At 38.9% G+C, this 109,723-nt stretch overlaps 2 protein-coding genes across 3 annotated transcripts; one reads left to right on the forward strand and one right to left on the reverse strand.

Moving 5' to 3' along the window:
* Window positions 1–18,879: 18,879 nt before the first annotated feature.
* On the reverse strand, window positions 18,880–83,073 carry C2H2orf76 (chromosome 2 C2orf76 homolog). Of its 2 annotated transcripts, XM_036746311.1 has the most exons (6): window positions 82,842–83,069; window positions 68,944–69,098; window positions 56,754–56,804; window positions 40,075–40,112; window positions 34,768–34,849; window positions 18,880–19,060 (listed from the first exon to the last, which is right to left on the reverse strand). In XM_036746311.1, exons 2-6 carry the CDS (start codon window positions 69,074–69,076, stop codon window positions 18,984–18,986), a joined length of 381 nt encoding a protein of 126 aa, XP_036602206.1. In that variant the 5' UTR covers window positions 69,077–69,098; window positions 82,842–83,069; the 3' UTR covers window positions 18,880–18,983. The 2 variants fall into 2 exon arrangements, with proteins under 2 accessions (XP_036602206.1, XP_036602207.1); XM_036746312.1 differs by lacking the exon at window positions 56,754–56,804 and having other exon boundaries at window positions 82,842–83,073.
* Window positions 83,074–83,130: 57 nt separating this feature from the next.
* Window positions 83,131–89,042, forward strand: DBI (diazepam binding inhibitor, acyl-CoA binding protein). The gene is made up of 4 exons (XM_036746313.1): window positions 83,131–83,267; window positions 84,860–84,977; window positions 87,505–87,567; window positions 88,728–89,042. The coding sequence occupies exons 1-4, from the start codon at window positions 83,259–83,261 to the stop codon at window positions 88,799–88,801; spliced, it is 264 nt and encodes an 87-aa protein (XP_036602208.1). The 5' UTR covers window positions 83,131–83,258; the 3' UTR covers window positions 88,802–89,042.
* The last annotated feature ends 20,681 nt before the right edge of the window (window positions 89,043–109,723 follow it).

The raw sequence follows: 109,723 nt of genomic DNA on the forward strand, positions 1-109,723 counted from the left end.
CATCCATACCAGAACAAGATTCCCTCTACATCACCTCCAACAAGTGGTCATCTGATCTTTGCCAGAAGATCTCTGGTTAGGGGAGGCCCACTACTTCCTTAGGAGCTCATCCCACAAGTCTTTCCTTACATTAAGCCTAACCATGCCTCTAAAAATTCTACCCACCCTTTGATCTGCCTTCCAGAGTCAAGCTGAGTAAGACTATTGCCATTTTCCTGATGACAGTCCTTTAAATAATCGAAGACAACTATACTGCCTTCTTTTTCTCAAGATTAAACACGTAAGTTCTTTCAACTGATTTTACCACGTCATGACCTCTGAGCTCTTCACCATTCTCAGTCACATCCTCTGAACACTGTCTAGCTGATCAGTGTTCTTCATAAGGTGGCATCAAGAACTAACCACAGTTATTACCGATGTCTGACTGTGCTAAAAGACAGTAGGACTTTCACCTCAGTCCTGAACACTTTCTCTCAATGCAAACTATGATCGCATTAGCTTTTTTGGCTGCAATATCTCATTGCTAACTTATCATAGATCACAGATCTGGTGAAGTAGACATTATTAAACATTTACTATGTGCCGGGCATTGAGTTAAGTGCTGGGGATACAAAGAAGAGCAAAAGCAGTCCTTGTTCTCAAGGATCCCTACTAGGAGGAGCAACATGTAAACAACTATGGATAAACAAGATAAATGTGCAGTAAATTGGAGAGACCCTCAGAGGAAAAACGTTAGCATTGTGAGGGATAAGACAGTGTCTTGCAGAAGATAGGTTTGGGAAGGAGAAGGAAAAGGGGGAGGGGAAAAGGAAAGGGCAGAAGAGAAGAGGGACCAGCCTCAACCTTGGGAAATAACCATAATTAGAGTTCTCAACCTGAATGAAGATCCAGTAAAGGAGACTGGAAAAAAATGCTGAGAGAGGTGTCACAAAATCTAGAGAGAAGTAGGGTGATCAACAGAGAGGTCGAGAAGGATGAGAATTAGGAAAAGGTCATTAGATCTGGCAGTCAAGAGATCATTAATAAATTAGGAGAGAGCAGTTTCAGCTGAATGAGGAGGTCTGAAGCCAGACTTCAGAGAGTTTAGAAGAGAGGAAAAGGAAGGCATCTATTGTAGATGGCTTCCTCAAGAGAAGGGAAGAGATGTGGGATGATAGCTAATGGGGATTGACGGATCAAATGAAGATGGGTGGACACGGGAGTATTTGTTAAGCAGCAGAGAAGTAGCCAGCAGACAGAGATCAAAGAGTAGTGAGAGAGTGAGGATGATAGAGTAATCTGCTGGAGAAGACAAGATGGAATGGGACCAAGGGTTTGTCCTGAGAAGAAAACCCACCTTCTCACATGAAACGAGTGAAGAGGAAGATAGTGGAGGAAGACATTTCAGTGGGATGAGGTGAGATGAGAGATGAGGAGGGAGGCAAGGGCACTCTGAGTGAAAGATCTAAATTTTTTCAGTGAAATATATGGCAAGGTTCTCAACTGAAAGAGTAGGAAGAGGGAGTAGTATGGAAGGTGGGGGAGTGAATTAATTAGGGAGGCATAAAAGGGCTGCCTTGCTGAAGTAAGGTAACAAATCTGTAGTGGACCTGCTTTCTTTTACTCCATTGGCAGCACATGATTAGGAAACAGAGGCAGCACTTTACTGTCCAAGGCAGGGGCTTGACAAAAAATGATCAATAAAATAAGGGGGCAAGGGATTGAGGGTAAAGGACAGTGTGCAGTAGAACTGGCTCACCAAGAGGTCAAAATAGGGAAGGGAAGGGAGTATAGCCAGTGCGAGAATGATCACCTAAGAAATAACTGAGAGATGGAAGGATTGGAGGTTACAGTGAGGATGCAAAACAGGAGTAGAGATCAGAGGACAGAGAAAGATGGAATGATAAAATATGATCAGATAAAGGAATTCATGAACATGGAAGTGGAGTGGAAGTGGTGAGGAGTTAATTAAGAGTTAATTAAGTGTTTAATACACTATATGTATTAAAGACTCCTAATATGAGAGCAAGAGCTGGGGAGGAAAGACTGAACCAGTTACTCAACTCATGAGGAAGCACAGTCTCCTGGGAATTAGTAAATAATAGCTACCATTATCTTGATTGGGTGATAAATATGGATTGAATAAACCTCAAAAGAGACAAGGTAACTGAATGATGGTAGCAAAGTCAGAGTCTAGAAGGGGTAGTATGGAGCAAGGAGAATTCCAAGTTTCCCACAGACGCTGTCAATAAATAAGTATGAGTGACAGTACAGCTGGTATTGGAAAGGGTGGCCATGGATGCCATATCATCAGGCGCCAAGTCTTTGTGACAGCCAGTTAGAAGGAGATTTAGAACTAGAAGAAACCCAGGAGGGCATTGAGTTCAATTTTCTCATTTTATAAATGAGGAAACTAAAGCGAAGAGAAGTTAAATGACTTACCCAGGGACACACAGTTATTAAATGAATAAAGAAGAATTTGAACCCTAGCCTTGACTCCAAGTTCAATGTCCTCCCTATCTACTACCCTATTATTCCTATATATACATGGCGATTAGAATCCACTTAAACATTCCTCCCCCCCCTTTTTTTTCAGCTGAAACTACTATTCTATCTATGCCTAATTGATCCTGTACTTGTGTAGTTGATTTTTTTGGCACCAAATGTAAAACTTGATTTTCATCCTTATTAAGTTTTATTGTATTAAATTTGGCCCAATGTTCTAGCCTGATAATTTTGAGACCATTAGCTACTAACCTATATCTCCTCTAATTTGTATCATTTGCAAAACTGATAAGTATGCCTTCTACTCTTTATGCGAGTCATTGGGGGAAATGTTAAAATAGTACAGGCCTAAGGACAGATCCCTGGGGCATTCCACTAAAGACTTTCCAAGATGCCATCAAGCCATCAAACCATTAACGACTATTCTATGGATTCAGCCATTCAACCAGCTCTAAATCTATGTTCTTTAAAAATTTTCAATCAATAAACATTTATTAAACACCTGCTATATGCCAGGCCCTATGCCAAATGCTAGGGACACAAAAAAAGGGAAAGGACAGTTCCTGCCCTCAAGGAGCATACAGTCATCTAAAGGGAGAGACAATGTACAAACAGATATAGACAAAACAAGCCACATACAAGACAAAAAGGAAATAATTAACAGAAAGAAGGTACTAGAATTGAGGGATTGAGGAAGGCTTCCAGTAAAAAATGAGATTTTAATTGAGACTTAAAGGAAGCCTGGGAGGTCACTAGGCAGAACATGCCCAGAGGCAAAGATGGAGGAGGCCAATGTCACTAGAGCAAAGAGTATATGCCAGGAAGGTATAAGAACACAGAAAAGATACCGGGGGCTATGCCATCATTTTCTAAACAACAAAGAGTTTTATCTAAAGCTACAAGAACACTATCAGGTGTGTATTTGTGCCTAATATCAAATGCCTAATCTCCTAATGACCACTGCATTATATACTGAAGGTGGCAGAGTTAGGGAGTGAGAAACAGTAATAATTACGTATAACTTAAAAAGAAAATAAGAGCCCACACATATAACTATATTTATTATGAAGCTCCCTGTGTTAACAGTAACTTACTTCAAAGCAGGAATGGCAATGAAGAGAGTTTGTTAGTGCTCTGAACTGAACTTTTCACTACAGAGAGCTGCAGGGGTGGGCCTGTCACTCAGAAAAGCCCTCTGTGTCCTTGAGCTCTGGGCGTGATTCAGCACTTCACAGTTGTGTGATTCCAGGTGACAGCCAACAGCTAACTTAGCTTCTATTCTCTTCCATAGGCAGTGTCTAGACTTTTAAATGTGTATGTACATTCTTCCCCTACTCCCCACCCCCCCGCCCCTTTTTAAAAGCACCCGTGTCATCTGAGATAGCTGGCTGGAGGGATGGCTGATGGGTAATGGATACTTTCACCTCCAAGCTTCCTGTTCTATGTAGCCCAGTTACAAAAGACTGTCAAATGTCAGTCTTAGCTAGGTCCTGATGGATAGGTGTGAGCACCTCTGTTACCTTTCCCTGGATAAGAGGATTAAAGGGGATGTTTGGAAAGCACAGCTTGATCCCTAGAGGAAAGTCAGGAGAGAGAAATCAACAATAGAGTACTGCATAATCAGTTCAATACCCAGAACTACAAAAATAAGAAGGTAGGATTAAAAAATAATCCAAATTTCACAGCATGGAGGGATATGATAAAACAGAGAAGAGAATTAAAACATTAAGTCTGGTACTAAAATCTAAAACTGCCTTCCACTTCCATTCACTGGTAAAAAAAATTTTGTTGAATTCTTCTACCATCTTTCTCCATTGTGTTTCTACTCCTTACTCAATTTTAGTGATTATCCCAATTGGGATTTCACTGTCTATGAGTGAACACAATGGTAGAAATATAAAAGGCAGCGGACTTCCTTTTGTATGGCAAGTGACCATTTGCAGATCATTGGATAAACATTCTATTATTTGATCCTCACAACCCCCTTGTTAACTGGACAGTGCAAATATTATTTTTCCCACCTTACAAAGGAGAGAATAGGCTCAGAGAGGTCATGTATTTTATTCAAGATCACCTGCCAAGTGAATGGTATAGCTGGGACTTGAACTTGAATATTCTGATTCCAAAATGCAGTAATCTACTGGGCAAGTTGCAGACATACATAGCCCTAGGTTGGTCCTCTCAAAATATGAAGCATATCTCAGTGGGATCCTTAGAATGAAGTCCTTGGGTTCCTGAGAAATACTGGCTACATATTTCTCAGGGCCTTGGGCTGGCTACTTGCCTTGAGTTTGAATTTGCTATCACCTTCTATTACTCCCCTGGCCCCTAATTCTGATGCATTGAGGCTTGCAAGCACCAGAGGGCCCACTAGCCTCACCTCCATTAGAGACCCCATGCCTTGGGGCATCTACACTCTGAGGGACTCAGACCCGAAGGGCTTACTTCATGATAGTGACCTAGGAAATGGCCCTTTCTGATCATAATCTCCTGTCCTTCTTATCTATTTCCCACCATCTCACTCCTCCTAAATCTGTTCTTTGTCTTCAACACCGTTCCCAGCCTCTCTCACCTTCTCCGTCAGCCCTATGCTGTGCTCACTCGGCCCCCTAGATGCTGTCCACCCTTGATTCCCTTGCCTTCTTGTTCTACTACCACATTCACATCTTACCAGGCCTCTACTTTGAATTATCTACACTATCTATATTCTCCAGAGTCTCACTGCTGCACAGCAGTCCTTCTATTCTTCCTTGGGCTCTCTATTGCCCTTCCCCCAGAAGTTGTTCCAAACTACTTCCTCTCTCCTCAAGCCCATTTTCTCCCAACCAAATTGCCTTATCTCCATCTTTACTGAGAAAATCAAGGCCATGTATGTGATCTCTCCTCATACCCTAGTCCATTTCTCAAGATATTTACTATCTATCTCCCATCCTTTGCTCTTTGGCTCTAGTCCTGAAGGAAGAGGTATCATGGTTAACCTTTCCATCAGCCTCATCATCACTTGCTTAGATTAACCTACTGTAATCGTTTCCTGTCTCCTTGTCTCTGAGCTAATACCCACAGATCTGCCAAAATAACCTTCCCAACCCACAGGTCTGACCATGTCAAAAAATTTCCAAGGCTCCCTATTGCCTCTAAGACAAAACATTAACTCCTTTCAACCTTCATTTATCTTCTGAAATCTAGTCTCATGTCACCAGCTGTATATTGGACATTTCCAACTACATGTCACCTTAGCATCTTAAATGCAATATGTTCCAAAGACAACTCACCCACAAACCCTTGTGTCTTTCTAACTTTCTTCTTTGTTGATGACATCAATCATCCTTCCAACCACCCAGATTTGCAACCTCACAGGCAATATCGACTTGTCACTCACCCTTCATGTCTGAGCAGCTCCCAAGTCTTTTTGGTCGTATCTCTGTAACATCTCACATCCATCCCCTTTCTCTACACTTACACCACAAGTTGGCCTTCATATCCTCTTGCAAGGACTACTGAGATAACCTCCTAATTGGGCTCCCTGCAACAACATCTCCCCTCTGCAATATCCATCTATGCATCTTCCAAATTGATCTTTCTAAAGCATAGGTCTAATCATCTCATTCCCCTCCTCAAGAAGCTCCAGCGGCTACCTCTAAAATAAAATACAATCTAGTCTGTTTTGCTCCTAAAGTCCTTCACAACCTGGCTCCAGTGCATCTTTCCAAATTTATTGAACATTACTCTCCTCTCTTTACATACTTTATATTCCAGCCCTGGCATTCTCACTACCATCCTCTTTGCCTCTCCTCTATACCTAGCTTGTACCCCTCTTCCTCATTTCTGCCTTTCAAATTTTCTCTATGAGAGAGAGAAATTCCATTTAAAATAACTGACAATATAAAATGCTTGGGAGTTTACCTACCAAGACACACATAGGAATGATATGCATAAATACAACCACAGAACACTCTTCCCACAAATAAAGACAGCCCTAAAAACTGGAGAAATATTAATTGCTCATGGGTAGGCTGAGCCAAAATAATAAAAATTACAATACTATCTAAATTAATTTACTCATTCAATGCCATACTAGTCAAATCACCAAAAACCTATTTTATAGAGCTAGAAAAAGATTAATGAAATTCATCTGGAGGAACAAAAGTTCAAGAATATCAAGGGAATCAATGAAAAAAATAAGAAGGAAGGTATCCTAGCAGTATCCGATCTCAATCTATTCTACAAAATTGTAATTGTCAAAATAATTTGGTATTAGATAAGAAATAGAGTGGCTGATCAATGAAATGGGTTAGGATACAATATAAAGAAGGAAATGAGCACTAGTGTTTGACAAACCCAAAGATTCAAGCTATTAGGAAAGACTCACTATTTGACAAAACCTCCTGGGAAAACTGGAAAGCAGTCTTGAAGAAACTAGGCATAGGCCAGTATCTCATACTATATACCAAGAGAAGTCCAAAGTGGGCCCATGATTTGGACATAAATGGGGATACCACAAGCAACAGCAGAACATGGCAGAAATTACTTGTGTGACCTATGGATAGAAGAAGAGTTCATGACCAAATTTCCTCTATGCTCCTCTCCCTTCTGCCTCACAGAATCAATCCCTAGCTTCCTTCAAAGTTCCACTCAACACCTCCCTCTTTCAGAAAGCCTGTCCTGTTTGTGCTCTATCCCCTGTCCATAATCCATTTCGTATCATTTTATGTTCTTCTTTATCTAATAAAATGTACACTCCTTGAAGGAAATTCGTTCAATTCTTTGTCCAACCTAGTATGGTGCCTTGCCCAAAGTAGTTGCTTAATAAATGTTCTTCATTTGAACTCAATTGTTAAATTAGCCTGGCCCTTGGGCTCCACTATTCAGCCTGCCTTTCTGATCTTCTTTCATATTACTCTCCTTCACAAACACTTCTAAGTCAAGCTGTTTCCTAAAAGTGATGGTCCATCTCCCATTGCAATGCAATCACAAATGATATTCCCAATACCTAGAATGCATCCCCTTTCCTCAATTCTGCCTTTCAAATTGCCTATATTCCTTCAAAGCCTAACCACCATGAAGTCTTTGCAAATATAAATATTAGTGCCTTCCCTTTCCTCAAATATTCCTAGAACAACTTTTCTGATCTCTCCATTGCTTTATTTCCTACCGTGTGTGTGTGTGTGTGTGTGTGTGTGTGTGTGTGTGTGTGTGTGTGTGTGTGTGTATGTGTACAGTTCTCTCCATAGCAGAACATAAGCATCCTGAGGTTGGAGACTTCTTTAATTTTTGTTTTTAAATCCCACCGTAGGCACTTAAATGTTATTAAAAATGAATTCTTTTGTACCTCAGGGACAGGATCAGAAGCCCAGAAGAAACCTGACCAAGGTTATTATGTAATTATGTGGAAGGATTTTAAAAAAAAGCTGTCACACAAAATTTGTTTTGTTTCTTTTTAAAATGACCTAGAAACAAAAACACAGTGGTATTTGAAATTATCTAGGGTGCCACTGCATTAAAGTCACAGAATTTTAGAGCTGGAAGGGATCTTAGAGAACTTCATCTACTGAGAAGGATAGACGAGGACAGTGGTATGTTGCCTAGAGTGGTTTTATGACATAATTCCAGTTTTTATAGAAGTTACTTTTCACTCTGAGCACTACTTTAAAGTCTGGCTTTTCACTTCCAAAACGATACCTCCAAGCATCTACACAGATCAGAATAAGTTAAAAAGTGAATTTGATTCTAGAAGGCGTATGCTTAAACCTCTTGCACTTTCTTTTTTTTAATTTTTTTTTGGGGGGGGGCAGCAAGGCAATCAGGATTAAGTGACTTGTTCGGGGTCACCCACCTAGTGAGTGTCAAGTATCTGAGGCATATTTGAACTCAGGTCCTGACTCCAGGGCCAGTGCTCTATCCACTGCGCCACCTAGCTGCCTCACATCGTGCATTTTCTAAACAAGTATACTTCAAACCTTCAGAAAGTGATCTTAAATCTGCTTATTTTATTCAATTACTAAAATTTTAAAACAAAGAATCCTAAATGTGACATTTTGCAAATTATATATGATAATACGTGCGATAGCACCAGCAGTAGTTGCAGTAACAACAACAATAGTATTTCAGCATAATTGGAGTATGTAAGTGGATAAAATTGAGCCAGGCATCAAATGCTACAGTATATTGGACACCGGACTATATTAGATCAAAATGAAATATAGGTTATAGTATTAATAGAAACACTTTCCATTTCAATGCAGCAACCAACATTATTAACAAGCTAGAAGCTTTGAATTTCAGCAATACCCTCCTCCAAAACCCAATGCTAACCTTATAAGTTAAACTTACCGACCCTGTCTATTAATCATTGCCATTAATAAGCAATTCAATATTTTCTGGCTCATTCATTCTCAAAATGCCTATGGAACAGACTATGCTGACACCTGGTGGTAATCAATACAAAAGAAAAGTGAAAATTCCTAGGGCCTTTCCACATTAACCGTATTTTCCCTGTTATTTACCTGTTTATCTTCTTTTAATGAAACTTGATGGAGGTTTTAGGAAGAAACTCATTTTCTTTACAGAGATTTACTTTGTGATGCCAGCCATAACATAATATAAAACTGTAAGGCTAAGCATGTATCTAGAAAACAAAGCCTCCAAAATTTGCATTTTAAAAACATTTCTAGCTGGGTACCTTTGGACTAACCAGAAGAGGCTTTTAATTTTCTTCCTTTAAAAAGCAACTTGTGTCCAGAATTTTGTGGCGTCTACATCATTCATTACCTGTTGTTGTCCAGTTGTTCTAATTCTTCATTACCTCATGGACCACAGCATGCCAATACTGTCCATGGGCTTTTCTTGGAAAAGATACTGGCGTGGTTTGCCATTTACTTCTCCAGTGGATTTAGGCAAACAGAAATTAAATGACTTGCCCAGGTTCACACAGCTACTAAGTGTCTAAGACAGCATCTGAACTATCCACTGAGCCACCTAGCTGCTCAATGTTGACTATTAACTAGTCACAATTTGCAGAAAACCATAGAAATGCAAAGAAGGCGTATAAAGTCAGAATCAGTACTAAAGGACACATTTTGCCAAAAGAGATTGGATTAGGTGATAAAGTATACTAGAGAAAAGGATATTTAAAGAGGGTCTTATGAGCACTGCAGTGGTGGATGTTACTGTTGAGGGACAAGGATATGGACAGCATCCGAATGGTAGTTAAGAGCCCTGGATCCTACTGCCACATATGTGTCCTGGGACGGCCTTTTCTGGTATGACACCTGGGTTTCCCCATGACAAGTAATATGGAATTCCTATCATTTGCCATGTATTTCACTTAATGAATGATGAGAATGATTTATGATCATCATTTAATGAATGATGAGTCACAATGAGTACGTAAATTTATGTAAAGTTTTTTTTAGTTTCTAGGAAACGAGTTATTACGGATATCAAGAAAATTCATTACTAACGTAGCACTAACTACAAAATGCTGAAAATATGATGCTAGGTAATAGCATATAGGGGTTATTATCTATAACCAACAGGACAGGATAAACAGCGTGGTACGTATGAACAGTGTGTGTGCCTCTTAGCTTTTTCAGGCGGCTTAATTTTAAATGCCAGTAGCAAGTTCACTTCTAGGTCACTTTTAAAACAAGTAACTTTGTTTTAAGATAGTTGGGGGAAGAAAAAAAAGTTCATTTGTACAACCGCCAAATATTCCTTTCTCTCTCTCTCTCTCTTCCTCAGCTTTCCAGGGACATTTCAAAAAGAAACAAAAGACAATCTAGGACACTTATTGTGCCTATTGCTAATAACTACCACAGCATTTTCTTCCAGCTAGGAAAAAAAAAAGTACTCACTGAGGAGGCACCAGAATTGCCTCTAGGCATACAAAGGAACTGAATGGCAGAACAAAAATGAGTCAGCTGCATGAAAATGCAAGTGCCTGTAGAAACTAAACTCAAAACCAATACACACAAACTAACTTTTAACAAGAATCAAAAAAAGGATCTTATTCACTCGATTCTATCCCAAACACACCAGAATTCACTCTGCAGATCCAGAATCTCTCTACCCAATATAATTCAATCTGCAAACCAATTATCCAGTCTATCAAACTTCTGGATTCTATCTCTTTCCACCTGTGACAGCCTTTTGTTCCAACTGCTTCCATTCATTTGTTGCCCACCCTATCTGTCATATTATCATCAGTTTTCTCCCACACTTTCTGCTACACCCTCTATCTGTAATGACTTGTTCTTTGCTCAAAAAACTTTTTGGTCTGCCCATTTACACTCAATTCATTTTGGGGGGACCTGTTTTGCCATAAGAATTAAACCTCAAAAGGGCCATCCCAAAGTTTTCCCATTAAAATTGGAAGGTATTCTTTCTTAAATAAAATATAGCACTAATGAAAGATTTCATAATAATAGCAGGTGGAAAGTAGCAAATGGAAGCAGAGGTCTAGTCACCACAAACGTGCCTTTCTCCTGTCCTGATTTAGACACAGGACCTTTGGGACTATCCCATTCTTAACTAAACACTGGCCATTGCAGAGATCATTTACTAAATGTTGGGGCTCTTAAGCTGCAACAGCACATTTGTCTTGTGGTATGGAAAAACTAGCCCAAGACAAAAAACTCTCTTCACTAAGTATATAAAACAACTCTTAGAGATATTCGTTGTCTCTATTTGCTTCAGCTCTGCATTAGCTAGGTCCTAAAGTGGAGCTCTTTTCCGTGCTGACTCTTGGAGGTCCTTTTCACAGAATTCTCACAAAGTGTCGTACACCATAAGAACATACAACTGAGTCACTGCCCTATAGAAACAAATTCTGAGGCACCGCTGGTATGCATGCAATTTGTGAATCCAATTCACAATATAAGAACCTGATCAAAGGCCTAGACAGCAACCTCATTTCAGTACCAAAATAACTTGCGTTTTTCAACCAGTGAGTCAACAAGTATTTATTGAGCACTTATTATGTGTCAATCACTGTATTAAGCATTGAAAATACAAAGAGAGGAAAAAAATTAATTGGGAGTACACTACAAATGCTGCTGAGCTACTACTTAGCATATACAATGAACACAGTCCTTTTGACAGAAAATGAAGGAAGGTTCTACAATCTTGTGTGCATTCCAGGGAATTTAAGCTGAAGAGAACAGTGTACTGGGTTTAACATAGTAGATGACTATGAAAGTTGGATATGAATCTAGGTAGATTTGTGCTTTCCTGACCATGCAATGAAATAGAGGTACATTTTCTGATATACCAGTTTAGAATGTGGGCACAGACCAATTAATAAACTTTCTTCTAAAATTACCGTCATCTGGATGAGGACAACAATATCCACCAGTGCTCACTACTGATATTTTCCATAATGAATTAACGATCTATTTGGGGTGGAACAGGGGAAAGATAATCTCTCCTTCTCTACCTATAATCCTCTTCTCCGAAATTACCATTCCCAAACACTATGACTACTGAAATAGGCTGGGTCATCAGTTTCATGCTTTCATCCATCTTCCTTCACCCATCAATATGATAATAACATCATTTACAGTACATTTCCTTATTCTAGCCTTGCCACAGCCCTGTGAAGTGTGTACCTCAGGTATTTTTTCACTTACAGAAAAGGAAAGACTGAGATTCAGTGACTTATCCATCACCATTCAGAGTACTAGAGGCAAGATGAGAACCCAGATCTTCCTGACTTTATCATATGATCCCTGACTCTGACCCCTGGCTCCCTCTAGAGACATGCAAACTGTAGAGAACTCAAGAGAGGCTCCCAACCAATACCCAGTCAACAGCATCTTTGAGAGATGCAAGCTGACGTCTGTCTCCTTCATAGTAGTGTATGTGAATTTTCTGCTCTGGGAACATGTCTAGAGAGAGAAATAAAAGGAGAAAACAAAGATGACAGGTTTTTGCTAAAGCAAACCTGCCAAAACCATATGTGGATGTGTATACACAGGCATTTGTATACGTATATTGTTTGTCCTTCATTCCTGAAGAGTACCAAAATGACATCACTATGCTAGAGTCAAGTTTACACAGACATATACAGATACATTATTCCAAAAGTCCATTGGTTTCACAAGACTCCCCAAAGGGTCCATGATATAAAAAAGATTAAGAACTTCTTCTTAAAGGCTGCATTTACCTTCTGCAAATGAACAGGTGAAAAAACTTCTTTTTTTCCCAGTTAGGCTTGCCAAGAATGCATTGTATTCAATAGAATATAAACTCCCTGAGGGTAGGGAATTATTTTGGTTTTTGTCTTTGTAGTAATCTCAGCACCCAAGACAGTGTCAGGCGTATAGTAGGCACTAAATAAATGAAGATGTTGGTAGGTTGACTTAAAGCAAAAAAAGTGATAATTTAAAAAAGATAAATAACCATTGCTTTTTTCTATCTGATACCGCCTCATATTATTCAACTCTATTCAATTAAATGAGTGCCTATTAAATGCCATTAAGGTGCTTTGCAAGGAACAGAGTGGGGTGCAGGGGATACAATGATAAAAATGAAAAAGGGTTTCTACCCTTGGGTGCTTACATTTTTTGGAGGATACAAAATGTACAGATGAATAAATTCACAAGAAATAGAATGGATAAAAGGAGAAATGGAGCAGCACTATGTACCAAAAAATACTCACTGGATGATAAGATATCCAGAAGAAAATGGTTAAGAACGTTCGGGTGAAAATGAACAAGGGGATAAAAAGTGATACTTTAATGGGAGTATGCTAACAACTCCCTGGAAAGGATCATAGAAGACAAGGCACAAACTTGGTAAAGAGGCATGATATTGTACTGATGGGAAGAGACTCAGTCAACTACCTGGATATATGCTGGAGTACTCCCTCAATCATAAGGAGACTAAATGATAAATCTATGACTTGCCTTAATGATAATTTCACAAAAGCAGATAATCTAAAAGTTGGAAAGGACCCCAAAGGCTACTTAATCTCATCTGTACCTCAAAAAGAATCATTCTTTTTTTTTAAATTTTATTTAATATATTTAGTTTTCAGCATTGATTTTCACAAAAGTTTGAATTACAAATTTTTTCCCCATTTCTACCCTCCCCCCCACTCCAAGATGGCGTATATTCTGGTTGCCCCGTTCCCCAGTCAGCCCTCCAATCTGTCACCCCACTCCCCTCCCAACCCCCTTTCCCTTCTTCTCTTGTAGGGCAAGATAAATTTCTATGCCCCATTGCCTGTGTATCTTATTTCCTAGTTGCATGCAAAAACTTTTTTTTGTTGTTGTTGTTTTTGAACATCTGTTTTTAAAACTTTGAGTTCCAAATTCTCTCCCCTCTTCCCTCCCCACCCACCCTCCCTAAGAAGGCAAGCAATTCAACATAGGCCACATGCGTATCATTATGTAAAACCCTTCCACAATACTCATGTTGTGAAAGATTAACTATGTTTCGCTCCTTCCTAACCTCTCCCCCTTTACTGAATTTTCTCCCTTGACCCTGTCCCTTTTTGAAAGTGTTTGTTTTTGATTACCTCCTCCCCCTGTATGCCCTCCCTTCTATCATCCCCCCTTTTTTATCTTCTTCCTCATTCTTTCCTGTGGAGTAAGATACCCAATTGAGTGTGTATGGTATTCCCTCCTCAGGTCAAATCCAATGAGAGCAAGATTTACTCATTCCCCCTCACCTGCCCCCTCTTCCCTTGCTATAGAACCACTTTTTCTTGCCACTTGTATGCGAGATAATTTACCCCATCCTATATCTCCCTTTCTCCCTCTCTCAATATATTCCTCTCTTATCCCTTAAATTGATTTTATTTTTTTAGATATCATCCCTTCATATTCAACTCACCGTGCCCTTTGTGTGTGTGTGTGTGTGTGTGTGTGTATATATGTATACACCTACATATATACATACATAGACACACACATATGTATATATATGTATACATATATATATGCATATTCCTTTCAGCTACAATGATATTGAAGTCTCATGAATCATACACATCATCTTTCTATGTAGGAATGTAAACAAAACAGTTCAACTTTAGTAAGTCCCTTATGATTTCTCTTTCTTGTTTACCTTTTCATGCTTCTCTTGATTGTTGTGTTTGAAAGTCAAATTTTCTATTCAGCTCTGGTCTTTTCACTGAGAAAGCTTGAAAGTCCTCTATTTTATTGAAAGTCCATATTTTGCCTTGGAGCATGATACTCAGTTTTGCTGGGTAGGTGATTCTTGGTTTTAATCCCAGCTCCATTGACCTCCGGAATATCGTATTCCAAGCCCTTTGGTCCCTTAATGTGGAAGCTGCCAGATCCTGTGTTATCCTGATTGTTTTTCCACAATATTCAAATTGTTTCTTTCTGGCTGCTTGCAATATTTTCTCCTTGACCTGGGAGCTCTGGAATTTGGCAACAATGTTCCTAGGAGTTTTCTTTCTGGGATCTATTTGAGGAGGCGATTGGTGGATTCTTTCAATTTCTATTTTACCCTCTGGCTATAGAATATCAGGGAAATTCTCCTTGATAATTTCTTGAAAGATGATATCTAGGCTCTTTTTTTGATCACGGCGTTCAGGTAGTCCAATAATTTTTAAATTATCTCTCCTGGATCTATTTTCTAGGTCAGTGGTTTTTCCAATGAGATATTTGACACTGTCTTCCATTTTTTCATTCCATTGGTTATGTTTTATAATATCTTGATTTCTCATCAAGTCACTAGCTTCCACTTGCTCCAATCTCATTTTTAAGGTAGTATTCTCTTCAGTGATCTTTTGGACCTCCTTTTCCATTTGGCTAATTCTGCCTTTCAAGGCATTCTCCTCCTCATTGGCTTTTTGGAGCTCTTTTGCCATTTGAGTTAGTCTGGTTTTTTAAGTGTTGTTTTCTTCAATATTTTTTTCAGTATTTTTTTGGGTCCCCTTTAGCAAGTCATTGACTTGTTTTTCATGGTTTTCTTGCATCATTCTCATTTCTCGTCCCAATTTTTCCTCTACTTCTCTAACTTGCTTTTCCAAATCCTTTTTGAGCTCTTCCATGGCCTGAGACCAGTTCATGTTTTTCTTGGAGGCTTTTGATGTAGGCTCTTTGACTTTGTTGACTTCTTCAGGCCGTATGTTTTGGTCTTCTTTGTCACCAAAGAAAGATTCCAAAGTCTGCGACTCAATCTGGGTGCGTTTTCACTGCCTGGCCATGTTCCCAGCCAACTTACCTGACCCTTGAGTTTTTCGTCGGGATATGACTGCTTATGGAGCAAAGAGTACTTTGTTCCAAGTTTGAGGGGATGCTCCGTTGATTTCAGAGCTACTTCTATATAGCCAGCTCTGCCACTCCAGCACTCCTCCTTCCTCAAGAACCACCACCCCAGACCTGACGCAAATCTTCAGCAGGCTCTTCACTCCTGCTCTGATCCGCCACTTAATTCCTCCCACCAGGTGGGCCTGAGGCTGGAAGTAACTGCAGCTGTAGTTCTGTAGCTGCACCTCCCCCGCTTCCCCTGGGGCGGTGGCTGAACCATGAACTCTAGCTTTTCCCACTAACCTTCTCTGTTGTCTTTGGTGTTTGTGGGTTGAGAAGTCTGGTAACTGCCACAGCTCACTGATTCAGGGTGCTAGGGCCTGTTTTGCCTGGCTCCTGGTCTGTCTGGTCTTGCTGCCTCCCACACTGAGCTCTGCTCCCCTCCACACCATGCGCGATAGGCCTCATCCACCGACCATCCAGGCTGTCCTGGGCTGGATTCCTGCTTCCCTCTGCTATTTTGTGGGTTCTGCAGTTCTAGAATTTGTTCAGAGCCATATTTTATAGGTTTTTGGAGGGACCTGGTGGGGAGCTCACGCAAGTCCCTGCTTTCCAGCTGCCATCTTGGCTCCACCCCCCAAAAAGAATCATTCTTTCCAAGGTTTACTTGTTTTTTTCTATTTGGAGGGAGGAAGGGAAGACAAGGAGACAAGTTTAAGGAGAAAACCAGTTTAGGAAATATTTATTATACATATATACATGCTTTTTTTTTATAGTTACTTTGGTCAAAGTGACAATATATACATATGGGATAATTAACTTTAAGAAAATTATTGTTAATAAAGTTCATATAAATTTAATTTTTATAATTAGAACATATTTGAAATATACCAAGAGTTCACTATTTTAAGGAGTGTTATGATGACTCACTTAGCAAAACAACAACAAAAAATTCATGTGGTACAAAGATTGGTTTTTGGTGCAGAGACCTGTGATTTCATTGGTATAGAGAATTCTAGTTGTGAAAATACCCTCATTAGTACAAACTGGCAACTCTTCTGTCATCTGTAGCCTTTGCGGATTGCTTAAGGTACTGAAAGTTTAAATGACTTGCCCCTGGTTAGGGGCAGGACTTAGGGTCAGTCCTTGATATTGTGGTGAAAACAGAACAAAGATTTCTGCCTCCGTGGCTTCAAGGAGCAATAAAGAGCCTGGCTGACATCACACAAGTAACTTTAATTTTTGGACTAAGTCTCTAATTACAATATGTTAGTTTTCTATTGGAAAAAATTTTGTTTTCTCCAAAGTTACCAGTGATCTCTTAATTTTGAAATTTAATGACTACTTCTTAATCCTCATCCTTTTTGACCTTCATGAAGCCATTCAGTTTTGACCATCCTCTGTTCTTGGATACTGTCTCTTCTCTGAGTTTTCTTGACCCGGTCTTCTCTTAGTTCCTGTTCTACTTGTCTGAAGGCACTTTTCATGCCTCCTTTACTGCAACCTCATCTATGCCATGCCTCTTTACTGCAGTGTACACTAATGCTCCATCCAGAGCTCTCTTTTTTTATATATTCTCTCTAGGTGACTTCATCAGTTCCCATGAGTTAAATAATCATCTCTGTGACGATGACTTGCAAATCTGGCTTGAGTTTTAGTTCATATCAAAAATGCCTTTTGGACATTTCCAACTGGATGTCCTGTAGGCAGCTCAAGCTCAACAAACCTAATAGGAAACTTTCCCCCCAAAACCCATCCTCATCAGCTGTCACCTAGACTATTATGAGTTTCCTAATTGGTCTCCCTACATTTAGTCTCTCCTCTCTTCAATCTGCCCGTCATACATCTGACAAAGTGATATTCCTAAGGCATGGGTCTGACCATGATGTCTCTCCCCTGCTCAATAAACTCCAGCGCCCCCTATTGCCCTTAGGATCAAATACAAACCTCCCTGTTTGTCATTCAAGGAGCTGGAAAGAAGGTTCTAATTTACTGTTCTGTGTACATCATACATTCCTCTTCTTTACACTCTCTACAATCCAGCCTAACTCGTGGTCCGGTTGTTCCTCACACACAACATTCCATATCTCTCATCTCCATGCCCTCGCACACACTGTCCCTAGGCCTGGTACACACTCCCCTTTTCACCCCTTTCACCTCTGAGAATCCTGGGCTTCCTTCAAAGCTCAGCTCCAGCACTGCCTCCCCCTTGAGGCTTTTCCTGATCCCCAGTTTCCTGGTATCTTCCTGTAGAGGCAGCCTGATATATTTACTATGTGTTTGTTTTGTATAAACTTTTATGAGTACATGTTGTTTACCCTCCAAAAATAGAAGCACCTAGGGGGCAGGGTCATTTCCTTTTCATCTGTGTCACCCCAGTAACCAGAAGAGTTCCCTGGCACACAGGAGGGGCGTATTGATTTGATGATCTTGAATGAAAATGCTGCTGTAGTCTGAAAGATTTTATCTTCAAGGACGAACTTGTTTTCAAAGAACAATTTTCTCTAAGCAATAGAGAGAGATATCTTTTCTCCACAAAGATATGAATTTGGTTCTATTGTATTTTACTTCTCAAGCCATCAGAAATTCAGCCATGCTGCTTATGCTGACTAATGTATTTTCAAAAAGGAAAATGGAAAAAAAGGAAAAACCCTTAAATATCACAAAAATCTCTCTGGAATATATAATGCTTATTTTCCTTTGTGGTTGTGTGTTGTACACTCAAGAAACTGAAAAATGGATGAAATGATCACACTAGCCCTTCATCTCTTTGGTGGAAAAATAAGGTAATAAATAACTCCAATTAGAAACTCTGGATGAGAAACAAAATGAATAAAAGATCTCTTATAAATTCTTTCAAGAATAATCTAATATATTAGCTAGTCACAAGAAATTTTAAGGTTTTGAGAAAATTTTAAAAACAAAAACTATAGGGGAATGGAACAGTTCCATTAGTATATTATATATGCCTTTTGGTTTCTATTATTATTTGAAAAATATCAATATGGTTTTTATCATAAAAAGAAATACCACATTAATTACAGTACCTAGATGATAAAATACAAGTGAGAGAGGGAGGGGACATGAGTGTGTCTGAGAAATGTAAAGGCAGGTATGACTAACAGAGTTTGGATAAAAATGGTAGACTGAAAAGAAACTAACTCAGCATGGATTAATCTTTTAAGATTTATTTATCAGTAAAAAAAAAAAAAACCCTCACTAAGCAAAATAAAGAGCTTACTATAGGTATGCAAAACACAAGCTCCCCAGAAGTCTTCACCAGGATGAAACAGGATTAGCTTTGTAGTTCTTGTAATCTTCTTCACAGAAGAATGCAATTTCAGTTTCATTGCCTGAAAAAAGAAAAATAAATTTTTGAAAATTTTTAATGAAAAGTTAAGTTTAAACCCAAAATAGGAAACACAGGTATACTGATTCAGAATTTTACCTTCCAGGGCCCTTCAATGAGAAAGACAAGTATATATTTTGCTTAATATAGCACAAGAAAATGTTTTTTGTTGAAGAGACAACTGAAGTGATAGAGCATGTCAAGTCCTGCCTCCATTATTTACTAGCTATATGATCATGGACAAACCACTTAACCTCTCAGAAGATCAGTTTCCTTTTCTATAAAATGGGGATAATAAAAATTGCTCTACAAGGTTGTTGTGATAAATGAACTTGGTAAATCTTAAAGCATAATAGAGACCTAAGTTATTTGCTTAAAATAACTTCTAGTTTATGAACATTAAAAAATCCCAAACAATAAATAAAAAGAAAAAAATCACCCAAACCAGTTCAAACAAGGCAATGTGGATGGTTTTCAGAAAATCCCCAGTGCCCTTTCATGGTTCCCCTTGTAGTTCTAGGAAATAATGGACCTTGATTTTTCAAGTTCACTACTGAGTTAGTGAGAAGGGGGGGGAAAATCCTTCTTTTTTTTCCTGAAATTAGCCTGTAGGTATAATAATTTAATACTTAGAGGATCAGTAGAATATTTTACAGATCACTTTACATTCTCCCTCATGACCCATCAAAATATGTGTCTGAAGAAGTTAATTTTTTGCCCTGCTTATGATTAATTCATGAGGCTTCAACAATATGCAAAGTGAAAGACACAAATTGGCTTCTACAGCAATACCTTCAAATACCTCTAATTATTCACAGGGGATATGGCACAGCTACAGGACCCACAAAGGTTCAGAGCAGTCACAATTCTTTCAACCTAACAGGTCAAGGACTTCTTCTTCTAAAACAATAAGTCAGCAACATTATTAATTCAGAACTGAGACAAATCTGATGGAAAGCCTTCACAATTATTAAACATGCAATTCTTTAAGGTGTGGAGCCAACAAGTTTCACAATCGCTTTTTAAATTAAGGAAGAAGTTAATACAGTCTGCTTGGCTATACAGAAAGGGCAAGAAGGTTTTCAGAATCTTGACTAGAAAACAGACAAGATTATTTGTAATGAATATTGAGCACTTTATTAACATATCTCCTACTCTAAAACAGACATACAAAACTCTACCAAATATATACTAAAATAATAAGAGTAAGTATTAAACAGAATCCTTAAGAAGAGTTAGCAGTTTGGTCTCAAAATAAACAATTTCAGTGCCTTAGAATTTATCACCAAATATTGATAAGTTTAAGCATGCAATTTCATTTGAGTTTTTTTTAATAACATCTCAGGGATGAAATTTAATCAGAGTAGCTAAAAATCAGATTGCAAAGATCAAGTCACACTGGGTCTGTGGGTGGACTGCAGATAGCACTCAGAAATCAATGAAAGGGTATTGGAGACAGACTGCACCTGGAAAACATTCCTAATTTAAAGTGGGTTATGGCTCATAATGAAAAATTCCAAAAAGGAGTTCAAACTTAGCATGAAGAAAATGCTGAAAAAGAAAGCCTCTGCCTAGTTAAAGAAATTTAATATCAGAAGAAAATAAAATGTTTCAAAACTGATCCCAAAAGCATAAAAAGCACTTAGGACTTTTCCCTTCCTGACATGCCCAAAGGGATGGCTTATATATAATTTGCAAGTCATTCTAATTAAAGTTATAATGGAAGAAAGGCTAGAAATTTTGCATTCTTAATTATCATAAAGCAAGTTTTTACTAATGCAATAGTCTATTATTACATGTAACACTTTACAAATATAGCTACGCTTATAGCAATCCACTTAATAAATTTGTTGACTAATCATTACACATTTCTTTTATGGTGGCCAACATTACCCTACAGACCTTTCCAAAGGCAAATACATAATATTTTCACCTTCAATTATAGGTGTAGATTGAGTTAATATATGGAAAGTACTGACAAATAGAATTGTGTTCTGACACACGGCTTCTCTCTCAGATCTAAATAATTTATAAATCAACCCACTGTTTATATAGGCATTTAAGTCCTTTCTAAGACATCAGATCAGAATCATCTTGGGAAAGAAGGTAATAAAATGATGTTCCTGTTCTTAGGTGTTTAAATTTAACACACTATTCTAAAAGACAATTTTTTTATGAGCTTCTAAGCTTGAAGACAATTTTTTTTCTCCATGACAAATTTTTTAGCTTGAAAAATTTGGGGTATGAATTTTTAGTATTTAGTGTGAGAGATGGCGATTCCTCCCCCTCACTAAACCAACAAACAACATTTCAAACATCAAAACAGCATTTATTTAAAATTTAGAACAATATGGTCCTCAAGTGACAAGAGAATTAAACTTATAAAATCTATATAACCCTAACAACAAATTAACTTGTGAATTCCTATATATGTTCTATAAATTTAGTTACCAAATTAAATGTATAAGAAAATATATATATATATGTATGTACGCATGCATGTATGTACGTATGTATAGCTTCCCTTTCAAGACCCACTCCCAAACTATCCTTATCCTTCCTACCACAATTTCTTGAATTCCAGCTTCTTACTATCTTTAAAAGTGGCTTCTAAAAGAACTGTAGGAAGCCTAGCAGTGTGATGGTCCCCGAGGGCACCCGATTTTAAATTAAATGTGCTGTAGGCTGCAGTGCACTCAGGTGCACAAGCCCACGGCACGTGAATCTGAAATGAATGTGCAATCTAAAATCCAATAAATACATTGCCAGCTCTTCCCCTCGTCTTACTATCAAATAAAACCAAGAAAGTAAGACACCCCCCCCCCAAATCCATTTACGGAACATTACAACAATGACTCTCAAGTTTAATTAGCTGAACAGAAATCAGGATATCCAAACTAATGATCTAAAGTAAATTATTCAGTATTTCCAAATGGTACACATATATTTTTTAACACTTAAAAAACACTTCTGGGAACAATTTTTAAATGATCATTAACAAAACTTAAATGCAAACAGGCTACTTAAGTCAACTTTTCTGTCAATTAACCAACTAAACAATAAAAATTCATTGAAGCCTTATTCTGTGCCTAGCCCTGTGGGAAAGTTTTATGGGATACTAGAATAGATTCAAACACCATTTCTGTCTACAAGGAACTTACAATCTAGTTGGGGAAGAAAAGATATAAACATATGAACTACTTAGTGAACAAGAAGATATGATAAGGCACTAAGCTGTTTGGTTCAGATAATCACAGAACAAAACAAAATAAAAAGGTGCTGATTATGGGACACAGGAAATAAATGGGAAAGGAATTATTGAGAAGGCAACAATGGGGTTTCTACACAGTGGTTTCATAGAGAAAAGAGGGAGTTTCAACCCAAAGCTAATATCCTATACATCTGATCTCACAAAATTCAGATGTGCAAGCCATTCAAAAGTCCAAGGTAGATCAGCAATCTAAATTAAATAGGTTCCAACTACAGAGTTCAATCCTTGATCTGAAATTGAAATGTGAAGAAAGAGTATAATCAAAAGTTCAGTTTTAACATTTACTATATTATTACTATATTCAGTATATTACCATATACTGAATGGCTAGAGGAAGAACAATCTATGACACTTCTTTGAAACCCCTTGTTGTTGTGAATTTATGAATATTTGCAAATTGCCCAGTCCGAACTTGTTACTTAACTGAGTATAAGGTTATATTAATGTTAAGGTGACAAATAACTACCTAAACATGTTAGAGAGAGAAGACAAAAATTAAATATGATTTTCACTATGAATATGGGAACAGTATATAACTATGTTATTAGATATACCTAAGTGACAAGATTTTTAGCATGAAAAAGGGTTCTGATAATGAGTAGAAGACTGAAATGACACTCAAAATGAAAGCATACCACAAGGGAGTTTTGGAATCATTATAGAAATATGCTCAAAGTGAACTCCCCTCCCTCTTCCCTTCCCCCCAAAAAACCCTAATAATCTCTCAGTTTAGCCTACGATATCTTGTCTCAAAATAATTCTAATATATCAGCTCCCAAATGAAGTGAAAATGCTATAATTTTTTATCAAACTGGAGAGAAATCATTAGAGCTAACCGCTTGAGAGAACACAGAATAAAGGAAGTAAAATGTAACTAAATAAACTTACTCTTTAAGTGATTTTACATTTCAGTGTTTAAAAACTGAGACATCACACAGACATTCTTTAAATTATAAATAACAATTCCTGGTAAAACTATTTTCTTGCATCCACAAAGCCAGGGTTGTATGTATGTGTGTATGTGTGTCTGTCTGTCTGTGTGTCTGTGTATTTTAAATACTCAATCTACATGCAAACACTACTGACGTCAAGTACAGAATATGCAGTTGGGTTCTGCAGTGCAGATAAAAGGCCAGAGTATAAATTAGAAAATTTTACCCTGAAAGTCAAACTTCAGTAAGTTTTCTTTCCTCTCTCACAGCTTTTCTTTGCCTTTCATAGACCCTGCAGAAAAGTCATAATGATAAATTTGTAACATTGCTATTATTTCCATGGCAACTGGCTGTGATGCCAAACACAGAGTGACAGCTCTACTCCAAGATCAAGCAGGAAAAGGGATGGGCACTGATCACTTAGAATTTTCTTTCAACCTTTTTTTACATACCTAACTTAAGAAAAAGGGGGCTGAGTAAACCCCCCAAATACTTTTTAAAATAATGAGCTTCAAGGATTTTTTTAACAGCTCTGTACCCACTCAGTATTCTCTACTATTCTCAAGGGACCATCTCTATTTCTCATGTATAATAGCCTCCTTACCTCCAGAGTACAACAATGCTCTAGGCAACAGACAAGGAAGGACCATGTAGGGGAAGAAATGGCCACAAGTAAGGGAATGAACCTACCACTATCCCAAGACTTCCAAATCCTAACTGGACAAAATATGGTTTGGAGCCCACAGCCTTCATTCTCTTCTGTGACTACTGAGCTCTTGAAAAGTACTATTACATAAAAGCTAATGCATATACATTCAAAACATTCAATGGCTTTACTCTAGCACTCAAGATATTTGTGCTGATTCCTTATATTTGATCAAAAGCCTCTCCCCAATACATAAGTGGACAAAGAAAATGATTAATTTTCAATAAAGAATTACAAACAACAAGCATATAAAATGTCCCAAATTATCAATAATAGGAGAAATTCAAATTAATACAACTCTGAGACTCCATTTTATGTCCAGCAAATTGACAAAGATGATAAGAGTTGGAAATGGTCAGTGCTGAAGGGAATACAGTAAGACAAGCATAATAATGTACTATTAATGAAACTGAACTGGTCCAACCATCCTGGAAAACAATTTAGAAATAAACAAGAAAACTACAAAACTATTTGTAATGTTCTCTGACCCAATGACCCCACAACAGGGCATATCACCCAAAGAGGTAAAGACAGACTGAAAAGTCCCACATATATCAAAATATTCATAAGAAGCATTTTGTGTATGTGATAGGAAAACACTGGAAAGAAAGTAAGTGTCCTTCAAATAAGGAAGGACTAAACAACTGTATTATATAAAAATAACAGAATATTATAGTAATATAAGAAATGATCAATGTGAAGCATTCTGGGAAACGTGAGGCAGCTGATATGAACTGATCCAAAATAAAGGAAGCAGAACTGGAACTGTGTGTGTATGTGTATGTACGCACGCATGTGTATATAAAATATATTACACACACACACACACATACCACACTAATGTAAAAGAAAACAATATTAAAAGGCAGTTGAACTCAGCAATGTCTATTCTTAGCTCATGAGGACAAATTATGAAATGTACCACCTTCCTTGGAGAGAGGAGAGGGTTGACAGGTATGAAATGTTGCCTCCAATATCAGACGTAGTTTTTGTGTTTCTTGTTTTATGTGAAAGAGATACCAGAAACTGAGAAATGTCTATAGCATAAAAAATAAAAGGCATCAATAAAACAAACCAAAAAACCCTCCTTCCTGTTCAGCTCAAGAGGGGACCTCCATGAATTGCAAAGATGTAAAGACCCAAACTTCAAATAATCTTCTAAATTCTCTGCTCCTCATCATCACCTAACCTTCATTTCTTCCTATCTAGGACTCTTTTTTTCTAGTTATATAAAAATGAAAAAAACTACATTTATTCACTGTCAGTTTAAAATAAAAATCCAACATATATAATCTCCATCACAGAAGTATTATGTTGTATCTGCGATTTGAGTTAATTAGTATCATATTTTTTGAGATATTGTTTCAAACATTGCCAAATTGTCATCCCCAAAATTAATAACTTATATATAGGACTAAAATAATAGATGCAAGAATAGTTTGACATTAGAAAATAATTAGAATACTCAAACATAAAGAACAAAAACAAGAAAAACTATATGATTGTTCCAAGAGATGCAAAAAAAGAGCTTTGACAAAATAGTATTTCACAGTGTTCAAAATCCTAAAAAACAAAGGCACAGAAGGCCCTTTCTTTAATATGATCAAAAGTACATATTTAGAACCAAGAGCTGGCATTGTATGCAATAGAGAAACATTAGAAGCTTTCCCAGTATAAACAGGAGTAAAAGATGCCCTCTGCCAGAATTTAATAGAGTTCTAGAAATGGTAGCTGTACCAATAATACAAGAGAACAAAATTGAAGATATAAGTATAAGAAAAGAGGAGACAAAATTAATCCTATTTGCAAATCATATAATGGGGTACTCAGAAAATTCCAGAGAATCACCAAAGAAACTGAGTGAGACATTTAATAATTTCACAATAAGGCAATGGAATACAAAACAAATACAGGAAAATTATCAGCAGTTCTATATAGGACTAATAAACACCCAAAAGAAGCAATGAGAATGTCTTTCAAAATAACTACAAAATATAGTAAAATATCTGGGTGTTAACTTGCACAAGAGTTATATAAATACAACTACAAAACACTCTTTTAAAAACTAAAGACAAAAAATTCACTAAAGAGGTATTCCTTGCATATGGTTGGGCCATGACAATATAGTATAAATTTGACAATGTTTAAATTAATTGACAGATTTGATGCTCTCTCTCTCTCTCTCTCTCTGTCTCAACCTTCCTCCTTCCCACTCCCTCCCATCCTGCATATAAATATATATGTATATAAATATAAATATATATATCTATATATATATATAATATTCACACACATAGATGCATGTATGTATCTGTGTGTATATATACTCAATAAAACAGTAACATTTCATTTAGAACAACAAAAGGTCTAGAACCTCAACGAAAAAGTGAGGGAAAAGTACATGTGAAGAGGTCATAGCACCTACAGATGGCAAAACAGGAAACAAAGCACCGAAAACAGTACCCTAGTGTATGAAAAACTCAAAAACAGAAATTACTGAAGACTACATTTTTGACAAGAAGTGCTAGGAAAACTAGGAAGCGTGTAGGCAAATACTAGACCTAGGCTAACATCTTAACCCATATATCACTATAAACTCAAAATGAAAATACAATAAGAATATCAAAGATCGGGGGCGGAGCCAAGATGGTGGCTGGAAAGCAGGGACTAGCATGAGCTCCCCGCCAAGTCCCTCCAAAAACCTATAAAAAATGGCTCTGAACCAATTCTAGAACTGCAGAACCCACAAAATATCAGAGGGAAGCAGGGATCCAGCCCAGGACAGCCCGGATGGTCTCTGGGTAAGGTCTACTGTGCACAGAGCTGGGAGCGGAGGGGAGCAGAGCAGAGCCTAGCGTGGGCCCCACGGACCAACCAGACCAGGAGCTGGGCGGAGCAGGCCCTAGCACCCTGAATCAGTGAGCTGTGGCAGTTGCCAGACTTCTCAACCCACAAACACCAAAGACAACAGAGAAGAACTGCAGAACTCACAAAATAGCAGAGGGAAGCAGGGCTCTAGCCCAGGACAGCCTGGATGGTCTCTGGGTGAGGTCTATCCCACACAGAGCTGGGAACGGAGTGGAGCAGAGCAGAACCCAGCGTGGGCGGGGCAGACCAACCAGATCAGGAGCCGGGCGGAGCGTGCCCTAGCACCCTGAATCAGTGAGCTGCAGCAGTTACCAGACTTCTCAACCCACAAACACCAAAGACAACAGAGAAGGTTAGTGGGAAAAGCTGCTGGGGACCGGACAGAGTTTGCGGTTCAGCCACTGCCCCAGGGGCAGCGGAGGTGGGGCAGCTACAGAACTACACCTGCAGTTGCTTCTGGCCTCAGGCCCACCTGGTGGGAGGAATTAAGTGGCAGATCAGAGGAGGAGTGAAGAGCCTGCTGAAGATCTAAGTCCAGTCTGGGTTGGGGGTTCTTGGGGAAGGAGGAGTGCTGGTGTGGCAGACCTGGCGCATCCCCCCAAGCTTGGAACATAGAACTCTTTACTCTACGAGCAGTCATACCCCACTGAAAAACTCAAGGGTCAAGTAAGTTGGCTGGGAACATGGCCAGGCAGCGAAGACACACCCAGATTCAGTTGCAGACTTTGGAATCTTTCTTTGGTGACAAAGAAGACCAAAACATACAGCCAGAAGAAGTCAACAAAGTCAAAGCACCTACAACAAAAGCCTCCAAGAAAAACATGAACTGGTCTCAGGCCATGGAAGAGCTCAAAAAGGATTTGGAAAAGCAAGTTAGAGAAGTAGAGGAAAAACTGGGACAAGAAATGAGAAGGATGCAAGAAAACCATGAAAAACAAGTCAATGACTTGCTAAAGGAGACCCAAAAAAATACTGAAAAATATACTGAAGAAAACAACACTTTAAAAAATAGACTAACTCAAATGGCAAAAGAGCTCCAAAAAGCCAATGAGGAGAAGAATGCCTTGAAAGGCAGAATTAGCCAAATGGAAAAGGAGGTCCAAAAGACCACTGAAGAAAATACTACCTTAAAAATTAGACTGGAGCAAGTGGAAGCTAGTGACTTGATGAGAAATCAAGATATTATAAAACAGAACCAAAGGAATGAAAAAATGGAAGACAATGTAAAATATCTCATTGGAAAAACCACTGACCTGGAAAATAGATCCAGGAGAGATAATTTAAAATTTATTGGACTACCTGAAAGCCATGATCAAAAAAAAAAGCCTAGACATCATCTTTCAAGAAATTATCAAGGAGAACTGCCCTGATGTTCTAGAGCCACAGGGCAAAATAGAAATTGAAAGAATCCACCAATCGCCTCCTCAAAGAGATCCCAAAAAGAAATCTCCTAGGAATATTATCGCCAAATTCCAGAGCTCCCAGGTCAAGGAGAAAATACTGCAAGCAGCCAGAAAGAAACAATCTGAGTATTGTGGAAACACAATCAGAATAACCCCAGATCTAGCAGCTTCTACATTAAGAGATCGAAGGGCTTGGAATACGATATTCCGGAGGTCAATGGAGCTAGGATTAAAACCAAGAATCACCTACCCAGCAAAACTGAGTATCATGCTCCAAGGCAAAATATGGACTTTCAATAAAATAGAGGACTTTCAAGCTTTCTCAGTGAAAAGACCAGAGCTGAATAGAAAATTTGATTTTCAAACCCAAGAATCAAGAGAAGCATGAAAAGGTAAACAAGAAAGAGAAATGATAAGGGACTTACTGAAGTTGAACTGTTTTGTTTACATTCCTACATGGAAAGATGATGTGTATGATTCATGAGACCTCAGTATTAGGGTAGCTGAAGGGAATATGCATATACATACATACACACACACACACACACACACACACACACACACACACACACATACATATATACATACATATATACGTATATATGTATATATATATGTATATGTGTGTGTATGTGTGTGTTTGTGTATACATATGTATATGTGAGTGTGTATGTATGTATATATGTATGTGCATATATATATAGAGAGAGAGAGAGCAGGCACAGGGTGAGTTGAAGATGAAGGGAAGATATCTAAAAGAAATAAAATCAAATTAAGGGATGAGAGAGGAATATTTTGAGAGAGGGAGAAAGGGAGAGATAGAATGGGGTAAATTATCTCGCATAAAAGTGGCAAAAAAAAGCAGTTCTGTAGGAAGATAAGAGAAGGCAGGTGAGGGGGAATGAGGGAATCTTGCTCTCATCAGATTTGACCTGAGGAGGGAATACCATACATACTCAATTGGGTATCTTACCCCACAGGAAAGAAGGAGGAAGAAGATAAAAAAAGGGGGGGATGATAGAAGGGAGGGCAGATGGGGGGAGGAGGTAATCAAAAACAAACACTTTCAAAAAGGGACAGGGTCAAGGGAGAAAATTCAATAAAAGGGGATAGGTTAGGAAGAAGCAAAATATAGTTAGTCTTTCATAACATGAGTATTGTGGAAGGGTTTTACATAATGATACACATGTGGCCCATGTTGAATTGCTTGACTTCTTAGGGAGGGTGGGTGGGAAGAGAAGAGGGGAGAGAATTTGGAACTCAAAGTTTTAAAAACAGATGTTCAAAAACAACAACAACAAAAAAAAGTTTTTGCATGCAACTAGAAAATAAGATACACAGGCAATGGGGCGTAGAAAATTATCTTGCCCTACAAGAAAGGAAGGGAAAAGAGGATGGGAAGGGAGTGGGGTGACAGAAGGGAGGGCTGACTGGGGAACAGGGCAACCAGAATATACGCCATCTTGGAGCGGGGGGGAGGGTAGAAATGGGGAGAAAATATGTAATTCAAACTCTTGTGAAAATCAATGCTAAAAACTAAATATATTAAATAAAAAAAAATTTTAAAAAGAATATTAAAGATCAGATAATAAATCAAAAAGCATTTTTAAGTGTTTGCTATATGCCAACCACTGTGCTAAGCACCAGGGATATAAAGAAAGGCAAAAAACAATTGTCCCTGCTCTCAAGGAGCTCACATTCTCATGGAAGAGAAACATGCAAAAACTATTTACAAATAAGGTATCCTAGAGATAAATTAGAGGTAAATTTAGAATAGCATTAAAGAGCACCAGGAAAGGTTTTTTACACAAAGTGGGGTTAGAGCTGAACACATGAGACTGAGATGAGGAGAAAACCCATTCCTGTCATGGAAAACAGCCAGTGAAAATGCAGAGTCGAAAAACAAGGAGGCTAGAACATCAATGAACTGGAGTCCATGGAACAGAGTAAGGTATAAAAACAGAAAGGTAAAAAGGAAACAGGTTATGAAGGACTTTGCGAACCAACCCACGATTTTATATTTGATCCCGGAAGTAACAGAAAGCCACTGCATTTCACTGAGTAGGGGGATGACAGGATCAGACCGATACTTTAATAAGATCACTTTGATAACTGAGTAAAAGAATGGACTGGAATGGGGAGAGACCTGAGGGATGCCAACCAGAATGCTCCTTAATACACTAAGCTTGATGTAATTAAGGCCCACAGCAGGGTAGTGGCAATGTCAGAAGAGAGAAGGAGGGATATGTGAGAGATGCTGTGAAGGTAGAAGTGACAGGATTTGGCAACAGATTGGATTTGAGGGTGAGTCAAGCAAAATTGATACTGAGATTGTGACACCAAAAAGGTGGCTGGGAGGATAGTGAAATCCTAAAATGTAATAGAGAAGTTCAGAAAAGTGAAGGGTTTAGGGACAGGGTCGGGGTGGCGGGGAAAGATAATGAGTTCTTATTTGAAGATGTCTACTGGACATCCAGTTTGAAATGTCCAATAGGCAGCTGGAGACAATGGACTGGAGGTCAGAAGTGAGGCTAAGGCTAGATAAGTATAAAATATAGATAAAATTACCATGGGAGATAATGAGATTACCAAGCTAAACAGTAAAAAGAGAAAAAAGAAGAGGGCCCAGGACAGAGCCCTGGAGATCCTGCAAAGGACTGCAGAATGGTCAGAAAGAGGGAGAACAAAGACAGAACAATGTCAAAGAAACCTACAGAGAAGAGAATATCAAGAAAAAGGTAACTGACAGTATCAAAGGCTTCAGACATCAGGAAGGAGGAAGGCTGAGAAAAAGCCACTAGGATTTAGCAATTATGAGATCACTGGAGAGAGCAGTTTCAGTTGAATGAGAAGGTCAGAAGCCAGACTGCAGGGAGTTAAGAAGATAGAGAGAAGAAAGAAATGGAGGCACCATTGTAGACTCAAGGAGTTTAGCCACCAAAGGGAAGAGAGAAGACAACAGCTAGTGGGGAAGGATGGACCAAGTGAGAATTGACCAAGTTAAGAATAAGATGAGGTACGTTTCATAATTAGGGCTTGATCACATAAAATTTTTTTTAAAAAACTTTTTGCACAAATGAAATCAATAAAGATAGAATAGAAAGGGGAGGATGGGTTTAGTGCAGTAGAGAGAGTGAAGAACATTGAGAAGGAGCTGCGTTCAAATCTCAGCTCTTCTGATTATTACTTGTGTGACCTTAGGCAAGTCACTTAAGCTCTCTGGGCCTCAGTTTCCTCATTTATAAATGAGGGAATTAATGAGCTGTAGGGTCCCTTCCAATTCTAAATCTATGATTCTATGAGTCTTATAATCCTAAAATATAGTGGGGGGAAAGTTGCATCAAGTATTATGATTCTTATATCCAATATACATTGGGAACACAAATGACACAAACATGTAACACCAAAAGCCACTGTCCAGTAAATGGTCAAAGGGTAGAAACAGTTTTTAAAAGAAACATTACATTCTATAAATGGCCATTAGAAAAATCATTAATAGTGAGAAAAACACAAATCAAAACCATCTTAAGGTTTTACCTCTTAAACCCTACAAAATGGAAAAGATGACGAAAAACATTCAATGTTGGAGAGGCTGTGGGAAGACATACTAGTAAACTGCAGGCAGAGCTGTGTTGGTCCCGCACTTCTATCACTTTGGAATTACGTAAGAAAAGTAACTAAACCTTTCATACTCCTTAGGCCCAGTAATTCCACTATTGGACACATACAACAAAAAGTCCAAGAAAAATACAAAGATCCAAGATACACCAAAGTATTGATCCAGTACTCTTTGTGGTACCAAAGAACTGGAAATAAAGCGGGAGACCATCAGCTGGAGAATGACTGAAAAATGGATAACACAGACACATCAATGTCCTGCTAGTGGTGGAGGTGTTAACTGAGACGACCATTCTGAAAAGCAATGTGAGCTATACTCAAAATGTCAGTGAACTGAGCCAACTTCCTAACCCAGTGATATCACTACAAAGTTTATACCACACCGCCCCCTGCCAAAGAGTTTGTCAAAGACAGAGAAAGAGCCCACTTGCAATAAAAGGTAGCATTTGTATAGTATTTGAAGGCTTGTAAAAGGCTTTACATATGTTACCTAATTTCATCCTTACAACAACTCTGTGAGGTAAGTTCTATTATCTTCATTTTACAGATGAGGAAACTATATAGAGGCAACTGGTAGCATTCACTGGACCTGGTGTCAAGAAGACCAGAATTCAAATCCAGACTCAGACACTTTCTAGCTGTGTTACCCTGGGCAAGTCACTTAACCGCTATCTGCCTCAGTTTCCTCAGCTGTAAAATGGGGATAGCATCTACCTCTCAAAGTCGTTGTGTATTCAGCACTTAGCAAGTGCCTGGCACATAGCAGGAGCTTAATAAGTGCTTGTTTCCTTTCTCCCCCTCCCCAACTCCACTAACTGGGGGTATTCTCCAGGAAACTGAGGCTGAGTGGGGTTAAAAGACTTGCCCAGAATCACAAAGCTGGTAGGTATCTGAGGCATGATTCAAACTCAGGTCTTCCTTTGGCCAAATCCAACATTCTATCACACACTGTACCACTTAGCTGCCTTGATATACAAAAAATACTGTACAAAAATATTTGTGACAGCACTTCATACAGTAGCTAAGAACTGAAAATAAATTAGGGGGCATCAGCTGGAGAATGGTTGAACAGATCATGACATACGAATGTAAAGAAATATTATTGTACAAGAAGTGACAAACATGATGGATTCAGAGAAACCTAGGAAGACTTTAAGAACCAGTTTAGCAGGTTCAAGTGAATAGAACCAGAGAAACAACTTATAGAAGGATCTCAATATTACAAAAGGAAACAATTTTAAGACTCTTCAGAACTCTGAACAATTCGATGGACCAATCATGGCCAGAGAAGACTAATGATAAAGCTTACCACGTCCTGGCACAAAGGTGAAGTGTACAAGTACAGAAGGCAGTCAACACTTATAGACAGAGCCAGTGCAAGGACCTGGCTCTGCTTGACTCCCCTTACTGGTTATAGGCAGAGGTGTGCTGGAGCTGGCTCCTACAGAAGCCAGCAGTTAAGTTTTCAGTTTGAACATTTACATCTTGGAAATAGGCAAATGCCACAGATCAGGGCTTGGTTTATTATACTGCTGCCTGTCCAGGAACCTGATCATCAAGCTTTCCACTGATGCTATGTGGATCTTGTATGGATCGCCTCCCTCACTAGAATGCAAACTCCTTAACAACAGAGGTTGTCTTTGCTTCTTCCCAGGGCCTGGAATGTAGGAAGTACTTAATACACGCCAGCTGACTGACTGAACGATACATTTTCCCTTCTCAGCAGCATTCAGTGATGATACTGGATGTGTTTACTACAACTGTTCTTTCTCACAAGGGAGGTGGAGGGAGTTCAATTTGGAGGGGGGTGAGAAGTTTCTTCCTCTAGAGACAACTGTGTAAAGACAAAAGATATCAATAAAATGTATCAAAAATCAAATAAACTGTTAATAAACTTCTCTAAAAGGATCATAGGATGCTAGATCTAGAGCTGGAAGGGCCCTCAGAAGCCATCTAGGGCAATCCCTTCATTTTACAGATGAGGAAACTGAGGACCCAGGAAGTGAAGTGACATGCCCAAGGTTAAGTCACTAAAGTATCGAGCATCAGAAACAGGTTTTGAACCCAGGTCTTCTGACTCTAGTGCCAATATACCTTCTACTATACTTCAGACTTCCTGCTACAGGCAAAGCCTAAGTATTCTGCAATCAAAACAGCTAAGAGATTATAAGGTAAACATTCTATATCAATGACAGTGACTTTCATTGCCAAAAAAAGATATCACATAGCAAAAAATCTAATAGTATTCAGCTGTCTCTTCAATTCTTGGATTGCTCTGTTATCAGATGATTTTTCAGGTCCATGTATAAATAGAATTGCAGTGACATCTAATGGTCACAAAGCATGTCACATGTACAAATTTCCCAGCAGTGTTTCTATTGAATATGAACATTCCCAATGAGAAATGAAAAAATCAGGTCATTTTTAAGCGACACACACTATACTCAATGTTAAATTCTATTATTTAAGCAGCCTGGAATGACCTGAATGACTATCAGAAACCACAATTCACATTAAACAAACAATCTCGTTTTATTACTCCACACTAGCTTGACTACTTAAATTTCTATCCAAAACATCAGTTTAAATGTTACTGATAAGACTAAGCAGACATGGTACTAATAACCTGTCAATCACTTAAAATTACCCTCTACAAAATTCTGAGCACACCTTCTGAAAAACGCAATTTGCATTCTGAACATTTGGAGAGCAGATACCTGTTGCCCTCAGTCCGATGATTTGAATGTACATCATCTTCTCTCTCTTGCTTCCCTGAATAATTATCGGAGAGTGTAAAGAGCATCAGGTATAGCATTTACTTTTCAGCAAGCTATCCAAACATAATCAGCCAGTCATCAGCATAAAGGCAAGCAAAGTGAGTCCCACCTTCAGGCAGTATCAATGCACTCTTACCGACTCCAGCTGCTTTCATAGTCCAGTCTTCTTTTAACAAGAGTCTATCATCATCTTCTAAACTCAACACAAGCTCATTAGTCTAAAAAGGAAAAAATGAAAAAAGAACATTAATTTTAACAGCATTTCTAAAGCTCTATATTCCATAATGGATTCTAGTACTTTCAAACTGAGTCAGAGACTATGTTATAGTAAGATATAGCTAGAATAAAGGAAATGTATGAGAAAAGATCCAACTATTAATATACCTAAAAACTTGACTAAGCTAATAAGTATTTGGGGATATTTCAATGAGAAGTTTAGTTTTAACTTTTCATATACTTTTGTGAAATGATATTTACCAATATGGTAAAACTTCATTAACACAGACTCCATTAATTAGTACCTTATGATGATTCAGACAGAACTTCTATTGCCTATTAAGGAAGGGTTTAACATAAACATAGGGAAAGTTTCAACTATTTGACAGAATAAATGGAGACCTTAAGTGTTGTAGAAGAATTAATCATTCCTTCACTCAAATTACTTAATAAGCAATGAATTTTCCATCAGGGGATATGCTCAAGACGAATCCACTCTCTTCATTAAAGCTGGTCATTTAAAGAATCATAAGATGACAGATATAGAGCTGGAAGGTACTTTAGAGTCCATCTAGTCCACACCTTTCACTATACAGAGGAGGAAACCAAGGCCCAAGGAGATAAAGTGATCTGCCCAAGAACACACAGGTAGCATCAAAGGTGAGATTCAAACCCAAGTCCTCTGATACCAAATCCAGCATTTTTTCCACTGTCTCCTCACTAGGCAACTTTTTTAACCTAATAACCTAATTTCAATTACATTTACTTGAAAGTAACCAAATTGAATTTCTTTCAGTTATTTTTTTTTTATTTTTTTAATTCAAATTGTTAACTAATTGAGGCTTGTTGCATACCAATGGAACCTTTATTTCTATTTCCATGCCTTCTATGCTGTTTTCCCCTGTTCAGAAGGCCCTATCCACTTATCTAAAAACCTGCCAGCCTTCAGAACCCAGCTCAAGTCCTTCTTATTCATATATCTCTTTGTCATCATGATCTCTCTCTTCTCTGCGTTCCTTCTGAACTCAGTCAGTTCCACAGTTTAACATTTAATTGTTATCTGATTGCTTCATGTGTCTTTTCACGCCCCCTGGAGGGGAACAGAGACCACCGTGTCTTTTACTTCTTTTCTATATGCCATCATGCCTAACACTGTGCTGCATACATAAGAAGCCCTTCATCAATACTTTTTTCTTTATCTGATTTCACTGACATAGTCAACTCCTGAAATGAAAACTTTTTCTACCACTGCTGATCATCAACTCACTTAAATCTTAGGAGAGTCATCTGGATGCACTGATAAGGTTCTTGTTCACAGACACACAGCTGCTAGGTCAGAAGCAGGACATAAATCAGGTATCATTGCCCCTCTATCCAACACAATAGAACGTCTCTCTATTAATTTATTAATACTTTATTAAATTATCTGATAGGATTTTTTTAAGGCTTATTCTACTATTGATTGAAACATTTCTCCCTCCCTAATGAGGTCTATATTTGATAATACATGTCAATGTTGAAAGCACAGGAGGACCCTGGGCCAGTCATGTAACCCTTCAGTTGCTCAGGCAGTTCTCTAAGACTACCACACTGGAAGACTTTCCTTGCTGAGAATTCCCAATACCAATAAAAACAAAGCTCTAGAGCAGGGGTGGGGAACCTGCACCCTCGAGGTCACATGTAGTGCTCTAGGCCTTCAGGTGTGCAAAGGGCCGTACTTGAGGGCCTAGAGAGCCACATGTGACCTCGAAGCTGCAGGTTCCCCACCCCTGCTCTAGATCAAAACCCTACAAATACCAAGACCTTTTCATAGGTCCTTAATTCATGTATAACAGAATAGTTTCCATAAGGCTAAGACATAGCCTAGAAGCTTAGTTGCTTGAATCAGTCTCTGATATGAATTTCTTTTGTGCGGAAAAAATGTTTCTTAATTGAGTCTGAGTGGGTTCTAATTAATCAAGGTTTTATTCAGAAGTTCACTACTTAAAAATGCCCAATTTACAAACATCTCTCATTTGTAAAGCACAAAGTTGCCCTAACCACAGACTCATCTCTTCCAGCTGCACTCTACCCTTGGGAAAATTACCTGTGTCTTCCCTCCCTGCTACTACTGTGCTGTAAAACCCTGCTGACCCAGCCCTTCTGAAACTCAAAACTCATTTTCCTAAAAAACACTGGGAAACTAGCATATCATTGGTACTATAATTCAGTGTTATAAGTTTAATTATGAGTTTAATAGGTTTCTATGTGTTTTAAGTTTGGAAATGTTGTTCATTTGTAAATTGGAAAATGCTTGTAAAGAGTATTAAAAGATATCATCTAATTTGGCACATACAAACTTCACCTATCCAAAACTTAGCTCTCTAGTAACAGCCATCCAGAACAAGGCTGAGATCTAGGGAGTAAGCTAAAAGAGTCTGTCAAAATAGATTTTACAAAGTCCATTCACACTATTTTATTCATTGAAGAACCTCCCATATTCTCCTCACATTATTATGATTTTACATACAATTTTAAAGCTTGGTTAGTTGCCTGGTTTCCAAGCAATTACGAAGATAAATTACTACAGTTAGGCACTCTGAAAACAGCAAGAAGTGACAAGGAAGAACAAGAGAAGGAATAGAAAAGTTATAAAAGAGATGAATTTAAAAACATAGTGTAGGAAGCAAACAGTCCGTATCAAGAAGCCACAGGGGAATTCCTTGTGTTAACGTGCAGAAATAATCATTGATGTTCATAATCACGACCCCAAGCCAGTTTAAATTATGGTATGCATACTTCAAGAATGCAGGGACATGCAATACATTTTTGAAAGATTGCTAACAAAACCCTACAAACGCCAAGACCTTTTCATAGGTATTTAATTCATATATAATAGAATAGTTTTTATCAAAAAATGTTAGGAGTCAACAACATATTACACAATTTTCTAACTATGGAAACCATATAAAATGATAACCAATTTCTTGATGATGATATATGTCAACATAATTTACTAATTCAACAACCTGTGAATTTCAACATTCTTCCTTCCACCTATCTATATCACATCTCCTGTTTAATTTAAGAGATACTCTTCAAGAGTTATTGTGACTGATAACATTTATCAATCTTCAGTCAATATGGTGAAGAGCCTCACCAAACTTAGCCAGGTTGGTCCTCGGGAAAAAGAAATAAGAGTCTATCACCAAGCCTACATTTGAAGCCTTTCCATTTTAGGCATATCTGCCAGCATTAACATTCCCCAGGCATAAATTTTGAAAACCCAAGGTCCCACCTCCAGGCCACAATAAAGCATCATCATGACAATTATTTCATGATGACATTGATGCAGATGTCTTGGGACATTTGGCTGGGTATGTTACTTAACCCAGGATTTGACCTGAGACTTAATTTTTAAATCCCCAAATGTAAGTTTGATTTCTTATCATTTGACTCTTCAATTAAAGTGGTATAGAATATACATATCTCCCTATGTAACACGTCTATGTCTCCAAGTTAACTTTTTAGTCAAAGGCTGAAGCAATTTCTTTTTACAAAGTTACTTTGCCCTAAAGACAGAGATGATGGAAATTTTGTTTATCAAAATGACTTGTAGTAGCATTAAAAAACATTCTCTTATTTCAATTTCACTATACTCTGTCAATCCACTCTCTTGCTTCACAAGTGAAAGTGCTCCATCCTGTGGGCATTAAGGATATTACTGGTAGATTGTTAACAACCAGGCTATATTTTTGCAGTTATAAGCATAAAAAGGTCAAATGATCTATTGCTGATCACTTCTTTCTAAACCACTATATTGCCAGTTCCTTGAGAATTCTAGGTGCCAGAAAGGCAAGGTTTCACATTGTCTATGTGCATGATGTCCCTTATGTACAAAGATAACACTAGGCCATATTGCTTTTTTTCTAGTAGTACTAAAAGATATTCTGATTTACACAAACTTTTACTGCATAATCCTTATAATAACTGGCACACATTGGCTAGCAGGCTAGTTAGGTTTAGGAATATGGTCTGTGACCAGAGAATAAAATGAGAGTGCTTAGCTTATATAAGGATCAAACTCTTAACCTTTACTTTACTAACACACTAGACTATTTAAATACCAAGTAAACCAATAAGTATAACATAATAGGTTTGTAAATCGAGAGTGAGAGAGAGAGAGAGAGAGAGAGAGTGTGTGAGTGTGTGTGTGTGTTGTTGTCTAGAGATCCTTGTGTGGTTCAAGAAGGTTTCCTCCCAATAATCAAAGTCACTATGCTCACTGCCCATACAATCTGGACAATATTTAGGTCACTATAAACATATTACTTTTATCCGCCTCTGCTCCACTCTCTCTGATGAGGAATCACAAGTATATAGGAGTTAATGAGTAGCCAGAGAAATAGTTAAGAAGTTTTCTTTGCAAATAATCTGAATGACAGAAATCGGGGGACTCTTTGTATGTAATTGTTCTATACATACATGTGTGTATATATACATACATATGTATGTATACATATGTGTGCACGTATGTGTATCAGAACCATTGTTAATATTTCCATATTAGTTATGTTGTGAAAGAAGAAACACTAAAAGGAAAAAAAACACTAAAAAAGGCTTTGAACTGCATTCAGAATCCATCAGTTCTTTTTCTGGACATGGATAGCATTTTCCATCATGAGCCCTTTGTAATTTTCTTGGATCATTGTATTGCTGAGAAGAGCTGAGTCACTCATAGTTGATCATCATACAATGTTGCTGTTACTGTGAACAATGGTCTCCTGGTTCTGCCCATTTCACTTTGCCTCAGTTCATATACGTCTTTCCAGGTTTTTCTGAAATGTGCCTGCTCATCATTTTTTTATTGCACGGTAGTATTTCATTGCACTTATATATCATAGCTTGTTCAACCATTCCCCAAATGATGGGCAGCCCCTCAATTTCCAATTTTTTACCACCACTAAAAGAGCTACTATAAATATTGTTGTGCATGTAGGTCCATTTCCCTTTTTCATGATCTCTTTGGGATACAGACTTAGTAGTAGTATTGCTGGATCAAAGAGTATGCAAAGTTTGGTTTCCCTTTGGGCATAGTTCCAAATTGCACTCCAGGTTAATGTTTTTCAAAAGAATAGCTCCAAAGAAGTTAAGAAAACAGAAAATCATTCTTATACTAATGTTACCTAATAATCAGTGTCACAAATAATAAATCTCAAGCATACATGTACATATGTATCCAACATACCTTTGATTTGTGTGCCTGATGGATAATCTTCATTTTATCTGAAAGAAGAATAAAGTCTTATAAATTATTGCAATGGATTTTTATTTTTGGCAAGGTTAGAAAATTGAGAAATCTGGATGCTTGCCCTTTCTACAGAAGGCAAATAAAATTGAGAAAGAGAAATCAGAAAAACTGCAGGTTTATTTTAAAATTTGACACTGTGTGTAAGAGAAAATAACTTTTTCAATAGTTAGAATTCCAGATCTATAAAAGTATTTTATAAGGCTTTGTTGGATCACATACTTTAACTCAATTCTGTACATTTTACTTTAGAATAACAGATAAATAAACAACACAGCTTTTTCTTATTGTTCAACCTTGGAAGTAGAGAGTAGCAAACCTCCAATTTCAGCACAAGTTTTGAGGGATTTAAAAGTAAGACATAAACACAAGTAATTCATAGAAATAAGAAAAGTCAACTGAGTACACTTAAAAGAGCATTACTAGAATCAAATAAAAACTACTTGAAACAATTAATAACTTTAGCAAAGTTGCAGGATACAAAATAAGCCTGCAAAACTCATCAGCTTTTCTACATATTACCAACAAAACCCAACAAGAAGAGATAGAAAGAGAAAATCCATTTTAAAAAATTGCAGACAGTATAAAATACGTGGGAGCCTACCTGCCAAGACACACAAAGGAACTATATGAACACAATCACAAAATAATCTTCCCACAAATAGCTAGATCTTAACAATTGGAGAAATATTAATTGCTTATGAGTAGGCTGAGCCAACATGATAAAAATTACAATACTACCTAAATTAATTTACTTATTCAGGGCCATACCAATCAAACTACCAAAGAATTATTTTGTAGGGGTAGGAAAAAAATAGCAACAATATTCATCTGGAGAAATCAAAGTTTAAGAATATCAAGGGAATCAATGAAAAAAAGGGAAGGAAGGCAGCCTAGCAGTACCAGACATCAAACTACACAACAAGTGGTGATCAGCAAAACAATCTAGGATTGAATAAGAAATAGAATGGTTCATCAATGGAATGGATTAGGTCCACAATATAAAGATGTAAATGACCACAACATAAAGAAGTAAATATGAATGAAGTAACCTAGTGATTGATGAATCCAAAGAGCGAAACTTTCAGGATGAGAATTCACTTTTCGACAAAAACTGCTGGGAAAACTAGCAGTCTGGTAGAAAATAGGCATAGACCAAAATCTCATGCCACATATCAAGATAAAGTCAAGATGGGTACATTATTTAGATATAAAAGGTGATATAAGGAGGGGGCGGAGCCAAGAAGGCAGCAGGAAAGCAGGGACTTGCTTAAGCTCTCTCACAAATCCCTCCAAACACCTGTAAAAAATGGCTCTGAACAAATTCTAGAGCTGGAGAACCCACGAAATAGCAGAGGGAAACAGGTCTCCATCCCAGGACAGCCTGGATGGTCACCAGGAAGGGTCTATCGCATGGTGCTGGGAGTGGAGCGCAGCCCAGCATGGGCCATGCCAGGACAGGGAGTCAGCCAGCCAGAACAGGCCTTAGGGCCATGAATCATTGAGCTCTAGCAGTTACCCGACTTCTCAACCCACAAACGCTAAAGAGCAGGTTAGTGGAAAACTGCAAGATCCAGTTGAGAGCGGTCCAGCCACCAGCTCTGGGGGTGGAGTAAGTGGTGCAGTGGTGGCCATAGCAGCAACAGGAAGCTCCTGAGGCTGCTTCCAGAGCTCCAGCATCAGCTGCTTCTGGAGTCCCTGGCTCATATGGTGGGAGGAATCCAGCAGCAGATCAGAGCGGGAGTGCAAGGAGTGCTTTGTGGGAACAAAGGAAGGTTCTCTTGCTGTGCCCTGCTTGGATCTGGACTACAGTCCTGGTTGGCGGTTCTTGGGGGAGGAGGAATGCTGCTATGACAGAGCCTGGGGTGATGGTGGAGTAGAAGTAGCTCTGACAACAGCAGTGCTTAGACCCTAAAGCTTGGGACAAAGTACTCTCTACTCTATAAGCAGTCATATCCTGACAAAAAGCTCAAGGGTCAAGTAGTTGGCTGGGAACATGAACAGGCAGCAAAAATGAACTCAGACTCAAACTCAAACTCTAGATTCCTTTTTTGGTGACAAAAGAAGATCAAAACATACAGCCAGAAGAAGTCAACAAAGTCAAAGAGCCTACATCGAAACCCTCCAAGAAAAATATGAATTGGTCTCAGGCCATGAAAGACCTCAAAAAGGATTTGGAAAAGCAAGTTAGAGAATCAGAGGAAAAATTGGGAAGAAAAACGAGAGTGATGCAAGAAAACCATGAAAAACAAGTCAATGACTGGCTAAAGGAGACCCAAAAAAATACTGAAGAAAATAACACCTTAAAGAACAAACTAACCCAAATGTCAAAAGAGCTCCAAAAAGCCAATGAGGAGAAGAATGCCTTGAAAGGCAGAATTAGCCAAATGGAAAAGGAGGTCCAGAAGACCACTGAAGAAAATACCACCTTAAAAATTAGATTGGAGCACGTGGAAGCTAGTGACTTTATAAGAACTCAAGATATTATAAAACAGAACCAAAGGCATGAAAAAATTGAAGACAACGTGAAATATCTCACTGGAAAAACCACTAACCTGGAAAACAGATCCAGGAGAGATAATTTTAAAATTATTGGACTACCTGAAAGCCATGATCAAAAACAGAGCCTAGACATCATCTTTCAGGAAATTATCAAGGAAAACTGCCCTGATATTCTAGAGCCACAGGGCAAAATAGAAATTGAAAAAAATCCACTGATCATCCCTTGAAAAAGATCCCAAAAAGAAAACTGCTAGGAATATTGTCACCAAATTGCAGAGCTCCCAGATTAAGGAGAAAATACTGCAAGCAGCCAGAAAGAAACAATTTGAGTATTGTGGAAACACAATCAGGATAACGCTTCAACATTAAGGGATCAAAGGGCTTGGAATATGATATTCTGGAGGTCAGTGGAGCTAGGATTAAAACCAAGAATCATCTACCCAGCAAAACTGAGTATAATGCTCAAAGGCAAAATATGGATTTTCAACAAAATAGAGGACTTTCAAGCTTTCTAAATGAAAAGACCAGAGCTGAATAGAAAATTTGACTTTCAAACACAAGAATCAAGAGAAGCATGAAAAGGTAAACAAGAAAGAGAAATCTTAAGGGACTTACTAAAGTTGAACTGTTTTGTTTACATTCCTACATGGAAAGATGATGTGTGTAATTCATGAGACCTTTCTTAGTATTAGGGTAGTTGAAGGGGAATATACATATATATAGACAGAGGGCACAGTGTGAGTTGAATATGAAGGGAGGATATCTAAAAAAATGAAATAAATTTAAGGGGTGAGAGAGGAATATATTGAGAGAGGGAAAAGGGGAGAGATAGAATGGGGTAAATTATCTCACAAAAAAGTGGCAAGAAAAAGCAGTTCTGTTGGAAGGGAAAAGGTGAATCTTACTCTCACCAGATTCAACTTGTGGAGGGAACAACATACACACTCAATTGGGTATCTTACTCCACAGGAAAGTAAGGGGAAGGGGATAAAAAAGGGGGGGGGTGATAGAAGGGAGGGCAGATAAGGGGAGGAGGTAATCAAAAGCAAACACTTTTGAAAAGGGACAGGATCAAGGGAGAAAACTGAATAAAGGGGGACAGGATAGGAGGGAGCAAAATATAGTTAGCCTTACACAACATGAGCATTGTGGAAGTGTTTTACATAATGATACATGTGTGATCTGTGTTGAACTGCTTGCCTTCCCTGGGAGCGTGGGTAGCGAGGGAAGAGGGGAGAGAATTTGGAACTCAAAGTTTTAAAAGCAGATGCTCAAAAAAAAAAAGTTGTCTTTTGCATGCAGCTGGGAAACAGGATATATAGGGAATGGGGCATAGAAATCTATGCTTCCCTACAAGAAAGTAAGGGGAAAGGGGATGGGGGGGAGTGACGTGACAGAAGAGAGGGCTGACTGGGGAATGAGGCAATCAGAATATATGCCATCTTGGAATGGGGGGGAGGGTAGAAATGGGGAGAAAATTTGTAACTCTAAATCTTGTGGAAATCAATGTTGAAAACTAAAATATTTTTTAAAATTATAAAAAAGGTGATATAAACAAATCAGAGGAGCATGGGGAAAAAAAAGAATAGAGAAGATCATGGAAAGTAAAATAGATAATTTTGGTTGCATTAAATTAAAAATGTTTGCACCAAACAAAACCAATGCAGCCAAAATTAGAAGGAAAGTAGGAAACTCGGGGGAAAATTTAGAGCAAGTTTCTCTGATAAAGGTCTCATTTATAGGAAACTGAGCCAAATTTATAAAAACAAGAGCCATCCCCCAATCAATAAATGGTCAAAGTATATGAACAAGCAGTTTTTAGAAGAAGAAATCAAAGCTATCAATAGTCTTATGAAAAACAACTGGAAATATGTTTTGCATGATTTCATATGTATAATATGTATCATATTTCTTGCTTTCTCAGTAGGTGGGGGAGTGAAGGGAGGGAGAAAATTTGGAATTGAAGAAAATTTTTAAATTTTAAAAAGAAAGAAAAGTACATTACTATCATTTTCTTTTTTAAATGTCAAATTCAAATATTACAAAGAACCACTGTTAACCTCCATAAGGCTTCAGATACAGTAAAAAGTACTAACTTCTACCTTGTGATATATCAATACAGTTTCATGCCACCTCACACCAACCAACCTGCCTACCTTGACACCACCCCTATGTAATTCAGTTACAGTTAAACAGAGAAACACTGCTTTTCCTGTTCAGAAACATAAAAAATATTTCCTAAGTGAAATAGAAACTAAGGAAATAGGTAATTTCTTTTTAGTTTTATTTTTTTAAATTAGCTCCTCCTCCTACCCCTCATTGAGAAGAAATGAGAAAACAAGAGGAAAAATAAAACTGTTATAGTCAAGCAACATGTAGTCAAGCAAAACAAATTTCCACATTGGCCACTTCCAAAAACACACACACACACACACACACACACACACACACACACACACACGTATATATACACATGAATGTATGTGTGTATATACACACATATAAGAGTGTATATGTGTATATACGCACATATGTGTGTGTATGTGTATATACGCACATATGTGTGTATGTGTATATACGCACATATGTGTGTATGTGTATATACGCACATATGTGTGTATATGTGTATATACGCACATATGTGTATGTATATGTGTATATTCACACATATGTGTGTATGTAAAATCCATTCTCCACACTGGTTCTTTCACCTCTCTATTAGGAATAGCATGGGTAGCATATTTCATCATTAGTTCTCTGGAATCATGGTTGGTCATTACGCTGATCAAAATTCCTAATTTTTTCAAAATTCTTCTTTATCATATTGTTGTCATTGTATAAATTGTTCTCCTGAGATGTTCACTTCACTCTGAATCAGTACCGGCAAGTCTCACCAGGTTTCTCTGAAATCATCCACTTCATTTCTCACAGTATAATATATTCCATCATATTTATATACCATAACTTGTTTAGCCATTCCAATTAGTCCAATTTATGGGCTAAGATGCTCAACTTTTGCCACCTCAAAAAGACCTATAAATAATTTTTGTACATCCTAAGAGTTTATTTTACTTATGACTATTTTCCTCAGTTAATTCACCCTCCCTCCAAATCCCCTTTCTCCTTTTTTCAGATGAGAATGAGATTTAAATGTCAGCTGCTCCCCACTTCCTTCTTTTCATATAGATACACACTTGTGCACCCTGATCATGTGAGATAATTTCTCCTAACCTTCCTTTGCTTAAGACTCTGGTTATGACCCATGATGATGCTAGGGTTCAGAGGGGACACACGTATCATCTCCCTACATTACAATGTAAGCAGTTTATCCTAGATTTACTCTTTCATCATTGTTCATTGTTTTAGGTTTGTTTGTTTTTTAACCATTTTATGTTTCTCTTCACTCCATGTTTGAACTTCAAAGTTTCTATGCAACTCTGGTCTTTTCCTTAATAATGCTTGGAAGTCTATTTCATTAAAAGTACATTTTTCCCCAAGTGGAATTATAGATTATACTCAGTTTTTGTTCTTTGCCTTCTGGAACATCATATTCTAAGTTTTCAACTCCTTTATGTGTGTGATCCTGACTGTGACTCCTCAGTACTTGAATTTCTGCCCTTCTAACTGTTGGAAGTATTTTTTCTTTGACCTCGAAGTTCTGGATTTTAGCTATAGTATCCCTGGGAGTTTTTATTTTGGGTTTGTTTCAGAAGGTAACCAGTGGATTCTTTCTATTTCCACTTTGCCCTATGGTTCTAAGAAACCTGGGCAGATTTCTTTAAATAAACATTTTTAACTCTTTTTTCTAAACTCTGCCTTCATCTCTTCCAAGAATGCTACTCGAACTTGGGCCAAAGCTGTTTTTCCTCAAAGCTTTGCTTATAGATGTTTTGGAGTCATTCTCTTTTTCTGGATTTTTTATCTTGAGCATCCTTGTCGTCATATCTCTTTATGGTGAAATTCCCTTTTTGTTTTCTCATTCTGCCAACCTACTTCCTTCCTGACTTCAAACTTCACATTAAGGAATGGGTCTGCACACTTCTGGAGGGAAAGTCTAGGATGGTTCTGTTGCTGCTTTCTTGAGACACTGAGTGTTGTTATTCCAGCCTCTCAGAAATAGTTCAGGCTGGAGACCTACAACCTTTCAGTGGTTCCAAACTGATCTGATTCAGGGCCAAGTCTGATCACTGCTCCCCTGGTCTGAGCTCTGCAAGTTCCTGACCTGGGTTTGGATCTGAGCAGGAAGTAGACTGCAGCTGGATACAACCCCTTTCAGCCAGCCAGGAAGCCCCACTGAGAGTGAAAGAACTTTGGTTATTCCTCTGCAGGCTTCAGATTCAGATAGAATCTGGATCTGAGACCCTACTTAGCTCCAGGGATCCCATCTGATTCACATGGCTACTGCTTGCTTCTGAACTTGCTTGCTCCTCAATTCTTACATAGCCTAGGACCTTCAACCTGGTGTTCTTTACCACAGAACATTAACCCTGTGCCCAGGGGGTGGTAGGCACCCTCTTTAGTCTGTCCTAGAGCCATGACTGGGAACTGGAAAGTGGACACCAAAGGTTCCATGTGGCACCTCTTTCTGTGTAGTGCCTCAGTATGAGTCTGGACCTCCTCTTGCCCTGCTGAAGAGCTTCTCTGAGGTGCTGGAGTGCTTCATGCTCACAGTATGCCTCTGGCCAGACCCCATCCCTAACACTCACAGACTTCTCTGTCTTCCTATGCAGACCTGAGATGGAAAAATTGCTGTGACTTTTTCTTAGATTTTCCCTTTAAGATTCAGTCTGGGGCTATAGAAATGTTCATACCCTTTGACCCAGTAATACCACTTCTAGGGTTGTATCCCAAAGAAATCACGCAAGCGGGAAAAGGACCCATATGTACAAGAATATTTATAGCAGCTCTCTTTGTGGTAGCCAAGAATTGGAAAGCAAAGGGATGCCCATCAATTGGGGAATGGCTGAACAAGCTGTGGTATATGAAGGTGATGGAATACTATTGTGCCATAAGAAATGGGGATGATGCAGACTTCATAACAACCTGGAAAAACCTACACGACATAATGCTGAGTGAGCGGAGCAGAGCCAGGAGAACGATGTGCACAGCCACAGATATGTGGATTCCGTGAGGACCAATCCTGACATACTGCGCTTCTCTCAGCAACCTAAAGGGGCAAGGACAACTCCAGGGGACTCACGATGGAGAATGCTATCTTCATTCAGAGAAAGAACTGCGAAGTTTGAATACAGACTGAGGCACACTACATGCTCGCCTTTTCTGCTTCTCTTTTGTTTTTGTTTTGGGGTTTTTTTTTTGTTTTTTTTTTGTTTTGGTTCTGTTTCTTCTTTCTCATGATTCATTCAATTGGTCAAAATTCTTCTCCACGACTTGACTAGAGCATAAATTAATTCAATGCGAAGTTATACATGACAGTTATATGAGACTTCATGCCGTCTTGGGGAGGGAGGGGGGAGGGAGGGGAGAAAAACTGGAACTCAAAACTATGTAGAACCGTGTGTGGTAAACTAAAAATAAATAAGGAAAAAAAAAAGATTCAGTCTGGTGCATCTTCTAGATCTGTTTGGAGGAGTTCTGAGGACAGAGAGGGTTGCTCAATGTTACTGCCTCCTGATACACCACTATTTTAGCTACATATCCAGATACTAATTTCAATTTAACATTTCTGAAGGACATAATACAGATAAGACACAATGCTAGGGGATGGAAAGAAAAATGGAGGAAGAATACATGCTACTGAACAAAGGTGGAGAAAATCATGCAATCTGATTGGATCCACTACAAATTTATGTTATACAAACTCACTGATACTAGGTAACCCTACTATACCTCCCTCATCAACTCACCATCATACTCTCCATGGCAGCTCTTCCAGACTTTTATATCCCTCCTCAAACCTCCCATGAGTCCCCCACTCCCTTCACTCTTTCAGCTGAAAGTCTAAACTCAGATTTTTCAGGAAAAATTTGAGGCCATTCTAAGTTTCCTTTTCCTCATGTCCTATCACTCATAATATGTCTTTTACCACTATCTCCTCCTTCACCCCTGTCTCACATGATGAGGTGGCCTTACCCAGGCTAACTCCTCTATCTACTCAAGCGATCCCATTCCATCCCATCTCCTCCAACGGATTGCCACTTGTCATCCCCTACTCGATCACTTATCTTCAATCTCTTCCTATCTACTGGCTCATTCTCTACTGATTGCCTACAACCATGGCCACGTCTCCTCTCCCTCAAAAAGCCCTCACTTGACCCTTCCATCCTAGCTATCTTCCTCTATCCCTTCTGCCTTTCGTGGCTAAACTCCTTTTAAAGCCCATCTACAATAGGTGATTTCACTTTCTCTCCTCTCATTCTCTTCTTAACTCCCTATAATCCAGTTTCTGACCTCATAATTCTACCAAAAATGTTCTCTCCCAAGTTACCAGTGATCTCTTAAATGCCAAATCCAATGGCCTTTTTTAATCTTCATTCTCCTCGACCTCTCCACAGCCTTTAACACTGATGATCACTTTCTCCTCCCTGATACTCTCTTCTCTCTAGGTTTTCAGGACACCACTCTCTCCTGGTTTTCCTCCTACCTATCTGACTGATCTTTCTGTGTTTCCTTTCCTTATCCAGATTATGCCCCTCTAACCACTGGTGTCCCACCTCTTTTTTTTCCCTTTTCTCCTTTCACTTGGTGATCTTATTAACTCCCACGGATTTAATTACCATCTCTATGTTGATGATTCTCAAATCTACCTATTTGGCCCTAACTGCTCCAACTGACTCTCAGATGACTTGAACTGGATATCCAGTAGACATCTTAAAATCAACATGTCCAAAAGAGAACTCATTATTTTCCTCCTTAAATCCTCCTCACTTCCTGCCTTTCCTATTACTATAAAGGGCAAAACCATCATCCCATCGCTCAGGCTCACAACCTAGGTGTTTTTCTTGATTCCTCACTGTCACCCCCCAAATCCAAACTGTTGCCAGGCCTGTTGATTTCACCTTTGCAACATCTCCTGAATAAACTCCCTTCTCTCCTCTGATACTGCCACCACTCTAGTGCAGGCCCTCATCACCTCCCACTTGGACTATCGTTAACAGCCGGCTGGTGGGTCTGCCTGCCTCAACTCTCTCTACTCTAATCCATCCTTCTTTCAGCCACCAAAGTGATTTTCCTAAAGCACAGGTCCAACTACGTCAGCCCCTACTCAACAAACTCTAGCTGCTCCCAGATTAAAGACAAAAAAAAGACAAAAAATCTTTCATAACCTACCCCACCCCCACCCCCCTTTCCAGTCTTATATATTATTCCCTGCCATATATTCTTTGATCAAGTGACACCAGCCTCAGGGCTATTCCACAAACAAGAAAACTCCATTTTTGATTCCAGGCATTTTCTCTGGCTGTCCCCCATGCCTTGAATGCTCTCTTCATCTCTGCCTCCTGGCTTCCTTTAAGTCCCATCTAAAATCCCATCTTTTGCAGGAAGCTTTTCCCAAACCTCTTGAGTCTACTGCCTTCCCTCTGTTAACTATTTCATATTTATCTTGTATGTGGTTTGTTTGCATGTTGTCTCCCCCATTAGACTGTAAGTTCCTTGAGGACAAGTGACTGTCTTTTGCCTCATTTTGTATCCCCAGCACTTAGCACAATGTTTGGTACATAGTAAATTGACTGATATACAGTGTGCTATGGAAAAGATGAGGTAGGAAAGCCTGTAAAATCACCTCTGGCTTCGGTGGCAATAGGTTGTAGGAAAAGTTGAGGAAGAGACTTAAACCAAATAAGGAGACTATGAGGGGTCTGGACTAGTGGGGAAGGTTAGAAGATGAAATTGTGGAAAAGAAATTTACGAAGTTTAGAAGATATTGAAGAAAATTTGAATAACAACCTCAAAGCCCACTTGCTGGTCCAAATTCTATTTCTGAATTGTCAGAAAAGCAAAATCAAGGACCATCAAAGAAGATATAAAAGAGGGAGAATAAAGTAGATTAGAGGAGGTACATATAGGAAATGAAGTGTTCATTCTTAAAAAGTAATATTTAGCTGTAAAAAAAAAAGTTTTAACTAAATACTTAGTGTTGAACTAGAAACACTAACACAGTTTCAAAAAAACAAGACTGAATATCTCAACAATCATAGTGTGTAGAACAAATGTGTAGTGCCTTACATCAAGTGTGTGATGTTTGTATTTCTGCCATATCCAGGTGACCGTTATCTGTGCACCAAGTATAGGCTGATCTTCCTAAGGGAGAAATAAAGGCACTGATGATGCTGGGAACATGGGGCCCCTGCTCCACAGAGAATGCTGCTCTCAGTGATGGTGCGTGGGCCAAGCTGGAAGTAGACCAGTGTTCAGACTGGGGAGGGGAACAAGCAGAAAGCAATTCCTTTGGCTCTTGGACTCTAGGTTCTGGGCTACCTCCCCTGTGGTCTAAAGGTAGATGATGTGAGGTGGTAGCAGTGAAATGACCCCACTTCATGTTTCTTCTTCAAGACACCTTGTTTCCTTTTTTTGTTTGTTTTGTTTTTTTTTTGGCTGGACAACTGGGGTTAAGTGACTTGCCCAAGGTCACACAGCTAGTAAATGTGTCAAGTGTCTGAGGCCGGATTTGAACTCAGGTCCTCCTGATTCCAGGGCCGGTGCTCTACTCACTGTGCCACCTTGCTACCCCACCAAGACACCTTGTTTCTTTAGCTAAGTTGGTTTGCCTGTCCCATTGGTGAAAGTAGGTGGCAACTGGTAGTGGTAGTGGTGGGAATGGTGGGTCCTTTCTCCACAGGATTTGCCAAGGGTAAGAGGGAGCCACTGGAGTTGTTTAAGCAGGAGTGAAATGGTCATACCTGTGCCTTAAGAAAATCACTGCATAAAATGGATAATTCTGATTATGTTAAATTGAAATGTTTTTGTACAAAAAAAGCCAATGCAACAAAAATTAGGAGGGAAGCAGAAAATTGGGAGAAAATCTTTACAACTAGTATCTCTGATAAAGGCCTCATTTCTAAAATATACAGGGAACTGAGCCAAATATATAGGAATACAAGCTATTCCCCAATTGAGAAATGGTCAAAGGATATGAACAGGCAGTTTTCAGAGGAAGAAATTAAAGCTATCTATAGGCATATGAAAAAATCCTCTAAATCACTGATTAGAGAAATGCAAATCAAAACAGCTCTTAGATACCACATCTCTCCTGTCAGATTGGCTAAAATAACAAAACAGGAAAATGCTAAATGCTGGAGAGGATGTGGGAAAATTGGAACATTGTTACATTGCTGGTGGAGTTGTGAGATGATCCAGCCATTTTGGAGAGTAATTTGGAACTACACCCAAAGGGCCACAGGAATGTTCATACCCTTTGACCCAGCAATACCACTTCTAGGGGTGTATCCCAAAGAAATCACACAAGCGGGAAAAGGACCCATATGTACAAAAATATTTATAATGGCTCTTTTTGTGGTAGCCAAGAATTGGAAATCAAAGGGATGCCCATCAATTGAGGAATGGCTGAACAAGCTGTGGTATATGAAGGTAATGGAATACTATTGTGCCATAAGAAATGGGGATGATACGGACTTCATAACAACCTGGAAAAAACTACACGACATAATGCTGAGTGAGTGGAGCAGAGCCAGGACAACATTGTACACAACCACAGATATATGGATTCCGTGAGGACCAACCCTGACAGACTTCGCTCTTCTCAGCAACACAAGGTGCAAGGACAACTCCAAAGGACTCACGATGGAGAATGCTATCTACATCCAGAGAAAGAACTATGAAGTTTGAATGCAGATTGAGGCACACTTCACGCTCGCCTTTTTTTCCTTCTCTTTTGTTTTTGTTTTTGGGTTTTTTTTTTGGTTCTGTTTCTTCTTTCTCATGATTCATTCCATTGGACATAATTCTTCTCCACAACTTGACTAGTGTATAAATTAATTCAATGCGAAGTTATACGTGGTAGTTATATGAGGTTCCATGCCGTCTTGGGGAGGGAGGAGATAAAATCTGGAACTCAAAATTATGTAGAACCGTGTGTTGTAAACTAAAAATTAAAATTAAAAAAAAATGTTAAAAAAAAAAAAGAAAATCACTGCATAAACTGCTTGGAGGATGGATTGGAGAAGTCAGAGACTAGATGTAGGGAAGCCAATTAGAAAGTTATTGCAGTGAGAAGTGATAAGGGCCCAAACAAATGTACTGGCTGTGTGAGTGGAAAGAATGAGAGAAAAGTGAGAAAAGTTGTAAAGGGAGAACCAACAAGACTTGTCAACTGAATGAATATAGCAGTGAGAGAAGTTAAGGATGATGGTGAGAATAGGAATGTGGATAAATGGAAAGATGGTAGTATGCTAAACAGAAGGATGTGAACCTAGATGAATGCAAAGATGGTAGAAGGGAAAGAACTAATCAAAAAAGATTAAAAGAGAAAAAGGATAACTGTGGAAGCAATCAGCTAGAAAATATATGGCAGGTTGAGGACAGTCAAATTTGGTTGGAACAGAAGAGTACATGAAGGACAGCAATACAGTGAAAAAAAAGGATGTGTATATATGTGTGTGTATGTGTGTAAACATTATCAGAAATGGCCAACATGTTGATTTGTTTTTATGAACCATACATATTTGTTACAAGAGAGGGTTTCTATTCAGGGAGACGGGTTGGGACAGCATATTAGTAAGTAGTGACAGCTATACACACACACACACACACACACACACACAAAATCCTCAAAAACATATATGTTTCAGTGCACAGACAACAAAAATGCAGAAGGGTGTAGACACAAACAGGGCTGTTTTATTACTACCTCATTAAATTTAATATATATGCTTCTTAAAAAACAAACCACAGAACAATTAATTCAGTTTCTTATACAAGCCTCTTTCTTTTTTTATGCTGAAATGTTTGTTTACTAATGATTAATTTAATAATAAAAAAGAAATTTTTAAATAAAATATGTAAAGCCAGAAATGGAAATAAAGAGCATAAAGAAGCAGGAGGAAGGCCTAGAAAGGACAAAGTGACAGATGCAAAAGAAGATATCAAGAAGGAAGGGGAGGTCAACAGTGCCCAATACTGCCAAGAGGTCACACAGGATAAAGATGTTGGGAAAGTCACTGAATTTATCAAGAGTGGTCATTAATGACCTTGAAGAGAGCTGTTGATGAAAAACATCATAAAATGCATTTTAAAGTAAAAAATAACTGGGGTTTGTTTTTACCTATGACTTTCTTTCTTCATATAGGAAACTCCCCTAACCAATGGAGACCAGCAACTGTTGTGCACCTTATAATGGTAAAGCTGCTTGGAGTGATGGGGTGCTTGTGCTTGGACCCTAATTCTAACATCACATTTCCCCTTAGCCTCTGCTTGGGTGCCTGTGCCTAAACTCCAGTTCTAAAATCACATCTCTCCCTAGCTTCAAAGCATTGGCCCAGGCAGCCTCTCTCCAGTTCAAGGGCAGCATGCCTTACCAAAACAACTAGTTCTCAAAACATATTCTCTCCCAGACGGTCTCTCTCTAGCTAAAGGGCAGCGTGCCCCAAAATTATCTCTGCTTCTTCCTCAGTAAGCAGCTATGTCCAATTATAGATTGATTCCGGATGATACGCTGAGTCTAACACACATCCTAGACACAGTCAAATGTATATTCCCTTACATTAATCTTGACTAACAAGACACGTGATAGAATCCACCTGGATATTCCCAGTCAGCCATGAACTTTTGGTGACTTAGTGACGTTTCACACCACACCCACAGGTAGCCCCCCCTTGGGCTATTTCCCAGTGAACTCTGGGTAAGATACCTGCACAGCAGATACAAAAAGTGCATGTTCCTTTAAGAACTGACCACTCCTTAAACACACCTTAACCACTCCCTAATCCCACACCTAATTGACAGGCTTCACCCCTAAATCTTGTACTTAAACTTTCCCTGTAGCCCTGTATGGTTGCAGGTTCCCTAAGAACTCCTGCCCACTTTATTTATGTAAATCATAATAAAGCTTTGCCTCCTTGACTTAAAGAATGCTTGGGTCTGCGAATTCATTCCAGGTGGCCGCAACCTGGGAACTTTGGTTTGGGATTCCTACATCCCTGGAGTTCATTTCTCCCTCTGCAGGAGCACTGAGATGTGAATTGATTTGCCCAGGCTTACAGTATCAGTATGTCAAAGATGGAGTAAATATTTACAGTTACCTGCTATTTTTAATCATCCATCTCCCTCCAACAGAACAGACTGACCCGTAAGCACACATGAGTTTATTGTTTATTTGTGGCACCTTAGAGAAACTGGCAAGCATCCTCTGATAAGGGGAGTTCAACAGCTGTCTGGAATCCAAACTCCTAGTTTATTAATTCCAAAAGTTGACTTGAAAACATCTATATGTTCTACAGATTTTGCTAGTGTTTCTTTAAATAGCAATAATTATTTTTCTGGTGTGTCCTAGTACATTCTGCAATTCCACACTGGAGGACTCCATTTGTTGACTTTAAAAAAAAAAACTCTTTGAGCACAAAATCTCACCAGATATTTTTAGCCAATAGGACCTTGTATGAGAAGGGAAAGGTAGTAAGAAGAAATAGTTAACAACAGAAAGAAATAGCTACAAGATCATTGCAACACTGTTCCCATCTCTGTAATTTGTTTTTCTTTCCTTCTCTTCTCTTATTCTTACTCTTATAATTTTTAATTCTTACTCATAATGAGTAACAAAATATAGAGGATCTATGTATATTATTTCCTTTCTTCTCCTTCTTGGAAAGCTAACTTCTTAGCAAAAACCTAAATTTACTTCCTAAATTTACTATATTTCTCAATGTCTAACATAATACTCCATTTCACAATAGACGATAAGTGCTTGATGATAACATGTCAAAAAATGAGTTGGAGATTCCTTCCTAAGCAAAATGCAACAGATTTTAGATGTACATTAATCTGGTTTTGGTGTTTTCAACAGTCTGTCACAATGCTACATTCCATCACCACCAAGTAAATGCAGAGGTGCCAATCTGCCAATTTTTTAAATAGTGTAAAACACTGGAGGAAAGAATATGAGTAAAGTAAAATAATATTAAGTATATTTAAGCTCCCACAGTGATATTTAGCGCAGTAATGCATCACTTTATCCAAAATTTATCAAAATTATGTATATGATATTTCTGAACTTTAAAGAATATGAGAAAGGGAAACTATGTGATGAGTATAATTTGAAAATGTCTCTGCAATTGATTCAGGCTTAATATTGTATCTCAGACTATTTTATTTTGAAAGCCACATTTAAGAAGTCTCATATTTACCTTAACCATGCTTTTCACTTCATTCTCTGATTTAATATTTATTATGTAAATTCTTTAAGAACATAAATCTAAGGATTTTCCACTCACTGCCTTCACCTCTTGCTTGACTACCCCTTGTGACCTCACAATTAGTCTCTAGATATTAAAATGCATAAGCACGGAGAGAACTGTGATTTCAAAGTATTTGAGGTCATAAGTTGCTCCACACCAAATGAGAACAAAGTTAAAAGCCACTCAAAATGATTTAAAGTAATAAAAAATTAATATTCTCAAATGGCTCAACCAAATAAGAGAAATATTTGTTATATGCATCATGACCTTCAAGTGAATACTCAGACTTTATGAACTACAGCATCCCACAACTTGATAAATCTTTCCTATTGATATTAATCTAAATGTGGACCTGAAATCTAACTCCTTCCCCTACTTTAAATCACCAATTTATTATATCAAGCCCAGTAGATAAATATCTTCAATTTTATTTAAAATTTCAAAACTATTAGGAAACTCTTCTTAAACAATTTTCCTTTACCAATCACTTTATAAAGCTTTGCCCCTACATACTATATATTTGTAAGGAATTCTATTCAGAAATACCTGAAAATTTAGTATCCTAAATTATAACCCTTTAACACTTCAACTAAGGTATACATACATTGATATATACTTGCCACTTGATTCTGTTTACAAATATTAACTTGGTATTTGTACATTATACATTGTAATTCAATTCAACGTAAAATGTCATATTGCATTATACTAAATTTGCATTTTCAAGAATTAAGAAAATTCACATACCATATTTATAATGCTTGAATGGGGGTGGGAGGCCTGTCCTTAAAGGGACATCTACAAGAGAAAAAGTTAAAAGGAAAAAAAATTTTTTTACGAATACATCACCAGTTATTGAAAAGCTTTTTAACAAACAAAATCAATGCAGCTAAAATAAAAAAGAAAAACTTGATAAGGAAAACATTTTTCATCCAGTGGCTCTAATAAGGTTCTGATATTCCAGATATATAGATAATTAACACAAATGAATAAGATTAAAAGCCATTCCTCAATGGATGAATGGTTAAAGGATATGAATAAACAACTCTCAAAGAATGCAAACTATTAACAATTATATTAAAGACTGTTCCAAGTCACTAATAATAAGAAAAATGCAAATCAAAACTAACTCTGAAGTTTCACCTCACATCTAGCAATTTGGCAAACATGACAGAAGATAAAAATTTTCAGTTATTAAAAGAGTTAAGAAAAGATAGTTGGTAGAGTTATTAATTGGTCCAACTATAGTGGAAGCAATATCCTAACTCACCCAAACCTCATACAGGTTAGGCTAGATTTTCTTTAAAAGGCAAAGAAACCACCCTCAAGACTTAACTGTTACAGGGGACTGAAGGCTCAGGCTAATGACATTACTTTCTAGTTACCTAATAACAAAAATAGGCCCAAAAGCTCCAGGGGCTCTCTGACGTTCAGCAGATGGGCCACAATGGGCTACTCAGAAGCAGTGAAGATTCATTCAGTTGAACCAACTTGGGGATCCTCAATGCATACCCTTGTCATTTATCCCTCTGCCATGGCTAAAGTGTTACCTTTTGTTAACTGCTGAACAACCCATTAACATTTCATTTCATTTGCATATCAAACATTATCTACCATGGGACTGCCAAGTGAGGTACCCAGTCCAAAACATCAACTATTCTGGAAAGCATTTTGGAATTATGCCAAGAAAATTATTAAAATGCCCCTGCCTTTAGACACAGAGTTCCCACTGCTACATATATGTACACCATAAGGAAATCAAAGGCAGAAAGATCCTACATATATCAAAATATTTAAAGTAGCCATTGAGGATGGGGGTGGGGGGTAACAATGAGCTGGAAACTCAATAGGTACCAATCATTTGGGAAATGGCTAAAGAAATTATGGTATATAAATGTAATGAATATTATTATGTCAATAAAAATGAAAAAATATTAAGAATTCAGAGAAACTTGTGACAACTCATTGTACAGATGCAGAGCGAAATAAGTCAAAGCAGAACAATATAATAAGTACTGTAAATGGAAAAAATATAAAACTAAATGGAAATGGAAAAACATAAAACTAAATTAAACTGTCTAGATAAAATGACCTTGTCTGGCTCCACACAGAAGAACTGAAAAAATGTACCATCCTCCCTCATTGCAGAAATGGGTGATTCACTATGGGTATAAAATAGCATATATATTATCGAACATAATCGATGTGTTGCATTTCAGTAGTGTCATTTGGGATTTTCTTGGCAAACATATTGAATTGGTTTGCCATATCCCTTCTCCAGCTCATTGTACAGATAAGAAAACTGAAGCAAACAGGGTTAAGTGATTTGCCCAGCATCACATAACTAGTAAGTATCTAAGGTCATATTTGAACTCAAGAAGATCAGCCTTCCTGACTCCAGGCCCAGCACTCTCTCCACTGTACCACCTGGCTGCCTGATGTGCTATATAGTTTTACTAATTTTTTTTTAAATCTTTATTACAAGGGATGGGCTTGCTGTATAAGTGAGGCAACAAGGATATATTCGGAAAGGAAGACAATATTGTTAAAAAGATAAAGAAAGAAAAGACATCAAAAAAGTTTTATTGAATTCATAATGGATATATTCCTTCTTATTACTTCTCTTTCACTAAATGCCTAATTTGATTTTAAAAATAAGTATTTTAAAATATATATATATACACACACATATATATGTAAATTACCAAAAGCAACAGTTCACCTCAACAATTTTTTTGCTCTTGTGTGTATAAAATTATGCCATAGAGTGACTACAGAATGTAATCACAGCCTCGCAGAACTCAAAAAGTTGGAAGGGTCCTGAGAGACTACGCAGTCCAACCTGTACTTGAATAAGAATTCTCTCTAGGACATGCCCCAAAACAATTTCACTTACAAAATCTGGGGGACAAAATACTCTTTTCATCTTCAGTGAAAGAGAACCCCATTATCTTCCAAAGGAAACTATTCCACTCTGGGATGGTGCTAATTTACTGGACGTTTTTCCTAAACCAAACCTAAATTTGCTTCTTGGAAATTTCTATCTCTTGCTCCCAGTACTGTTACGGGTGCCATTAAGTGGTTCTACCAATCTGGAAAACCATACGGAATTTTACCAAGAAAATGCTAAATTGTACACACCCTTTGCCAGAGTAATAACACTACTTGGCATATAAGTAGGTTAGGAACAAAAAGAACAAAAGATTAGGAACCTGTATTTTTAAATGGCAAAAAAAACCCTGAAAATAAAGCAGGTATGGATGGATTGAGGAAAGACAGAACAAACTTGGTACATGAATTTAACAATAATAATACTGTGCTGCAAGAAATGATGAATAAAAAGAATTGAGGAAAAAACTTGGGAAGACTTACAAAATAAATAGAAAAGGAAACAAATTTGCTTGATCACCAGAGGCATGTACAGCCTAGTAATATAGCTAAAATAGAATTTTTCAGATCATAAGATACCATTTATCTTTAAAATGACAGCTGGTGTTTGTCAAATGTTACACCAAAATAAGTTTCTCATCATATACTGGGGAATCTGAGATCTCAGGCAAATCTTTGTTTCTTTGTTTTTCGTTGCAAAGCAACCTGGGTTAGGTGACTTGCCCAGGGTCACACAGCTAATAAGTGTCAAGTGTCTGAGGTCACATTTGAACTCAGGTCCTCCTGATTCCAGGGCCAGTACTCTACCCACTGCACCACCTAGCTGCCCCTTGCAAATCTTTCTACCTCTGCAAATTTCCACCTGAAAAATGTAGCATTTGAGACTATACCATATCTATATACAATCTATACAATATCTAATCCCTTCCAGTTTTAATCTTTTTAGTCTAAGATGGAGAAATCCGGACATGACAGAAAAGTTGGATTCTTCACTGGTTGACCATCCATACCACCAAAATATCAATCTGTGTTAAGCTGGAAGACTCTAGAGCTCTTGTCCTCCCAATGTCCATTGTATACCTAATACAATGAAAATATAAATTCACTAAAAACAGAATTAATACTCTTGTGCTTATAAATACCTTATCATTTCTAGTATAGGGAGATGACTTTTTTTTAAAGCAAATGACAGTTTCTAGCAAATCACTGGGGTTCCTGGCTCTCAGTAATCCTTTGTGCTCTAAATGAATAACGAATGTCTCTTACTGGACCTCCTGAAATGCTCATTTAACTTAGCTATTGACCATTCCACAGTTAGACTATGGTTTGAGGAAGAAACCCAATAGGTAGGGGAAAACTAAGCCTCCTAATGAGGCCACTTCCTTTGGCCCCATAACATTCCCTGATTGGAGGCTATCCATTTTCTGTCTAAATAATCTAAGAATGGGGAGTTCACAACTTCACAAGAATGTCCCCTTCTATTTTCAGATCGCTGTCAAATTTTTTTATGGAATCAACAGTCTGGCTTGTACTATCTACTAGCCATTATTTCCAGCTATGTCCTCTAGAATCAAGGGAAAAAAACAAAAGACTACTTTTTCCACATTGTAAACTTCCAAATGTCTTCATCATGTAACTTTCCTAAACCTTTTCTTCTAGTTCAATATCAAAAGGTCCTTCAACTGTTTCCTCATATATGACATGGCTTCAAGTCTTATCACCATCCTAACAATCCTCCTTTGAATGTTAAGGTCACGGAATCATAGACCTAGAGACGGGAGGGACCCCAGAGATCATCCAGGTCAACTTTTCCATTCCACAAATGAGAAAACAGGGGACTACCTTACTCAAATTCACCCAGGTAGTAAATACTGAACACAGGTATTCTAACTCCAGAGACAGGGCTCCTTCCACTATGCTATCCAGCCTCCTCCCAACTTATCACTTTGCCTTTTAAGAAGTCCTACTCAAATCAAACAGAAGTGATGTTTTAACCAGTGTATGGAGCAGCAAATCTATTATTTCTCTTGTTCTGGACACCATACTTTGGTTAATATGGCCTAAAACCAAACAGCTTTTTAGGTAACACATCATACTGGTATTTTACATTGACTGCCAAATCAAGAATTTTTGTCTATGGGACAGCTAGGTGGCACAGTGAGTAGAGCACCGGCCCTGGACTCAGGAGGACCTGAGTTCAAATCCAGCCTCAGACACCTGACACACTTACTAGCTGTGTGACCTTGGACAAGTCACTTAACCCCAATTGCCCTGCCTTCCCCCATCCAAAAAAAAATTCTGTCTAGATTAATATGATTTTTAAAAAGGGAAGAAAATCAAATCACTAATATCAAAAATGAAAAGGGTAAATCTGCCACTAATGAAGATGAAATCAAAGCAATTATTAGGAGTTACTGTGCCCAATTATATGCCAATAAATTTAACAATTTAAGTGAACTGGAAGAATACTTACAAAAATACAAAACTGCCTAGATTAAAAGAAAAGGAAATAAAATATTGAAATAAATCTATTTCAGAAAAAGAAATTGAACAGGCCATAAATGAGCTTCCTAAGAAAAAGGCATCAGGACCAGATAGATTTACATATAAATTCTACCAGACATTTAAAGATCAACTAATTCCAATGTTAAATAATTTTTGGAATTTAGAATAATTTGGAATAATTATTTGGAATAATAGTCAAAGAAGGAGTCCAACCAAACTTCTTTTATGAAACAAATACAGTGCTGATACTTAAACCAAGAAGAGCAAAAACACAGAAAGAAACTTATAGACCAATTTCACTAATGAATAGGAATGCAAAAATCCTAAATAAAATACTAGCTAGGAAACTACAACACTATATCACAAAGATTATACATTGTAACCAAGTGGGATTTATACCAGGAATGCAGGGATGATTTAACATAAGGAAAACTATTAACCCAATTGATTATCTCAATAATAAAAGTAACAAAAATCATATGATTATATCAATAGGTGCAGAAAATGCTTTTGACAAAATACAACACTCATTTCCTATTAAAAACTCCTGAGGGGGCATGTAGGTGGTGCAGTGAATAGATGACCAGCCCTAAAGTCAGGAGAACCTGAGTTCAAATCCAGCCTCAGACATTTAACACTTATTAGTTCTGTGACCTTAGGCTAGTCACTTAACCCAGATTGCCCTGCCAAAAACAAACAAAAAACACTTAAAAGCATAGGCATAAATAGATTGTTCCTTAAAATGATAAGAAGCACCTAACCAAAACCATCAGCAAGCATTATTTGTAATGGGGATAAGCTAGAAGCCTTCCAAACAAGATTAGAATTGAAACAAGGATACCCATTTTCACCAATATTGTTCCATATTGTATTAGAAATGCTAGCAAAAGCAGTAAGAGAAGAAAAAGAAATTGAAGGAATTAAAATGGGCAATGAGGTAATAAAACTATCTCTCTTTTCAGATGATATGATGATATACTTGGAAAATCCTAGGTTCAACTAAAAAGCTAGTTGAAACAATTAACAATTGTAGCAAAGTAGCAGGAGATAAAATAAACCCACATAAATCATTAGCATTTCCATGTATCACCAACAAAACACTTCAAAAAGAGATAGTAAGAGATACCCCATTTAAAATAACCATAGACAGCATAAAATAACTGGGAGAATACCTGCCAAGACAAACCTAGGAATTACATGAACATAATTATAAAATACTTTTTATGCAAATAAAGTCGTATTTAAATATTTGGAGAAATATTAATTATTCATGTGTGGGCAGAGCCAATATAATAAAAATGACAAATCTACCTAAACTAATCTATTTATTCAAAGCTATCACAATTACCAAAAAATTACTTTATTGAGCTAGAAAAAATAACAAGATTTATATGAAAGAACAAAAGGCCAAAATATCAAAAGAATTAATGAAAAAAAAGTAAAGGAAGGAGGTTTAGCAGTACCAGATCTTAAACTAGATTATAAGGCTAATTATCAACACTATGTGGTACTAGCTAAGAAACAGAAAGACAGATCAGTAGAAACAGAGTAGAAATACAATATACAGTATTAACCAATTTGATAAGCGCAAAGATTTAAACTTTTGGGATAAGAATTTGTTATTTGATAAAAACTGTTGGGAAAACTGGAAAGCAGTCTGGCAGAAATTGGGCATAGGTTAATATTTTACACCACTTACTAAAATATGGTCAAAATGGATATATGATATAAATATAAAGAGTGATATTATAGTAAGAAGAGCATGGAACATATTACCTATCAGCTTTATGGATAGGAGAAGAATTTATGAATAAACAAAAGACAGACAGCATTGTGGGATGTAAAATGGATAATTTTGATTACATTAAATTTAAAAAGTTTTGTACAAATAAAACCAATGTAGCCAAGAATAGAAGGAAAGCAGAAAATTACGGGAAAATTTTTTAGACAATTTCTCAGATAAATGTCTCATATCTCAAATATATAAAGAACTCTGTCAAATTTATAAGATTATGAGTCATTCTCCAATTGATAAATGGTCAAAGGATATAAACTGGCAGTTTTTCAGAAAAGAAATCAATGCTATATATAGTCATACGAAAAAATGTTCTAAATCATTGTTGATTAGAAAAATGTACATTCAAACAACTTTGAGATATCTCACACCTATCAATTTGGCTAAAATGATTGAAAGGGAAGATGACATATGTTGGAGGAAGTGTAGAAAAATTGGGACACTAGTCACTGTTGGTGAAATTGTGAACTGATCCAACCATTTTGGAGAGCAATATGGAAATATGCCCAAAGAGTTACAAAACTATGTATACTCTTTGACCCAGCAATACCACTATTAGGTCTCTTTCCCAAGGTGATCAGGGAAAAAGGAAAAGAACCTAGATGTTCTAAAATATTTATAGCAGCTTTCTTTGTTGCAGATGGCAAAGAACTGAAAATTGAGAGGATACCCATCAATTGGAGAATGGCTAAACAAGTCATGGTATATGATTGTGATGGAATACTACTGTGCTGTAAGAAATTTCAGAAAAATGCAGAAAGACTTGCATGAAATAATGAAAAATGAAATGAGCAGAACCAAGAGAATATTGTATTCAGTAACAAAAATACTGTTCAAAGCATAACTGTGAACAACTAAGTTATTCTGAGTATTTAAATGCTCAAATCAACCTCCAGAGAACTGATTGATAGAAGTATATATAGTATGGTTTTGCATGTGTGCATGTGTGCGTGTGTGCGTGAGTGCGTGCGTGTGTGTGTGTATCTGTGTCAAATGGTGGCCTTCTCTAGTAAAGGGCAGGGAGGCAGAGAGGGAGAGAGTTCAGAACTTAAAATATAACCCCAAGAAAATTTAATTTAATTTTAAAAAAGAAAGAAATTTCTACCCATTCCAGGTGTGTTCCCCCAACCCTTACTGTTAGAAACCAATGTCTAGTCTGCAATTCCATTTAAACAATTAACATCAATTCACTTTTACAAAGGGATTTCTATTTTAAAGATATAGCAACATCAGAAATACAGACTTTTCCCCATACACACTTTGGGGGCACTCCCCCAGTATCACTTTGGTCCCTTGGGATAGTGGATTCAGACTTAATGCAGTTTCTACCCACCACTGAACACACTAAGGTCATGTTCATACATGGCATCGCTGCTGGATGAGTCCCTGTCTCAGCTATTGATGGGTTCATACTCACAGTGCCCTTCCTCTGAAAAGAAGGAGGGGGGGCGGTACCTTCTCATCTCTCTTTTGGGGGGACCAAGTGTGGTTATTACAGTTTCACAGCATGCACGTTCTATTGTTTTGATGTTGCTGTCCTTTACTTTTTACGTTATTAAAGTTAAACTATATTTTCAGTTATTCCTAGCATTCCTCTCCTGAGTTTTCCCAAGCATAATGCAAGCTACTTGAAGGTAGTCACTCTTTCAAGTTTCTCCTCACATCCCTAGCACTTCTAGTAATAATGTCCACTCACTGGTCACTCAATAAGGATTTCATACTTAGAATACCAAAGGTTAGGCTAAAATTTGTAGAAAGTCTAAAAACCATGCAATTGAAATTGTGCTCCAAGCTTCTCCTAGAAACAAAACCCATTTTTAAATACCAATATTCTTCTAGTGATGTTTTATGATTTTGATGCATGACATAACAGTTTCAGAAGAAGTTTCAGATCATCCAGTGGGACAGAAACCTATATGATGTGCAGAAATAGGCTGCAGGATATTAACAATAGGGAATTACAGGCTGTCCCTAAAGTCTGGACACATAGGCAATTGACGGCAAAGTGGAGTTATTGCATCCAGTTCACGTGAATCTTGCAAAGAGCATCAACCTTTGCATCACAAATGAATTGAAGATGTTATTTGTTAATATTCCAATTAAATACAATGTTGTTGAAAATTTCATTCATTTCATTTCTTGAAAATATGCATTTTTGCCTATGTGTCCAGACTTAAGAAATACCCTGTATACAAGAAAACAGCCTATAAATGTTATCAAAGAAATCTATGATTGGTCATGAATAACAGCTTCTATATTCCAAGCAATATCATGAGATCCAGAAGAAGGCCCCAGCACATTGTTGGGTAGATGCCCCATGGAAGACGTATAGGAAAACAAGAGGTCAGAACAAAATAATTTCAAGGACAGAGACTCAGATTAAAAGGCTGGGAGGAGAAGGAGAGTAAGGAAGGAAGGGCGGTTATTAAGAGAGAGATGGGAACTTCATGATGCAAGAAGACATAGGAGTAGGAGCTCAAGATACTTCTCCCAGGACTGGCTCCCCAGGCACTCCCTTTCATCTCTTACTTTGACCTTTAATATTGGCCTGCCTGTTTCCTTTGCCATTGCTATTCTCTGTTGCTTTCAAAAAGGGTTGCTCTCTTCTTTCAATGCAGAACATAAAAGCTTTCCCATCCCATTTCAGGTATTAGTTCCATCACACTCTAGTCCAGCGGTGGGAACCTGCAGCCTCAAGGCCACAAGTAGCCCTCTAGGTCCTCAAGTGCAGCCCTTTGACTGAATCCAAGCTTCACAGAACAAATCCCCTTAATAAAAGGATTTGTTCTTTTAAACTTGGATTCAGTCAAAAGGCCACACCCAACGGCCTAGAGGGCCATATGTGGCCTCACAGGTTCCCCACACCTGCATCTAGTCTAATACTTTAGACAAATATGTAGGCAGGACTGGGTTAGGATAATTAGGATAAGAGAATTCACAAAATGAATGTAAAAGAAAAACAACAACTGGTATAGAAACAGGATGAAGCTTTTTTAAATGAAAAAAATTAACAAATTAAGTTCAAAGACAATTTTAGTTTTTAAAAAAAGATACTACCTCCTGCCTTTCTTCACAAGGCAACTAATTTTCCTTCTGAATGCAAACCAGACTATTTAAAATTGTGGAACTATCCTCATAACATATCCAGCATTATCAATCAATAAAATCAATCGATAAAGACCTATTTATAGTCTTTATGCCTACTATGTGCCAGGCACTGTGCTAAGTGCCAGAGAAAGGAAGACTTAGCAAAACAGTCCCTACTTTCAAGATGCTTATACACTAATGGAGGAAGCCACATGTATATTCCTGTGTGTGTGTGTGTGCACGCGCGTTATAAATTTCCAATTACATATACATGATATACACAAATTAAATAGAAGGTAACCTTGGGGAGGACAGAACTAGTATCTGGTGGCACCAGGAAAAGCCTCTCACAATAGGTGTCACTGGAGCTCAATCTTGAAGGAAACCTTGTATTTCAAAAGGCAGAGAAGATGCGAGGGAAACATTCCAGTCACTGAGGACAGTCACTGCAAAGGCACAGAGATGAGGGATGAACATTGTGGGTGAAGAACAGCAAGTAGGCCAGCGGGGCTGGACTATAAAGAACATGCAGGAGAGTCATGTGCAGGAGAAAAGAAAGCTAAGAAGGGCTGGTCAAATCATGAAAGGCTTTAATATCAAGCAAAGAATTGATGGTGGTGGGGATAGGGAGAAACTGGAGTTTATTGAAGAGGGAATGGACACGGTAACAGTGATAATAGCTGGCGTTTATGTAGTGTTTGCTATGTGCCAAGCACTGTTCTAAATAAATGCTTTATAAACATACTCTGGGAGGGAGGTGCCATTATTATCCCCATTTCACAGTTAAGGAAACTGAGGCACAGAGGTTAAGTGACTCGCCCCCGGTCACACGCGAGCAGGTATCTGAGGCTACATTTGATCTCAGACCTTCCTGTCTCCAGGCCCAGCCTTCCCCCCGCTTCAACACTTAGAGGCCTCACCTTGTGTTTTAAGAAAAACACTTCAAAAGCCAAGTGGAGGACAAACGTAAGTGACGCATAGATCTAAGTCAAGGGTCCATCGCAACAACAGAATGACTAAGCTATGAGGGGGCCTGAACACAGGTGGTGGCTGCATGAGTGAAGAGGTGATATACATGAGGGATGTGGAGACAGAACAATAGGGCTGGGCAAGCTGAGTGACTAGTTATATGAGGAGTGAGAGGAAGAAGTCAGTGATGACATCACCAGAAGAATGATGGTGCCCTGGACTATATTAGGGAAGTTCAAAGGAGTTTTAGGTTTGGTGGTAGACTGTGAAAGATTTAAATATCAAACAGAGGCATAGCAGGTATTTGATTCAAGGAGAAGTATAGAGTCATTGAAACGTCTTGAACTGTGATGAGGTCCCGAGCTAGGCTTTAGGAATAACAATTTAGGGAGTTGTAAAGAGAAAATGAAGAGTGGAAGATGACTACAAAGTGATAAAAATGCCTAAATCCCTTCCAGTTCTAAATCCTTCAAGAATAGTTCCCAAATTACCAAAAGGTAGTATCCAAAAGTCCATCTTATGGCAATTATTTGGAACTTCAGATGGAGTTTATCATAGAAAAAAATATGAATAGAATTCTGCTACATTATGAGTTAAATACGTCTTTTCAGGCTGGCCTGGGAACATCATCACCATTGGTAACACTGTTTCTTAGAGGAAATGTGTTGTACAGCGCTGGGCAATAAGGAAGAACAAAAACACCTCCAACACATCTTCCCCCAACTCCAAAGCCAGTGGCCCCTGGGGACCTGACATACATTGAGAAGGGGATATGATGGTTCAGGAAACCTATTCTGAAACTCTGACATTTGAGTCTGACAATTTAAAAAACAGTGCTGTCTCTAGTAGACACTACACTCCATCACTGCTAATCCTCAGGTAGCCAAAGTAAAAAAGAATACTCTCGGAAAATATAAATTTAAATCCACAAAATTTAAAAATTTCATTGAACAAGACAGCTGTACCTCTTTAGCAATTATATTAAAAGGCTTGACAACAAGCAGTCACAATAGCTTTTAGTTTTTTGTCAAAACTATTCTATTCCCTGGTCAAAGAATCAGAAATTAAAGGAGTTTTGAGATCATCTTGTCCATCTACCCAAATGTACAGATGAAGGAGCTGAAGATGAAACTAGAGAGATGAAGGGCATGCCCTGGAGAACTAAAGGTACCCAAATAAATTTAAGTGATTGAACCATCATATCAATCATATGTATTAGAAAATCCTACCCTTTTAAGTCCTAATCACAACAAAAGGAATGATACTTTCTTCCCTCAATTATCTTTAACTCAAAAATGACAAACTAAGGGAAGTAGTGCTGAGGTAGGAAGATCGAAGATGACGAGCAAAATGGAATACTTGGGTCCTCTAAAGGACAATGCATATAAGTCATCAATTTGGGGGAAAAAGAGGCAGAAACCACACGAAATGTCACCATGCTGTGCAAATACAACCATCCCTAATATGTGCATCCTTCTGTTAATGCCAACGACTAGAATATTTTTTACATGTATTGTAGCTATACCACATATCAAATCTAAAGAACATGAAGCTCGATCTTCTCTGAACAAACCAATAATAGTAATATTGCAAAAGCCCACAAATTAGCTTGGATAGGAATCTATACTAAGAAACATGAATATTACTAAAGCAATAACTGAACTAATTGTTAAAGTGCTAATAAAATCATACCTTTTTTAAGGAATACGATAAATTCTTTTACAGTTTGGTCCAAATTAACTCCATGATAAACGAGGGGCTTGAAATTGCGATGCTCAAAGGAACGAATGAGACGAACTGTAATCGTTGCCTTCTCAGAAGACATGTGAGAAAATTTCCAGGGCAAGCTAAATGCAGAAAAAACATGTAAAAATAAATAAATCATGATTTATCCAGACAAAACTAGTTTATATCTTGACAATGATTTCATTGAGTTCCAAGACCACCTCTTTCTCTGGAGTGTGATATCAGGCCAAATTCCCAAACCTTCCAAACAATGTCAAAGGCTCTCTAATCCAAACCCAGGATACTCCTGGTTCTGCTACCTCAGAAAATTTTGACCAGAACAATCTAAGTGCAAAAGAGAAGAAATGAGAGTGAAAGGGAGAATGAGGACCAAGAATGACATGTAACCACAGACATGAATTTCTAAATGGTTTATTTTAAATTATTTATGCTAATGCTTCCTTTCACTGCCAAAAATAGTTAACAGTAACTTAAATTTTCATACACCAAGGGATTTCATTAAATGTGACTTAATATTTATGCAAGATACTAGGTTTTAAGTATTACCATATGTAAAACCTATTTTTTTTTACTTTAATTTGCTCCTATGGAACAAATTTCATAACCACTCCCCCTCAAAAAAATTGATATAGGGATAAATATTTTAAATGGAGCAACTGGATCCATTTAGTACCAGTAGAAGCAATCTCAAACATAATTTGCATGATGTACCCTATTTTTTTTAATAAAGGACAGTGTGATGCAACAAAAAGAATATTAGCTTTGAAGTAAGAGGACCTGGGTTCAAATTTCAGCTTTGCTAATTACTACCTGGTATGACCTCAATTGAGCCCACTGCTTATGTTTTTTGGTCCAAACTCTGTCCCCTTCTTCTTCTAGGATATTGTCCTATGGATTGTTCTCTTATCTTCAATATTTCCCTGTGCATTAGCTCCTTTGACACTGCCTACTGCGTCAAGTCTCCCTCATCCTTAGAAAAACCTTCACTTGATCCTACCAAACCCATCAAGATTTCTTCCCATCTGGATTCCTCTTCGTTACCAAACTCCTAGAAAAAAATCAGCCACCCTTTTTAGCCTTGACATCCTCACTCTACCCACTCAAATCTCCATCCCTTGTGAAGTCTTTTCTAACCTTACTCCCATCCTATTCATACTTAGTGTTCTCTCATACTTCAATTAACCTTCTATTTATTTGTATATTCTATCCTTTATGTTGTATTCTGCTATTCTGCTAATGCTATTTATGCATTTTTCTTTTCCATCTTAAAATCCTTAAAGTGTAGCATAGTACCTTGCACATAATGCTTATGACAAATGCCTATTTGAATTTAACTAACTTAAAGATGCCTGAAGCTATTCAAAAGCCTATATTTTCACCTACTACAAGTAGCTCAAAATTTCTATTTATTATTTAATTTTCAATTCAAAACTCCAAATATATTTTAATGTCTGCCTAATCTTGACCAAATCAAGTACTTACATTTCCCTGAGCCAAATATTTTCACAATGAGGAAAGAAAAAACCTAACCTTTGTAAGTGTTTCACAACAGCAGTTGCTTACAGAAAGATCTATTGTGCCTTAGGGAGGGTATGGAAGCAAGCCGTGCTTTGGGGAGGAAAAAAAAGACACATTAGGAAAGATAGGAATGCTGACATAATGGATTGCCAAATTAGACAATATTTGTGCAGATTTGACTTATTTTAAAACCTAGATTGTTTCATTTTAAAATGTAACCCCAATTGCCCTGCCAAAAAAAAAAAAGCAAAAAAAAAATGTAATATTCACTGGAGGTTACTAAATGAAGAGAACAAAAATTCAGAACTACACTGTTAAATACAGTATTGAACAGGAGGAAAATATATAAAAGGAAAACAAGTTGTTGATTATCTGGGCCAGTTGAAGAGATCTATTTGATACTCTATTGATAATCCATTAGATACTAGGGGCTCTGGTGGAAGCTTTTCTATCACTACCAGAATTTGCTTAAAGGCATAGGAAATCCTGATGCCACAATTTATTGCTATTTTTCCAAGGAAAAAAAATAATTTCTGTGGCTAGGGAAGCAAATTGGACTCGGGATAGGAAGGCCTGGTTTTGAATCCCTGCTCTTCCATGCTACCTGTATGGCATTCAGAAGGTCACTATACCTATCAGGTTCCTCATCTATAAAAAAAAAAGACCATTAACTAAGTGATCTCTAAGATTCTATACAATTCTAAATCCTATTGTACAGGTGATTGGCCAATAGGCATGACCACAAATTAAGTGCAGCATGCTCTGCCTGCTGCCAAACCATTGAGACTTAGTGAGCCTGCTTCTGGACATCCACAGCAGGGCCCTGCTCTCCACTGGTAAGCCGTCAGGCTTTGGACTGACTACTGTGACAAAACTGAGAATGCATACAACAGATTCCTTCAGTAGAACCAGATGCTTCAAGGAATATAGCCTTTCCAAAATGACAAGATTCTGTGAACCTCTGAAAGGGAGTGTGGGCCATTTTCTTCTGAAAGTGAATCTTGCACATGATTTAGATGTAACATGTGATATCATAAGCAAAGTAGGGGAGCATAGAGAATTTTACTTGTCAGATACATGCGTAAGGGAAGAATTTTGGTGACATAAAAAGACAAAAGATATCAATCACGTAAAATCATATGAGAGATGTAATTGAAGTAACTTTATTCAATGATCTGCAGCATGTTAATATCAAGAAAATCAGCTGTGCCACATTTAAAGTTTTTGTTTATATTAAGAAGAATGTACTGTAAGTAGTCCATCAGAAACAAAAAATATTAGTAACTAGGTTCTCCAAATGTTCCAAATATAACTAATGCCAAAACGCTGCAAAGAAACCCACTGTCATTCAGAAAAGGTCTGCCTAACAATTTATACGTGAAAAGCAAAGTGAATGAAATTATCTAAATTATGACATATATATGGAGAGATAATCCATTGCATATTAAATTGTGTGTACATGTATGAATCTTAAACAGACACAAATTACAGACAATAAGCTGGGCTCAGAACTAAAAAGGAAATTTGGCTAGTTCACATTTGATAGCAAGCACTTTCAACTACCCCAAACTGTTCACTGGAGCAAATACTCATCATTTAACATTCATTTTCCTGGTGATGCTACATGCCTACAAATAGTGCAATACTATAATCTCAGAAGAATCAAGACTAAAACGGCTCAAAAAGCAACAGAAAGGCACATGGTTTAGGTAACATAGCACTATCAACCACAATCTGACTGCAAAAAGTAGAATAAGAGACATACAAAAGGAATGGTGGGCCTACATGCAGTGAGAGGAAAAGATAACAGGACAAATTGAATATTACACTGGTACCCATTAAATACAAAAATAACCAGTGGAAAACCTCCACCCCAACAACCTAACATGATAAGGAATGGTAAGGAGGACTGAGATCTATCCCAGCAGAGGGAGCAGAACCCACAGTGATGAGATCACTGATATAAAGTAATAAATACTCTGATAATCTTTTTTGTAAATCCAATTTTCACATTGTTTAAATTTTTGTTTACATTCTGTTGATTCTAGCTTCTTCCCAAAAAATCCCATATACATGCATGAACATGTGTGTGTACTACCAATCCCTTATAAATATCACTAACATCTTTCTGGATTTAAGAAGCACTTATCTATCTTTTCATGGCCCTTTATTACATATAATCTTTATTGCATCATGATCTGAAAAGGATGCACTTAATATTTCTGCCTTTCTACAATGGATTGTGAGGTTTTTATGCCATAGTACATGGTCAATTTTTGTTTAGGTTCCATGTACCACCAAGAAAAAGGTATATTCCTTTCTATCTCCATTCAATTTTCTCCAGAGGTCTACCATATCTAACTTTTCTAAAAGTCTATTCACCTCCTTAACTTTCTTCTTGTTTATTTTGTGGTTAGATTTATCTGGTTCAGAGAGGGGAAGGTTGAGGTCCCCCCCATAGTATAGCTTTACTGTCAATTTCTTCCTGTAACTCCCTTAACTTCTTTTCTAAGAATTTAGATGCTATACCACTTGGTGCATATATATTTAGTAATGATATTGGTTCATTGTCTATGGTGCCTTTTAGCAGGATATAGTTTTCTTCCTTATCTCTTTTCATTAGATCTATTTTTGCTTTGCCTGAGATCAGGATTGCTACCCCTGTTTTTTTTACTTCAGCTGAAGCATAATATATTCTACTCCAGTCTTTTACCTTTTTACCCTGTGTGTATCCGTTTCAAACATGTTTCTTTTAAACAACATATTGTAAGATTATGATTTTTAATCCATTCTGCTACCCATTTTATGAGAGTTCAACCCATTCATATTCAGTTATGATGACTATCTATGTCTTTCTCTCCATCCTATCCCACCCCCATTTACACTTCTCCTTTCTCCCTTTTCCTCCTCACTAGAGTTTTGCTTTTGACCACTGCATCCCTCAATCTGCCCTCCCTTCTGTCAGTCCCACTCCATTTCTTTCACTTTTCCCTTACTACTACTTCCTCCCTCCCTCTTTTTTCCACTTTCCCCTCCAACTTCCTATAGGCCAAGTTCTATACCTATGTTATTCCTTCCTTGGGCCAAATTTGATGAGAGTGAAGTTCAAACAATGCTTATCTCCCTCCCTTCTAAGAAGCACTTATCAAAAAAGTCCATTCCTCCCACCTTAGAGGGTAAAAAAAAAAATCAAACAGCTCAGAAAAGGTGGTCTTTTTTGAAAAAGGAAAAAAAATTATATTTGTATAAACAATAAATTGAATAGAAAATTAGCAGCCTCATTAATTTTTTAATCACTGAAAGTATACAAATGACTTCACATTTCTGAGTCCCAGAGTAAATAATTTTAATTTGTACTGCTAGGTATGATCTATATACTGCATCATGTCATTTAGGAAATTGCTTAATCTCTTTAAAGTAAATATCTTCACTAGTTAACAATTAAATATACAATTTCATTTAAACTAGTTTTTAGTATGCCAATTACAGTAAATTTATATTTAAGATTACAATCAAAAGCTATTAGTATTAATTTCATTATTAAACTACTCCAGCATGCTAAATAGCATGGGGGTTTTGTGTTTTTGTATGTTTAATATGCAAGTAGATATACACATCCACAGTTATAACATGCAGCTTCATCATCAATTAGTATTAAGGATTTTATTAAAACTTTCCTCTACTCAAATCCTACTCTTCTGCTTCATGGTGACATGCAAGTGATCCCAGGTTTTTAAAGGCCATACCATTGTGGAGTACGAATTATGGCAAGTCCTATTAAACTATATTGTCTTTGAATTCATGACCAACCTAGGTAAGTTCAGAAGGTTGGTCATCAAATGATATGTTTTTGGCTAGAGTGATTCATGAAACTGTCTGCTCAAACATGGAGAAACAGCCATCTATGCTGGAGGAAAAATTACCCCCCAATTAAATAGCTGAGCTTATGATGTAAAGAAGTTTCACCTAAGGGGAACACTAAAATACCCTCACTCACATGGTATTGCTTCCTCACTTTCTCTTGAGTGTTGTTCTATTTTACAGTCATGCAACACTAAAATTAGAAAATTGACAGCAGAAAGGACCTTTGTTTCTGAGAGAAATCTGGGGTCATTAAAGAGAGCTCTGCAACTTCCTGAAAGCAATCCAGCCTGTTCTCTACCTGCTTAATTCTGGCCTAAATTGTTATCCATTTGTACCATCAGTCCCAGAGAGACATAATGATGAACAGGGAGTTCTTTTGCTCAATGTAAAGGTGTGGACCAATCTAAAATATTGTTTGCAAAAGCCTACATGTTTCTGCCCTAAATATGACAAGGCTGTGATAAAAATTTTATGTAGACTGGAAAGTAGGCAGATGAGTTAATTGTCAGTGTTCTTCCAGCTACTGTCTTTCTCTGTTTAATAGGCAGCTAGATGGCGCAATGAATAGAGTGACAGGTATGGAGTCAGAAGACCCAACTTCAAATCCAAGCTCAGTCACTACTAGCTTTGTGACCCTGGGCAAGTCACTTAACCTCTGTTTGCCTCTGTTTTCCTCATCTGTAAAGCAGAAATAACAACAGCACCCACCTCCCTGGGTTGTTGTGAGGTTTAAATGAGATTAACTGTAAAACAGTAAATCTCTATTAGCTATTAACGAGGTTCCAAAATTTTTTTTCTTCCAAATACTTTTGGAATGTTTCTCTCCTTCAGATACCTTGTGAGTCAATCTTTCAGTGCTCTTATAACTGTAAGATCTAGCATGGATCTCCTTTATGTACACTAGATCTAATGCACCAGTTTTTTCTCCTCTTTGTTTTCTTAGTGATATTTTTTAGCTCTTCTATATGCATATCCAGAATTGTGATGCTAGAATTATAGGACTGCAGATCTAAAATTGGAAAGGTTCTCAGAAGCCATCTAGTCTCTCTTGTACTTACAGTGCTTGTAGGTGAAGAAACTGAGGCTACAGACATTAGGTGACATTCCCAAAATCAGAGATTAGTCCAAGTGTAGTGGCTCTGCTGTCCTTCATGATGAAGTTTGTTACATAAATCTTTGCAGATCTTTTCCATTTTTCTTCTCTGTTATCCTCTGTTTCCTTTAATTGCCATTCAGGTTATTTTGCCTGCTGAGATCTCTTTAAACAAGTTTTATTCTCCACTGTTTATTCTTTTTGTGGTGATGCTGCTCATAGTTTTCCATTATTTCTAGGATTTTCTATGCAAGTCTACATCAATCAGCAATCAATAAGCATTTATTAAGTAGCTCTGATGTTTGGTTGACAGATCATGCAGCTCAGGCAAGCAAGCATCACCCAGCTAAATCACTCCAGTGTCATCAATGCATATCCTTGTTAAATATTCTCCTGCTATGACTAATTAGCATACTACTATGTGTGAACTTAAATGAGACTGAAAACGTCAAGCGTATCTCTATACTGGATCTATTTATGAACATTTTCATCATCCCCCAAGCCACCCTTAGGGAAAAAAGGAGAGGAAGAATTCGGTGCCACACTAACTGAAAAAGAAGAATTAGCATTTTATTCTGAATTTGCTATTGTATGTAAAAAAAAAAAAGCTTGCTACAAACAGAAAGTGTGCTGAAAGTGGTATGGAACTTACAGGAACAGACAAGGGTTACAGCCAGATACTAAGGGGCCATAGATACACTTAATCAAATGTTTTTAATTCAAGAGTTCTGAATAGACAATTTCTGATTATATAACCTTTCCCAAGATAAAATGATCTGAACTAAAATTACCGGGAAGTTTTTATTTTTAAGGAACTGACACTGAATTCCAAAATTTCACCATGTTTTCACATAACTGGAAGGACTGAGTCACCATTTGAAGGAAGGGGTGATAGTTTAAGCTCTGGGTCTTCTAGCTCAATAACCCTGGGCAAGTTACTAAATTTCATCTCTCTGGATCTCAATGTACTCTGTTGGCAAAAATGTTGTCTGTCAATTGCACACAGGTACTTTGAAGAAATTCTGGCATCATTATTCTAGATCCAAATGTGACAGGCTTGTGTTAAAATTAAAATTATTCTAAGATGAATTTTGCCCAAGCACATTTTTTAACTCTCAAAATTTAACTCAGTAAATGCTAGTGCCTTCCCTCTGAGATTACCTCAAATTTTTCCTCTATCTATCTTGTTTATACATTATTGCCTGTATGTTATCTCCTCCATTAGACAGTGAGCTCCTTGAAGGGTTTATTTTTGCCTTTGTGTCCCCAGTTCCTAATACTTGTATCATCAACCCTTAGCACAGTGACTGGTACTTATTGGGTGCTTAATATCTTTTTTTTTCTTTTTTTCGAGTTGAGGGGGAAGGCCAATTGGGGTAACGTGACTTGCCCAAGGTCACACAGTAGTGTGTCAAGTGTCTGAGGCCGGATTTGTAATAAATATCTTTCAAATGTCTGTGTCTTAAACAGACCATTTGTTTTGTGACAAAAATTTCACTGGACCATAGTCTTTGGTATAAGTCTTCTCTGCACCAGAGCAGATGTAACCCCTCCTTATCTTCCATTCCTGTGTAATTCTTGTCCATGTCTTTCCATAAATCCTTGACAGGGAACATTCATCATGTACACTGGAAGCCTTCCTCTGCTATTTTGTTTGGATTTTTTTTTAAAACACGTCCACAAAATATGTGGATATACCTTCACAAAAAAAAATTTACTAAGTACCTACTACATGACAGGCAGTGTTCCTAAATGTACTCTGTCGCTAGTTACCATTTCTTTGCTTGACAAGTCAAGTATTTGATAAATAAGGCACATTTTAATCTCATTGTAGCAACTGATTTATATCGGCTAAATTTTTATATGAAATTATCAGAAACAATGTTGACATCACTTCTACTATCCATTACCCATTTTTCAGGATCAGTAAATTTGTTTAGGTCTGGATTGAGTTATTTCAACTGCCTGTCAGATGTCTTCTTCATTATTATTCCTTCTTCTAGCTTTAAACTAATTCTGTTAATTTCTCTAAGTCAGAGGTTTCTCTGTACGCATTCAGATGATTTGGGGGTGATTCCGACATCTATATATATTCCTCTGCCTGTCAAATATAATCAATTTCATTTTTGTGATGTTATTCAAGGCTAAACATGTCCAGTACCTACCAATTCTTTTCTCAAAATATGAATGATATAGATATGTGAAGCTTCTGAGTAGTCTACAAGTCTTTGGCTCTCTCATTTCTGATTCTTGATTCCTGCTCTCCAATGTTTCTTATCCTCACTCGTTTCCACCTTTGCACTGAAGTCACAAAGTATTAAAGTGTATGTTGATTTAAAATGGAAGTTCTTACAGAGTTCTTCATAGAATTTCTCTATTTCATTTTCTGCAACTGATACTGGCGCAAAAGCTACATTTTCATGGTAGTCTTTTTACAAACACTTACCATGAGTATTGAAGTATGTTGTGGGAGCTGCTGGAGTTTATTGAGTAGGGGAATGAGAAGGTCAGATCTGCCTTTCAAGAAAATCACATTAGCAGCTGTTTGGATGATAGAGTGGAGTGGGGAGAGACTTAATATAGGGAGATCAATTAGAACGTTACAGCCAAGATGATGAGAGACAGAACTAGGGTTATGGATGTTATGGATGCATGACTAGTGAGGAGACATGCAATAAGTGTTTTAGAGTTAGAAACGACAAAATTTGACAACTGATTAGATACACAGAGTGAATGAAGAGTCAAGGATATCACCAAGGTTGTGAATTTATATGAACAGAAAGATGATGGTGTCCGAAAACGAAGTAGACAAGGCTGGAAGACAGGTATGTTTTGGCTGTTAAGATGATTTCTGTTTCTGATATTTTGAGTTTGACATGCCTAGGGAACATAGTAGGAAATATGTGATGCAGGACTGCAGCTCAGGAAACCATAGCTAGATATACAGATTTTGGCATCATGTGCACAGAAACGGTAATTAAGTCTTTGGGAGTAATGAGGTCACCAGGTGAGAGAAGGTAAAGAGAAAAGAGAAGCAGAGCCAGGAAAAAGCTTTTGGACACAGCTGAGATGAGCAAACCGCACTTGACAATGAAGTAGTCAACAAGTAGAAGAATGAACAATAAGCAGTGCCCCAAAGAAAAGGGCAATGGATATAGCAATTAAGACATTTTGGGTAACTTCGGAGGGAGAAGTTTCACCTGATGATGAAAAAAAAATCCCAGAGTGAGCTCTGTTCCACACACTTCTCCAAATAAATATAATGTGCCAAACCAAATCTTGATGGGGAAATCCAGAAAAAGTCACAGCTCACCTTAGCAAAGGGAGATAGGGAGGTCTTGCAGACACTGGGAATGAAGTTAGGGTAGGGCCAAGAGCACACTAAGGGCTGTGCAGACCCATACCCAGGTACTGCAATGGGGACAGGTGCCAACCTGCAGCTTTGTTGCCCAATACTCAGTTCCTGGTCAAAGATCCAAGACAGAGTGGTATTCCCAGGTAAGGAAGCCCTGGGCAGTGCACTGACTGAGAAAGGAAGAAATTCAAAAGCAAGCAGCAGTAGCAGCAACAGCAGCAGTAGAGTGGTATGGCTCAGACCCCAATACAGAAAAGTCTCTCACTTCCAGCGTTTAGCCCACCTTGCAGAGGAATAACCAAGGCAGGAATCCCAGATCGAAGAATATACAGGTCTGCTACTCTGAAACAAAAGAGCTCAATAGCTGGTTGATCCATGCTGAATCCAGCACAGCCTACTTTTAAAACAGACCCAAATCCAGGTCAGGACATTGCAGAGCTCAGACCACAGGTGATTCCCCCTTCATGGCTGACTACTGTGTAAAAGATTATTTACTGCTATATAAAAGGCATCAAGATTGCTGTGCTTTTTTTTAAACCTTTCCTAAGCAGCTGCCACTTTACATTGTCAGTAGCTTACCTGTGGTGTACCAGAAAGTCAGGTGTAACTTCAGAGGTCTTTGGTCTAAGTCAGCATTTTATTAACATATGTGAAATTGACCAAGTCACTTCATTTCTTTGGTTCTCAATCCCTCCTCTTCTAAAATAAGATAATCGGACTTATCTCTAAAGTCCCTTCCAGCCCTTTATTCCAATCCTGGTTAAGTCACTTAACCTCTAAATTTCAGCTGCCTCATCACTTCCCTGCCATCTCCACATCATGGGGCAGGTACTCTGGCCATCATCCTTATCTCCCTCCCACTAGAATTGTAGACTCTCTCCTGGAGACACTGGGCTCTAATCGATGAGCTTTCAACATACCTTCCTCAGAACTAGTCCTCTAGGCACCTTCTAGTTATCTCCACACATTGCAGGTATCACCTCTCTCCTCTTTCCAGCTATTCTTCATGTGTCATGTTCCCCCATGAGAGGAAACTGTTCTTGCTTGTTTGTATTTGCATCCCCAGCACTTAGCACAGTGTTCAGTACATAGTAAGAAGTCAATCCTCAACATTCATGAGTTTAACTTTTGTTTCTTCAAGCATTCCTATAATTTTATCAGTAACCTCATTTTCACTCCTGTGTTGGCAACCATGCACATCCGCAGCTATGCACAATAGAGAAAAAAAAAGGCACAATCCGTACAAGCTTCTAGCTGCAAAAAAGGAGGAAAATATTCATAAAAGTGTTCGTGAATCTGCTCCAGAAAGTGCTACAGTAACCTCTCGAGTGCATGATGATGGAACTGAAAAAAACAGAAAAGGAGCTAAGTTTGTGGACAAATGAGATGGTGGTTCCCCCGCCACCCTTCTCTCACAGGACATAGTTTGTCCCTGCCTCTCCTCTTCCCAGTATCTTACGGGTTATTTCATGGCTACTGTATTAGAAAACTACATACTATCAGAATTAATGTTTTGTTATAAAGAATTGTATGCAGAAAAGTATTTTCAGCAATCTCTAAAGAAAGATTACAGTTTTTGGCCGTCTTGAGAACCTAACTTCCTATGTCCCATTGGTTCAATGTATTAACATCTGTGTTTTTTAACTTTCACAAGGTTTTCTAGGAATGGTTATGCCCTCAAAAGTTGAGGATTGGCTGTACTAGTAAATCTGTCCATCTATCCATCTCTGTAAAATGAGGATAACAGCATTTAACTCACAGGGTTGCTGTGAAGATGAAATGTACAGATAAAATACTTTGCAAACTTTAAAGTGCTCTTTAGGGGCAGCTACGTGGCGCAGTGAGTAGAGCACCAGCCCTGGACTCAGGAGGACCTAAGTTCAAATCCAGCCTCAGACACTTGACACACTAGCTGTGTGACCTTGGGCAAGTCACTTAACCCCAACTGCCCTGTCCTCTCCCTGCAAAAAACAAACAAAAAAAACCAACAAATAAAGTGCTCTATAAATGTTAGATATTATTTAGAACTAAGAAAAGAAAACTAAGAAAAGGCTGGGAAGATGGATTCTGGTTAGAGGACTTTTTTTAGTTACTTCCTTGTTCTTGACTCCTCTAGATGGCTGAGTCGTGTCACTCATTTAAACAGAGGCAGAAATTATCAAGTAATTTTTAATACTGCGATTTTTAGGCAAGTCAACACTGTGTACACAAGCAGCCTACAGATCTAGCACAATATACGTAAGCGATGTAATCACAACTACTTCAATCCAGTACAGGACTATAGCCAACCATTTTATCAGGCATATTCAACATAATTGCTTTCCTTTAACAGCCTATATACTTTATTCTTTTAAAAATGCTATTCTGAGACGAGGTAAATTGGCTTCATCAGACTGGCAAAGGGGTCTGTGACACACAAAGAAATAAGATTAAGAATCAGCCATTATGTATAGCTGGGGAAAAGCATCTATTCAAAGCATTGATTTCTTTTTGTTTTGGCCCAGTATTACACTTTATGAGTGATTTAAAGTTTTTTTTTATTCTTAACTTTGAAAATTTGTACTTCTATATATGAAGTAGAACATAAAGAGGATTTTAAGAAACCATAAATCTTTATTCCATACATACGGCTTTCTTTAAAGTCTGTAATAAATTCAACGTTATTCTTTGAAAGTTATGCTTGTTTTGTGCTTCCTTCTTCATTTTAAAAATTTGTCTAAATGGCCTTTAAATTTTTTTTTCTTTTGGAATCACTGTAACAACCGCCACACCCATTCTCCATAACATCCCTATTTCAAATAAAAAAAAATTCACATGGCCATATCCAAAAAAGTGTCTTCCTGCACTTTGAATCCATGAAGGTACATGATATGATTTATCATCGTTCCTCCGCAGACATTTAGAGGCATTTGAGAACTGGAGTCCAAGAGGCAGGACAGGGATGCAGAAAGTCAGTGGGAGAGTGCTAAATCCACCTGTTTAAAATTTTGCCAAGGCTAGGCCCCTGAACTAAGAAATAGAATTATTTTTCCGTCTCCTTGCCCCCATCCATGGTAGGCCTGAAAACCTAACCATGAATTTCAAACACTGTTTTTGAGTTCCAAACAGCAAACTTCCAAAGCAACTCTATGAATCAGGGGCCACCCTTGTTACAAAAGCTCGTTCTTACAACGGTTTATTTCTAGGAACAAGTCTGAGCAACTAATTTATGGGCGAGATAGGGAGGGATCAAACTAATACAGTGAACAGAGAGATGAACTGCAGCGCCATGGTTAACCACCACCCGAGCCAAGAAGCATAAACCATTTACTGAGACACGGCTGGGCCGCAAAAGAAGCAAACGACAAAGCGTGGGAACCAAGCTCCGACCAAGAAAGTAAGCTCCCCTCCTCCCCTCTTCCTCTTCCCCCCCGCAACCCCCGCCCCCCCCGGTCACGCGCACTGGCTTCTAGGCCAGTAAAATTCTTTACAGTATACATAATAAAGTATACATAATATATATACATATATATTGAGAGAGAGAAAGAGAGACACTACACGGCAGAGGTATACTTTATTGCGTATCTCTGACAGACTATTTTGTACCCCCACTGGTACGAGGAGAGGGGGAAGGGGGGGGAGAAGATAAGGAAAGCGGTGAGAGGAACCTCGAGTACATCTCCTTTAAGGGGGAGGGGAAGTCTCTAGGTCGAGACCCCCAGCACCTACCACCTTTCCTAAACGGGCGTATACTTTAGACCCCAGCCCTGGCCCGTCCCCCTCTCGGGCCCTAGGAAGGAACCCAAGCCTCCAACCAGCCCCCGCCCCCGGCCCGAGTGCGGTCAAGCTAAGGACAAAGAGGAGCTTCCGGCTCCTCTCCGCCACCCCCCCCATCCAGAGCGGAGGAACAGGATGGCAGGAGGCCTAAGACTTAAGTCTCCTTTTCTGGAACACCTTGCGCCAGCACAGCACTCCACCACCACCCTCCCGCCAACCCCACCAACTGCTCTTTATAAGAGCCTCCCCCCTCCTTACTGTGCGGGGCGCGCGCCACTTCCACTTCCGCCACCGCTTCCCAGCGTCCAATTCGGCTCTCCGTCTCCTCCTCCTCTCGCTGCTCCTCCTCCTCCCCCTCCCTTCCTGACTGGGTACTACTCCAACCGCAGGCACGCTCCCGCTTCCCCCGGCCAGCCAAAAGCCCCGGAGCATGAAGCCCGAGAGAAGGAAGGGGCGCCGAGGGGGAGGAGTGTCCTTTCTGGGCCATGCCAGGCCACGCCCCCCGGAAAGCTGGGCCGGGCTCTGATTGGCTGCACTGAGGTCTCCTGAGCTGAGCCAAGGCTGGAGTCGGGCTGGAGGTTAAGGGCTGGTTTATCCCGGCGTGCTTTGGTTTATCGTGCTGCGCTTAGGTGGAAATTCTCGCTTGATCCTCCCCGCCTGACTCAAGTCGGCAGCATGTCTCAGGTACTAGGCGTCCAGCCAGACTGGAAAGCTGGGTTAACGGAGAGGGGGCGGTGGGAGGGAAGACGGGACCGGGGTAAAAGGGGCTGACTTCAAGTGGGTAAAGTGCTGACTGTCCACACCATCCCCGACAAGGGCTGGAATTGGTCGTAGAACTGCCGCCCCCTTTCTTTCTCCTTCCCCCTAGCCATCCTTCCCTTCTCTTCCTGGTTTAAGTTAGAGTTCTCCATGGGCTGTCGCCTCTTTCCTCCTCAGTGGTCAGCCCGAATTGTTCGTTCCCCCTGGGCAGTGAAGGAGCCCTGTGGAAGGGAGGAAGGAGAACCGTGGAACTTTAAGAGCTGAACGAGATCTTAAAAGTATCCAGTCCCTTAATTTTGCCGATGAGGATACTGAGGACCAGAGAAGGGAAGTGATTTGCCCAGTCACACAGCAATTCAAGCGTCCTAACTGGGACTCGTGGTTCCTAAAGCCAGAGTTTCTTTCAATCGTCCCCGGGATCCTGGAGGGCTTAGTGTGGAGAGTCAGGAAGCTGGGAGGAAGGAAGGTTGCAAGGAGGGTCCATACCCTAGTTGTAGACCAAGAGGCATCTTGGGGAGCAGAGATGGGAGAGACTTGGCGTCTCAGATATCCAGGGCAGGGAGCCAAGAGGCTGGTTGTGCTGACTCGAGTGGGGTAAAAAGGGTTTGGTTTTGCTTAAAGGAGAGAGAGTGATGCCTTTGGGGAGGGCGATGTTGAAAAGCAGTGGCAGGCAGCCCAGCAAGCCTGTCCTGGGAGAGGGGACGCCCAGGATTTGAGGCTCAGAGCTCACATTCTGCTCCCTGCCCTGCAGAGCTCCCTGGGGCAGTAGGACAAAGTTCATCTGTGTATGTGTCTGTGTGCTTTGCCCTGTCTGGCCCTGGCAGAGGCAGAGTGGCAGAGCCCACTCCGGGTGCTGCAGATGACATCTGTGCCTTCATCGCACACTCCTCAGAGCTGCCTCCCATGCCTGGATTCTTCCCTTTGAAACCTCAGGCGCCCCGCCCCCGTTCTTACAAATCCAGCTGTCACTCTATTATATTGACCATACAGGACACCCTCTGGGCCAAAACTGAAAAAAGTTGGATTAACGACTTAAGAGTGATTGTTCCCAGAGTATAAAGTGTTCCCCAATTCAGGATCTAGCTAGACGGGACCTTAAAAGATCACCTCATACAGCCCCTTCCTTTTACAGATGGGGAAATTTCGTCCAAGTCATACATGGAGGTCAACAGCAAAATTGGGGTTACAATTCAGCTTCTCTGACTAAATCCACTGATCTTTCCACTACATGGCTTTTTTTTTTTCTGAAAGCTGTTAGGCTGAGATTTGTTTGTAAAGCACTTTACAAATATCTTATCCTCACAGCAACCATGGAAAGTAGGGGCAATTATTTCCATTTTACAGATGGGGAAATTGAATCAGACTAAGATTAAGTAAATTGTCCAGGGTCACATTGTATTTGAACTCAGGCCTTCCAGACTCTAAATTCATCTGGTGCCTAGGGCATTAGCCTTGAACCTTTCTGAGTGCCTGAAGGTAAGAGTTAATTTTCTTTTTCCTTTCTTCCTGCCAATTAGGCTGAATTTGACCGAGCTGCAGAAGAAGTCAAAAATCTGAAGTCCAGACCAGATGACCAGGAGATGCTGTTTATCTATAGCCACTATAAACAAGCCACAGTTGGAGATGTAAATACAGGTACTGCTGGATGTAATTGGGCAGTTTTGCATTAATGGAAAGTTGGTTGTTGACAAATAGGGTAATTGTGAATTAATAATAAGACAACTTAAACTGTGGAGATACTCTTGTTCCTTTCAAAGTAATTGCTGACCCTTATATTCAATGTAGTACTTCTTAAGAACTCACATTGTGGATTGGTTTTACACTAAATGGGGAAGAAGAGACTTCATAAAATAACCGTCAGTTTCTGTGGCATTATACTTAGAGACTGTACTGTTCTCCAAAAGCGTACATCAGTGTCTCCGTGGCAATAGTATAAAAATGATGGAGCTAGAAAAGAACCTTGGATCTAACCTCGTTTGCCCTTAGGAATCTAGCTTCATCTGCTCATCTCACATCCCATTTCCCAGAGGCTTTGGGAAGTAAACTCACCCAAGATCACACAGCTAGTTACTGAAAGAAGTCAGCCAAAGTGCCCTGTCCTGTAGTTTCAAAATTGAACACAATCCCGTTTAGAGCAATCAAACAGTGAACATTTATTAAGTGCCTACAGTGTGCCAGGCACTGTGCTAAGCTCGGGGTACAAAAAAGACAAAAGATGGCCCCTGCCTGACTTACAATCTAACAGAGGAGATAACATGTAAACAAATATATACAAAGCAAGGATAAATGAGAGATAATTAACTGAGGAGAGACTGGTATTAAGAGGGTTGAGGAAGGCTTTTAGAAAAAAAAAAGCCAGGGAGGTCAGTAGTGGGAACATCTGACAGTTAATAAGAAAATCTACTGAGAGCCAACAGGAGCTCCCTTCTCTTTTTTTGTTTTGGGGACAGGATTAGAGATTTAGATCTGGAAGGTATTTGGAAAGTTTATCTAGTGTCATGAGGAAACTGAGGAAATAGCAGAACTAGGATTGGGACCCACATTTGACCCGAAATACATCATTCTTTCTATATTACTGCCCCCTAAGGGTTAAGCTGGAGCAAGAGAAGCAAAGAGCCCAAATTATCCACCTTGTGAAACTTACATGTAGACTCTTGAGAGAATTTAGTCATCTTAGAGTCTCCGGAGTAGGGAAAACAAAAGGGAGAGCACTACTACAGAAAAAATATTTCTGACATCTCTCACTACCTTTGTCATCTCCTTTCCTTGACCCTCAGCAATGCCCTGATGCCCTTTCATGCTTTTGCAGAAGATGATGCGTGACAAGGAAGGATTAGAAGGCAGAACTAGGCATTAAAGATCCTATTCCTGGGAATGTTGGCAAAATACCAGAATGCTCTTTGGACTGTTATATTTGGCTAGTGAAGCCTTAGAGTTTGGCTTTATAGCATGAACTAGCCGTTGCTGTGATAATTAGACCTTTGCCTTGGGTGATCTTAATTTGCTCCTAAGTCCCTCCAAGCCCTTCCTTGACCGGTGGGTGCTATTTCAACAAAGTTGCATTCTGAAGCAAGGAGCTTCAGTTCCTTCATTCTTTCAAATATGGATATTTGCACACCTAAGGATCAAATAAGGTAATGTACAAATGAAGTAAGCTAGAATGTCCCTTCTTGATTTAGATAGCACGGCAAAGTAGAAAGCGGCACTGTATTCGAAGTCAAATCCCTTTAGCTTTGCTCAACTTTTCTGAGTCTCAGCTCGGCTCATTGACATTTTTTTTCTTTTTTCCCAACTCATTAATCTGTAAAAGGAGGGGGCTGGATTGGATGGCTTCTGAGGTCCTCTCTTAAAAATGTGAATTTTGCAAAGCAGTGTCTAATCAAGTGTGATGTTGCATGGTCTGGACAATAAGCATTTCATTTTGAGCCAGGGTAGCCTGGGAAATTTTTGTGCATTAAATAGTAGGTGGACTCAGACCTCCAGAGTTGCCCTGAGAGTGGCAAAAAATGCCTTTCTGTTGTATAAGCACCTCCATGGAGACCCAAATGCCTTAAAAGTGGTTAGGGAATGCTGGGACACTGCTCTGATTCGATGATATAACCAACACTACTTGCCTTTTGGTGTGAGAATAGCAATTCCCCTCTGTACAAGTCTGTTCTCATTAGCTGTGTTTGAGGGTTATGGTTCCATGTCAGCTTGTAATTGCCCAGCCTTGACTCCTTCCAAAATTTAGGCTATGCCATGAGACACAGCATTTGGTTGTTCCCCCTTCTCCTGGCATGTACGCTGTCCATTGAGAAAGGATGCATCCCTTTGATTTGGTCAGCTCGAGATATGGAAATTTAAAATCTTTGAATTTCCTTGTAGGTACAGTCTACTAGTATGAAGTTGGGATTTACTTCAAAGAAACCTTGGAATTAATATTTTGTAAACAGTCTTTCCTCCATTTTGTCAGGTTTGCGAGGGAGGAGTAGTTGAAATCCACTTCAGAAGCTTTAAGATTCAGGTGGACTTAAAGCAACAGTTTCCTTTTTATCAAGAAAGTTGCTGAAAACCTTAGCTCAATTCAGTAAGCACCTAGTAATTAGGTAATGTGTGCCTTTTGGATCATAGTCCTTCCTCGGGTATGTAACTTGTTTTTTTTTCCCCAACCTTGTTTAAGATCGTCCGGGTATGTTGGACTTCAAAGGCAAGGCTAAGTGGGATGCCTGGAACTCTTTGAAAGGTAATCATCTATGTTCTAATTAATTAAATCTTGCATAGTTCAGTCCTGAAAGGGAATTTTCATTAGGTAATTTAGATGAACACTTAATAAGAGCATTGGCAAAGAAAATAAACTGTGGGACTTGATCCTGAATTGTTCGAGGAATAAACAGTCACTAACTTCCTGTGATAACTTTCCCCTGGCATAGTAGAGGGAAGGTGGCTGGCCCACTAGAAGTATGTTGATAATATCAGAGCTGACGCTATCCACTTGTTGGCATTCAGGGTAAGAAGGTGAGCTTCCAACTGGACCCAATGTGGATACACTCTATTCTCTTGTAACTACCCCCACTACCACCAGTGATGAGGCTGCTGGTGGGTATTAGAGACTCACACAGTAGCATCAACAAGAAAGTGCCCCAGCCCCTGTTTAATCATGTGACTACTAGAAACCTGGCAAAGGGACTGCTAATCTGGCACTGAGGTGCCTGCTGGCCTTTGTGTTCCTGTTGGCTCATTCCAGAATGCTGTCTCTGTCTTCATATAAATGAGAAGCCCTTGGGCTCAAGAAAGGACTGTAACAAACCCCTAGGATTTTCAAGTAACTGAAAAATAAAGAACAGCTTTCCCTATTATTATTTAACAAACTGTTACTCAGGGGTCCTGTTTCCCTTCACTACCAGTGTGCTCCTCCCCCCTCCCCCAGACCTTCTGAACAGAGTATCTCCCCTTCTTCACAAGTATTATCTTTGACCACATAGTATTCTTACTGTTGGAGCAGGAAGACAAAGATCTGCTTGTCCTTCTCTTAAGAACTGGCTGCTCTTGCCTGAAGGCTTGGACAAGAGCCATCATCATTGAAGGAATATACTACAGTTTGGTCTCTCCACTCTGAGGGGAGTGAATCCTGAAAGGCTGCTTGCTTAGCAGGCCAGACTCAGCTGTGGGAACTTTGGGGGTGGAGATGGGGTGGGAGCTAGTCACTGTGACTCACTTAAGTTAGATTTTATTGACTGTGAGTGAACCTTATCTTCCGCCAAGTTTGAAGACACTTAATCAGTCGTGCCAGTTTGCATTGCTTGCAGTACAAACAGCCATAATGATATGGGAGCAAATTGCAGTTAAGTTGTCTCACCTTTTTTTTTTCCAGTACCTAACAAAATCTCTGTTGGTGCTTTACAGGGAAATCCAAAGAAGATTCCATGAAAGCTTATATTGCAAAAGTAGAAGAACTAAAAGGAAAATACGGAATATAAAAGAAACTGGATTCAGACATCAGCCATGCATTTGGAAACTAAACTAAAATAATACTTTGATTTCCTAATCCTGTGATCAAAGTCAAAACCGTGTAAATAATGTTCAACAGTAACAGTTGGCATGGCTCCTCTAGGCCCATCAGGTTACACAGCTGTTGAATTGGAGAGCGATGCAGTTATTAATCTCTGCTCAGTAGCTTTCTTTAATCTGTCAATCAATAAAGTGCATTTGTTACTTTAAGCCTTGTGGGTGGCCTGTAAGTTAGGGGAATTTTACCTTCTCTGTCCTACACACTTCAGCTGATGCCATTATTTATTAGGGAATAAGGGAGAAATCAAGCTCATTTCTGCCACTGCCTGCCTTTTAAGGTTTATTATCATCATCTAATAGGAGAGATAAATGTATATTAATAAAAGGCAATATGTGAGGAAATCTAATAACTAGGACTTACATAGCACTTTACGGTCTGCAGAGGACTTTGTAAATATCTCATTTGATCTTCACAACAGTTCTGCAAAGTGTTACTTTCCAGGTGAGAAAACTGAGGCAGACAGAGGTTAAGTGACTTGCCTAGAGTTACACAGCTAGTAAGTATCTGAGGCCGAATTTGAACTCAGGTCTTCCTAACTCCAAGTCCAACACTTTGTATCCACTGAAGTACAAAAAGTTTATGAGAAAGATTAGATCAGATAGGAGAGATGATGTTCAATTAGAGGAGCATAGAAGATCAATCAGGAAGCAGTTTAGAGCACTTCCTATGTACCAGGTGCTGGGCTAAGCACCAAGGCAGTAAAGACAAAAAAGAAACGGTCCCTGCCTTCAAGAAGCTTATGTTTTAGTGGAGGAGACAATATGTATATGTAAGTACAGACAACTTGTAGCAAAAAGGAATCATTAATTGATTCATGTAGAAAGTGGGATTTGATCAGACTCTTAAAGGAAGCAAGAGATTGCAAAAGTTAGAGGTGAGGAGTGAGTGCGTTCCAGGCATGCTAGTACAAAGGAGTGTTCTGTGTGAAGAACAGTAACTAGGCCCGTATGGTTTTATTTAAGAGTACTCCGGTAAGAATAAAGTGTGAGAAGACTGGAAAAGTGGGAAGAGCTTTAAATGCCAAATGGAGAAGTTGATGCTTAGCCCATCAAGCATGGCATCCAGACCTTTCCTCTGTTCACCAGTGCAGAAGTAGGAGCAGAAGAGGTAGATGGTGGGAGTGATCCAGAGTTAAGGTTTGGTAAGATGCAAGTGTTAGAAATGAGAACAGAGGGAAAGGTAACATTGGACTGATTTACCAAGGAATCCAAATCAGGAAGAGAAGGATATAGCTAGAATAAGGTTGATGCCCTGGAAGAATAAAAAGGGGTAGAGACTGTAGGTCATGGCTGAGCATAAAAGTTCAGGAAGACTAAGGCATAGGAGGAGATAATGATAGTAATTTTTATTCTGAAAGGAGTGTGCCTGTGGGTGATAGAAAGATGAGGGTTGTAACCATCCCCGTGGGTAGCTGAGATGGAGTGGGAGTTGAAGTATTTGGGGCAACATCAATGTGAATGTTTAAATCCCTTAGTAGGGTAAGAGTTGGGGATGGGAGCACTGAATACATTGAAAAAGGAGAGGGAATGATCTAGAGCTTAGTAGCAAACAGCCAATCAGGATCCAGATTGGATGATGAATCTAAACAATAAGCCTCAAAGGAGGCATCTAGTCTAGAAGATGGTGTTTGTGGTAGGCATTGAGAAAGCAGCATGGTATAGTAGGAATAACTCAACTAGAGGTACATATTTAGGGTCTTCACTGTGAAGATTGTAAGATCCTTAAGACCAGAGACATTATTTTATAGTTGCTATGTAGGCAGTGTGTTACAGTGGAGACAGAGCTGGCTCCTAAAGCCAATCCCACCATTGACATACCATTGACATACTGGCTGTTTGACCCTGGTCAAGTCACTTAACCTCAATGCTCCAGGCAGCTCTCTTAAGACTACAAGTAGTGAAGGCACCCACCTGCATTCATAGAGGAAGTTTCTTCACCCAAGCATTCCTCCTACCATTAAAATCATGGGTCCAGGCTCTACCTCACCCATATTCTCCCACACAGTGTTGCATAGGCTCTTTATGACCTCTATTCTCCCAACCTGAAATCCTGGGAATCTTCCATGATGATCCCGCCCAGTCAGTTTTAGTCAATTACATCCACGGTCATTGCCTCTTATATGCAAATTTTGAGTTAGGTTGTTAATATGAGAGTACCAGCTGTAGAGTCTGGTAGGAAGATATCCCTGGTAGGTAAATAGCTAATAACCAGTGGCTTGCCAGAAGTTATGCAACTGATATGTGTCAGAACTGGGACTCAGTCCAAGTTTATTACTTTTTGTTCTATACTACACCGACGATGCCCTGAAAAGTTACAAGCCCACGCCAATGTAAGGCAGATTATAATCAACAAGTATTAAGTACCAGCAGTGTGCCAGGCACCTGAAGCACAGATTAAAAAAATGGAGCAATCCCTACTCCCAAGTGACTTGCACTCTAAGAGGGGAGATAGGTAATCACACACCTCAGACCCTGTACATAATGCACATATGTGTATATACATGTACACACATACTACAGCATAAAAGGAAAGAATAAATGCAAATACACACAAAGCACTTAAATCTAAGGGAGTATGGAAGGGAAGGCACCTGCACTTTAGAGGATCAGGAAAGGCCTTAATGTAGAAGTTCGTCAAATCACCAAAAAGGGTAGAATATGTCTTTTTATTGAAAAAAAACTAGATGTCCAGGTTGTGCCACTGTAACAATGCTACTTGCTGCTACTGTGGCCAATAACAACAGAGCACAGGAGGGCTGCTAGCTTTCTAAAGAAAGCAACTTTAAGGGGTTAACAATCTTAAATACATATCACTCACTTAGTTCAGGGGAAAAAGTCCGCACCCTGAACTTCAGAGCAAATACAAACATATTATAAACAGAGCAAATAACAAATCAACAGGCAGGCCTCTAGCTGTCTGACCAGGACATAATATATAATTACCAGAGAGAGGCACCAACATCTGGGTTTTCAAAGCCGGGGAGCTCTGTGATGGCTACCCAGTCTCATCTGGTCAAATCACAAGACACTCTTCCAGTGAGTGAGAGCCCCAAGCAAAATGCTAACCTCAGAGTATATATACCCTTTTTCAGGGTCAGAGGGTGTCACTACCATGTGACTCAAACTCATGCTACTTAGGTTTTCTTGTGACTTAAAGCAGGCCATCAAAGACTCCTGATTCAATCAAAGACTCTTGACTGAAACAAAGGCAAGACTCAATCAAAGGCCTTTGTGCTGAGAAGCACTCAAACAAAAAACAGCAAAAAGTCCCACCCTGCTTGGCATTACAGCCATGTGTGCAACATTGAACAAGTCACTAAGTTCTTAGAGTCATAGATTTAGATTACAAGATAATGGAGCAGGTTTGGAAGGGGCCTTCAAGGTCAAGTCCAGGGGAGGGGAACCTAGTTCAATCAAAAGGCCACACTTGAGGACCTAGGCGGGCACATGTTCCCTACCCCTGGTCAAGTCCATCCCCTTCATAATCTAGATAAGGAAAATTACCTTCTCTGTTTCATTTATCCCTTTAATTGCAAGACCTAACCCAAATCTCTTAAACAATTTATTTAAATATAATTTTAAGAATATTACTCCTCTCTGTTCCCTCCCATCTCTATCCCCCATAAATGTAAGGTGGGCAAGCCCCTCTAAGGGGGAAAAAGGCAGGGGGAAGAGGCAAAGAAAAGATAAAGATTAGACTAACTGCTATGAGATGAAGAATATGATAGGGAGTCAAAGATGATTAGAAGTGGAAGGGAGGCCCACGTGAGTTCTATGAAAATTATGGGAATTGATCAGGTTGAGAGCTATTCTGGCCAGTGTATTAGAAAGGTTATAATTATAAATGATTTTGAAGACACCAAGGATGACAGCAAAATTTGAAATAGTCTTAGGTACTATAAGTCAGGTGCTACAGTAACCTGGAAGACAATGGTAAGAAGATCATGGGATCACAATTATGATAAGAAGAGGCCTCAGTGCCCTCTAGTCCAATTTCCTCATTTTATAGATGAAACAACCAAGGCTTAGGGTTGGCTAAGTGATTTGTCCAAGGTCAAAAGGTGCCCTCATTCTGTGACTCAGGGGTTATCAATGAAGGGACAACCAACAATGGAAAAGGTGTTTGTGGGGACAGGGGGAAGAAGGCCATCATAAACAGGGTGAGAGCAAACACAATGGGTATGAAGAAGACTTTAACCTCTAGAACTCTAGCCTAGAAAACTAGTGAGAGAGAAGAATGATCAGTCAATAAATAGAATGAAGAAAAGGAATGGAATACCAAACCAAATGGCCTTCATTCAGTAAAATTGCCGTTGTTCTTCAGTCGTGTCTGACTCTTTGGACTCCATTTGGGGTTTTCTTGGCAAAGATACTGGAGTGGTTTGCCATTTCCTTCTCCAGCTCATTTTACAGATGAGGAAACTGAGGCAAACAGGGTTAAGTGACTTGTTCAAGGTCACACAGCTAGTATCGGAGGTCATAGTTGAACTCAGGTCTTTCTGACTCCAGGCCCAGTGCTCTGCCACCTAACCACCTTCCCGATGTCACCGGTCTTCTTCCAGAATGAAGAACAAACAACAACAATATAGCTGCCCCCTCAGTAAAAATTAGTATTATTCAATAAATGGTGATGGAGAACCCCTAGAGGCCAGGCCCTGGAACTACATAAGAGTCAACCATCATGGACAAACCCAGGATCACAGTACTTTTTCTCTACTCCTTCCTTTTTAAGTCCTAACTTGAGAGTCAGATTCCCTGGGGCCTGAATGTGCATGTGGATAAATTTTGTAGGGAGATGCCTAATTAGCTATTGTCCCAAGGAACCCATGCACTAAAATGTCTTCCCAATGCCCTCCTTCTTGGACAGGACTTCAATAGGAGTTATTTTAAAACCTGTGCACCTGAAATCTTCTTCCCTCTTACCTCAGGAAGCACTTACTTGGCTTGACCCCACAAGTCATTCTATCCCTCATCACACTCTCCAAAGATGTCTGTTCTTTTACTTTTGTGCATTTATCACGTCATCAAGTCAGCAGGCATTTATTAAGGGCTTATTATGTTCCAGGTACTGTGCTACCTACGATGGACACAAATAAAAGCAAAAAGTAAGAGAGACCCTCTTAAAGGGCTCACAGTGGAATGGTGGAGGAGATACATAAAAGGGAACTGAAAGGGGAATGCAGAGGGAGGGAAGGAGGTACGGACGGAGGGGTATGATGGAGAAAGAAGGAAGAAGAGTCAGAAGTAGGGTCAAAGAGAAATGAAGGTATGAATATGGCTGGCCTCGGGACCCCTTCTCAAAATGATTGTTCTGAGAGGAAATGACCAGCCAGAGAAAAGGGCCTCAGGTACTGTTTTGAATTTAAGTTGTTTGTGCATGTGTCTCATCACCCTACCAGATAATAATAACTTTAATTAATAAAGTGCTTTAAAATTTTCAAAGTGCTTTACAAACATCCCATTTGATCTTCCCAATAACCCTATAATACGTGGGCTATTGTTATTATGTCCCTATGTAAAATATAAGGAAACAAGCTCAGTGTTTTAAGTAACTTGCCATGATCACACGGCAAGTAAATGCCAGAGGCAGGATTTGAACCTATTACCCTAACTCCAAGTCCAGCACAATATCCAGCATAATCTCTCTCTAGACCAGACTATGAACTTCATCTGAGTTGGGACCATATCTCATCCAAATTTTGTATTTTCTCTTTGAACACAGATGATTAACAAATATTTGTTTGATTCTGAATTGTATATATTGGTGCTTACCAATAACCTCCATTTCTAGATATTAAAAGTCTTTTGTGTACAGAAATCTGTACTAAAAGGCCAGGGCTTTATACATAGGTGAATAAAATAGGTATCTCCATTGTATAATTTTGTGAGTGCCAAGTGAAACTTTCAAATTGTAGTTTCCTTGTTTTCTGGCTATTGCTAATAATGCCTGAGAGCTACTATTTGTATCTTTCTTTTGCATTCCATACCTTGTCAAGGGGAAAAAAAAATTCACATCTCCTAAGGGGTAGCACAAAAATCAGTTATCAATCATTAACCCCTCAATGAGAATAATTTTATTATTAATTCTCCAACAAGATCGCCAACGAGGAATAAATTTGGCTGGAGGGAGGGAGGGAGTGAGGTAGATCCTGAGTAGGCATAGGTAGAGGCCATTATGAAGGTACTAGCTACCTGTGGTAGGGAGGGCATATTCACATTAGAGAAGTGGGAGGAGCTAAAAGGAAAGGTAAGAGAAGACTGAGACTCCAGGGCACATACAGAAAAACCAACAGGTTTGGCCCTTCATCTGACCTAAAGCTTAGGCAGAGAAGTCATGCCTTAGAAAAAAAGAAGAGATACTTCCTCAAGGGCAAAAAAGAAGGAAGATGGAACTGGGGGAGTTTGAGGATTAAACACCATTGGTAGATTACTCTCTCAATGAAAATGCTATGTATGACCACTATAAAACCGCTCAGAAAACTTATTACCCCATCCTTTCTGCCTTTCTGATGGGACTATCACATTCTTTCCTTTTTCGCTAACTAACCAGTGAGTCAAGAGCACTGAACACTTTCCATGTGTAGAGTTCCAATGTAAGAACCACTGCCAGTTTTATGAATAAGCAGTAGAGACAGGTGCCTAGATGGTGCAATGAGTGCCCAGAGGACTTCTCCCCAAGTCAGGTGTGTACTGATAATATGGGACAACTGTTGAGCAGGTTTGGCCAGGGTGAAAGGAGGGAGAGGAGAGGGAGAGAGAGAGAGTGAGAGAGAGAGATTGAGGGAGAGGTATAAGCAAGAATACTGCCTCAGCCACTGTAAGGCAGTGCTCCTGGCAGCCAAGAAGCATCTTAACAGCTCTGGGCAACTGTAAAAGGTTATAAGATTGAGCAAGAAATCAACATCAAGGGATAGGAAGGGCTGAAAGGACACAAAAGACATACTTGAGGACTTTACCCAAGATGGACCCTGCCAGGCATTATACTGCAGTGAGCACCAAAACCAGCCAAAAGATCAGGTCTCCCACTCTTAGCCCAAGTCAATCTACTAAGGATGGAAGAAATAGTAACACCATGACCAGCAGATATCTAAGCTCTGCTTGCTAAGCAAAGCGTGGGAAAATCCACCCATTCCAACACCTGTCCAATCTTACCTGCCACTACCCCCTGTAGAACCATCGTTCCAGTCAGACTGGTCTATAGTCACGCCTCCACTATAATCATTTTAGTCATTTGACCCTTGACATTGACTAGTCTTGTCCTCTCCTGTTGCATTATTATGGTATTTTGAAGTATATTCCTATTTATCAAAAGCTCTACCTAGCTGGAAAGTCTTCAAGATTGGAATTTTAAAAGACATAGGAACTCTGATCAATACAACCAACCACATTTCCAAAGGACTCATGATACAATATGCTATCAAGCTCCAGATAGAGCTAATGGACTCAGAGTACACACTGAGCATATTTTCTTTTCTTTCTTTCTCCCTTTTTTTGGGGGGGAGGGGGAGGAATATAACTAATCAGGGTATTTGTTTGGCTTGACTATATTTATTAGAGGTTTTATTTTTCTTACCTGCCTTCTTATGGGTAAGAGAAGGAACAGTAGAAAATTCAGCACTGAAAATAAAATAAAATTGAATTTTTAAAAATAAAGAAAGGCTTTAAGTTTGGGACAGATATAGTTAGTCATAGAACCATCCCAGCAAAGAGCAGAGGCTCACCAGAAGGCAGACATTAGATATTTTGAGGCCACAGCAAGTCATTAAACTATCTCTACCAAGGCAGATGTAATCTATGATTTTGGAGGGAGTTACCCATAGAGGAAATGTCCAGATCCTTAAAGTATTATCTTTTTCTTTTTTATGTTTACATCTTATCTCCACAAACAGACCATGATGTCCTTGATAGCAGGTATTGGGTCATACATTTCTGTGTGGGATGAGATGTCCTCTTGGGGAAAGGCAGGTTTCAGTTAGTAGAAACATTGTAAGAGGAGCAGATTGAGGATGAAAGGGACTGGGACAATTAGAACTATAGCTTCGAGAGAAGATGGGGGTGGATGGGAGAAAGGGGAAGAGAATGTTCAAAGTCACACAACTGGCTTAGTATAAACAAATAAATGTTGATGAACACTGATACAGGAATGATAGAGTGAGAGAGTCCAACGTGGAGCCCAAAGGCCACATGTGTCCATCTAACCCCAATAATTATGGTCTCCATGAAATTTTAAGAGAAAGAAAAATTATTTTGCTGATTAGCTAGCACATATGAATTAATACAGCACTAAAATGTAATTATCTTCAATACTGTTGTGTAATTGGCTACCACGTTTCCTGATAGCAGCCTTGGGTCAGTTAGTAATTGTTACAAATTCATACATCCTCATGTTGTTGTCGTTGTTCATCCTTCATTCTCAAAGAGGGCCAATGACACCATGAAGGTGATGTATGTAGTTACTTGATCTGGTGGTTCACTACCAAAGGAAAAAAAAAACCAACACCTTTGGAGCAGAAGCTCTTGCCTCGCCTAAGTCTGAATGTAATTCCTCATTTGGGCCTCTAGGGGGATCTCTAAAGTCTAGTATTGAATTTGCATCAGGTAGGACTCCATTCTGAGTGCCAGGCAAATTAACATAAAGGAAAGCTAATCTTTGTCATCAATCTGATTGCCCAAAAACAAAATTATGAATTCCTCGGGGAGGCCGTGTGATACAGTGAAAAGAGCTTTGCCTCCAGAGTTAGCTTCAAATTCCACCTCCGATGCTTATTCCTTAGGCAAGTCACTTTAAGCTCCCTGGGACTCAGTTTCCTTACCTGTAAAAAGAGAGTGTGGCACTTAAAAGCCCCTAAGGTCCCTTCTGGCTCTAAATCTATGATCCCATGACACCATACAAATATCTCTTCCCCTCTCCCCAACCCAGCCAAGCTAAATTTTTTTCTTCCTTTGTAAGTCACAGAAGGTTTTAAAGAAAAAAAAAGAAAGGACCAAGTTGCGAATGTTCCCAGTGAAGGAAAAGCAGTTCCTCCCTCCAGAATCTCCTCTTTGTGCAAGGAGACAGGATAGCCAAGGTACAACTTTAAATATTCACATAACTATGACTTGAACACATCAGAAAAGTTAGTCATCCGGCTTCTCCCTCCATCTTAGACCATACCTCCTGTTTCTCTCACTTTCTTTCTTAAATAGATTATAGTCTTGCTTTGTTTTGTTTTTCATGGGACCTATGATTCGAGTATTGAATTCCTAATGAGTCACGCCTACTGGTTCAGATTGACACCTCCCGTGCAATTCATAATCTCCAACAGAAGCTCTTGCTCATGGTGTACAATCCCCAACTCAATCAAGCTCAGACTGGTGTATTTTCTTGAACCTGGCTTACCGGATAAAATGAGATGTTTGTAAAGTACTTTGCATTATATAAGCATTATATAAGTACTAGCTCTTAATTATTAATTCATAAGATCATAGATTAGAGCTGGAAGTGATGAGGGTTTGGGGTGAGAGGTGCTCGACACCCCAAGGTACTGACACACTGGGTCCTGCCTAAAGAATTCGACTCAAGCTTTCTCAGCCAAGGGAAAAGATAAAGTTTATTAAGAGTTAGCCACATTGGCCTGCCCCAAGAGATCCCACCCCTTGCGACGCCTGTAAGGAAAGCGGGCCAGACCAATCTGAGCTAGATTAGATCTGACCACCTTCATGGAGGCAAGATGGAGATTATATACACAAAGGTTGTGGGAGGGATTGAGGGGTGGTCTGGGGTGGCCAGAGGAGGGGTCTAGGGAGGGACTTAAGGATGAGGTCAGACTCCAGGGTGGGGGAAATAGCTGAAGGCTATATGGAAATGACAGACAATAGAGGGCTAGGGTAACAGAGCTAGGGTATAGATATTTTGATCAGGATTAAGGATGGGAAACAGGATTAAGGGTGGGAAACAGCTGGACAATAGAGGACTGGGCAAGGTAGGCATTTGGGCTTAATGGTTATAGCCTCAGGCCAAGGCCAGGTCGAGGGGGAAGATTCAAGGAGAGTTCAAGGGTTCAAAGGGGTTCCCAGAGACTGTGCCCTCATCAGAAGAACCTCAGAAGCCAACTAGGCCAAACCGCATTCATTCATGACACTGAATCTTTGACCTTCAAGCTGCTACTGCCTTCAAATGACCGCTAAGCTCCTGGACATATCACAGAGACACTCACTATACCTGAGGACAGTAAATAGATTTGATCACTTTACTGAGAATCTAAAAGTACAGGGTTCTGAATGCAAATCAAAGCATATTATTTTCACTTTTTGTTGTTTTTTGTTTTTTCCTTCTCATGGTTTGTCTCTTTTGTTTTGATTCTTCTTTCACAATATGACTAATGTAGAAATATGTTTAACATGATTGTACATGTATAACCTATGTCAGATTGCTTGCTGTCTTGGGGAGGGGGGAGAGAAGGGAGAGAGAAAAATTTGGAACTCAAAATCTTACCAAAATGAATGTTTAAAGCTATCTTTACATGTAATTGGAAAAAATAAAATACTATTAATTGCAAAAAAAGAGAAAGAACAGGAAAAAAATAAAAGTAGAGGGTTAGGGGAAAGGGAGGGAGAAAGGAGAAAGTTTGTTTAGGGGAGAGTTTGTTTAGGGGAAGATGACTGTGATTTCATTAGTATAGGAATTTTCCACTGAGGAAATTCCTTTACCAACACAGATCAGCAGCACCTGCAATGTTCTGGGACATTGAGAAATGAAGTTATTTTCCCAGGGTCACATACACCGTGTGTGTGTCAGAGAAAGGACTTGAACCTAAGTTTTCCAGACTCATGGGCCTGGTCCCTATCCGTTGTGTCATGATGCCTCTCAAAACAACTGCTTATGAAACATTATTGAGGAAAATTTTAGAAGATATAATTTGTTGAATTATATGAACTTACTGCTTAGATTGTCTGTGATTATAAATAATTTGCTTTATAGGTATTCCTGGGTTATTCCTAGAAGTTATTTGGTCTCATGAATCCTGAAAAAGCAATATTCAAGTCCTATGTCCTTTCTGTCTTCCCTTTCTATGTTCACTTGCTTCCTTTTGTCCTCCTTCCCATTCTTTTTATTTTTTATTTTGGAGGCAATCAGGGCTGGATGACTTGGACTTGCCCAGGGTCACACAACTAGTAAGTATCTGAGGTCATATTTGAACTCAGGTCCTCCTGATTCTAGGAATGGTGCTCTATCCACTGTCCCACCCCGTTGCCCCACTCCTCACACTTTTTTTAGCTGATTTTCATTGTCTTCCTCTATTCTGCGTCGGGGATAGAAGGTCATGCGTTACTCCTCCCTTTTTCATCCTCACATAAGTGTGAGAGAATCCGTGGGCTAGGTAGGATAGTTGGCTGTGAAGAGGTTTGGGGCTGAGGGGTGCCTGACACCCCAAAGTACTGACAAGCTGGGTCCTGCCGAAAGAATTAGACTCAAGCCTTCTCAGCCAAGGGAAAAGAAGTCTAAAAGAAGTTTATTAAGGGTTTGCCAAGCAGGCCAGATTCATTGAATCTGAGTGCCTTCATGGAGGCAAGATGAGACTCATATACAGAAAGATTGTGGGAGTGATTGAGGGGTGGTCTTGAGTAGACTGAGATGACTAGAGGAGGGGTTTAGTGACTGGAGTGAGGTCAGACTCCAGGGTGGGAAATAGCCGAAGGCTACGTGGAGATGACAGACAATAAGAGAGCTAAGGTAACAGAGCCAGGGTATAGATATTTTGATCAGGATTCAAGGGCGGGGAAAAAACTGGACAATAAAGGGCGAGGCTAGGTAGAGATTTGGGCCTAATGATAATGTAAGGTCAAGGCCAGATCAAGTGGGAAGATTCAAGGAGAGTTCAAGGGGGTTCCCAGAGTTGGGATGCTAAAGAGACCCCGGTCCCTAGGGTTGGCTCCTCAGGTGAGCTAGTTGGCTACATGTGTCACACCAGACCACAAGTACCTACAGAGCAAGGGAAATAAGTTTTGCCTTGGGGACAAATGAAACAGAAACAGATAAACACGGGATGTCTAAGCTCTGATGAGTCAGAGGCCAAGCAAGCAACTGATGATATCAAAGAGTTCATAAATACCAGCAGGCAGAGCCGGAAGAACTTTCCAAAGTCCACACAGTCAGCTGCTAGAAGACTGTGATCTTTTAGCTAGACAACAACTGAAGAAGGAAAGCGGGGCTGATGAGGACGACAAGGACAAGCCGAGAGTTAATAGCCGGGAAGGCCAGGGGAACAGAGAAGAGGGACGGGCAGGAAAAACGAACCCTGAGTCAGCGACAGTGCTGGGGGAGAGGAGTGGGGGAGGGGTAGCGGGGTGGGGGGCGGGGAGGTACACTCTTTCAACATCATTGTTTCTCCCTGCTTCTAGGCTGGGTCAAGCGGGTCCTTCTTCAGGGCCTGGGCTTTGGCCTCATGAGTTCTTGGCCTCCGGCAAATCCCAGGTTGGAGTTCAGCTCCCAGACTTCTTGTGATAATAATAATGATGATAATAGCTAACATTTATATGATAATTACCAGGCCAGGAACGGTGCTAAGCACTTTACAACATCATCTTGTTTGATCCTGAGGGCAGGGGCTATTGTTATCCCCATTTTATAGATAGGGCAAACAGAGGTTAAGTGACTTATCTAGGTCACACAGCCAGTAAGTGTATGAGGTCACATTCGAACTCGGGTCTTCCTGATTCCAGGCCTAGCACTCTATCCACCTAGCTGCTCCTTGGTGGTTGCCCAGGCCGCCCTTTTGAAGTTCGCAAAGTCAGAGCCGTTTCCATCACCCTGTTTCACCTGTAAAATGAGGGTAATCATAACTGCTACCTCCCAGGACTATAGTGAGGACAGAATAAGATATTTGTAAAGCACTTTGCAAACCTTAAAAGTGCTGTATAAATGTCGGCTACTGTTATTTCTGTAAGTCCTTACCATCTATGTCATTATGTAAGTATTTCCACTGGTATCAACAGTTTTTAAAGGAAATTTTTACTGACTTTTTTTTTGTTTGCTTCTCATCTACATTTCTCTATGTCTTCCTTTCTGCTTTCCCTGCCAGAGAAGCATCCCATAAAAAAGGAGGCACAATGAGCTTAGCACCTATAGTCCCCCCACCTCCACAAAGAAGGGTGGAGGAGGAGAGGTTCTTTCTTATACCTCTAAGTGTGGTTATTCTGCTTTCACAGAATTCAATTTTCTGCTGTTGGGATGATGTTTTCCATTTGCATTGTTTTAGTCATTAAGGGTAATTAGTTTCATAATTTTATATAGTTTATTACTGGCTATGTAATTTATCTTCAATTTATCAGTTCCAAGATAAGGGTATAAGAGGAGAGGGCTAAGATTCTTTGAACCAATAGGCTCGGTACTCTCTGGGACTGTGCCAGGCTAGTTCAGTCATGCCTTGAGGATTTGAATCCTCCATCTGACCCCTCATGACTGCTTTTTCTCTGTTGCCTCTCCACAGGCTCCCCTCCTCACACTGAGCCCTGCCCCCACCCAACATGTTTTAGCTAGGTAATCTGGAGCTCCTCATCCCTCCCACTTCCCCCAAGCCTTAAGCAGGCAGCCATTCTTCCTTTCCTGAATACACTTTTAACATCCTCTGTGTCCTCAGCACTGAAAGCACAGGTCATGGCTTGCCCTGCACTGCCAGCGCTGGGATGCCAGCCTGGTGTCTCTAGGCTACGTGGATGGGCTCTGTCCCCGGGTACCTTGCCGCCTTGTCCTGTGGGTCACATGCTCATCCTCTCTTCTGCTGTTTTCATCTGTCATTCAGATGGAAGAGTTTGCCTATCAGATTTTTCAGTCTGGGGGTGGGGGCGATGCTGAGGGGAAAGGAGAGAAAGGGTGTTCTTCAGGTGGTCTTTGAGTTCATCACTCAATTCACAATTAAGATTGTCTCTTTCCAGCCCCAAGTGGCTTTCAAATGTTTAAGTACCCCTGGTCCTAGGAGGATATACAAATATTTCCCAAAACTATTTTTCTACTACTACTGCTGCTGCTGTTAACATTTATATAGCGCTTACAATATGCCAGGCATATTGTATTATATGCCTGCACTAAGTATTTTATGATTATTATTTCATTTTATACTCACAACAACTCTGGGAGGCAGGTAGTATGATAATCCGCATTTAACAGATGAGGAAACTGAGGCAAACAGAGGCTAAGTGACTTGCCCAGAGTCACACAGCTAGTATCTGAGGATAGACTGAACTCTGATCTTCCTGACTCCGGGCCTGGCACTCTATCCACTTCAACACCTTGTCAACTCAAAAGTGCATTAGTGCCCCCAGCAATGGTTTATCCTGTTCCATCAAAGGAACTACCCAAGCCTCTGTGGTAACCCTAGGTTTGTGGATCACATAGGACACCCAGACTCATGAAACTATCAGTCACATTCACACATGCCCCATGCCTTAGGTCACCTTGTCTGCCACCCCACCAGGCATTATCTTCCTAAATCAGAACCCGAAGGAGTTCAGAAAACAGGCCATTCCGATAAGATGTATCTAAGGAAATCTGATTAACTGCTTCTCATCATTGCTCTCCTTATGCGGGTATAAATATGATGTGTGTGGGTTTGGAAATGGGTCTATCACCTGTTGAGGGTGGAACTGACTCAGACTAGTACTCTGTTCATTCAAGTTCTATGCTGAAACAAAATGAGGTACTCAAACATCGTTAAACAGCTAACAATAGATGGTTAACTTAGCCTTGACACGGTAAGAACATTCAACAAGAATACAATAGCACTTAGCTCCGGTAAATAGTACCCCCTCACAGTCACCTGGAAACTTATCTCTTCCTCTGGAGTTCAGTCTTCAGACATTGGCCAAGTCTTATAATTAAGGGCATCAACTTTGGTTTGGTGGGTCTTTTCTTGCCTTAGGTGACTGAGGCAGCCATTTCAATCTGGCCAGAGGATAGTAGGAAGCTGCTCAAAAGACATACACCTGTAACCTTATCCTCCAGGCCAATCGAGCCTCTAGTATTGCCCCAGCCAGAGATGAGACCTGAAGTCCCAGCGGCCACACAGGATTTGGGCAGGTGTTTTTAGCTTAATCAGCATAATGTCATTGTCAATGTTGAGAGAATTATAGTTAGGATGGTTAGCTGCATCAATGAACTGCTCGTTGCCTTCAAGGACATCAGTATTGTGATCTTCCAATCTCATCTAGATTTGGCTGGAGATCCTTTGGAGATTCCTAACCCTGAATGGAATTTGTGGGCTTGGTCTTTGTCTTTTTAAAATTTATTTAACATATTCTTGCTCCCCAGATCAAACCTCTCCAATCTGATTAGGTAACCTATTCATCACAGTTCACACCTGCCTGGTAGTTACACTATGGAGGGAGGGGGACCCTAAAACCTGTTCCTTCCCTACTTTTTTAATACAGTCTGTCTCTCCTCTCTTCCTCTTCCTCTCTCTCTCTCTCTCTCTCTCTCTCTCTCTCTCTCTCTCACATATACTCTGCATATAGACAGCTCTCAGTAGCTTCAGGCTTGTCCTGGAGCTCATTGACATTCTCAAACTTTTACTTTCCTACAACTCTGAAATCAACACACTACCATTCTGTACCATGTTCCTGCTTACACTTCTCACACTACTGTTGTCTCATTTACTCAATCCACAAACATTAGCTCTCCATCAATGCCCTTACCTTTATTGTCTCCAGGCTGATCTCTCTCCATTCTGATTATATCCTAGCCTTGAAGCAACTTTTTGAGGAATCTAAGACAGTTGAGTCCCCACACAATCTTGATGACATAGCTGTTTTTCTTTTTTGAATGATTTCAAAACATCCTACCAGTCTGATAATTAGGAAGGCTCTAAGGACTGATACCTGCATGCTGCAATTCACTTGGCTCTAGGAGATTATCACCCGGAAATTCCAGAAGATAAATATTCAAGGTTTAGCTTTGCCCTTAATGTTAAATGGATGTCTTTAGGCAAGTCACTTTGTAGTAATAGTAGCTAGCATTTACATATCATTTTAAGGCTTGCAAAGCAAGCACTTTACAAATATCTCATTTTGTCCTGACCACATTTCTGGGAGGTAGGTGCTATGATTGTCCCTATTTTACATGAGTAAACTGAAGCTGAGAGAAGTTAAATGACTCACCCAGGGTCACACATCTAGAAAGTAAATGTCTGAGACTGCATTTGAACTCAAGTATTCCCAACTCCAGAGTCAGTATCCAGTATGCATTGTGCCATCTAGCTGTCTTTATCTCACCGAATCTCATCTTCCTCATTTGTAAAATAAGGGAATTGAACGGTCCCTATAACCAGATCTCCTGAATCCCCCAACTCCTTCCCAAATTCTAGTGCTTATTCTGCTATATATCACCTCTTGCTACTATTCCAAGAAAGCCATACCTTCTGTGGAGCTGGGACTTTGAAAGTTCTTAGAACTAAGTCTACAATAATAAGATAAGACAGGCTTTGCTGGGATTCTTCAGACCATAACAAGCCTAGGGAGCATGAGCAGAGGCTCCCACTTCAGGGGCCAAAGGTTTGCAGTTTATTGCCTCTTTCAGGTTAAACTAGACTCGTTTACAGGGAGTTCCTGTGGTTCTGCACGCAAGGTTGAACAGATTCAAAGCCAACCTAAACAGTCAGAGTAAAATCAGGTCACCTTTTCCTCTTTGCTCTTCCTCTGAAATCATCAAATCATCCTACTTCCTTATCACTCTAAAAAAATGAAAAAATTTTAAAAATCGAATGACTTAGCTACTCTCAGCAATACAATGATCCAAGACAACTCCAAAAGACTCATAATGAAAAACGTTATTCACCTCCAGAGAAAGCACTGGTAGTGTCTGAATGCAGATTGAGGCATACTATTTTTCACTTTGTTTTTCTTATTTGGGTTTTTTTGTTGGTCTGTGTTTTCTTTCACAACATGACTAATATAGAAATATGTATATACCCATATCAAATTGTTTGCTTTCTCAGTGAAAGGGATGAGGAGAGAGAGGAGAGAATTTTGAACTCAATTTTAAAAAAAAGTTAATGTTAAAAATTTTTACATGTAATTGGAAAAAATATAATATTTTTTAAAATGAAGAGTGGGATGGTTTCAGAAAAAATCTGGGGAGACTTTAAATGAACTGATACAAGGTAAAATGAGCAAAACCAGGAGAACAATGTACACAGTAACAGCAAGATTGTACACTGATCTACTGTGAATGACTTAGCTATTCTCAGCAACACAAGGATACTAGACAATTCCTTTTTTTTTTTTTTGAAGGGGGATAGGCAGGGCAATTGGGGTTAAGTGACTTGCCCAAGGTCACACAGCTAGTGTGTCAAGTGTCTGAGGTCGCATTTGTACTCAGGTCCTCCTAACTCCAGGGCCGGTGCTCTACTCACTGCACCACCTAGGATTCATGATGAAAAAAATGTTATCCACCTCTAGAGAAAGAACTGATGGAATCTGAATGCAGATTGAAGCATACTTTTTAAAAACTTTATTATTTTGGGGTTTTCTTTTGCAACATGGCTAATACAGAAATGTTTTGTATGACTGCATATGTGTACTCTATATCAAATTGTTTGTCTTTTCAAGGTGGGGGGAGGAGGGAAAGAATTTTGAACTCAAAAAAAACCCTTTTAAATCTGCTAAAAATTTTTGTTCACATGTGACTGAGAAAAAAGAAAATGAAATGAAAGTCTATCCAAGGGAGGAAAAAAAAAAACTTTTCCTGAACCATCTGTGACAGAATCAGCATTTTCTTGATGCAGCTTCATTCCTCCCACAAACAACAGAAGGCTTCACCTAAAAGATGACTAAACTACCCCTGGGACTTGATTCGCCTGCTATGTTAGAAGTTCCAACCCCGTGGAATCTAGATCCCTCTGAAATGGTGGATTTCTGAAGCCCATTGAGTAAGGGGGTGCAGGTGGCGGAGGGGGCAGTCCAAGATGAGCTAAGTGTCACCATATCCTTGTTAGTATCCTTGCTGTGGTAGGGCAAAGTAAACATCCTTTTGTTAAAGTTTCAATGACTTAAGGGTGCCTCGTTTGTCCTAAAGTTGAACTTGAACTGAGATGTGCTGGTGTTAAAGTAATGCACCACCACCACCACCCGCCCCCCCCAACACACACACCATCCCATCTCCTTATTTCTCCAAATGATACAATACCCTAAGCTAGATTGTTTCCAGATTCCTCTAAGGAGTATGACAACATCTCACATTTATGTAGCACTTTGAAGGTGACAAAGTATTTTCCTCACTATAACCCTGTGAGATAGGTGGTAAAACATTCTTATCACAAGTTTACAGATGAGGAGACTGAGGCTCAAAAAAATAAAATGACTTGCTTAAAATGATACTGTTACTAAGTAGGGAAATCAAATTCAAACTCAGTTCTTCTCATTGGAAGACTAGTATTCTTTCCACTTGCTGGGTCTATCCCATTTCTTAATTCTTCTAAGGGTAAAGTAACAGACCATCTCATTTCCTTATTCCTCCAGAGGAAACGCTAACCGAAATATTTTGTTTATTCCTTTTTTTAAAGTTTTATTGACATTGTCATGTTCTTTACATCACAACCATTCCTCAATATATTCTGCCCACCTACCAGCCTCCACGATATGCCCTCGTAATATTTAAAACCAGTCAAAGAAAACTAACCAATACAGAAACTGTTTTTATCTGTACTTGCCACATTTAATTTCTGCAGTCTCCTAGTTTTTTAGCAAGAGAATAGAAATGTGATTATCATTTGCTATTTGCAATTGGTATCGGTAATTGCCATTAATGTGAGGTCAGCAGTGTTTTAGTGTTATTTTTATTGGCATTAGTGTAGTCATGGAATACATTATCATGACTTCTACTTCACTTTGGATCCATTTCCTATGAATGGGGGAGAGATAGCATCATGCAGTGTAGTAGCTCATATGTTGGGGGCCAGGCACTAATCCATACATAAGAATCCCTGAGACCTGAATATTGACAGTTTTAAAATGTGATATTATCTGTTTTATTGTATTTTTATTTATATTGTTACATTTTAATCTGGTTCTGGCCAACTAGAGAGTGTTTTGGGTCACATGTGGCCCACAGGTTGCATATTTGACAGCTCTGGTGTGGTGGATAAGGCACTGGATTTGGAGTTCAAGAACTGGGTTCAGATCCTGCCTCAGATACTAACTAGCCATGTGACCCTAAGCAAGTGACTTTACCTCTAAGTAACTCAGTTTCTCTAATGTACAAAATGAGATTAGAATCAATGGCCTTTTTTCCAGTTATAAATCTGTGACCCTGTGATCTTTGTATGTTTCTCTGAATTCTTCATTTTCATCATTTCTTATTAGGTAATAATATTTGATAACATGAAGATACCACTATTTGTTTAATTAAAATTGTTTAATTAAAAAGTTTTGTTTTGTTTTACTACCACAAAAATGGCTACTCTATTAGACCTTTCTTTTGTTTTTTTATTTCACTGAAGTTCATTCCCAATAATGGGCCCACTTGGTTAAGGGCTTAATACAAGTGATTTCTCAGGCCTGTCAGAAACTAAGAAAGTGACTTTGTCAAGTGTCATCAGTCATCATTAGAAATAACAGAAGATGGTCATGATTCAATATATATATATCAGATGATCTACATAGAATATAGGATCAGAGAACCTATGATACAAAGCTGACTTAAATGTCCATCACCCATTATTTATATCATTATGCACAAACTAAACATATAATATCATTTTCTTTGTAATATTATCTTCTCCTTGTAGGAGAACATAATCAATTTCATCTGATCTCCCTAAATTTTGCATCCAAAAAATAACTTTTTAACCATGACATATTATTAATATTAGAATAGGTTAGTTACTTTTCTCACACAATTCCAAATTGTTTCTTTTTTTAATCATACCAATTCACAGCTCTGCCAAAAGTATATTACAATCCACATGGAAGAATGCTCCAAATCACTAATAACATTGAAAGAAATACAAATCAAAACAACTCTGAGTCTCTATCTGACATCTCCCAAATTGGGAAAAGAGACAAAAGATGGGAATAATTCCATGAATGTTGGATGGGTTATGGAAAGACAGGAGTTAGTGGAGTTATGGATTGGTCCAAACATTCTGAAAAGCAATTTGGAATTATTCTTAGAAAGTGACTAAAATGAATATACTCTTGACAGAGAGATGTCAACACTAGAAATGTACCCCAAAGAGGTAAAAGATAGAAAGGTTCCAAATAAAAGAAAATATTTATAGCAGCACTTTTTCTATTAACAGGTAAAAAATCAATGCTCATTAATTAGGAAAAGGCTAAGCAAATTGCTATATAAATGTAATGGAACATTTCTGCCCCTGAAGAAATAATAAATAAAAAATAGAGAGAAGTATAGGAAAACTTAAGTACTAATGCAGAGTAAACAGAACCAGGAAAATAACATATACTTCATAACTAGAAATATAAGTGAAAAAAACAAAAATGTAAGTGAAAATAAACATCATCTAATTGTAATAACCAGACTTAGGCCTGAAGAAGAAATGAGAAAAATTATCCCCCATGTTTCATTTGAAAGATGGGAAACTATATGTGTGGCATATCACGTATAATGTCTAACTCCACTGATATGTTGGTTAATTTTGCTGAATTGCTTTTTTCCCTTTCTTCTTTATTCTTCATTATATAGAATAGCTTTCTGGGAAGAGGAAGGGAGGATATTTGGAGGTGATATAAAAACAAAGGTGATGTAAAAAAAAAAGAAATAAAAAATTTTAGAGTTCATTAGTGTGTCTTACTTTTCATAGCCCTCCAACATTGACTATTTTCACAATTTACAATCTTTG

Source organism: Trichosurus vulpecula, chromosome 2 (assembly GCF_011100635.1).
Source record: "Trichosurus vulpecula isolate mTriVul1 chromosome 2, mTriVul1.pri, whole genome shotgun sequence".
Classification (NCBI taxonomy): Eukaryota; Metazoa; Chordata; class Mammalia; order Diprotodontia; family Phalangeridae; genus Trichosurus; species Trichosurus vulpecula.

What these genes read in the sequence shown, in the direction of transcription:
- C2H2orf76 (XM_036746311.1), bottom strand. Translation starts at nt 69,076, where the DNA reads ATGTCTTCTGAGAAGGCAACGATTACAGTTCGTCTCATTCGTTCCTTT. An exon ending in TATCGTATTCCTTAAAAAAG is followed by an intron (nt 56,805 to 68,943) that starts GTATGATTTTAT and finishes TTTCTCTTGTAG; the next exon opens with ATGTCCCTTTAAGGACAGGC. An exon ending in ATCAGGCACACAAATCAAAG is followed by an intron (nt 34,850 to 40,074) that starts GTATGTTGGATA and finishes TTTCCTTTTTAG; the next exon opens with ACTAATGAGCTTGTGTTGAG.
- DBI (XM_036746313.1), top strand. An exon ending in AGTTGGAGATGTAAATACAG is followed by an intron (nt 84,978 to 87,504) that starts GTACTGCTGGAT and finishes ACCTTGTTTAAG; the next exon opens with ATCGTCCGGGTATGTTGGAC. An exon ending in TGCCTGGAACTCTTTGAAAG is followed by an intron (nt 87,568 to 88,727) that starts GTAATCATCTAT and finishes GGTGCTTTACAG; the next exon opens with GGAAATCCAAAGAAGATTCC.